This window comes from Triturus cristatus, chromosome 11, assembly GCF_964204655.1.
Source record: "Triturus cristatus chromosome 11, aTriCri1.1, whole genome shotgun sequence".
Lineage (NCBI taxonomy): Eukaryota > Metazoa > Chordata > Amphibia > Caudata > Salamandridae > Triturus > Triturus cristatus.
The window spans coordinates 183,453,585-183,597,763 of record NC_140594.1 but is presented as its reverse complement, the minus strand read 5'-3'; positions in this window follow the sequence as shown (position 1 = coordinate 183,597,763).

Here is a 144,179-nt window from a genome sequence, read left to right as displayed (position 1 = left end):
CCGCATCATTGCATGAAGCATCAATTATTACCCTGTTAAAACCGGACAAGCCGGAGGATGAGATGGACTCTTATAGACCACTCTCTCTAATCAATGTGGATGTAAAAATCTTGGCCAAGCTCTTAGCTAATAGAATACAACCGATGCTGCCTCTGATAGCTTTGCCGGACCAATCGGGGTTCATCCCAGGGCGGTCCACGTCACATAACCTCCGTACGATTTTTTCCATATTGCACTACTTGCATTCAGATGTGCATGCTGCGGTGGTATTCTTGGATGCCACCAAAGCTTTCGACACTCTGGAATGGCCATATTTGTTCACTATCTTGACTCGCATAGGGTTTAGCCAGCTCTTAATAAACAAAATCCGTCTGCTTTACACTATGCCCTGCGCTAGAGTCCGGGTCAATGGTATGATTTCAGACCCGTTTCCGATCTCACGTGGTACGCGCCAGGGCTGCCCGCTATCCCCGCTCCTTTTCGCTATCGCGATGGAGCCGCTTGTGGCTCGTATTCGACAACATCACACGGCGCGTGGTATTGGCCTCAGCGCGCGGAGTTTGTTGATATCGCTCTATGCGGACGACGTGACGCTCTATCTCACTAAGCCTGAGGACAATCTGGACGTGGTGTTGCGTGAGTTCATTCGTTTTGAGGGGCTTGCCGGTATAGCGATTAATTGGTCCAAATCGGTGGTCTTCCCATTAACGGAGAGCACCCCGAGGATGCAGTCGGAGTACCCCTTGCGCTGGGAAATGGATGCAGTTAAATATCTTGGCATCTGGGTGAGTAGAGTGCCTCAGGACATTTGGACTCTTAACTTTGGGAGGGCGGTCGCGTGGCTGGAGGAAAGGATAAAGATATGGGTGAGGCTGCCCCTGTCGCTAACAGGCAGGATAGCACTAGTTAAAATGGTGGTGTTGCCCAAATTCCTGTATTTATTTGCGAATATACCAATCCCTTTGACGTCGCAGTTCTATGTCACACTAAAGTTACTCTTGATCGAGCTAGCGTGGGCTGGTGGCCAGGCGCGTGCATCCTGGGACATGTTGACTTTGCCGCTGGTGCAGGGAGGGCTGGGAGCGCCGGATATGCGCTTATACGCCCTATGCGCGCAGGCCCAGTTCTTGCACTTTTGGGTGCATCCGACGCCCTTTCAGCCGCATGTGGCTGTGGAGCAGGACTCTGTTGCGCCCATCCCGCTAAAAGTGGCAATATGTGCGAAAGCGCGCCGGCCCCGAGGGGATGTGAACACTGCGGAGATGCTGCGCTGGGTCTGGGTGGAGCTTCGCCGCAGGGCGGGTGTGCCGCTCATGTATGCTCCGTCTTTGTCCTTGGAGCGCAACCCGCTCTTGCCCTGTATTGGAGACGGAATTAGCCCGCCTCTGCTGCGTAGGTTACATCTGCGTACATTTGCAGATCTCTTCCCTTATAAGACTTTCATGGAGCCGCCGGTGGCAGAGGAGGGGCGGACGGTGCATTTTTCAGCATTGTTTCTCTATCACAAACTGCGGGAGACATGCCGGGCGTTGAGCGCGGATTTCCCGGCGGCCCCACCGGTGTTCCAGGCCTTGGAGGGGGTGGTGGGTTCCCCGTCCCCTCGGAAGTTAGTCACCAGACTCTATAAATCCATGCAGAAAGTGGCGCCGGTGGTGCAGCCTCAATCCTTACAGCGCTGGAATGAGGAGCTTGAATCTCCCCTGTCGGAGGAGCAGTGGACATTCTGCTGCAGACAGCTTGCCGAACTCTCCCCTAACTATAAATTGAGGCTAATACATTTCAAGTATTTGCACAGATTCTACAGAACACCGATTGCTTTACATAGAATGGGCTTGAGGGAGGGTGCTGGATGTTGGAGATGTGGGGGTGAGCCTGCCTCGTTCTTGCATATGGCGTGGTCCTGCCCCAGACTTCAGGACTTTTGGTCCCGTGTGTTCGAGATAATTAATCAGATGTTGGGTCGCGCTTCCGTCCCTTCCCCCGAGGTGGGGATACTTGGATATGTCAAGCACACACCACCTGCAGAACGTAAACTACATGCCATGCTTTTACTATTTGCTAAACGGCGGGTGGCGATCCATTGGGGTCGATGTCGGGTGCCCACGGTGAAGGGATGGCTGGCAGACGTGACCTATGGTCATGAGCAGCTGAGCGTGTTCTGGGACCTGATGCCATCCACCTCCAGGCCGCGAGACATTTGGGAACCGTTTGTGCGGTGGGCTGGGGAGCAACGAGAGCCAGAGACTGTACTGGAGGATTGAGTGTGGGGGTCTGGGGTGTACCCCGTGGGGGTGGCGGGGGGGGGAGCGGTGCGCCCGGGAGGGAGGGGGGCATTTGAGGCGCTTAATTACAGGGGCAGTTGCCTGGTTGGGGATGGAGGGGCCTGGGGCTGATTGGGCGTGCTATTGGATGGGGAAATTGACAGGTCTGCTCTGACCCTGCACTACAGGGCTCTTGCTTAGACGGCTGACCACGTGGACAGGAGCACCCACAGCTATGGACGTCTCTAAATGACTGCATTGACGTGTACCATGGATGTAATAAGGATATGGAATATTGCTGGCTTATGTTGTTGGTTACTGTTTGTACCGTTGTGTCAACTTCAATAAAGCTTTACAAAAAAAGGAAATACAAGTGTGAATGATGATGATGAATGGATGATTGCTGACATCAATGACATATGTAGTGCTATATCTGAAGAAGAATGGATGTCTACTGCCAAAGATGATATCACTCTTAAGAATCTCATGGAAGCTCTCACAGAAATTCAAGGGTGGAAATTGCATCCTGAATCTTTAGAGCCTTTCAAACGTATATGGTCAGAATTTGCAGTAGTTAACAAATTGGTGAGAAGAGGGTGTCATCTTGTAGTGCCACAAAGTCTAAGAGGAAGACTATTAAATCTCATGCATGAGGGTCATTGCGGCATGTCAGCTTTGAAAAGACGTATCAGGGAAGATTTCTGGTGGCCAGCCATGGATACTCAAATTGAAAGATTTGTACGTGATTGCGTTGCTTGTGCCCTGAGTGACAAATCACACACCACCCAAGAGACCATGATCGATCCCATACCTTTACCTGAATCACCTTGGGAAAAACTAGCCATTGATATATGTGGTCCATTTGAGACTCTTGGCACCAGTGACAGATTTGCCATTGTCATGATTGATTATTTTTCAAAGTGGCCTGAGGTAACATTTGTAAAAGAGGTGAAATCTAGTGTTGTAATTACATTTTACGAAGATATTTTCAGAAGAGAGTGCTGTCCGGCTGAAATTGCCTCAGACAATGGTTCACAATTCATTTCAGCTGAATTTGAAAGATTTCTAAATACATGGGGAATTAAACATACCAGGACTCCATTATACCATCCTAGGGGAAATGGTTTAGTGGAGAAGTTCAATAGAGTGTTGGTAGAAAGCATACAACTTGCGAGCAAAAGTGGTTTAAATCATAAACAACAGGTGAGAAACATGTTATGGAGCTATAGGACCACTCCACATTCAATCACCAAAGAAACTCCTTTCAGCATTCTCAAGGGTAGAATACCTTGCACAGTAGCCGTGCCGGCTTGGATGAATAGAGCACGCAAGAGTGAGATAAATCATAATGAAATCAGAGTCCGTGTTAAGAAACATCAGAATTCTTATAGTCATAGACACAATTCACAGATTCACAAGGTTCCCCGATCTTTTAGGACAGGAATGTTGGTTAGAGTTTATATAGGTGATAGGTCTAAAAAAGGTACATCTAAATGGTCATGCCCCAAAGAGATTGTACATGTAAAAGGCAAATGTGTAAAGTTGGCTGAGGGCAATTGGTGGAACACCAGAAAAGTGTCCATATGTAATTCCACTGAACAAAACGAGTGGTTAAGATGTCAATCTTCTAAATCTATTTACAGTAAAGATTGTAATTCCACTTCCGATACGAAATCATCACGAAAATGTATGCTCAATCCTACTATTACTCGTCAATCTTCCCGTACTAGTGTCAAACCTAAATTTTTTGTTGATTACATTTGTGATTAATTTTTTTTTTTTTATTGTAAGTATTAATTACATTTCAAGTCAATGTTCTCTATCTTTGCAGGGGGAATATGCATTGTAATTATTTTTATTGTTAGAAGCGAGATATGTTATAACCATACTTCCTTACTTCATCAATTGTTATCTTCCAAACATCACTGACTTCCTAGCAACTGCATACTGTTATGTGGGGAATTCTAGAAGGGAGTAGAGGGCAGTTGTGGATTTAGGCCCAGATCTCTGTACTGGGGTGAATGTATGACATTGTTCTGCATTCTGTCCATCAATTGTTGTTTTTGCATTTGTCACCCTGAGTGGGACGGGTATGCTCAGACGTGAGTCCCGTGCTCTCCATGCCACTGGAAGCAAGCTATCCTGGCTGAAGAGGGGTGAAACCCCGAAACCGGTCCTAGGATGCTTGTTTCCAGTCCAGGGAGGACCTGGCTTGGCAGTTCGGGCTGGACTGTTCCCATGAGGCACAGGGTCAAGACTGATTTGCATATGGCCGGGTTCAAACTGGAATGGCATGGTGAGCAAAAAAAATAATGGATTTAGGCCCAGATCTCTGTACTGGGGTGAATGTATGACATTGTTCTGCATTCTGTCCATCAATTGTTGTTTTTGCAGTTGTACCGGGAGCAGCACAAGGTTCATCAAGGGCCTTTATCTTTGAATAAACTTACCGACAATTCTTCGTGGTGAGATTCCTCATTTTCACAATTGTATTTAGGTGTCTGTCAGACAGTGATTGTCTTAGTATGCACTTTTCAGAGGTTGTGTGCTTTTCAGCACGCGTATGTATGCAATAAGCAGTACATTCGAAACGGGTAGTAAATCTCGTCTTTAAAGACTTAAAAATCAACAGTTAAAACATACTTCCAAAAACAGTGTTGCTGCTTTTTACAATAAATCGACTTTTAACAGAAGTTAAAACTAGCAAATAATGTTGTTACAGTCACAATATGTCTTGCCAAGTGACGGCAATAATGGATTCTAATTTCGCTTTTAGCAAATAGACTCAATGACTCGTAAATCAGCACCATAACTGCTTGCAGTGTTTTAGAGAACACTTTATACCAGGGTGACAGTTTAGTGCAACTACAAAGGTGACCCTTGCCCTTTCAAATTTGCAGTGGCGGTGCGTGCATTGGGGGCGTTGGGGCGTAGCCCCCCCGCCCGTAGCTCCATCGGCGTTTCCAAACTTATTTAAACTCAAGACGCCGAGGGAGAACCAACTGACAATCATGTCAGTCAGCATGACGTCGGACCGCCCACCCCCTTCAGAGTCTGAAGGGGGTGGGCGGTCCGGCGTCATGTTGACTAACATGATTGTCAGAGTAGACCAGGGGCAACAGGCAGCAGCACAAGTGCGCATGAGTGGGGACGGAGGGCGAATTTTCACCCGTGCCCAGTCATGCGCACTTGTGTTTGCACTGGCTTGCGCATGCCCATTAGGAGCCCCTCGGACTCCTAATGGGCAGGCGGCGGGCGTAGCGTAAGCTGTGCCGTCAGCCAATCCTGGTGCTGCTGGCAGCGCCAGGATTGGCTGAGAGGGGTTGGCAGGCCCCTCCAGTGCCGTTCGTGAAGGCGCCCAGGGGAGCAGTCGAGCAGAGGTCTGAGAGGTGGCGTGGACCGGCTGTGACTCAGGTAAGTTTTTTGCTTACTATATTTCATTCAGAATGCACCGATGAACTACCTGGGACATACCGTGCTGGTGACTGTGCCGAGGACAGGTCAATGCCAGTACAGTCTCGCTGGTATCGTCCCAAACCTGGCTCATAGAGGGATGACCCCGATCTCATATAGTCATAGAGTCGAGATTGACCAGACTCAAATGTGTGCAGCTGCGGGTGGGAGGGGTGCTGAATTTCAAACGTTAGCCTATGACATAAGGAAAGCATGAAGGACTCCACTTGGTGTAATCCCAGCCAGCCGTCTCTCCGCAGGGTGTGGTGTGCGCAGTGTGTCTGTCTCTTTCGTCTGCGCAGCCATCAGTAGGAACTGCTCCAGGCCAGGAGGCGGCGATTCAGGCCAGTTCTGTCTTCCTTGGGCTTTGATAGCAATCCACTGAGTGCTGGGATGACCTGGGAGGTGAGAGCGCACTTGAAAACGTGCTACAATTGAAGTCACGACTCTCCACGACACAGAAGTAGGCAATCGTGACACAGAGAGTCACCCCCACTTCTTCTGCTTCCTGCCGAACTCTTGCTTGGACTAAGCTATTTCCCTGCAGCTGGGACTGACCAAGTACCTATGACACAAACTCCCGATTCGTCCAAATGGCTGCTCTTGGGATTTCATAGGTGAGATCACGGCTCACTCTCAGATGCCGCGCGTGACCTGCACTAGCTCAATAGGGATTGGCAGGCCGTGGCCCTACAAACATTCTTACAAGTATTCGCCCCAATGTATTTATCAGACAAGCTGCCATTCACATAGAGACTTCTACCTGCCGATTCCTCAATGTTTTAATACTTACCCAGACATCAAGACTAAAACATCTTCAGCAGTACCGCTGCACACCAGTAGGTGGTGCACGTGGCCCTGTATCGACATGGTTCTGCACCAGGTGTGATGTGCACAGTCCAATATAGGTACCATCCGTGTGGTGTGTTGACATCAGTTCCTTTCTTTCGGTGCCTACACACACTGATACAGAGCCCCCTCGTGTCTTTGAGACACTTAAATTACTCTAAACTCTTCAGTGCGCTAAGAAAATACGCAGGCTCTGGTGTTTTCTGTGTTTATTTTATGTGCATTCGCTGGGTTTTTTCAGTGTTTCTGAACCTATTGAAATCATTGCTTAGCAGTATTTATTCAGCTGCCTAACCCCCAAAATACACAAAAACAGTGTTTCCACTGTTTACAAACCGTGAGGGTTTTTTGCAGTGATTGTGATAAAGCACATATGTAATTTAAAGCAGGGGGAATGTAGTGTCTTCCCATTAGCAGTCTGTTCAATGTAGACTGCACTTAACACACATGAAATGACACATGGGAGGCCTGCTTTGGCAGTGAATTGGATCTGGAATTTCTGAGTTTGAGTTGCATGGTCAATATTTGTGTGTCACTTTCATAGTTATTTAGACTGTGTTTCTGTTTTATACTGTTTCTGCCTACATATTGAGCCACAGTTTTGGTTGATTTTGATTGCAGTGGCTCAGTTTATTTGGTGATTCACAATTCCAATCATGGGTAAAACATGGCTTGTTGAACATAGATGAGATGTACTTGAAAATAATTGTTGGATTGCGTATTGCAGTTCAGGTTTTCAATTTGACAAATCTTTTTACTTCTTACCACCGAAATATGAGTGTCTTCCTGGTCGAGGACCACACTGCTTTTTCTCTTATCTGTCTTGTATCAAGACCCTGCTGGACTATGGGGTGAAAGAAAGCTTGAATAAGCAGCTACCTATGTTATTTGACATCTCTTTATTAATGTAATAACTGCACTTTCACAATTGCTTTATTAACCTTCCTGCTTTCTCAATTTGCTTGAAAATGCACCATTTGTCCACTCGTTTTTCAAAATTTTCTCAGGGGGGGGTAATCCCCCCGAACCCCCCTTAGGTTGTTCGGGCTCGCTCGCTACGCTCGCTCGCTGCGGTGCAGTATGCCAATACTTTTACGCCCACCACTTTCAAATGTCACCAGCCGCCACTGCAAATTTGTTTTAAACGCAGTTAAAGTGCGTTAATCTGAAAGCGGCTCAAAACGGCGGGCGATCTTGGTAGTAATGTATGGGTAAAAGCTGGAAATGAGAAAGCAGCAAGGGTAGTCCTAGTTTAAGAGGAAATAATATTTTTTGCCCTGTAATATCCTGAAATCAGGCAGCGTGTTATGTTACAACAGAAACATTGCGTTTGCGTTAGGATAAAAGAAGGCAGGAGGGAGAGAGTGCTAATGTTCAGGAAAAAGTATTAATTTTGAGATGGTTGACATGCAAGAAGGCCGCACATTCAGAGCCATTATACTTAAGATATATTTAAGAAATAACAATTGTTTTGCGGCTGCCTGAAAAGTGTTTAGGCAGCAGGAGCAAAGTTGCTATGTTGAAGGGAAAACATTTATTCTGGGGCTAGCAGTGGTGGCTCCTCCTCTATGTCAGAGGATCGTCGCCCAACTGCCTTTCAGCACTGCAAAAAAGGTAAAATAAAATTATAATAACGCGCTGTTATTATCATTGTATTTTTCTGTGCTGAGGCAGTTTTGTGGGGCGGGGCTGGGCAATGCAGGAGGGAGGGTTAGGAGTGATGGGCACTGTCCTAAGCGCCATGAATGTTTGTCCGTCCGTCTCGGGCCGGCCAAACAATCATGCGCACTTTGCATGTTCTCCACCCAGGTTACATTACAGCCTGGGTGGAGAACATGTCTAGGACCCCATTCCCCATCTGAGTGCCGAACCACGGCGCTCGGACTAATCGCAACGCTGCATTGCAGCGTTGTGATTGACTTAGAGGAACCTGGGTGCTTCCTGCTCACACAGAAGCCAGGAAGAGGACAGACAGGACGGAAGTGAGACGGTGGCCGGCCAGCCTGCCGGTAGGCAGGTAAGTGATCTTTAAAAAAATGTAACCCCCCCACCTCCCGAACGAAGTTGATAGTCATCTAAATCATTGCCAAATGGTTCTCCTGTATCAATATCAAGTGAAAGTGATGAAAATAATTGTGCCATGTCGGTGTTTACCTCAGAAAAGCGTGCACATGTTGGGTTGGCTGCTTGTGGAGATAAATGTCAGTCAAGGAAAGATCGACATGCCAAAATACCAAAGTTATTCAAACACTGTCCGAAGATTACACTGACATTAAATGGTTATTCGATACCTTTTATCACTCACAATGGTGCCTCAAAAAATATTATGCCTTAGGAGAAATACATTTGCTGCAGCTTACGCCATTGAAAACCAAAGTACTTACTTGGGCTGCATGGACACCCGTAAAAAGTCAAGGTTCATTTGTAGTGAGAACGAAACACAAGAAAATGAAGGTCCAAGCACCCATCCATGTGCTTAAAGGCACCGCGTCAGGTGTCTGTCTACTCAGTTTCAGCACTGGGATATGGGACTGATGTGTGTGAATTACAACATGAATGCTCACCTGAAATAGTAATTCAGTTCCCTTCCTTGTTTCATGGTTTGGGAAAAATTAAGACTATGAAAGTAACTTTCGTGCATTTTTTTACTTTTTTATTCAACGATCTAACTCGAATCGGGAATTAAAAAGAAGAAAATTGACACATTTTGTGGGTGCGGTGCACACACCTATAAAATGACGCCACCAGATGTGTCAAATGCTTTCTTTTTTATCTTTTAACAGCCATGATGCACAGGATTGGGGATGCTGGGCAGCTTGGCTGGAAACCATTGACCTAAAAAGATGGTTCTTGATGTACATTCTCTGTTCTAGATCAACTTAAATGGTATGATTATATGGTTATCAGGTTTAGCGGGACTGGCAGCTCGACAAAGACTGAAAAACATTGTAAACTATTTTTGGGAATGTTCTGTTTATTGCCCAATTACCGTATTACAAAACCCCGTTCTGTCTCCCACAGTCCTCAGGAATGTTTCATCACTGGTGGAAAATATTATTTAAAAAAAAAAAAATGTTGGTTTATGACACACAAGCTAACAAATACAATATGGTGACTGGCAAAGACCGTATACATTTTAGGATCCAATAAAATATATTTATATTAGCAAGTATTCAGGTTTACGTCTAGGATGATAGTCGGTAACATCATTACATCTTACAACTTCATTGCATCCCCTAAATGCTTTTCAAGCTGAGAATGACCCTAACTTTTATAACCCTGCTAATGTGAGAAAGATTTCTTTTCAGTCATTCAGTGCATACATAATTTCTCTCCAGTCTTGCAATTCTGTGGTTACTCCATCATCCATCCTAACCTGGTTCAGACTTTCTCTTATGCCAACAGCTATTAATGCAAATTCCACTTCCACAAGCCAAAGGAAGGGCCAGTGCTTTGCACCAAGAGTAAAGTATACATCTGTTTGCAAGGAGGGACAGTGTCACCCATTTGTACCATACCCTGCCCTTCCTTGGTCTCGGATGCAGATCAGGGGTACACTGTTGTCAACTAAAGCTTTTGAAACCACCATCTGTGCAAGAAAGAATATAAAATTCAAAGAAGGGTTTCGCTCTCCCTATCAAATCACAGTTAGCACTATCTCAAGAAATGCATAACAAGGATTTAAAGACAGGTAAAGTTCAATTTCCTAGTTGTCCTAAATAATGCCTTAATTTCTCCCTGGCTAACAACTACCAACATTCGTGGGAACTGTGTGCAATGCCCACTGCCTCCTTCTTCCAGTGAAGTGCTATGACCATATTGGAGACGCACAACATACAAAACATTCTATCGAGGGAGTGGGCTGATGAGACGGCCGAGTAGACAAGTTGCTGCTGAACTCCTCATGCAACATTTTAAATCCTAGATAAAGAGCACGTGGCCTGCTTCACAAACTGAAGGCACAGATTAAGGCTACGGGGCTGGAAAAGTGCTGGAGGATAACCTCAAGACAGAGGGCTTACTCCAAGAGCATCGCCCTAGCCAGGGAGGCCCAGTAGTGTGGGCGACAATTGGCCCAGTGCAGTGCTTAATTTGAGCCAATGGTTTCCGGTGCTATGCACTGGCACAAATTGTCAACACTGGCTCTTGTGTTAGAGTGCCACGAGGTGGCGCTGTCTGTCTAGTTTAGAGATGATCATAACAACAATTATGAATTCAATATACATAAAAAATGACTACTACCTGCAGCCCAAGCCATTCTTATAGCTTTGGGGGCCTGGAATAGTGCGAACTGATACACTTGTAGAAGTGTGATGGTTAGTAGTTGTGTTGTTACCATCATTGGTATCATGGCAGGGGCCATGTGTGGCGCAAGCTGCAGTGGCCACCTGATGGGAGCCCTGGCACTTATTTTTTTTACAAATTAAGCACTGGCCCAGTGGCAAGAGCAGGGGAATAACGTAGGTTGTGTGGTGCAGGAGGAGCCCCATTTAGGAGGCCCCCAGCCCTTTAGGGGTGCTCAATCAGTCCAAGGGAAACAAATATTTGTGCTATTTGGGAAGGTTAGGGACCCCTCATCCCATTCTGAAGGGGAAATCTTGTTATTTTGCATCACACCAATGCAAATAATCAGTGTGGAGGAGGAGTGGAATGGAAGCTGAAGCCTGTTTCGGCCACATCCCGCGCAGAATGGGACGGTAGGAAAGAGCACCCGACAAGTGCGGTGACCAGGCCAGAGCAATCGATTGACAGAGGCGTAAGCACTAACCTAATCGATTGTATAGTGCCAGCAGGAGGCAACACTTGAGGAAATATGAATTTTATGATCAATTATGTCCCCTATCTTAGACCCCAACGGCTCCATGTACATGCTACAAGTACATGTATGTGCCCTCCAGTTCCAGCTATGAAGACGCAAATACATGGGCGTCCAACGTTAACATGTCCTCTTTCATATCTGCCATGAATGGGCCGGATATTCCATTCCTAAGTATGATTGGCCACCGGCTTTATATGGTACACTTTTCACGTTTTACAGTTCAGGCGAGTAGGCCCTGAATGCTGCCATCGAGCTTTTTCTTGCTTCTGCCTCTGAATGCTCCAGCCTGGACCTGCATCTATATACATTAACTTTGTCCTACTCCCTGCGCGGCTAACGGTGCCTGACGCAGCCTGTTGCCTGCCAAAAACTGTATTTCACCTTCAAGTTATCTGCTCCGCTCCTCATCCAATGCATTCCTGTCTAGTAATTTAGGTAAACATCCTTCCAGCTACCGAGCAAAGGGCCCGGCCTCACTGTCTTTATGCAAGTAATTCCTGACTCTTGTTACCATGGTAGGCCCATGCCCCCCTCGCATCCCATGTAGACACTTAGACGCTTGTACACGCACTAACAGTCAGTATAGAGTAGGATTTGTCCGCGAAGACCTTTCCTTCTAGATAATATAGTTCCTTAAACACAAGATATTAGATATGGTTTAGGACTAGGTTGTCCTGACACCCCAGACTTCTGTCTCCTCATGTAGGGCTAAATGTCAAGTTCCCTTCACCCCCTAGTTACACGTCAATCACACATCATGCGGCTGCGCGCGCATCTCTACCATGTATTTTTGCTGACTTTGCAGGATTCTTTTATGGATCCACCCATTTGTGTCACCATCATAATGACGTTTTTAGTATACGCCTCTATGCACGCCTATTATTACGCCTTTTTTATTACGTATGTATATTCTTATCTATATTATCAAGCTGTTACGCCTCCTGCATCTGTCTTAATGTAATGCATTTCTTATATATACTATTACTTGTCAATAATCTATTGCTGATCCCTTCCTGAACCTTCGTGGTGACGGAACTCGATTGCCTGGTTCGAACCATCATTCCTTTGTAAGGAATAAATACCCTATTATACCCTCGAATACCACGGATTCTGCCTCTTATTTTTACTGAGTTATTCGTATTGTATTTTACCGCATAAAAATAGTACAGGTAAATTAAATATTTACCACATAAATTGGCGCCCGAATAGGGACACCTCTCACACCCCACGCGCCGGAGGTGCGTTGCAGACCCGGTGTCCTGCCACAGCCGGACGGACAATTACGCGTACCCGCAGGATTTCCTGTATCTCCCTCAGGCCAACGGGGGCGACTGAGGCTGCGATCAACACCCAGACGAGGCGGTGAGGAGTGCGGAGAATCCCGACCAGAGCCTAGCTGAGAGAGCAAGATCCGAGGTATACAGAGGCCCACCAGATTCCGCAGTTCCGAAGTATCTAAGTCACGAGTCGAGTCCAGTCCAGTTTGGACTAGTCCAGTCCAGACTTCCGAGGCCTTTCGTTCCGTGCTTCCCGGTGAGTACCGTTGCTGAGGACGCATCTAGACGTGCACATTAGTTTGTGCCGGTCAAGACGGGTCTGGGTACACAGACCTGGTCTGCACTGTTTTAGCAGTGTATCTGTACTGTTTAGCAGTACATACAGTATATTTAGTATTATGCAGTTAACTAGTTTTCTTCTAATAATTATTGTTCGCTCTAAAATGTTTTAATATGTTTTAAATGTCGTGGTATGAGTGATTGTTCGATCTTCATTATTGTGTTTATTGTAATTATTGTGTTCAAGAACCTAGTAAGAATTAAGTAGCAAGGTTCAAGATGCCGTTATTTTCAAAATTAAGACAGATAAAAACTAGAAAGGGGATACTCGAGGAAGCTGTTCCTATCCCACCTAGGGACACTCCAGGGTACTTTATGTACCATAAACATGGCCTAGATGCCGTATTATATCTTGATTTATGGGTGGACTACACCAAGGATTTAGCAGAGAGTCAGAGATGGCCCGCTGCCGGAACATGGGATACAGATTGCATCATGAGAATAGAAGAAGCGTTATGGAAAAAGAAAGCCAGACAGTCACAGAAGGATGCCATTGAATTATGGCGTAAAGAATCGCATAGGCGCACAGAGAAAGCGCTCAGAAAGGAAGAGAAAAGTAGGGAAGATTCAGAAAAGGCCCGAGAAAACATATTAATTAACGAAGGTACCCGAGTAAAATCAGAACAAGTAGACAGACAACGAAACACTCTTATGAATGGTATGTATCCTCTTCTGGCCGAGGGTTTGCCTAAGGCCACTTTGGAGGTACCAAAAGATCTGCCATCTCCGTTACTCCCGATTAAAGTACATCCCAAGACCGCAAAAGACATTTTCCTCTCTTCCTATTTAGACAATGTAGCTCCCGAATATGTTAATGTCCCACCACACACACCACCTGTCGATGGTGCTCAACCCCAAGACCATCCGCCCTCAACTCCGCAACAACAAACTCCTCCTCACATTCCAACAGTTTCATCTGTTTCTACCACTTTTCCTACATCTACCGTCTCTACCTTACATTCAACGAATCCTTTCGCGCCTAGCACCTCAGAAGGTGCAACAGGAGGTGCGACAGCGATTTTTTCCACGTCACCGCAAGGAAATAAATTGTCCTTTAGAGATTTAGCATATCAACATACACCTCAAACAGTAAGATCCGGTATGTTTAAGGAACATCTTGTGGATTGTAGATATGATCCAGTGCCCGGTAAAAATGACAGAATGCTGCTGTCATCACTACGTATACGACGAGCGTCCACATATTTAATGACACTACCAGGAATGGTTGCTCATCTGGACAATATATATCACTTTGTCCAATCAGGGCAAGGCCCTGAAAGTATTGACAAGGCCATGGAATACCAGAAAGTAGATATACAGAAACTACTGTTAAGCTTCCTCATAAACTGCTTGATCAGAAACAGAGATAGGCCTGAGGTAGATCAGGATGAAATGCAAGTGCTTACCAGATGGGGTCAGAATATATCAGAAGGGAAACATGATAAACAGAAGTGTATAGTAGCTATGTGCCGAAAGATCAGAAAAGAAATAGAACGAATACATGAAAACAGATTAGAGGCAGACAAAACTGAATCAGAGGGAGAGGAGGAGGAAGAATCAGAAATGCCCACGGGACAATTAGAAACGATAGCTTATGTAGGTACCCAGGCAGTGAGATTGGGAACTTTTACAGCGCCCAAAATCAAAAATGAATGTGGAGTCCCCCAAGGCTCGTCCCTGTCCCCACTTTTGTTTAATTTGTACTTACGACCCTTGTTATTTTCATTAAAAAAGTTTAGCGCCTTAATTTTTAACTATGCAGATGATCTGCAACTGATCTTCTGTCTGGACTCCCCTGGCGCTGCCACCGAATTTCGGGAGGTCATGGTTCACATTCAGAGATGGATGGGCCTAAATCATCTGAAACTCAACCCAGGCAAAACTGAACTGATTTTGCCTGGGAAGAGTGAACTGCATTGGGGACCACACTTCTGGCCTCCAGAAATGGGAGATCCTCCAGCTAAATCCCAAACAGTTAAGAGCTTAGGTATCACTTTTAATGAAGATCTTTCGCTCAAAAGCCAGGTAGGGACTGTGGTATCTGCAAGTTTCTTCCAACTTTGCAAGATTAAGAAGATCGCCCACCTTTTAACCCACCCTGCTCTGATTCAGGTCATCATTGCTCTTGTGCTGTCCCGTTTGGATTATTCCAATAGTTTATATCTGGGCCTACCGGCGGGGCAGCTCAAGAGACTCCAACTGGTTCAGAACCAAGCGGCCAGGTTGATCTGTAAAATTCCTAAGTGGCAGTCTATTAGACCTGGACTGGCCAGTCTCCACTGGCTGCCTGTAGCGCAGAGAGCAGCATTTAAAGCGGGATGCATTATCTTCAGGGCTCTACAAGGTAAGGGCCCTGGATTCATTAGCTGCCTGCTGGTCAGTTACACTCCCTCCCGTGCTCTCCGTTCTGGCCAAAAGAATTTGTTAGTCGTGCCCCGGATCAGGAAACAACGTCAGGGAGGAGGATCTTTCCACTTCCTAGCTTCCTCCCTGTGGAACTCCTTGCCACTGCCACTAAGACTCCACGAAGATCTGTTAGCCTTTAGACAGGCTTTTAAGACTTGGCTCTTTAAGCAAGCTTATCCTTAGTTAAATTTTCTTTTTTTTCTGTCACATGTTATGTTTTGCTAGTCTTCCACAGCGCCATGAAGCCTACGGGCGTACGTGCGCTTAATAAATTTAATTTAACATAGGTAGGGGAAGATCTTGTAACAATACCAGACACTTCAATGATCCAATACGTCCGATACGTCCAGAATGTAGCAGACATTTTCAAGCCCCTATGTTAAATGCAAGGTCCCCTGAACACCTATTCAAGGCTGCTGATAAATTACTCCGAGACCGAAGGGGGTATCATATGCTCGATTCTATGGATGAACAAGAATTAGCCAGGTCAGCAGTACAATGGGCTGACAGTTCTGAAAAATATAGTGATGATGCGCTAGCACACACGTTTCTGAACCTTACCCCAGACGAACAGCGTTTAGCTAGTATATACATGATACAACACCTCCTTATATTGTATAGAAGCCAACACTCTGATCCTGGTCCCCTACCTGATATACTGATAGAATTACTCACAAATAAATGGAGAGGTTCAGGTACTGATTTAATTAAAGAAATTCTAGAATATCGGCACCAGTACATTGTCTTCGTATGCCCAGAACATGTTTCAGTTCCCACCGTGGAAAGAAAAACGTATCACATAGACAGACAGAACCCATTACGCGAAGTACACCCAGTCAGAAATGATGACAATACGTTTAGACGCGTGTTTGTGTACACGCCCATAACCAAAATAGAACTATTGGAAATGAAAAAATTAGTGCCTAGCCATGACAAAGATCCAGCAGGTTTTCACCGTGAATTAAAAGACATGTTACTCATGGGTGATTATACCTATCCTGACATTATGAAAATATTGAAAGTATTACTGCCTGCCGGTATTTATGAGAAACTCAAGGAAAAAGAATGGGAGGTGGGAGACCAAAAGATTGACTGGACCGCATTGGAAACTGAAGAAAATAGCAGAACTGCAGGCGTAGGGCTTGGGGACAAAACAAAAGCATTGCCAGGTCTATTAGTACAAGTATTGCCACGTTTGTTAACTACGAAAAAGGAAGATTGGGGAGCAATCTCAGCCTGTAAACAGAAACCCGATGAAGACACTAGTGATTTTTATTCCCGATTTGAAAAATGCTTTGGTATTAATAGCGGCCTGAAAGCAAATAGTGAGTCATATCCACACCTTTTTGTAACTAAACTAGTCGAGAATTCCCTGCCGCAGGTTAAAAACAGAGTATTGAAAGTTGAGAGCACTTGGCAAGCTAACACTCCTTCGCAAATGTTACAAATGTTACAGTATCACCAGAATAGAATTAGAGAAGAACAAGAACACGAAACAAGACGTATGAAAGACACGAAAATGAAAATGCTTGTCGCTCAGTCAGTTCCAGCTGACGGTCATAAAAAGGGTACGGCCAGTAATTCAGCAGTTCCCGTTAAAGGGACATGCAACTATTGTAAACAGCCAGGTCATCATGTAAACGATTGTGCAGTTCTAAAACATAATATCTCCACGGGTAGAACCAAGGAGAGACCACGTCCGCCTAGACAGGATCAGATCCAACAACAAGTACCTCAGAATATACAGCCTATGCAAGCTGCACAACAGACTGTACCACAACCACAACAACAGCCACAGCCTATTGCTGCGACACAAAACACGACACAACAGATGTACCAGTATGCACAAAATGACTATCCAGAGTATCAGCGCTACACATGAAATAGCCTAGAGAGGGAAGTTGGCTTACCCCTTATTGAGGTTCCGGTAGATCAAGAGGGTCCTTATGTACAGAGTCAAGTATTAGGAAAAAACAGAAAGTTTTTACTCGACACAGGGGCAAGCAGAACAACTATAAGTCACGACGAAGTCCCAGGGGCACCCCTCTCAGGCTCACAGAATATTTCCCTTGGTTTTTCAGGAAAGCCTACTATTAACGAAGTATCACAACCACTTGCATTCACAGTCGGTCCATTAACACGGACTACAGATCTATTGCTTACGAAATCATGCCCCGAAAACTTGTTAGGTATAAAAACATTGAAAGCTCTAGGAGCTATAATATGTTGTTCTCCGGACGGAGTACGACTATTTTTGCGTGACTTTAAAGGTCACTACGTGTCTAGAGACATGGATCACCGGTTACAGAATCTACCTGCACATTTATGGGCGCAAGGCCCCACTGATGTAGGTTATATGCACATTACACCATATCGAGTCACACTCAAAACAGGAGTGGTACTACCACGAATGCGACAATACAAGTTACCGCCAGATGCTGTAGTGGCTTTACTGCAAATCATTGACGAGCTCATTGCACAAGGAGTGGTTGTAGAAACCGACTCCAATGTATGTAATTCTCCGGTTATTCCGATTCTTAAACGAACTGATCCAAAAGCACCCCCAGTATATCGATTAGTTATTGATCTGCGAGAATTAAACAAATGCATTGTACCACAATACCCCGTGGTCCCAGATATCTCTTCATTACTGACAGCTATTGATTCAGAGGCAACGTTCTTTACTGTAACTGACCTCAAGAACGCCTTCTTCAGCGTCCCGATAGATCCGGAAAGTCAATATTTGTTCGGATTCAGTTTAAACGGACGAAGTTTTAAATTCGCACGCGCACCTCAAGGATTTACAGAAAGTCCTAGCATCTACAGCCAAGCACTGAAAAGACAACTTGACAGTATCCACATGCTTGCTAACACTGCACTGCTTCAGTATGTCGATGATCTGCTGATCACCGCCCGAAGCGAACCCGAATGTGAAAAAGCATCACTGACGGTTTTACATTTCTTAGCCGACAAGGGGCACAAGGTGTCCCCTTCAAAGCTGCAATTTTGTGCCCAGCAAGTTGTGTACCTAGGGCACTTGCTGTCCAAATGGGGGAGACAGCTCACACCTGACCGCATCCAGTTAATTGTAAACATGCCACCACCCAAGACACAAAAGGAGGTACGGGCCTTCATAGGCCTCACTTCGTACTGCAGGCAGTGGATTCCCCAATATGCATTTCTAGCGAAACCACTCATTCAGTTGACAACACAGGAGGCAGCGACATCGACTGTCCTCCCTTGGACTCCAGAACATACACAAGCTTTTGAAGACTTAAAGAAAGCTTTATGCCAAGCACCTGTCTTAGCGACACCATGTTACAGTAAGCCTTTTACACTCTTTGTTACAGAACGTGAAGGTACTGCTTTGTCAGTACTCACGCAGGAACAAGCAGGATCACACAAGCCATGCGCTTACTTTTCTAGCACATTAGATCCCGTAGCTCAGGCTCTTCCTGCGTGTCTGAAATCAGTTGCAGCGACAGCTCTAGCGATTAGACAAAGTGATTCCATAGTATTAGGACATCAATTGACAGTACAAGTACCACACGCAGTAGAGGTTCTCTTGAACCGGACACAGACACAACACTTGACTATAGCACGACTGACTGGTTACGAACTTACATTGTTTCAGCCCCACATAGAAATCAGACGTTGTAGTACATTAAATCCTGCCACACTTTTGCCTTTAAGTGGAACAGACCCACTGGCACATGATTGTATTGAAGTCATTACTATTACGACGAAACCCAGACAAGACTTGACAGATGTCCCATTACCAGATCCAGACCTGACACTTTATGTAGATGGTTCATGTATGAGAACAAGTACAGGAAAGTTAGTGGCCGCCTATGCAGTCACGACAGACACCGAAGTCATTGAAACAAATTGTATCGACACATTATCAGCTCAAGCAGCAGAGCTTATCGCTCTGACACAAGCCTGTATTCAAGCCAAAAATAAGAAAGTCAACATATACACAGATTCACGTTATGCATTCGGAGTCGTCCACGACTTCGGAGTCCTTTGGCGAGAGAGAGGTTATTTAACTTCTCACGGTGCCAACATTCAACACGGTCCCCTCATTCAAGCTCTATTAGATGCAATACATCTACCTACTTCAATATCTATCATGAAGTGCAAAGCCCATACGAAAGTGACTGACATTATTTCTCAGGGTAACGACCTAGCTGACAGAACAGCTAAACAGACTGCTCAGAATCAGACTCATATAACTGACACGACAAAGACAATAGTTCCGACGCCGACACACTGCATGACAGTTAAGGATCCCGCCCTTGATGTAATTGACATACAGACACATGCCACACCAGAGGAAATAAAGAAATGGACCGAATTAGGAGGGATCCAGACAGATCAGGGATGGATGACGAAGGGAAAATCTATATGGTTTCTCCCCGACTCAATGGTTCAAGTTATCATTAACACAATACATAGTCCAGCACATCTAGGAGAAAAAGCCATGTTAGACAGTATTCAACACATTTGGTTCAACAAACACTTACGAGCTGCAGCCAAACAGAAAGTCCGAACCTGTATGATTTGTTGTCAGTTCAATCCAGGTAAAGGAGTACCTGTAGAGCAGGGTGGATTCCAACCTCTCGATCACCCTTTTGAAGTCCTCCAGATGGATTATATCCAGATGGAACGATGTCGAGGATTCAAATATGTCCTCGTAGTTGTATGCGCTCTTTCCCGTTGGACAGAGGCGTATCCCGTCTCAGATTACACTGCCCCGACTACTGCCCAACAGTTAGTTCGAGAATTCTTCCCACGGTATGGTTTGCCCCGAGTCGTGTACTCAGATAACGGCCAGCCGTTCTCATCCGAGCTAATGAAACACGTTTCACTTCTGTTAGGCTATCAATGGAAATTCCACTGTGTCCGACATCCCGAGGCAGCAGGTCTCGTGGAACGCCATAATCAAACTCTGAAAATTAGACTGTCCAAAATCTGTAGAGAAAAAGGTGTCGACTGGATAGTAGCCTTACCAGTTGCGCTCTTTTACATGAGAATGGTAGCACATTCTCGAACAGGGCTATCCCCGTATGAGGTGATCTTCGGTAGGCCACCAAATATGTGGGGGACGCCTATACCTCGTAAAATCACTGATGTTGATTGTAATATGCTGACAGATTACCTGGCTTCCTTGATGTCTGCACTACAATCTTGTCGTTCACAGGTAGCTGCAGCTTTTCCCGATAACACTGAGGTGAAGCCTCATGAAGTGGTTCCAGGTGACCTGGTACTTGTGAGGAACTTCGACAGGAGGAGTCCGTTGGAGCCTCGCTGGCAACAACCGAAACTCGTTTTACTGACCACGAGGACAGCCGTGAAGATAGAGGGCCGCAAAGGGTGGCTGCACTCTAGCCATATCAAGAAATTTCATGGACTACCATCGGATTTAAACGTTCAGCCCTGCATTCCCTCACAGACTGACTCAAAACTCCCCCTGGTTGAAAAAACAGAAAAAGAGAACTATAAACTGAAACTAAGGTCTAGCAAGTCAGACAATTTGATTGTTTAAGTCCTCTCCAAGGTGAATCGGTTGAATTTGTCTCTGACATGTATCCTCTAGACCGAAATAGAGAGAGAAATAGACAGAAACAGCTCAAGAAACATGCGTACTGTAAATCACTTCGTAGTCACTGTATAGTGACATTATTAATTATGTTTTTTCTAAGTCTTCTGATCATTGTTGCAAGCATACTGTTACATATGTACTATCCTATTTACAAGCGTGCTTTTAATGCTACAGCCGAACATTCTTTTAGTGAACTACCTCCACATGAGTTGTCCTATAGATTTTCGCTGCGCAACAACACATTCATTAGTATGTTACATCATTCCCATCAGACCAGCAACGCTACAAATTGTTGGATATGTGGCCGACTCCCTCCCTATCAGAAATACAAGGGAGTTCTGCCTCTCTTTCCATATCCGTTCACACACAATGGTTCCTGTGGAGCATGGTTTAGTTTGATTAATTCCTTAGATTCAAACACTGTAGTTTACCAGAGCAACTGGGTATGGGGAAACCTGAACTTAGTTTCGCTTAAAGCCTGTTATCCTAACAAGGAGGGACTTCCCAAAAGAACAGGAACTGACCTAGAAAATGAAGTATATGGATTAGGTAATTTTACACTTAACCTCATGATTCTAAATGTTGAATCTGAAGCTACACTAGTCTTACCTGCTATGTCCGTATTACCAGTCAAAGGTGAATTATGTGTAAGAAAGAATGGTTCAGTACACCTGGGTCATAGTAAATGTACTACTGTGATCGAATTCAGTGATAAAGGCAAGTCTACATTTAGAGCTTCCCGTCACTCCTACTTCATCTGTGGTCACACCGCATATATACGCCTACCCCTAGATTGGGATGGTACCTGTTACATTGCATTCCTTCTGCCACCTGTTTTCCTAGCCCCTCCTGATTATCATAGAAATACCAATCTAGTACACCATAGACCCCAGAGAGATACCCCGATTGTTGACTACACCGAAACAGCATGGGAACAATATACCGACTTCAATAAAGGTCTCTTTCCTTACATAGGTGTTGTCTCCAACAGTAAATTGATACGTAGATTAACTAGAACCCTTGAAGCAGTAGTGAATGAAACTACCTCTGCCCTAGGCAACTTAACAGAGGAGCAGTCTGCGATGCGGATTGTTGTTCTTCAAAATCGTCTTGTCCTTGACGTCATCCTAGCAGATAGGGGCGGAGCTTGTAGGGTCATCGGATCAAGTTGCTGTGTTTTCATCCCAGAAAACGCACCATCCGTATATAAAGCCATAACTCGTCTTCACAAGATTGCAAACCAGATACATCAGAATGCAGGCACCTGGACATGGTCCGGTTGGTTCTGGAGCGTGTTGTCAGCCTGGGGATGGAAAGTCCTATCCTTCCTAGGTATTGGCCTTCTCATAGTATTCAGTTGCTGCCTATGTCTACAATGTGGACCAGCGATTTGCGGCCTGTGTGCCACATCGTGTATTCCACATTCAAGTTTTCATTCAAGATCCCGGAAGAAGAAAGAAGAACAAATGATGTTACATGAACAGATTGATGGATTCCTGAAGATCGATATTTCATGAGGGTCCGTAGGGGACAAGGAGGGAATGAGGAAATATGAATTTTATGATCAATTATGTCCCCTATCTTAGACCCCAACGGCTCCATGTACATGCTACAAGTACATGTATGTTCCCTCCAGTTCCAGCTATGAAGACGCAAATACATGGGCGTCCAACGTTAACATGTCCTCTTTCATATCTGCCATGAATGGGCCGGATATTCCATTCCTAAGTATGATTGGCCACCGGCTTTATATGGTACACTTTTCACGTTTTACAGTTCAGGCGAGTAGGCCCTGAATGCTGCCATCGAGCTTTTTCTTGCTTCTGCCTCTGAATGCTCCAGCCTGGACCTGCATCTGTATCCATGAACTTTGTCCTACTCCCTGCGCGGCTAACGGTGCCTGACGCGGCCTGTTGCCTGCCAAAAACTGTATTTCACCTTCAAGTTATCTGCTCCGCTCCTCATCCAATGCATTCCTGTCTAGTAATTTAGGTAAACATCCTTCCAGCTACCGAGCAAAGGGCCCGGCCTCACTGTCTTTATGCAAGTAATTCCTGACTCTTGTTACCATGGTAGGCCCATGCCCCCCTCGCATCCCATGTAGACACTTAGACGCTTGTACACGCACTAACAGTCAGTATAGAGTAGGATTTGTCCGCGAAGACCTTTCCTTCTAGATAATATAGTTCCTTAAACACAAGATATTAGATATGGTTTAGGACTAGGTTGTCCTGACACCCCAGACTTCTGTCTCCTCATGTAGGGCTAAATGTCAAGTTCCCTTCACCCCCTAGTTACACGTCAATCACACGTCATGCGGCTGCGCGCGCATCTCTACCATGTATTTTTGCTGACTTTGCAGGATTCTTTTATGGATCCACCCATTTGTGTCACCATCATAATGACGTTTTTAGTATACGCCTCTATGCACGCCTATTATTACGCCTTTTTTTTTACGTATGTATATTCTTATCTGTATTATCAAGCTGTTACGCCTCCTGCATCTGTCTTAATGTAATGCATTTGTTATATATACTATTACTTGTCAATAATCTATTGCTGATCCCTTCCTGAACCTTCGTGGTGACGGAACTCGATTGCCTGGTTCGAACCATCATTCCTTTGTAAGGAATAAATACCCTATTATACCCTCGAATACCACGGATTCTGCCTCTTATTTTTACTGAGTTATTCGTATTGTATTTTACCGCATAAAAATAGTACAGGTAAATTAAATATTTACCACACACTCCCCACCCCCACAATAGCATGCATGTTCTACGCATAAATAAAACACACAACACAAGTTTTTGTTTGGGTAAGAAACTGCTGCAGGTTTATTACATACACCATTATGTAATATAGTGGGTTATCTTACGGACGATCCAAAGGCAGGCAACCAACTGGGCCCCCTGCCCGCCTGATGAGCCAAGTAGCACTGGGGCGAACCCCGTCTGTGCTGCCCCTTCGGTGATCCTCTTCCCGGATCACGGTCCCTTATTACTCATGCCCCTTTCAGGGTGGAGCGTAGCAAGGCAAGCCCCCGGTTGTTCAGGCCCACAACCGCCCGAAGGACTAATGGGGCGCCGACACGGTGTTCCAGGAACCTCCCATGAGGCTCCTGGGCTCTGGCACCCCCTATGGTGCCGCGCAGAGGTACCCTTCGGTACCCATTTGCTTCCAGATCGCCACAGCTCTGGAGGTGGCCACCGTCGCCGCCAGAGCCCCCCACCAAAATAGCTATAGTCTTGCCCGCTAGATCTACTGTCTAGCACCTCCTGCAAATCTAGATGAAAGAACATCCCTACTGGTTATCGATGCCCCATCTATATCCCAATAGCCCTAAACGTTAGCTTGGATCAGCTAGTGTCTGATGAAACAAAAGCCCTATGCCTGTGAAGTTATGCCAAGCACTACTCACCTCACGCCGCAAAGTTCCACTGCGTCACATGACTCAGCCCCGTCCCACACAGGGCCGGACAGTTTCAGACACCCTGGCTCACGATACCCCACCTATTTGCTGATCACACTGGATGTCGCCCTTCTGGCACCGTGTGTGACTGGACACATGTGTCTCCGATCTCTGGGACAGCACTCACTTGTTAGGAGACCGTTCCTACCCCGCCTAGCCAACTAGGCTATTAGGGCGGGAAGAATTATACTTGACCTCGGCACCGTCCCTTTACTTGCTAAATCAATGCGCACATGGATGTCCCTAACGGCGTATGAACATTGAGCACGGCTGCACCCCTTCGCTTGCCCTGCATCCCCTATGCTTTATAGGAATTTCGACCGCTCAGCTCCCTCTGGGAAGTCCCCTAGGCATACCCGCTTAGAGAATCTGCTGATTCGATACAGGGCGCACTGTCTGTAATCTAGTGCCTAACCTTAGATGTGGGAGATGCCACACACCGCCTAGGTCATGAGGATCTAAAGGAGCACACCATTATCCCACGGGCGTACCTCTAAGTGGGACTGGCTCCACCCAGCTATAACGCCAGAGACACACCTCTTAAACATCTTTACTCGTTATGCCACTTGGCACCCTTCTGGTTGCAGCTTGTGTATTTGTAAAGCGTGCATGCTCCCGGGGCACGATGACGCTGCTAGCCAGTGTATGTTACCCCCTCGCTGATACTTATCTATCCTAACTGCCTTTACTTGGATTGAGAGGTTGCTGGATGCTACCCCAGGACTGAAGACTTAATGCTCCAACCCACTTTGCCCCCAGAACTTGGGCATAACCCCAGTGGTGACCCTGCCTTCCATGGTACATCTACCCCAGCGCTCGACTATCAATGTGTTAGGCGACCCCAATCCCAAAAGATGCCCCTTCTATTGGCTGGGTCTAGCCCGCAGAAGGATAACCCGGGGGGGGGGGGGGGGCAGACAAGTCTGCGGAACCAGGGGGAAAAGTTGTGTGCCAATACCTGTCCTTTCCTGAATTTTGGGACGGCAAAAGGTCGAAAATACCCTGTCGCCGATTGGCACTACGCAGAGTTTACCAAACATTTCCACGCCACAGCACACTTGTTAGCTGACAACTACCACCACCCGCCTGCTGCCCTGGTTAACGCGTGGGTGAATATTTCTTACTGAAGCTACCTGATACCGGCCCTCAACTGCAGGGGACTGCCCACCCAGTGTACATGGTACCTGATTCTATATGGTGCCCGCAGGTGTTCCCCATGAAGGCCCTCGTCGCCAATTGCGCAATGCAGTCCCAGTATTTCGCAGCGCCTCTCTTTGCATTGAAATTAATTGAGTACGTGTAAAATTAAACTTTCCCACCAATGGGCTGTTAACCGGTGGCAAAGGCAGACTGGTATTTTGCGGCTCCTGACATTGCCTCCGGATATATACCACAAACCACAGTACCTTACTACACGCCAGTACCCTTGTCTTTAACAATGCTTGTTAGTTGTGTGAGATAGCTGAAGCCAAAATTCTGGCTTCCCTATGTAGCATATTGAGAATGCTTCTATTCTGAACTGGTGGGACTGTCACCTTAGCGTGTTGAACATAGCATGAATTGTCTCCCTACGATGAGCAGTGAGCTCAACCGCAAATGGGACCATTACACTAATCAACTTCCGCAACAGCCAGACAGGTCACCTGCCCGTAATCTAGGTGCTGAAAGCGGGAGCCCTTTGGAAACGGAATAGTGGCGCATAATCCCCGCGTTGGAGACAAAATTGACCTCGTTGTACTGCGAGAGAGGCACATGCGGAGACAACATAACTATTCTTTGCCAAAACAGAGCCTGTCCGTAACTTTTGTCTATATTGGTACAAAGGATGAACCGTGATAATATCACTGATCAAGTCTGTGATGTCATATACGCTACCTCTGGCATATTTCTCATAATTACCATATACAGCTGATACCGCACTCTCCCCCTGTGCTTTGTGTGATCTTGGCCCACTTTGGTGTGAGCAGAGCCCCGTGAAGTATACTTGGGTTCTAGGCTGATAATGCACAAGTGTTAGGGGAGAAAGATGAAACCTAACTTGCCGAGCCCCGGTCAAAACCGACAACCATTTTACCGTAGCACATACATCAATAAGACATTGGTAAGGGTCACATGCATAACTCCTGGTGGCCAAAGGACCTTGTTGGCCAAGCAGCAAAATCTTCGATCAATGCAATAATATGAAACAGTCTTCTCATGACGCACGCCACCCAGGCGCCAAACAGGACCCCGAGGTTTACACCGAACATCCCGATTCCAAAGGAAAGGCACCACAAACCCAACCCCCTGCGCAAGTCACTCACCAAGGCACCGCTGAAGAATCCACCCCTGAACAGCGCCTTCGATGAATAGCAAGCTCAAGTGGGACCATTACACTAAGCAACACGACCCATCAACGGAAATTAACCATACCCCCCTGCAAAAACAGGTAAAGTGTGTGTGAAACCCAGCCACAGCCAGACAAAACCATGGAAGCAGTTTATCTGGGGCCTTGTAGGGACGTAACCGATACTAGACAACCTGTCCCTTCTATCTGAAGCACGATAATCATTAACAGAATGCCAGGTGACTTAAAAAAGGCATAACACTGTAACAGCTCCCCGCACTGCAAAGGCTCTTGCTATAAGAGGAAACCTCAAATGAGGTGCTTTCTTTACCTGCCTACGCATAATCTGCGGTCATGTGACCTTGGCTGGTGGAGAGCTATCCCTGAACCTAACGGAAAATGAAAACTCTGGAACTGCAGCCATGAAAGGTAATTAACTGAAGACCAGTGAGCGAGGTAACTCCTCAGGAGTTTATACTCTCAAAGCTGAAGTCATGAGACAAACGACACGTTTAGGATACCAGAGCATGTCCAAAGTGATCCCTTAATATCCTTCTTGAATGCTTTAAACCTATGATGCATAAGGCTGCTTAGACCACCTTTGGAATTGCCCACATTTGTAAATGGTCCCTAGAGTGTATGTTAGCCACCCACCGGTTAGCCAACGCCATGTGCTTGCAAAGAACACAGTCCCCTATCAAATTGGAGCCAACCAAGAACTAGTTTCTTTTTAACCCTCTCAACCTGTGGGAGCAAAACTAACATCAATGGTCGCACTACCGACCCACAGCGCTCCAATTACCGACCCCGGTATGCCTACCTGCAAAGCTTCACCATGAGCTGCATGGGCCATGTGTTCCACAGTTACATCATCACTACAAGGTTTCTCTGATAAAACAGAACCTCCTATATGCTAAGTGGTAGAGTCACGTATTATTTCAGTAATAATAGTGAGCTGCTGCTGTGTAACCATGTTTGAAACATGCCACCATCCCTGAATATTGTATGCAAACTCATTTAGAAATTGGAAGCGTGTACCCGTGCACTGTCAGTAACTTTCCCAACGTGGGCATAAAAGAGCTGGACTTTATCAAATCCAACGCTGTTCCAAACAGGAGCCCTCAACTAAGTGTCTACCAAAGGCAGCTGCTAATACTACCGCATGTGCTGTTGTGCACAAGTAGGCATTCGTGACCTCAAACCTTCAAAATGCCGTGTTAAACGCACCAGAGCCAAAGACAAGTTTTTTTTATATATTGCCCAAGTAACTGCCTTTAGTCTTTCTTTGCACTTTGGCGAATGGCCAGTGCAAAGCTGCAGCATACATTAGGTCCCTGACTGGAACAATAAAAGACCCCTGCATTTTATCGGTAGCATGTATCCACTGTGTGATGGCTCTGCCTTTCATGTGGGCAGCTGGGTCACTGGATCTTTGCATGCCGTCAGGGCTGGACTAAGAATATTTATTTATTTAATTTCTTTATAGAGTTTTTATCTGGTGTGAACTACGACCTGGGAGGTCGGGTATCCGAGCGCTTTACATGAGCACCAGTTCCGTAACCTGGGGACCCCGCAGATTGTAAGGCGCGGGGAGGTTAGGTGATTTGCCCAGAATTCCAGGATGTTGAGCATCGTTGCCAAGACTACAAATTGTGTGCTAGGTTTTGGCCCCAAACAATGCAAGTATTCTGTCCTGTCATCCTAGGAGCATCACCTTGGCCTTTGATGACAGAGACCCTCCTGGGAACTTCCCAAGCCCCTTGTCGGCCCGCTGCAGCCAGATGTGCAACTATATGCCTGCACACACCTCATGCGGCCACCTCCGTTTGCCCCAAACCTAGCTCCTGCCGTGCCAGGCCCATGACGCTGTGAGCGTGGCTTGTGCAGCAGGCAATCAGAATTCAATGCATAATAAGTTGATCGATGCCTGTTGGTGTTGACATCTCTAAAATGGATAGCGCCCTTGTGGCAGGCAGTCTGGGTGCCAGTGATGGGAAACCGAGGCGGTGCCGCGCACCCGTACCCCTCGTCAAGTTGTAACCAGGTAAACTTGCTGCTGGGTATAACATTAGTGGGCCGTGCAATGAATCCTTGCTTTGGCCACACACGCCTATGATCTCCAGTGATGGCAGTCACTGACAATGCACAGTCAGGTGCAGGACCCTGAACCAACACCTAAACGCTTGGCATTAACTGCACGCTTATCTAACACAATGATTGCAGGGACTGAACCTGCACACTTATCCTCCCAACGCATTACATAGTACCTAGGCATGGGAGAAAAGTTATTTGCCCAGAAGCCCGACGGTCTTGGAGCGCTAACGTGCGAGACCACGTTACAATGCACAATCAGGCACCGGAGTCAGTATGCCCAACAACACAGTACGGCCTAGGAGCGCTAGCAGTGCCCCGCTTCCATTGCACAGGAGGCCCGGGAGATAAGTGAATTGCCCGGAAGCGCAGAACGGCATGGGAGCACTTGCATGCGCCCAGCTTTACACTGCCCGCACAGGCACGGGAGATAGGTGCCTCGCCCCGGAGCACAGCACGTTATTGGAGCGCTAGCCTGCGCAGCTCTTGCATAGTACATTCAGGCATGGAGATAAGCAATTGCCCAGTGCACCGGATGTGGGCGCGACGCGCCTCTTTCCCTGCCAAGAAAATGCTCGTAGAGCCTCGCCTACTGCTCCTCGTAACCCATGAGCAGTCGCATCGCCCGCATCCATCCCGCAGCGAGGAACGAATTGAATCGCTACCCACACTGGATGGGGCGTGCACCCGCAGCTCGCCGCACTCAAGCTATTCTGAGTTAGGCGGCAGGCAAAAACCAGCACATGGGCAATATACGCTGCATTTATGATAGTATTAACAATTTTTTTTTTTTACATGTTAACACTTTAAGGACAAAAGTTTTACCCTCATTGGTACCAGTCCGACACAAATACAGCAATAAGCACAGAAATATGACCGGTCAACTTTAAGGAGAGTTTTTCACTGTGCAGCAACACGAGTTGCTGTGTTTTAATAACGTTTGATCCGTTTCAGCTAAAACAACATGTTTGTTTAAATCTACCGATTATGCAGAAGATGATGAACGCAGAGTCAGGCCCGGAATCTGCCCGGGGGAGTTATCACCCCTTCTGGGGGACTGCACGCAACCGCTTATAGAAAGTTCGGTGTTCAGTTATTAGTTTACTCCCAGATCCCATGAGTCTGCCTCTAGACACGCAGGACATGCCCTTTTCAGAATTATTTCCCAACCTTACTGAAGAAAATACCATTGCCTACACTTTAGACTGAGCAACTGTGTCATTGAAAGACCAGGGAATGGACGCCTAATCCTCAGAGTAAGAGTCTAAGACCTTAACCATTAGGCCAGAGTGAATCTTTGTACCAGAGGAGTACTATAATCCACATTGTCTGGTTGGGAACAGCCTAGGGAAGGGGCCCAGTACCCAGTGACTAGTTGGCATATTGGTCTGGGAGACTCAGCAAGCTGTGGCTGAGCTGCAAGATTGAGCGCTGTTCACGAGCACCGTATTAGCATAACATATTCCGGCCCGAGGTGGAGGTGATTAGCCCAGACTCACAGGTTTGGACGCGACCCGTGCCACGGACCCGGTATCAGCGCCATTGGAAAAGGTGACAGTGAGGCGGCAGCGGACTGCCGTTGACCCAAGAGGCACAGGAGGGGTGGGAGCACCGCACGAGACCCAGCCCAAGCGCGTGCTCAGCGCGAGGGGGCACCCAGCAGCGAGCCAGGGAGTTCGAGGCCGGGCAAGACCCTGCCTCCCGCCTGGCACGGCAGACCCGGCATAACCCGCTTCCCCCTCCCCGTGCTGCTCCGGGGGGGGGGGTGCAGGCACGAGGGGAGACGACCTGTGCCATCCGAGCCCGTAACCACATGGTAGGGCCTCTGTATAATGGGCCGCAGACCAATACAGCACACAGGGCGCGAGGCGGAACCCGCGGCGTGTTGCGCGAGCCCCGCCCCACAACCGCCAGCCCAGGAGGCATCACCCCCACAGCTACCGCGACCCACGCGGACTCCAGGGTCACTGCCGGCCACCGGACACCGTGGGGCCCGAGGAAAGCAGGAGACCAGGAGCGCCAGGGCCAAGCCGCAGCTCGCAAGCAGGGCCCCTCCACGCTCCCGGAAGCACCCAACGCCGCCCCGCAACGGCAGGCTGGAGAGGCTCACCAGTAAGTCTCCGACAAACCTGGGCCACAGCACACGGGGGGCAGCCGGACACCTTAGTTGTGGGATACCAAGCAGCGCCGAGCAACCTAAATGCTGCCAGGCGCGGCCCCGGACTCCCCGCCTCAGTGTCAGCCGACTCGACCACCAGGCCACAGCAGCTCTGGCAAGCGGCAGCTGCGCAGCCGGGAGGGCCCGGGGGGTGGGGGGCGGTACACGTGCTGCGTGGCCGAGCCCGTCGTGGTCTCGCGCGCGCCCACTACCCACAGGCCCAGCCGTGACCCCCGGGTGAGACAAAGGGCAGACAGGGGCGCTGCGCGAAGGGACGAGGGGCCCCACGCTCCAGGATTGGGCGAGGCTGCGGAGGACACCGCATCCCTGCCGCAGGCTGGCCTGAAGCGAGACCGGCTGCGTGCCCTGGCCGGAGCTGCACCCTGCTCCCCCCGTCCCCGGCAGCCTCCAGCCGAGGCTGGACCGCCTGCCCTAAATCACCCGCAAGGGGAGATACGGCTTGGGGGGGCTGGGGGGGCCAAGGCCTGCACTCACCGATGGCGTGTCCAGGGCGTGAAAAGAGGAAGGTCAGAGGGTGGGGGAGGCCTATATATCCCCCCCGTTCCTTGCGCCCCGGAAGTGACGCGCCCTGTGTGCCGCAGCCACTGGCTGACAAAGTGGGGGGACTTCTCCCCGAGGGGTCCCCTAGAAGACGGGGGGCGGGCTGGTGCCTTGCTGGCACTAGAGGCACGCCCTTCTAGGGCACCCAGGCTGCAGGCACCATGGCAGCCGCACAGTCACTGACTGCGGAAGTCTGCAAGGTTCGAAGGGAGGAAAACTTCTCAGACTCAATCTGAGGTGTGACTGGTAAAACAACTACTGAGATAAACTCAACCTCTTTCAAATAGGTCCGTTCTAGATGGATAACTGTAAAGTGTATATATTCTCAGATTTTACAGCAATGGATCAGCAGCATTGTAGTAAGTTCACTGAGAACAAAAATTAGCTCACATCGCTGGGCCTGGACCTCGTATATCCTGTTCTTTCCTGTTAGAATCTCACTCTGTTTCACCTAAACGGTGGCGGGAAGAGAACGGGCAGCAGTGGCCAGCAGAGCACAAGATACAACCGACGGAGCCATGCAAAGCGGCAAGCTAATGAAACACAATAATAGGTGCCCCAGGACAGGCACAGACCCACCTGAGAGCGGTCAGTGAAGAACAAACCAAGATGGTAGACGAACCGCTCCAGTGGAAACTGCAGAACAAGAGACCCAAGAAGGTTCTACGGATTCAGAATCTGTGGGATCAGACAAGGAGACGGATTCAGAACAGATGAACTTTGATACCAAACAAGCACTGAAAATAACGCCAATGACAGCAGAAGACCTGTTATAGACAGAGACAATGTACAAACTCACACAGGCGATCAGAGTGCTGTGTCATTTCCCCTTCTGGGGTGATGACTCTTGAAATTAGAACTTTGTCGGGGACTCTGGCCAGCAGAATTAATGACCTGTAAAATGGCGGATATTTTTCATTATCTACCTCAGACCACTGGCCCTCGTGAGCAGATACCGTGGTATAAAATTTGTTAACTACGCAGATGAAACGCAAATGATCCTCACTCTTGATCATAGCTCTCAATTGCCAATGGCCTTGTTTTATAATTGCATGCGTAATTTCTTTGCGATCCACCACACTCAATAAGACTGAGGATTGTTAGTGGCACTCGGGGGCCTGCCGCAACAAAGACACATGCCCGCATGCATTCATGGTCCCAAAAGTGGTCCAAGGATATGTATTTGTTGTGTTAAGTGTTATTCAGGAAGTGATAGTTTTGAACCCCACCTTGGTCGGGGAGTTAATTGTTTAGGCTAGCATAGCTATTTGATGCAAGTAATGACGTACACAGCTAAGGTACAGGAAAAACAGAGATGAGACAACAGATGGACAGACAGACTAGCTACATGATTCTCAATACTGAAAATGTTCTTGGAATCCTGACACACGCATTATAACCGGGTTCAATAGATATCACAAGATACATTAAGTAAATATTTGGCAACCACAATTACAAAAACATTTATGACCTAGAATGTGAGGGGCCTGGATAGCCCGCTAAAATATATCTATAAGGTCTATTCTTCCTAACGAACAATGACAGTCAACATAGCAGGTCTCCAGAAACACACTTGATCAAAGCTGAAGGGTTAAAACTGCAGAAGTATTGGACAGGGCAGCTATTCTACGCCGCATATTCGCCCACACTAGGGGTACATTGGTCTGCATAAGGAATAATACCTCTTACATGGCTGAGGAGGTGACACCAGACCCTGAAGGTTGTTACATGTTTGTGAGTGGTTTAGTGAATGGGTAGCACACTAGCCATAATTCCTGGATATGGACTGCCTGGGACACATTGCAGAATCAAGCCATTGCGTTCATACAGACTCCTACTTTATGCGAGGTGAGACTGCAACAGCACAGCAGATGTTAACATGGATACATTGATTCCTACTTTGCCAAATGCAAAGCCTAGTAAGGCTTCTCAAATATTTAGTAAGTGGATTAATGATTAGCAGTTAACTGAGATATGGCACTCAATATCTTTTACCATGATTGAATTTTCACACTTCTCCAATGCACATATTACACTCCAGAATAGACACAGTTATATAAATGAACAAACTGAAAGGTATGGTGACACATGCTGAGTATTTGCAAAATACCATAAGGAAGTACACTGTTGAATATTTTAGTATTAACAAAGGTTCACACTCCTGGAATGGGATACCTTTGAGGTATTCATATGAGGAATGTGCACACATAAAGTACATGGGGTTAAATTGACACTCAACAGAGACATACCACGGGTGGAGACTAAGAAGAGACATTTGGAAATCAAAGTGATTCAGGCAGTACAGGCGAAGATAGTACTGCTGCAAACAAAGATTGAATACGGTTTACTGATTTAGAGACTCGGATCAGTAACTAATCACAAAAAAAGCAACAGCATCATTTTGTAGGCACAGGAATGTATGGTGTGTGTCCCTGCATAATGACGCAATCAGCCTTGTAAAAGTATTTTTTTTTGCTTTACTATTGCCTCGATGCACAGCATTTGGCATACAGTGCAGTGTGGCTAACAACTATTGGGAAAGTCAATAGGTCACAATTGTGAGACGTATTGACTTTGCCAATGCTTGTTAAATAATGTGGCATGCATGATTTTGGATGTCTTTGCACTTTTACAAAAAATAACATGAATACAAAAATAAAAGCGAGGTATGACTATAAATAAAGTGATCATTGTGTTATTATTCAAAGTGTGCTCATTTTGAGTTAAAGGTAGCACATGTTTGACAGGAAGTTTCCCTTATTTTCTTCCAGCCTTGACAATGCAAATAAAATCATGAAACATGCCGGAAAGAACAGCTGCATGAACAAACATGTACGTTCGGTGAACTAAGGATAACAAAATGTTCAACGACTAATGAAGAAATCTAAACCTAGAAGCACTGTTTTTTTTGCAGACAAGAAGGACCTGTGTTTCTTACTTATTAGATAAACTAATTTAATAAAAACAGATTTATTATCTGTGTGGAGAAAACTGGCAAGTAAATCTTGAACCAAAAATGTATACTTCAGGTTATCTTCAGAGAATAAAGTCAATCCCGGTTTCACTGACTCTACAAGGAGAAAATGCAGACAAAGGTACAATCCCTTGTAGAACCCTCGTTAGCTGAGAAAAAGTAAACACTAAACATCCCCCCCTATCTATAGCAACCAAAGCGCAAACATGTGTGATGTGTTCCAAACAGCCACCATTGTATCCTTCCGATAGGTCAGCTGGAGTTCATCCAAAGTGATCATTCCATTCTTCTGACAGATAAGTTGGGGTTTGCGACAAGCTACCACTGCATCCTTCTAATCAACCAGTTGAAGTTTACCAAAAGCAACCATTGCATCCTTCAGATAAAACATGTGGGTTTGGCCACAAGCAGACCTTGCATCCTCCTGATCAACCAGTTGGGTTTGGCCACAAGCAAAACTTGCATCCTCCTGATGAACCAGTTGGGTTTCGCCACATGCAACCATTGAAGACTTATTATTGACCAGCAGGGGTTTTCGCCAAAAGCAGACCTTGCATCCTTCTGACCAAACAGTTGGGTTTGGCCACAAGCAAACCTTGCATCCTCCTGATCAACCAGTTGGGTTTGACCACAAGCATACCTTGCATGCATCCCACTGATCAACCAGTTGGGTTTGACCACAAGCATACCTTGCATGCATCCTGATCAACCAGTTGGGTTTCGCCACATGCAACCATTGCAGACTTATTATGGACCTGCAGGGTTTTTTTGCCACAAGCAAACCTTGCATCCTTCTGATTGACCAGCAGGGGGGGAGTAGAGGGGGGGGTTACCAAAAGCAACCCTTGCAACCTTCTGATCAACCAGTTGGGGTTCGCCACAAGCAGACCTTGTATCCTTCTGACAACCAGTTGGGGTCCACCAAAAGAAAACCTTGCGTCCTCCTGATCAACCAGTTGGGGTTCGCCACAAGCAACCATTGCATCCTTCTGATTGACAGCGGGGGGTTCGCCAAAAGCAACCCTTGCATCCTCCTGATCAACCAGTTGGGGTTCACCAAAAGCAAACCTTGCATCCTCCTGATCAACATGTTGGGGTTCACCAAAAGCAACCCTTGCATCCTCCTGATCAACCAGTTGGGGTTCACCAAAAGCAAACCTTGCATCCTCCTGATCAACATGTTGGGGTTTGCTAAAATCAACCCTTGCATCCTCCTGATCAACCAGTTGGGGTTCACCAAAAGCAAACCTTGCATCCTCCTGATCAACATGTTGGGGTTTGCTAAAAGCAAACCTTGCATCATTCTGATCAACCAATTTGCGGTCACTGAAAGCAACCATTGCGTACTTCAGAATAACATGTTGGGGAAGAGTGTATGAAAACAACTGGTTAAGCTTTATTCTGCTTTTAGAGCTCAACGATAATATAATTCCTGGCTACAGTTCCCCTGGAAGTAGAGTTCACGCACAGCAGACAGATGTATGGTTATATCTCTTCTCCCTATGCACATAACGTGAGGTAGCTCCTCTATAATGTGTACCTAATATCCTACCCACATGGAGCATTTATTGCAGCAACACTTGTATTGTCTCCCTCTAAACATGGGTCACCCTCAAACGAAGCAAGTAGAATGGGGTTTTCCAATATACCCACAAAACAGCAATGCCCAGAGAGGTAATTCAAGATCATTTTCTTATTTCTTCCCATGGTTTTGGCAACTTGCTTGAATATGTCACAAAAATAATCTGTGAGCCAAGTGAGGGGCAAACAACATAGAGCAAATCAAAGTGAAAAAACTAAACCTGCAGTTAAAAAAATAGAGATCTTTAACAGTACAAAACAATCGTTGTACACCCAATTTAGGGCTGTATACTTATGGACACTTTGGAAGAAAATCCCTCCAAGAGTGCTGCACAGTTCAAATTCAGGTACAAGTTTGCGCCTGTTCTGGGGACGGATATGTATTTCTATTATGTCGAACGGTGTGAGTCTGTCCTGGGCACACCCAATGAAGTTGATCCCGGTGCAGACCAGGACCGGGGGTCTTTTAAAGAAATATGGTTCTAGGAGTCCTTGGTGACTTCCAAAAGTCAGAAATGTACTCCAAATGTAGGCGTGAGCCTACTGGAGCAAAATCCAACTTTCTAAAAGGTTAATTTGCTCCAAAGATTGTTCAAACAAATACATACCGCGGTACATACCGCAGAGAGGAATTCAAGCAGCCAGTTATGCAGAGAAATATTTGACTATTGTGATGACATCTCTTTTGACAAGTAATCCCCTTCAAAACACATTTGTTGGCAGTTCCAAGACACAGACCTTAGGATGAACCTGCACTAAAGGGCACGATCACGAGACATACCTGCTCAACAGGTTTGCACAGGATCCGAATGAAGAACGGACCAAGACATTTTTATAAATAGATGCACACAAGCAGCAGACAACTTTCATGGCACGCAACCCCATTCTTGCCCCAGGGCATCATGCCCAAGGGCACTGAGAATAGTAAATAGAAAATAGAGGCAAAAAAAAGGTTTCTGTCAAAGAAATCACCTTGGCCACTGTGCAGTAATACACAAGTCAGAGTTTTCATAAGAAGAGCATTTTTTGTTTTCTGATAACTTTGGCACATTTTGGTTAATCTTCACAAAACTTTCCCAAAACGTTTCTCCACCTCAGCTCCCTCTTGCTCAGTCACAGGGTGATGTGTTAAGTGGGGTAAGAAAATGGAGGGAGGGGTTACAAAATGCAATTTTCCCATGCAATTTCGAAGGAGCCAAAATTAATCACACACACAAACACACACACACATCTTTTTGTGTCACTCGGGTTCCCGCTGGAGACCTGTGTGACCAAACAAAACAAAAGTGAAGAATGGAAGACGAGGGACCGTGCATGGCAGTGGGTTGGCTGCCCATGCAGTGTCGAGCACAGAGCTTGGCCTCTGGCCATGCACGGTAGGAGTTGACTGCAGACGTATGGTAATGAGATATTACTTTACGTTAAAAACAGAAATTCACTGAAAAAACACAATGGTTAAAGTGGAGTTATATGTTAGCAAGACAGTAAGATTTTAACTTATGTTAAAAAAACTTTAAAATTCACTGAAAAGCCAAAGGATATGGTGGAGTTATATGTAGATTTCCTAATAATCAAAAATACAGTTTAAAAAACAACAACAGAAATTTACCAGTTATATGAAACTGACCTAAGTTAAACCTATCCCGCTATGAAGGACCGCTTATGACCTCACATATTTTATCAACGAGGACATTTGAAATCTATGGCGGTGCAAGTTATACTTATTATCTATGGGGTCATTTGAGATGTCATCAGTAATTTTAACAATGATGTCTTTTAATATATCTTGAGTGATGTGATATGTGACTTCATAAGCAGTGCATGGCGGTAGTGCAAGTTATAGCTAGCTCAGTAAGCTGTAACTGGTGCATTTCAGTAGCTTTTATTGTTTTCAAACATCAGTGTTTGTAATATTCCAATATTTGTTGCTGTAGTTTTTTATTGTTGTATTTATTAGGTCATACAGTACAATAAAAGACATGTTTTGCTTCCAGAGGATAGCTCATAAGAAAAAGCCATTACAAAATGCACAGTCTTGAAGCATTAACATAAATGCATACTGTAAAGAGGAAGTACTGCAAACCATTTTCTATCCTAAAGGAGCCACAGAGAAGTCATTCAGCGAACATAACTACCACATTTCAATATCACCCATAGTACACCTGCAATGGCAGGAAGATTATGCTGGTTGATTACATACGTCAGTGCCCCATTTATCAATTAGCATTAGCGTTTACCCCGGAATGTCCTCCGTATCAGGTAGTAAGTCTGTAGTCGAGTGGGCCTTTCCAGCAAGATATGTTTAGTATAATCCCTAAAAATTCTTGGGGCGGCTTCGTGGGGGAGCAGCTTGCTGTACAATTCCGTCTGTGTGTTGCAATACAGCCTATCCCGCGACCACTCCTGTATTGTTGGAGGCGGGCCTCACGACCATCTCATCGATAATCTGCGCTTTGCAATTAAGACACCCATTTCAATCAAACGTCTTAATCCATTTTTAATTTTCTTAGTATAGCCCAGCAGGGCGACTAATGGATCTGGGAGTATTGGGACCTCTGTGATGTCACTCAGTGTCTGAAATACCTTTTTCCAGTACTTGACAATTGATGGGCATTGCCAAGCTATGTGTATAAAGTCCGCCGGACACTTCCTACATCTCTCACACTCCGCAGTCTCCCGCAACCTATACCGAAACAACCGTTCAGGGGTATAGTAGACTCTTTGTAAATATTTAAAATTGACTAGTTGGTGCCGGCCATTTAAGGACACCCGACGAGTCGCCTCACAACTAAATCTCCAAGAATCATCGTCTATATTCATACCTAGGTCCCTTTGCCACTCCAGCATAGATTTTGTGTAGAAGTTCTTACGATATGCCTGAGTAACTATAAAAACGGGACACTAGTTTAATAGGTGTTTCTGCCTTCAGTATAAGTGTGAGTGGGGTCACCTCCGGGGGCTCCGCCATGTCCTCACCCAGAATCTCACGCAGCGCATGTCTCATCCTATGGTATTGGAACTGCACTATTGGGATGACCGCTGTGCCTTCAGTTACTACCTCATCCCACATACGGGCTTTCGTTTCCAGAAAGAGGTCTCCCGCCTCCCCAACACTCAAAGCCTGCAGTGCCTTAAGAGCTGTGCGATCTCTACTCATAGGAAGCCAGGCGCACCATTCTAGTGGAACCAGTGGGGAATATAGTATATTACAGTTTTGTCTTTTAACCAAGTCATGCCATGCGTGCATCGTAGTGTTAATGGAATCCAAAATCCCTGTACGTCGATCTGGAGACCGAAATAGACTAGTGGGGAGGTCCAATGGGGGGACAGCCACCTTTTCGATGTGCAGGTGTGGCGGGTCTAGTGTCTGGTGTATCCAATGAAAAGCATGTGAGCTCTGTGCGACTCTGTAGTACAAATCCATGTCAGGAGCCCCCAGCCCCCCCAAATAGTAAGGAAGCGTGAGAACCTTCCACTGAACCCTCAGTTGCTTTCCCGCCCACGCCAGTTTAGTCAGTGTGGAGGTAATGGTTTTTGAAATATGAGCTGGAAGGACCATGGGAATATTTAAAAATAAGAATAAGAACCTCGGTAATATCAGCATTTTCAATCAGCGATATTCGCCCCAAAAGCGAGAGAGTCAAACGTATCCAATGCTCAACGTCTTCCTCTAGCTTGGTGACTGCCATCCTGTAGTTTTCCTTAAAAACTGTCTCCGGATTAGTATGAATTTGTATGCCCAAATAGCGGACCGTCTCGGTAGTCCAAGTTAATGAGAAGTCTAGTTCGAAAGGTGTGGTGGAAGGCGTTAGTGGGAAGATTATGGACTTAGTCCAGTTGATTCTTAAGCCAGATGGTTCACCGAAATGGACAACCTCCCTCAGCACCGGGGACAGATTGACCTCCAGGTTTCTAATGTAGAGCAACGTGTTGTCAGCATATGATGACACTATTAAATTATAATTAGGGAACCGGATCCCGCAGGATCCATGCTATTCTCTAAGGGCGCATGCAAGGGGTTCTGCTACTATGGCATACAGCAGAGGTGACAGTGGGCACCCCTGCCTAGTGCCCCTAGAGATTCTTACCGGGGCAGTGACCATATCCCCGATTCATATTCTAGCAGTGGGCGAGTTATATAATACTGCAACTAGGTTCAAGAATACTCCGCCTATCCCGATCCTTTCCAGTACTGCTCGTAAAACCGGCCATTCTACCGAATCAAATGCTTTTTCAGCGTCGAGGAATACCGCAGCGGCCTTTACCCCTGTGTTAACATGCTGAAGAGTACCAAAGAAAGTACACAGATTGTATGTGAGATTGCGACCCGGGACAAACCCCGCCTGTTCTGTACTGGACAAACTTGGGACCAAGGGAGCAAAGCGATTTGCCAATATTTTGGCATATATTTTGGTGTTAACATTCAGTAACGACAACGGGCGGTAAGAGGAGCACTCCTCTGGGGGCTTACCAGGCTTAAGTATAGTGACTGTCATAGCTTCTCTCATTGATGGAGGCAATTCCTATGATTTGTAAAGCTCCTTAAAGAGCGTAACTAAGTGTGGAGTGAGAAGATCTTCAAATTCTTTATAAAAACCCACCGGTAAGCCATCCTGTCCCGGGGCACTGCCAGATCGCATATGCTGTAATGCCTCTTGTATTTCCCAGGCCTCGAGCGGCCGCATCAGTTACTCGCAGTGGTCATTAGTGAACCAGGGTAATCTTATGTGCTCCAAGTAGTCCCAGATCATGCTGTCCTCTGCCAGGGGACGAGAGCGATAAAGGGATTCATAGTACTGCTTAAATTGGTTAGCAATGCCTCAGGAACTACCAGCATCTAACCCTCTTCTGACGAATAGCCGTGATAGCCGATGCCTCTCGTCTATTCCTCAGCAGCACCGCAAGTGTGGCTCCCGGCCGCTCTCCCTCCCCATAACAACTAGCGACTGCATACTTTCCCATATGTTGAACTTATCAGCAGCTACCTGAAATTCCGCAAGCGTTATTTGCAATTTATCGTCTCCCTCTACTGCCCCATCACGACGCAGTGCAGGTTCCAACTCAGTCAGACATTTCTCTAACTGTTCTAGCCTGCTCCTAATAGCTCGAAGCACCCCGGAGTGTTCAGATATAGCTACCCCTCTAATATACTCCTTTAATGTTTCCCCATACCGTGGAAAACTGTGACACTGATCCTATGTTGTTCGCAAAGAAGTCCTCAATCGCCTCAGCCATCTCAGCCCTGAATGCCGTGTCCAGCAGTGAATATAGGGGAAATCTCCAGGTAAACGGGGCAGGGTGCCTCTGTGGGCTGCGCATAACCAAGAGTATAGGAGGGTGGTCTAATATTCCAATATTTACCTAGAACATTATTTTAGTGAATTTCTAGGTTTTTTGTAATTATAAACTAGGATATTTTTACCTTACCTAACTATAAAGTCAAGTGTTTTTCAGTGAATTTCTAGGGGTTTCTTAACTTAAAGCATGACCTTACTGCTATACCTAACTGTAAAACTATAGTCCACAAACGATAAAGTGTGGAAATTGGGTCTCAGCAGAAATTTATCATTTACACATCACCAAGTAAAGTGTCTTGATTTGTTTTGATCCTATTGAAATCTTTGTTGCCATCACACTTCATAATTTCAATAAAGGGCTTCATTTGTGCTTTCCTAACTACTGATATATTTTGAAATATTTGTGCGGTTAATGTACAGGTATTTAAATGTTATAATGTTTTATAAAAAAAGGTAACATCCTATAGCCTTTGCCTGCGCACACCCTGTACCCTAACAACATTGTAAGATAGTCCACTTTGCAAAATCTTCTAACTTTCACTTCACTTCGTTCACTCTTCAAAATACAGCCGGCGGGCATCCTATTTCCATAAAGCTTCCTCCTTCCTCCTAGTTTCATGCTACTGGAGGTGGAGTGCAGGTTTCTTTGGAATATTTATCGATTAAGGTTCGCTCACGAGCCACGACCCAACAGGCTGGGCACCCTGAGCATCACATGTCGGAGGAAGCTTTATGGAAAGAGGATGCCCGCTGGCTGCATTTTGAAGAGTGAACGGAGTGTTTGAGGCTGAACCACTGTATCGGAGGCCCGCCCGTCATGTACTTTGGAGACTTTCTGAAGCAGCTTGGGTTTCCGTGAACCTTTTCCCCTCCATACTGTGATGACAGAAATTTGACAAAGGCAGAAGGTGAAAAAATGTCTTTTAACATGGTTTCCCAAAAGAGTGGCATTACCTTGGATATAGTGTAGGATGCCTTAACTGCCCTGCCCTAAATGGAATTTGATCCTTCTTAAGCAAAATGAGGATATGTTATTATATGCTAGAATTGAAGGTGATTTAACATCTTAATAAGTGATATTGAAGGACATGGATAATTGAACCCAACAGCAGCACAGAATTATCGATGTTGTGGTCCTTGAACTTTAAATTGGCATTGGAATTGTGTTCAGTGATAACTTGTGGATGCAAAGTATTGATTTTGAACTGACTAATCAGTGCATTGGATTTCGTAAGTGGTCACTGACTCCCATTGTTGAGTTTAATTCAGATTTTCCACAGCTGGGTGGGTAGGAAATCATGATTTTATTAAAGACACAGAGGCTGATATGATGCATGCCTCTGTAATTGCAAACTCACAGCAGCAACATCAAAAATTAAAAAGAACTTAGAGGCGTGGTCTCGCCGGGAATGGAGTAAGACGTGGGTCGTTGCCGCTCCGGGCCGCCGCTGCAATCAACCGCCTCAAACAGCGGTGTGACGGCGGAAACTGGACCTGGACAGCAGCCCTTGGAGGGCGGAACACTGGGGGCAGCGGACTAGGGGGTCAGCGATAGCCGCAGAGGCCATTCCGCACCATACGGACAGAGAGTCGGGTGCCGGCCGCGCTGTCCGCCATTTCCTCTTCCTCCGACCTGCGCGCCCGGCGCTTGGCGGGTCCCGGGCAGAGGAGACATCGCGCTGTTGGCTGCCGGGGAGACTTTGCCTGGAGGGTCCCGGGATCCCGAGAACCGAGCGGCGGCTGCAGTCTTCAGCGTCTAGACCTGGTAGGCCGGGAACTCCCGGGTGCGCTGGGAGCTTGCTGCGGGCTGGAGCGGCAGCGTGGCCCGGTGGAGGCCGTTGACGGCGCTGGGTGGAGGAGGCAGCCCGAAGTGGAGGGAAGTGAGCGGTGGCCTCCTGAAGGTGTCGCCTGGCTGGTGCGCTCGAGCGCAAGGAGTACGAGGAGCGCCTGCCGCCATTTTGTGTGCTGAAGCGTGTGCGGCCTGGTGGAGAGGAGGGACCACGAGGCGGCTTGGTGAGAGCAGCGGCTGGGGGAGAGCATCGCTCCTGGTGTGCCCGGACCCCGGTGAACTGTTGCCTGCTGACTGCATGCCCCCCACCCTATGTGGGCGATGTGAACTGTCCTGCGCCCCCCCTACCTGCACCCCCGGGCCACGGGGCGGTAAGCTGGCTCTGGGTTGGTGGGGGGCTCCTGCTGCACCTCGCCCTGGGGACCTGCGCCCACCAGTGCATGATCGGGAGCGGGAGCGGACAACCGAGCTGCCGGAGCGGGACAGAGCGGATCCCGGCACCTCGCGTTGCAGCGGGCACCCAGTGGGCCATACCGCAGGGGGCAGCAGCCATTCCCAGTGCAGAGAGCCACCTCTGGGAGTTGCTTTGGGGCCCCCGACCCGGCAGCAGCATCGCCGTGTTGTTGGCCTGACTTGAGGCCTAGTGGGAGCCCACAGGAGGGCGCCTAGACCTGGGGCACTGAGGCCTCGCTCTGCTTGGGACAAGAGGGAGAAGTGCAGGCCTTTAAGAGCGGGGAGAGAGACTTGGCACCACGCAGCACGAGATTCCTGTCAGCCGGGGGGCGCGGGTTTGGCATTGGCAGCGGGTCCCGCGAGGGAGTACACCTTGACAGCCTCAACCGGCGGACCCTTGCCTAGGCCCTGCCTGATCTATAGTGGCGGAGCTACCCGGAATCGTGCCTGGGCCTGCAGGAGGGGAGAGACTTTGGGTACTCTGCCGCGCACAATCTAAGCTGTCGATTGCCCCTGGCTTCCCTGGGGTGTTGAGCCCTCTTTGGGGGTGAGGTTCCCCTGCCCTGCGGGGTTGGGGGTGAACCCCGGTTCCGGGCCCTGCTGGCCACCTGGCCGTGGCCCCACCTGGTGGATCGGGACTTGAGCAGTGACTTGATGAGTGCTGGGGCACCCCCACTGCATCCCCCCCCGTTGGACTGAGTTGGTGGGGCCGGGGTGGTGGGGCTGGTGGGGCCGGGGCCACTCCTGGAGGGCATGTTGAGTGTTTGACAGCCCTGCGCAGCGCTGTGGATCGGGATCTTGCCGCTTCCCCTCTCCCGGTGCAGAGCTTGCCTACCTTCGCCTCGTCTCTACAGCGCTGTTTCTGGAGGGCCTTCTGGAGCGCGGCGCCCTGGGTCACTGATTCGTCGACTGGGTCCCCACTACCACTCCTGGGCTACGTGGCTGGGAGGTCTGAGCACTACACTGAGTGGGCGATTGAGGAGACCAGGGTTATCGCTCCTTTCCATTGAGAAACTGACCTCCGGCGCTCTTGCAGCATGATCCGCACAAAGCCAGGGAAAGAGCCGCCAGCGGCCCCCAAGGACACTTCAGTCAAGGACTTGTGGAGCAAACCGAGCGCAGCACCGACGGGCGCTGTGTCGTCGGAAGTTGGTGCCTCTACAGAACCAGTGACGCAATCCTTCATGGCGTCGTTCATGCAGGAGCTTAAGACAGAAATCGGGTCACTCCGCACGGAAGTCCAAGCGTGTGTTAAGGAGCTGCGGAGAGATGTGGGGACGCTGGGAGGCCCAGTCGACGACTTGGAGAAGACCTTGGATGCACGTACAGAAGACCAAGAACACTTATGGCAGCGGCTTGCAACTTTGGAAGAACAACATGTTGAGCTTCAGATTAAACAGGAGGATTTGGAAAATAGGGGGCGCTGCAACAACATACGCATACGGGGGGTTCCAATTGGAGCAGAAGGAGCGGATATAATGTCATTCGTGGCGGACCTGCTTCATGACATCCGAGGAGATGATGATACTTCGCCGCCCACCCTGGACCGTCCACATAGGGTCTCGGGACCGACTGGGAGGCCGGGACTTATCCCTGACATTTTGACACGGGTCCATTTCTTTGTCGAGAAAGAAGCCATCCTTAAAGCGGCTAGAGATAAACCTGAAATCCTCTGTGGGGGTAAGCCCATTCAGCTGTTTCAAGACCTGGGCCCTACAACACTCCGGCGCCGGAGGGACTTCCGACCCATTACGGACAAGCTGAGGGAACTCAACATCCGGTATCAATGGGCCCATCCCTTCGCCCTCATGTTTCAGTGGGAATCCAAGCGTCGTGTGCTGAGATCCTACCGAGAGGCGGCTCAGCTGCTTCAGATCCCGGATACCCCGCCGGCCAGCCCCTCGCGGCGCTCTGCCAACCTCAGAGTCCCGCTGAAACCGCAGTGGTCCACGGTGCGCCGCCCTAGACACCCCTCCTCACCAGATGGAAGCAGATCCTCCCGAGACAAGCAAGATATCATAGAACACATAAAATCCCTGGAGGGTGGCCCATCGCTGTCTGGATCACAAGCGTCCGCTCCCAAATAAACATTCTCACTACGGAGCATCCTACCTGATGACAGCTTTGGAGCTGGGATGGCTGTTGACATGGTCAGCCTGCGGCCGCCTTGATTTTTCCCCCTTCGGCGCCCTTGACGCCTCCCTCAGGGGCGCACCTTTGCCTACTCCTCGGCGCGACACCTGTACTGCTGAGGCGGTGGCCAGGAGCGGACCCTCGACATCATGGATTCACAGATAAGCGATGACAAACCCCCACTCCTATTTCTGGGAGAGTGACATCTCCGGGACAGCCTGTGCCGTGGTGCCTGGCTACTCCCTAGACTGGAATAGGTTCTGCTGGCCATGTTGGCCGATCAAATGTTCTAGTTGTTTTCCCTACTTCTATCCCTCTCCCTCTCTTTCCCTCCCCTTAGTATCCTCTTGGCGGGAGGGACTTGTGAGCAGGTGGAACAACAGCATGGGAGGCGCCCCGCTAGTGGTTCTGCGAAAATGACTACTACACCTTCCTGGAAGATTATCTCCCTTAATGTGAAAGGGCTCAATTCACCCAACAAGAGACGCCAAATATGGCGTTATCTGCTACTACAGAGCCCTGATATAATTCTCCTCCAAGAGACTCACCTTCTCAAGTGTGATGTGGCTCGGATGGCACACCCACGCTTCCCCCATCAGTTCTGGTCCTCGGCAGCCACCAAGACAGCGGGGGTAGCTATCCTTTGCAGGACGGGGATACCCCAGGGGGACACTAAGGTCCTTCGAGATGCCGAGGGTCGGTTCTTGCGGGTAGAGGTCCGGAGAGGGTACCGCCCACTCACTTTGTGTAATATATATGCCCCCAACCAGGGTCAGGATGCCTTCTTGCGCAGGATAATCAGGGAACACCTTGAGCCGGTGAACTCAGACCTCATAGTCGGAGGAGACTTCAATTTGGTGTGGGATGCGGAGCTAGATCGTTGTGGGGGCGCTTTTCACGGGGTGGGGGCCATGTTTGCGGCGGTGAAGAACTCCCTAACCTCCTTAAACTTAGTCGACATCTGGCGGTATCATTCTCCGGGGCTGCGAGACTACACCTTCTACTCCCATGTGCACCGCTCCTACTCTCGCATTGACCTTCTCCTTGTGTCGCACTCTTTGCTCAAAGACACCATTTCGGTGTCCCACTCTAACATTTCGATTTCTGATCACGCCCATGTGGAGCTGCTTTTGCGGGAGTGTTCCACCCACCCGATGCGGTCGAGCCGATGGAGATTTCCGGACCACATTCTTCGAGACCCGGTAGATAGGGAAGAAATTCAGGCGGCCATCCTGGCATATTTTGAAGATTATGACTTACCGGGGACTCCCCTCCCCCTCCTCTGGGACGCCTTCAAAGCTACGATATGGGGTACTCTCACAGCTATAGCTGTCGCGAGGGCGCGCGAGGCCCAGCTCTACGAGACCAAACTTGCGCGCGAAATTAAGACGCTTGAGAAGATGGACCAGGAGCGCCCGCTGGCGACGCACAAGCGATGCCTAGCCATCCTTCGAGGACAGCTCCGTGCGCACAGGACCAACAAGGCTGAACGCGCCCTGCTTGCGCTCACGCAGCGCTACTACGAGGGTGGTGACAAGGTGGGTGCTGTCCTGGCGCAGCGCTTGCGAACGCGAGCAGCCAAAGCCCATATCGCAAAACTGCAGACGGCAGACGGGTCATGGGCCATTGCGGGACCGGCAAAGCTTCAAACGTTCCGCGACTACTATGCGGCTCTACATGCTAGCGATCCGCCCGCGGCGGAACTGATCTCGGATGCCATAGACGCATGTAACTGGGAGCCGCTGAGCGAGCGCCACTCTGAGCTTCTGGAGGACTCTATCTCCCGGGCAGAAATAGCTGGTGCCCTGCACGATCTCCTGCTCGGCAAAACGCCTGGCCCAGACGGGCTCCCGGTGTCGTTCTATCTCGCCTTTCTGCCGCAATTACAGCCGTACCTCTTGCGTCTCTTCAACTCGTTCGCAGAGTCGGTCGGGCCCTCATCGGACATGGCAATGGTCGAAATAGCCCTTATCCCGAAGCCCGGGAAGGATCACACCCTTTGCTCCTCTTATCGGCCCATCGCCTTGTTAAATACGGACTTAAAACTGTACACTAAAATTCTTGCTAAACGGCTTAGTGCCCACCTACCTAACCTCATTGAGCCTGATCAGGTGGGGTTTATACATCAACATCAGGGCGCGGACAACGTGCGCCGCATAGTTGTTGGGAAGGCTAAGCACTGGGGGATACCGGCCTGCCTACTATCGCTTGATGCGGAAAAAGCGTTCGATCGGGTGGACTGGAATTTCCTCCGGGCGGTCCTGCGGAAAGTGGGTTTGGGCCCTAAGATGGTGGCGCGTATGTTGGCTCCCTATATTTTGCCGGTGGCCAGGGTACGAGTCAACGGCAAGCTCACGCAACCTCTCCCCATCCGTAGAGGCACTCGGCAGGGCTGCCCCCTGTCGCCCTTGTTGTTCGCCCTTGTGGTGGAACCCCTTGCCATTATGATACGTCGGTCCCCTGACATCTGCGGCATATCTCTCCGCGGCGTAGAGCATAAGATCGCTCTCTTCGCGGATGACCTTCTTCTCACTCTCTCCGATCACTTACGCTCGCTGCTGGCGGTGCACTCGTTGCTTCAAACCTATGAACGCGCCTCCGGGCTTAAAATTAACCACGCGAAGTCCTGGGCCCTCAATATAACGATCCCGGACGGAGAGCATACGGCGATCCAAGCGTCTGTTCCGTATCAATGGGCGAGCAAGTCGGTGCGGTACCTGGGTCTTAACCTGACTCCAGATCTAACCACCTGGACGCAGGCTAACTGGCAGGAATGCAAACTCTCAGTCCTGGCAGACTTACGTGCGTGGAAGGCCCTGCCACTCTCCTGGCTTGGCCGACTCAACACGGTGAAAATGTCTATACTGCCGAAGATCCTCTATCTCTTTCAAACCTTGCCGACACCTATTCCGGAACATCAAATCCAGGGACTCCAACGCGAACCTATTGCATTTGTATGGGGGGGGGAGAAACCACGCTTTTCTAATAAAATCCTGAAACTCCCCCGGGATAGGGGCGGACTTGCCTGCCCTAACCTCCTCGATTACTACTGGGCGTCACACCTCCGCTTTGTACTGGAATGGGGGGCGTGGGAGAGTGAAAAAGTGTGGTTTCACATGGATACGGCAGTCACTTGTCGCCCGCTATGGGACCATGCTTGGCTGCAACGGGAGGCACGCCATCGCAGCGCTTACATGGCGGTCCCTACCAAAACGGTCCTTGAGATCTGGGACAAGGTGGCAGTTCGTAGGGGCCTGACCACTTTTCCGTCCCCTCACACCCCAATCGCTCGAAATCCGCTGTTCCCGCCGGCGTGTCGCCCACCCCACTTCGCGAACTGGACGGAAACCGGCTGCAGGACGATACGTGACTTATTCATAGGGGACCATCTTAAAACCTTTGCTCAATGCAAGCAAGAGTTCGGGCTCACGGAGAGAGACAAATTTCAGTATATACAACAACGCCACTGGAAACAGGGTTTTTCTCTGACGCAGGCAGCCACGCGGCCCTACACCCCAGTCGAGCAGCTGGCACGCACTTTCGGCACTTACAAGGGGCTGATCTCCTGCATATATAAGGTGCTCCAACACACGCAGCGACCGGATCCCCACCCATGCCAGTTGAGATGGCAAAACATTTCTGGCTCAGTGTTTGATTGGTTCTGATGCTCCGTCCATCACCACCCACTTTTGTACCGCTTTGTTCGCCATAAGTTGGCAGGGTATGCTCAGACGTGAGTCCCTTGCTCACTTTGCCACTGGATTCAAGCAAGCCTGGCTGAAGACGGCTAAAATGCCAGAAACCGGTCCTAGGAAGCTTGTTTCCGGTCCAGGGAAGGTATGGCTTGGCAGTTCGGGCTGGACTGTTCCCATGAGGCACAGGGTCAGACTGATTTGCATATGGCCATGTCTGAACTGGGGTGGCAGAGTGGGCTAAAGAACGGTGATGGATTAAACCCAGATCTGTTGACTGGGTGTGAGTGTTTGATTGGTTCTGATGCTCCGTCAATCACCACCCCCTTTTGTACCGCTTTGTTCGCCATAAGTTGGCAGGGTATGCTCAGACGTGAGTCCCTTGCTCACTTTGCCACTGGATTCAAGCAAGCCTGGCTGAAGACGGCTGAAATGCCAGAAACCGGTCCTAGGAAGCTTGTTTCCGGTCCAGGGAAGGCATGGCTTGGCAGTTTGGGCTGGACTGTTCCCATGAGGCACAGGGTCAGACTGATTTGCATATGGCCATGTCTGAACTGGGGTGGCAGAGTGGGCTAAAGAACGGTGATGGATTAAACCCAGATCTGTTGACTGGGTGTGAGTGTTTGATTGGTTCTGATGCTCCGTCCATCACCACCCCCTTTTGTACCGCTTTGTTCGCCATAAGTTGGCAGGGTATGCTCAGACGTGAGTCCCTTGCTCACTTTGCCACTGGATTCAAGCAAGCCTGGCTGAAGACGGCTGAAATGCCAGAAACCGGTCCTAGGAAGCTTGTTTCCGGTCCAGGGAAGGCATGGCTTGGCAGTTCGGGCTGGACTGTTCCCATGAGGCACAGGGTCAGACTGATTTGCATATGGCCATGTCTGAACTGGGGTGGCAGAGTGGGCTAAAGAACGGTGATGGATTAAACCCAGATCTGTTGACTGGGCGTGAGTGGTTGATTGGTTCTGATGCTCCGTCCATCACCACCCCCTTTTGTACCGCTTTGTTCGCCATAAGTTGGCAGGGTATGCTCAGACGTGAGTCCCTTGCTCACTTTGCCACTGGATTCAAGCAAGCCTGGCTGAAGACGGCTGAAATGCCAGAAACCGGTCCTAGGAAGCTTGTTTCCGGTCCAGGGAAGGCATGGCTTGGCAGTTCGGGCTGGACTGTTCCCATGAGGCACAGGGTCAGACTGATTTGCATATGGCCATGTCTGAACTGGGGTGGCAGAGTGGGCTAAAGAACGGTGATGGATTAAACCCAGATCTGTTGACTGGGTGTGAGTGTTTGATTGGTTCTGATGCTCCGTCCATCACCACCCCCTTTTGTACCGCTTTGTTCGCCATAAGTTGGCAGGGTATGCTCAGACATGAGTCCCTTGCTCACTTTGCCACTGGATTCAAGCAAGCCTGGCTGAAGACGGCTGAAATGCCAGAAACCGGTCCTAGGAAGCTTGTTTCCGGTCCAGGGAAGGCATGGCTTGGCAGTTCAGGCTGGACTGTTCCCATGAGGCACAGGGTCAGACTGATTTGCATATGGCCATGTCTGAACTGGGGTGGCAGAGTGGGCTAAAGAACGGTGATGGGTTAAACCCAGATCTGTTGACTGGGTGTGAGTGTTTGATTGGTTCTGATGCTCCGTCCATCACCACCCCCTTTTGTACCGCTTTGTTCGCCATAAGTTGGCAGGGTATGCTCAGACGTGAGTCTCTTGCTAACTTTGCCACTGGATTCAAGCAAGCCTGGCTGAAGACGGCTGAAATGCCAGAAACCGGTCCTAGGAAGTTTGTTTCCGGTCCAGGGAAGGCATGGCTTGGCAGTTCGGGCTGGACTGTTCCCATGAGGCAAAGGGTCAGACTGATTTGCATATGGCCATGTCTGAACTGGGGTGGCAGAGTGGGCTAAAGAACGGTGATGGATTAAACTCAGATCTGTTGACTGGGTGTGAGTGTTTGATTGGTTCTGATGCTCCGTCCATCACCACCCCCTTTTGTACCGCTCAGGTGTTACCCCTTCCCAATGGTCAAGGCTCTGGGGCGACATCCCCAAAATCTTTTGCAGCATTCCCCAACAGGAGTCGGCTTACAAAGTGATGACCCAATGGTACTACACCCCCGCTAGACTTCAAAAAATGTTCCCTAAGGCATCCCCCCTATGCTGGCGTTGCACTCAAGCGCTGGGAGATTTCATACACATCTGGTGGACATGCCCTCTCCTGACTTCCTTTTGGAAAGAGGTCCTTAGCCATATAAAAAAGGTGTTAGGGTATCCCCTGCCGTAGGATCCGCTTGTGGTTCTTTTGGGCCTTAGACCAGTAACCCTACGAGCTATGACGGGCCGTGATCGACACCTTAGCCTCCAGATGCTGGGTGCTGCGAAACAAACGGTGGCTCTCTATTGGAAGAAACCAGAATCGCCTTCCATCAATGTGTGGTTTGCCCGCCTGTGGCATGTGGTGGCGATGGAGTTTCTCACGGCACGTCTACAACTCCGAGATACCAAGTATAGGAAGCTCTGGAAGCCTTTGGTGGATCATCTGGGGCGACTGGAACATGTTAGATTACAACCGCCACGACTCCAGGCCTTGAAGTTCTTTGATGATGTAGTGGGTCCTACGGATCCAGGGGGTTTCTGGAGACCTGCAGACGGTTTGCAGTATACGCCCCTCACAGCCACCCTCCCGGAAGTGAGGACCTCGCCTCTGGAAGATTTCAACTCACAGTCACCACCAGATAGCAATAATGGGGCCCACACTCCTTCCTCCCCGCCAAGCCTGCTTCCTTAGACCCTGTACTCCCTCCTTTCCTTTCCCTTGTTCTGACCCCCCCCAGTTGGTTGGTCGCATCCTTGTCAATCTTTGATGCAGGAACGGTAGCGGATAGCTCTAGCGCTGCCACAGCGCAGTGAGGACAGAGCGCTCAATATTCTGTTGTTATTGTGTCATGACCTGCCTGCTGGTTGCCGAACTACGCAATGCCCTGTACGTCACTGTTGAATGCTATTGTGCCTACACCGAACAAAATCTAGCCAATATCAGCCTTTTCATGCTGTGCCTGCTGCAGAACACGATTGGGGTACAGTAGAGGGTACACTTATGCGCTGCTCGTTTGGCTTGACATTGAATGTTGGGACACACTGCTTGATACGGCTGAATTGAACACTATCAGACTAAATGAATGCAGGTACAGCTCAGCTCTAATGGGAAATGTATAGAAACTAGGATACCTGAGATCTTTAGGATAAGGGGTCATTGGCCCTCGAGGGCGCGATTGGTGAAGTTCAATGAGTTCAAGCTAACTTGGCAATGTTGCAACTGTCTAAACATGTCTGCCAGGCAGGTGGCTTACGCAAGGCATAGTGTCTCTAAGGCGGGAAACTCTGTTCGTTGATAACTGTACATGGGCCTGCTTTTTGGGTTTCAGAAAGGTCCTCTTGTTTTCCTGTATACGCATCTGTCTTTGGAAATCTGTAGTTTTCTGCTGCCGGCCTATATGGTTGTAGGCGAGTAAGCTGTGTATTGACTCTTGCAAGACCTTTAAAATCAATAAAACTTGGTTTATAAAAAAAAAGAACTTAGAATAAGAATCTATTTACATTCCATTCTGTATATAACTCGTCAGGCAAACCCTCTTCCTTCTTTTGCTGCAAACAAACTTTAATGTCCAATTTCCATTAATATTCCTATAACATTCAAGTCACAGCCAACTGGAATCACTTCCTTCTTTTTCCCAGCTCCTTCTTTACTTCTTGTAATGTCTTCCTAAAATAAACCAAACATAATTATAGGGTGGGAATAAATAGGGCGGGATAATATCAGCATCCATGTCTTTAATAAAATCATAATTTTCTATCCACCCAGCTGTGGAATATCAGAATTTTATGGCAAGGCACAGAGGCCAATATTATGCACATTTAAAGCCTTGTAATAATAATCCTACTCACTAAATCCACAGGTTTGAAATTGTATTTAAAAAAAAAAAAATTCTGATGACCAATCTGCTGCCGCTAAAATACTAGTTAATCCACTTCCCAATAAATATGCTTTAGATGCCATAGCACCTCTAGTTGAATGTGAGCCAAATTTAGCATGATCTATCCCAGCTTTTTTCATAACCTCCCTCGCCCATCTAGCCAAAGTAACAGCTTTGTACAGTTTCCTGAATTATATTAACAGTTGTACATCCATGATGTCCCGCAAACTCTCTGTTTTTTCATATTCACGCAAACATCTCACATCAACACACAATTTCCTATACTCATCCAAATTTGAATAAAAATAGTTCCGGACATTCTCTTTGTTCTCCTAGTTATATTGAAACAAACTTCCTCTGGTAAAAATCTTCGTCCTGATACCTCCAAGACCTTAACATCTGAGACCCTCCCAAATGAAATGAGACAAAGAAGCATAACCAATTTCAAAGGAAGTCTTTTCAAATCTAGAAACTTGTTCTCTGACCAGCTCGCTAATTCCTGAAGAACCACATCCACGTCCCACAAAGACGAATACCTTGGCCATGGAGGGGCCTGTAACTGCACACTTCTTTACAGTTGTTTTACTACATCATGTTGTCTTATAGGAACACTATCCTCCAATTCATTTCCGGCTGAAATTGCCGACCTACTAATGTTCACTGAACTATGTGACCTTCCTTCCAGGAAGACTGCCGTTAAATAATTCACCACATCTACCAAAGGTGCTGATATGGGCTCCAAACCCCTTGGAACACACCAGCAAGTCCATCTTCCCCATGCCAATCTGTATGTTTTCGAAGTTCCTGGAGCCCATGACTTCTTGATGAGTTTTGAAGCATCCAACGATAATCCTGACACCTGCCAGACTCTAATGAAATCAACCAAGCTATCAACCTCAATTGTCCTCCAGAATCAATTCATGCCTGTCTCCCACTGCATTCCCCAAGAAGTCCGGAAAATTCGGCAGAAGTACTGGGTCACTATCAACATCTTCATCACATCTGGGTACCAAACTTGGGACGCCCAGAACGGTGCCACTAACATCTGCGCCCCCTCTTTCCTTACTTGTAGTAGTACCCTCTGGATCAGAGGAAATGGAGGAGAAGCATACCCCCGAAGTTTGCTGCAATCCTGAAGGAACGCATCTACTGCTTCTGCCTCTGCCTCTGGACTCCAACTGTAAAACATCCTTATCTGAGCATTGTGAGAAAGTGCCCTCTTTCTGCATGGTTGCTCCCACTTTTTGCTGAATTGCTGTTGTGCTTTGACTGAGTGTGCCTTGGGCTCCTGCTAATCAGGTACCCAGGATCTATGTTCTTTCCCTAAAACTGCATTGACGCCTAAACCGAATTGGCATCTCTGGCCACAGGTCAGCCCTAGTAAATGGTACCACAGGTATTCAGGGCACTGTGACCAGAGAATGCCTCTAAGGGCTGCAGCACTTATTGTGCCACCCTTAGAGGTCCTGTACCATTACACTCACACACTGCCTTTGCAGGCTGTGTATTTTGGTGCAGAACAAAGTGAAGTGTCGACATGGCACACATCCCTGCGCGCCATGCCTACAACCCACTGCCCTGGCATAGATCAGTAACCCCTCTAGCTGGGTGCACTATACAAGTGGTGAGGGTACAAGTGCGTGAGCCCTGTACCCCTATAGTGTCTAAGTCCATTCTTAAACATTGTAAGTGCAGTGCTGCCATTAAGAGTATATGGTGCTGGGAGTTTGTCAAAGCTGAACGCGGACAAGACGGAGGTCCTCATCCTCGGTTCCAACCCTACAGCGTGGGACGCCTCCTGGTGGCCAACGACACTGGGGGCAGCCCCGACACCCACCGACCACGCACGCAACCTGGGAGTCATCCTCGACTCAATGCTCTCCATGACCAAGCAAGTCAACGCAGTCTCCTCCTCCTGCTTCAACACCCTCCGCAGGATCTACAGGTGGATCCCGACAGATACAAGAAGAACAGTCACCCAGGCCCTCGTCAGCAGCAGACTCGACTATGGAAACGCCCTCTATGCGGGAGCCCCGGCCAAACTCATCAAACGACTGCAACGCATTCAAAACGCCTCTGCACGCCTCATCCTCGATGTGCCACGCCACAGCCACATCACCCCCCACCTGAGAAACCTGCACTGGCTCCCCGTCAACAGGAGAATCTCCTTCAAACTCCTCATCCACGCACACAAGGCACTCCACAAGACCGGCCCAGCCTACTTCAACAGACGACTCTTCTACGTCCCTAACCGCCAGCTCCGCTCCGCCGACCTCTCCCTCGTCACCGTCCCGCGCATCTGAAGAACAACCACCGGCGGAAGATCCTTCTCCCACCTCACCGCCAAGACCTGCAACACCCTTCCACTCAGCCTACGACAGACCCAAGACCTGCTGACCTTCAGGAGGCTACTCAAGACCTGGCTGTTCGACCAGTAGCGCCCCCCCCCCCTTTTTCCCCAGCGCCTTGAGACCCTTGCAGGTAAGTAGTGCGCTCTACAAATTCTGTGATTGATTGATTGATTGATTACGAACTTCACAGCACCATAATGGCTTCCCTAAAAACTGAGAAGTTTGGTATCAAACTTTTCAGCACATTAAACCCACACTGATGTCAGTGTGGGATTTAGTGAAAAATGCACACAGAGGGCATCTTAAAGATGCCCCTTGATAACCAACCTACCACTAGTGTCCAGGCTGAGTGGTTGCTTTCACCACCAGACATGTTTCTGGACTCCTGAGTCGAGAGCCTGCTGCTCTCTGGGGCCTGAAACAATGCACATCCTGGGACGAGGTGCCAAACCTCCTCCCCCAGGATGGGCAGCGTTCACAAAGGGGAAGCTTCAAAGGCTTGCTGCCTTTGTGAGCTTCCCCAGGCCACTTGTAGCTTTCAGCAACTGGTCCCCACTGGTTCTGCCCCCACTTTGGGTGGGAGAACTGGCGGGAAAAACAAGTGAGGAAGAGAGGTGTACCCACCTCTGCCAACTCCACTCCTCTGGTGGGGGAGGCGAGGTGAAGCATAACTCTCAGTCCCCGCCATCTTGCAGATGGGGGAGCACACCCAACCAGGAACAGGCTTTTGCCCCCTCCCATTGGAGGGTGGCATAATAGGGGGTGTGCTCACCCCAGGGAAGGGACCCATTGGGCCCAACTTTTTTACCTACCTGTAATGCCCCTAAATCCAGTATTTAGGGGCACCCTTGATCCTTGCTTCCTGAGACAAGAAGAAGCTACAAGAGAAGAAGAAAAAGGACTGAACAGTCATGCAACAAGAGGAAGAAGTCCACTGATTTGGCCCCAGCCCTACAGGTCTGTCTCCACCTCGAACCTGCTCCTACTAAATCCCGATGTGTCCTACAGCCAGCAACCTCGAAAACCCCAGAGGACCTGCCTGCTTTCAACCTCAAAGACTGTGTCTCCTGTGAACACCGGATTTGTTCATCTACAACCTCTGGTTCCGGCCGAACACCACAGATCCGCCCCACTCTGCACCTGCCGTGCACGGCCCGAACTTGCGTGAGCAAACACCACGAGTAGGTCCGCCTGGCGATCCTCACCCGAGATCTTGCGACCACTGACCTGCCTCAAGCCTCCAGCCTAAATCGGCAAGGTTCCCCCAACTGCGACCAGGAGCTAGTAAGAAGATCCGACCCCAAAAGGCACCCCTGCACCTGACGCCGCACGGCCTTGGGTGGCTAAGCCGACGGTGCCTAACCAACCCCCAACTTACCTCTCAAAGTGTTGGTTGCAGCCAGAAAACCTTCATCCCCAAGCCTGCAGTGCTTTTGCAAACCAGAGGTTCCACATTGCAAACAACAGGGGACCCAACGTATAAACAGCACCCTGCACCCAGCCGCCCTAGTGCTGCTGAGGGTGCACCATTGGTGGGTGCTACTTTGTTTCCCCATTTGCCCTGAGCTAACGTCCAGGAGCTTTGCTCCCACAAACAAGTAGCCTCTCGTCAGCAGCCACCAATCAGAGGTCCCCTATCCCCCACTGGATAACATTAGGACTCAGCACTCTGCACCCGACCGCCTCAGTGCCGCCTAGGATGCAATTATAGTGCATCCTTGACCCTGGGGGAGCCCTGAGTCTACCCCAAGGACCTCAACTCCCACTACCACATACTTACCTCAAAACCGACAACACTATTTTCCTCCACAGGATAACATTGGCTGTTTTTCCAGTGTGGGGTTGGAAAACCTAAAGAAATTCTTTAAAATTTTACTTTTTAACCAAAACGATTTTACTTACCTGTTTACAGGAAATGTCACAGAGTAGTATCCAGGTATACTACCCTGAGTAAGAAAAGTAATCCAAAAAGTAACTTACTTGGTATTTTACTGAAAAGCCTATTTAACTCTATGTATTGGATTCACAAAGTATTGCATTTCTCTGCAACCATACTGTAAGTCAAAACAAAGTGCATATACAATTACAATTCAAACTGTTTACAAACTGCATTACTACTGTAAAGTATTGATCGCTTACCTGTGCCAGGCTTGCTTGGTTCTAGAAAATAAAATATCTAAAAGAATATTTTTCATTAAAAAAACAATTGGTCTGAAGTTCAATCTTTGAGTGTGTGAATTCATTTGCTGACTGAGTGTGTACAACAAATGCTTAACTCTGTCCTCTGATACTGCCTTACTGCTCGACCACACTACCACAAATAGAGAGTGAGGTGCTATCTAACTTTACCTCTGCCTACCTTTGGGGTTCCACTGGACTCTGTGCACACTATACCTCACTCTGGTATAATATATACAGAGCCACCTTCCTACAAGCATTCACTCTGTTCGCAAACAGATCCACCATTAAAGAACCCCATCTGCTGTCGATCAACCTGAATACCTCCCTGTCCAGTCTCCAATTGCTGAAAGCCTTTAACTCTCTTGGATTCCAAACTGCTATTGTATTGCTCATCCCTGGAATATATTGAGCCTGAATCATAATGTTTCTGCTCAGGCCAAAATTCCCAAAATACCTCACCAAACTGGCTAGAGCTGTGAAATAAGGTCCCCCCAATTTGTTGACATAACATACTGCAGAGATGTTGTCCATCTTTAAAAGTACACAACATCTTACATGATCCTTGATGAAACTTTTTACAGCAAATGAATCTGCCAACAACTACAGACAATTGATGTGCATTTTCTTTTCCTAACCTGTCCATTTCCCTTCTGTTGTCAATGACCCAGATCGTGTTCCCCAGCCCTGAAGACTGGCATCTGACAAGTAACACATCTGGAACCTGGCCTAAAATTGCCATACCATTCCATGCTTTCAAATTTTCCAACCACCAATGAAATTGCTCTCTTGTTTCTCCATCTATCTGTACCTCCGGCGAATACTTCACTTCTCTGTGTAAGAACTTCGTCTTCAATCTCTAGATGGCTCGATATTGCAATGGTGCTGGGAATACTGCCTGAATGGAAGCTGAGAATAGTCCCAACAACCTAGCTATCTGTCGCAAGGTTATCCATTTACATATTAGCATTCTTCGAATCTCTTTGTGAATCTTCTTTACCCTTTCTATGGGCAACATCAACATACAATCCAAAGTCCAAATCTGAAAACCTAAAAACACTGCCTCAGACACAACTTTTTCCTGTTTACTACAAAACCTAGATCCTTTAAAATGCGGACCACCAGCGTTGTATGCTTCTCTGCCAACTCCCTGCTTTGTGACATAATTAGGATATCGTCCAAGTACACTATCAGCCTTACTCCTCTCTTTCGCAAGCAAGTGAATATTGGCCTCATCACCTTTGTGAAGTACCAAGGAGCCGACGTCAAACCGAAAGGGAGAGCTTTGAGCCTCCACATAATCCCTTTCCATTGAAATTTCAGATAATTCCTTTGTTCGTAACATAATGATACTGTTATATATGCATCCTTCAGGTCTAACCCTGTTAACCAATCCCCTTTCCTCAAGAGATCCCTCAACATATGAATCCCTTCCATTTTGAAGTGATTGTACTGCAACCAAGCGTTCAATTCTTTCAAATTTATCACTGCTCTCATTCCCTTGTCCTTTGTCTCCACAAGGAAAAGATTGCTCACAAAACCTGCTGAACAATCGTCTGCTTTTCCTATGGCACCCTTTTTTTCTAATTCCTGTACTTCCTGATCTACCATCTTCTCTTCCTTTTTTGAAAAACACAACGCTCTTGGTCGCCTTATCTTGATTGGATATTTTTACTAACTCTCTATGATACCCACTCACAGTCTGCAAAACCCAAGGATCTGAAGTGATTTCCTTCCATCTGTCTAAAACACTGGGTGAGTCTGCCACCCAATCTTTCCACAATACACATAGGGTCTTTTCCCAAACATACCTTATTGTCTCGTTCTTCTCTGTCCTCTAATTCTTCATTTTCCCCTTTGCCTCTGGAGGTAGAAGCCGGGTATACTGGATACAAAGATCTGACACCCACTGGGTCTGATTTCACGTGAAAAGGAGTTTCTCCTGATTCCAAAACCATGGCCGGGGAATCGACCCCGCATTCTCCCAGCCCCTCCAAAAACCTTACTAATATCCTTTTGAACCTTCTGAATAGAGTTAAAAGCCCCAGCATAATGAGCAATCTCTTTAACAAACACTTCTCCAAAAAAAAGGCTATTTGCCTCTTGACCGGACTCCTTGCCTGCTAGCTCATCTATCTTGGGGTCTCTTTCATTAATCAAATTTTTCTTCGTTCTGCACATAATGCCACGTTTGTGTTCCCCAACAAATACACCGCTCTTTGGACCCATTGCCTCAGTTCCAGCACATCCACTGCAGACTCCTGCAGGTATTGCTCCTCACATAAATCAAATATCTTTGTTAAAGGTCCAAAATTATCAAGCAGGTGATCCTGACAGCCTTCAGACCTTTATCAAGACCACGTCTGGGGTCCCTTCCAGACTTAAACAAAAATTAAATCATCTTTGCATCTAATTCTGGCATATATGCCACTTTGTTGGCCAGAGACGGAGTTGGGCACTCCAAACAGAGTCTAGTTCTAGACTCTTTAGGCTTTTCCCACCTAATCCAGTACTCAACGTACTCAGCTACATGTTTTGCTGGTACCCACTGAGGAGAGAGAGGGTGCTGAATTGTATGAGGGTCAAACATGTGATCCCCAAGCGGATCTTTAACCTGATCCAACTCACTTTTTTCACCTTTCTTTTTTTTATTCCTTTCCCTTCCTCTCTCTTCCTCTTCTGAATCAGTAAAATCAGAAGAGCCCCTTTTTTCTTATTTAACTTTTCACTACGCATGTGCTTGCACTTTTGTATCACTTTCTCACCACTTCCACTAGCCATACCATTGCCTGCGACCTCCTCCACAAACCAAAATCCCTCATTTTCAACTGATCGCCCTTTGAGTTCTGAGTGAGGCTGTAACCCAGCGTGTTAGGTGTCTGCCCTGTCCCATGACATGTAAGTACTGCATGGTGAGATGCGTCTACGAGCATTGTATATGGTGTAAGCGATCCCTCGTGGTATAGGTCTCCGAGTGTGTGGATGCCCTTCTCTTGCCATCTCCTGATTGCAGGCACCATGAGTATCATCGGCGCATAGGGGATCATGTTGCACATTATGTATAGACTCCTGCGAAGGCACTTATGGGCCACCGCAGGTAGCAGGGGTTCTGGTGATCTCAGGCGTGCCCCCGGGTGGAACAGCTCGGTTATTTGCTCCAGCTGGTAGGGCGGTTGCGTTGATGCAGTATCTGCACAGTGCCGAACTGATAGCCACCGCACAATCTTCTGCAGCTGAGAGGCTAAGTAGTAATGCTCGAAACAAGGAGTCGCCAGCCCACCTTGATTCATCGGCAGGTACAGTTTTTCAAATGCCATCCTATGTCTGGTGTTGCTCCAGACGAAATCCCTGATCTGCCTCTCTAAGGTGGTAAAAAACGAAGCTGGCACGTACACTCGCAAATTTGTAAAGTAGTATAGGAGCCGCGGGAGGAGCACCATTTTAGTGAGCGGTATCCTGCCCGTTACAGCCAGTGGCAGTGTGCTCCAAAATTGCATCTGCGACTTGATGGACGTCACTGCTCGTCCCAGGTTCCCATCAAAAAGATCAGTCGACTGGCGGTATATCTGGATTCCTAGGTAGCGGAACGTTTCTGGTTGCCACAGCACCTGCTCGCCACTCATGGTGAGACCCGGGGCCCGAAGTCCCTCGTTGAACAGGTAGAGGCAGGATTTATCCACATTCACTTTTAATCCGGAGAGCATAGCAAAATTTTTGAGTAAGTGGGCCAGCTGGACAGGGACACGGTGAATATCTCTGACGTAAATGAGGAGATCATCTGCATAGAGCGGCACTTGGTGCGTGACATCTCCCAGGGGCACTCCGTCCCCCAACTGGGTGTATAGTGCTTCCGCCAGTGGCTCCATTGCCAGCGCGAACAGGAGTGGGGACAAGGGGCACCCCTGCCGCGTGCCTCTCTGGATAGGGAGGGAATCCGAGATGTAGGGGCCCACTTTGACTCTGACAGTGGGGCCAGTGTAGAGAAGGCATGTGAGCTGAATAAGGTTGGGCCTAGGTAACATTTCTCAAGAACTGCAAACAGGTAGGGCCACTCCAGGGAGTCGATGGCCTTTTCGAGGTCTAGCACAAGGCACCCTGCCCTTGGCCACTCCTCTACCGCATATGTGGCCACCCTGAAGAAACGCCGTAGGTTGAGTGAAGTGCTGCGAGCCGGCACAAAGCTGTTCTCATCGGCATGGACTAACCCTGGAACTGCCTGCGCCAGTCTATCCGCTAACACCTTCGCGAGTATTTTATAATCGGTGTTGAGCAGAACCAGGGGTCTTTAGGAGCCCGTCTTCACTGGATTCCTCCCCGGCTTCAACAATGAAACCAGGTGCACGTCATGCATAGAAGGAGGGAGTTGATGAGCCCCCAATGCAGGGGAGAGCACGGTACCGAGGCGCTGTACTAGTGAGACCCAGTACGCCTTATAGTACTCTGCGGGCAGCCCATCCGGCCCTGGGGACTTCCCAGACACTAGGGATTGTATGGCTTCTTTGATCTCGTCCAGCGAGATCTGCTCATTGAGCATCTCCCTGTGGTCCCCAGACACTGCGGGTAGCTGCAGACTGTCTAGAAACCTCCCCAGGTCTCGCACATCGCAAGTGCTGCTGGACTGGTATAGGCGTGTGTAGTGTTGCATCAGGGCCGCATGTATGTAACACTGTGTGACTAACATCTGTCCCGATCAGGGCATGAGAATGCTCCTGTCAGATCAGTCAGGCTAGCAATCTGCCTGCTCTGTCTGCCGCAGTGTGCGAAATAATAGCACACTCCATAACCCCAATGGTGTGTTGGCACATGAATCTATGCCGGTCCACACCCAACACCCTACACCACATAACTCCCGCCTCACACTTGGTGCGTCTGCATGTTTTAGGTCAGACAAAATGTATTGCAGGTACACTGATTAAATGAGTATAAAGTGGAAAGGCACGGATCTTTTTGACAAATATGTTTTCATTCCCAGGATGCCCCACCTAGGCCTGTTTTGAAGGCTGGGGGCAGCTGCTTACACCTTTTTCACCTTCTGCAGCTGCGTCAGCTAGTTCAGCAGGTACAACTGGTGCTGAGCAGGAGAGAGGGAGGGAGAGGAAAGAGAGCGGAGACAGGAGGAATGGGAGCAGAGAAAGGAGGAAAGAGAGCAGCGAGAGGAGGAAAGAGAGCAGCGAGAGGAGGAAAGAGAGCAGAGAGAGGAGGAAAGAGAGCAGAGAGAGGAGGAAAGAGAGCAGAGAGAGGAGGAAAGAGAGCAGAGAGAGGAGGAAAGGGAGCAGAGAGAGGAGGAAAGAGAGCAGAGAGAGGAGGAAAGGGAGCAGAGAGAGGAGGAAAGAGAGCAGAGAGAGGAGGAAAGGGAGCAGAGAGAGGAGGAAAGAGAGCAGCGAGAGGAGGAAAGAGAGAGATGGGAGAGGAGGACGAGAGAGTGGCTAGTTTGAACCGCTTCGCCAGAGCTGCTTTTGGTTCCCAGCCCGGCACTGCGAGTAGGGATCGCCTCTATTTCAGACTGTCAGTCTAGTCATACATTGATCGAAAAAATTCTTATATGTTTAAACTTTAGACACATGGCACTCATAAAGCAGGCGCTAGACCCAGCATGATCCAGCCGCAGGGCTACCATGTGGAGGCAGTCAGTCAGTAATTACTTTATTCGACTTGGACTAAGCAAATCGTAAAAGTACATAAGATCTGCAGCAGAAAAGGGCTGTCAAAATAATAATACAAATAGTCCATCAAACATCTCATGTATAAGAATGGGACACCCCAGCTACAGCCAGGAGGATACATGATAACAGACACTAGGCGTGGGTAAACATTGGAGATGCAGTAGGGCTGGTCTAACTTGCGTCAAATTCAATGACAATAAAAGAGGGCGAATAAACTTCAAAAGCTGCCTAGAAGATTTAGGACAAATAAAAAACAATGTGCAAGGTATCCACTATAGCAGCAGGAACACAAGCACAAAAGGAAGCCTCTGAGGACTCATGCCAGCCAGCCAGCAGCTGGGGAAGGGTTCAGAAGAAAAGAAGTCAAAAGACATCTAGGGTGGGCAGGCATGAATCAATGTTGTTTGGAGATTTAACCAAAAAAAGAAGTGTTTGGACAACGCATCGAAGACACAACAATACAAGGAGACTTTAACATCCCTCGATCCTTCAAGACGGATTATTGCCGGGCTCGCTTCCATCATTGTCACAGATGGATTGCTTTGCCCAGCCTGCGCGCGCCCATGGTTTTAATGTAAATAAAACTGCAGCCATTTGAACTCCAACAGGTACAATGTTCCCTTGATTATTTATTTTTTAAAATAAAATAGGAAGGTTTGGGACTCCTGTCCGAGTAGCCCGGGTTCGTAGGTTCTCAAGCCTGAAGCGGGGTCCTTCCACCAGTCATCCACTCCCACAGAAAACAGATGCTCACGATAGTTTGAAAATATTATCTCAAATGCAAAAGAATCTTCAGAACGCAGACTCCTCAGTAAATTCATGTCTGCCTCGGCTCACGCTTTCCTGTAACACACGCTTGATTGAAACTTGTCATGACAATACACAGATGGCATTTAGTGGAAAACAGAGTTCAAGGTTCACTGCTTTCATATCTATTTACTCAAAGACTAGAGAAACCACACCCCTGGGGCCACAGCAGCTCTCAAGGTGCATTCCTGCTTTTGTTCAAACTAAATTCTAAATTAAAGGAGGAACAAGGGCACCCAAAGGAATTAGACAGGGACCTTGGGTAGATACGTATTGCAGGAAACAGTGGTCCCTGAAACCAAACGATAGAGCAAAAAATGAATATAGTCAAAATTGGAACTATATTATAGCCAATGTCCGGCCGGGCATGGCAACTTTAATAAGTAGAAATTCTTGACAGTAAACAAGGAAATGTAAGTAGAAATTCGGTGGGACACAAGCCTGTATCCTCTGACTTACATACCAAGTAGACAGAAAATGACAAAACACATTCAGGCAATTACAGTGATGTTTCTTTGAGAAATAATGAATAGCGAAACATCTGATATTCAGATTGCCACCTTCACACTATATTACATACAGCAATATTTAAGGTGTAGGGTGGGCAACAGAGTCGACGGCGTTTCGATCCTTATGAGAAAGATACAGGATCATCATCAGGACTAATTTAGTTAAATTGCCCTTATTTTGAATGCCTCATGTTGCCATGGAGGCAACGGAATAGATGCCGATTCACGAAAAGGTAACGTTGAGTTAAGGTTTACGGTAGGACAGTGCCTACGCACAATTCTTCCGGGAGGAAGGACACGGATAGGTCTCAATCAACTTGCAGAAATGGGTTCCGTGGCCATGCAGTGTGTACGGACGATGCCGGATCAAAGAGATCCGGCATCGTCCGTACACACTGCATGGCCACGGAACCCATTTCTGCAAGTTGATTGAGACCTATCCGTGTCCTTCCTCCCGGAAGAATTGTGCGTAGGCACTGTCCTACCGTAAACCTTAACTCAACGTTACCTTTTCGTGAATCGGCATCTATTCCGTTGCCTCCATGGCAACATGAGGCATTCAAAATAAGGGCAATTTAACTAAATTAGTCCTGATGATGATCCTGTATCTTTCTCATAAGGATCGAAACGCCGTCGACTCTGTTGCCCACCCTACACCTTAAATATTGCTGTATGTAATATAGTGTGAAGGTGGCAATCTGAATATCAGATGTTTCGCTATTCATTATTTCTCAAAGAAACATCACTGTAATTGCCTGAATGTGTTTTGTCATTTTCTGTCTACTTGGTATGTAAGTCAGAGGATACAGGCTTGTGTCCCACCGAATTTCTACTTACATTTCCTTGTTTACTGTCAAGAATTTCTACTTATTAAAGTTGCCATGCCCGGCCGGACATTGGCTATAATATAGTTCCAATTTTGACTATATTCATTTTTTGCTCTATCGTTTGGTTTCAGGGACCACTGTTTCCTGCAATACAAACTAAATTCTAAAGCATACTTGAGAGACACACACACGTACCCACGCACGCGCGCACACACACACACACACACGTTTTAGAGAGAGTAAAAGCTCCCCAACACCTATTGCTTTGCCAACGGTGAGTCCTTAGCGATGACTAACTGGACCCGCGGTGCAAGAGAGGTGTGCATAGGCAGACGTGTGGCAACGTAATGGCTTGCACACCCCACTATCACACAGGATGACATCATCAGAAGCCACAAGGTGTGAGAGTTTGTTGCGGATCGCTCTCCATGAGAATTATTATCAGGACCAGCGAAATCGGTGCCTGGTTACTCACTGCCTTGAGGTCAGAGCAGGGAAAAAATACAAGTTTCGATTTCACTGCTCGAATACCTATTTCTGAGCACTTCAAGAAATGAGGGGCATATCATCAAAGACCGGCGATAATTATCGCTAAGCGCACTTAGCGCTAGGATAATTATCGCCGGCTAACGTAGATTTTTATCGCTGAGATAGCGTGCTATTAGCAACGCTTATCTCAAAAGTGATAAAAATCCTAGCGCTAACTGCTAAACGTGAGATTATCGCTGGAAACGCAGCGATAATCTCACACAGTTTGGCGATAGCTTGCTGATAGGGCAAGGCATACTTAGCCATGATATCCACCATCCATAAGATATCATGGCTAAGTCAGCCCTGAAGCAGGCGTAAGGAAAGTAGCGATAACAGGGGTTATCGCTACTTTTCCTGACGCTATGCTTCATAGCGTGGGGCTTGATGATAGGAGAAATGTCCCTTAGCGACATTCCTCCAGTCATGTCAGGGTAGGAACGCCCACTTTGCATCTCAATAGGGATGCAAAGCTGGGCGTTCAGAATTCTGGCGCTAATGCAAGGTTTCACGCCATAGCGTCACCTTGCTGGTTAGGCGATACAATTATCGCCGCTTTTCGCCCACTAACGGACGCAAAAGAGGCGATTATTTTTTATCGCCTCGTTGCTGATATGCCCCTGAGTTGTAAATCGATTTTGGAGGGGGGCAGGGGGGATAGCTGCCTCTTCAAGGTCCCCAGGGAAACCGGAAATGATGGAATTGTGGATGATAGACCCTCCCCCACCTTCTCTCCTATCTCCACCTCTCTTCCTTCTAGAGAGATCCAGGGGAGACAGCAAAGGAGATTAATAATGCGTCGCCTTCCAACCACCAACCATCCTGTCTGAGGATTTGTACAGACCTGTACAATCTGTACCTATCTGTACAGACAGATAGTTCTACTAAAGGGACTCACCTAACCTCTGGTCTAACTTGTTGTTGGAGCCGGCCTCGTGGCGTGGTCCTGTTCCCCCTCGCCAAGCCGCACGAGGTCCCCTGCACCTCGGGGCTCCTCCATTTTGGCTTGTACGTGACTCTGCGCACCAGCCTACGTGACCCCACTCAACCCGGCCTCGGCCCCAGCAAGCCCTGACATCAAGGCACCAACAACTGGCCAGGGGGTACCACGTGAACACTTCCCCACTCCCGGCAGAGGGCAGTATCGATGGGACCCCCAACCGTCCTCCCACACCTCGGTGCGATCGCCCCACAGCTCTCCTGGGCCTGGCGCCTCTCCTGCTGAGCGTCTGGCCGCTCCCGACCCGGCCTCTCCGCCCCCCCGGGCGCAAGGGTCCGGACATCAAAGGGCTCCAGACCTATATCTGGGGCGACCCTGCAACAGGACAGCAGTTGTATCCCGGAGTCAAGAGCCCTGCTGATCGGATCGCGGCTGACCCTACGGAGAAAGACTCATCCTGGAACCACGCTCTGAGCCCTGCTGACTACGTTGCGGCTCACCGTGCTTAAAGACCTTCACGAACCTTTGGGGCCCTGCTGACGCTGTCGCTGCCCGACCTTGTTGAACTTGCCATCAGAGCCCAGCTGACCTCGTCGCGGCTCGACCGAAGCGGACCTACCACCGGAGCCCTGCTGACTGTGTCGCGGCTCGACCCAAGCGGAACTACCACCCGAGCCCTGCAGACACCGTCGCGGCCCTCCACGTCCGAGCTGCTTTGAGACCAGCACCTGCCGCTCCGGTCCCCGGAGCCACCTTCGGCCTAACGCAAGGTCTGGCGCAGAGCTTCCCCGTACCAGGCTGGTACTAAGACTGTCCCGCTACCCTGTCCCTACAAAGACATTGAGACTCTTTCTGGATCTCTCGATCCCCCTGTAAATATTTTGAATGTGCTACTATTGATAAAGTACCTAGATAAGCAACTGATACAAAGTCCTGTGTGGTGGTGTTACTGGGCCTAGTACGATCATAGGAGAAAGACCTCTCCTAGGAGGCTTCTCAGCGGCGCTCGGCTATAACTTTGCGGTAGGAAGGTGCCCTGGAGTGGTCCCCCCTGACTCCCCGGTGGTCCTCCCTCCAACATTTGGTGGCCAGCGACGGGATCCGAGCCAGACGCAATCGTACAGGCAAGTAACGCACCCGCTGCCTAACCAGACGGAAAAAGAAAGAGAACCATGAGCAGCCAAGAAACAACCGTGGCCGCAACCTTCCAGCAAGAAAGGTTGGAAGAATACACCCACAAAGAATTGAAACAATTCTGCAAGGACAAAGGGATCCCAACCACAGGATTGGGCACCAAGGAAGAAATGCAGAAAGCCCTGAAAGCCTGGGCAGAATCCGAGGCCACTCCACCCCAAGGCGAAGGGACCTCGGCCCGGGACGAAAACCTGCCGCCGACCATGACCCCGGCAGATGGGGGACGAAGCATCCCGGAAGCCGGCCTATCCCACGAAGAAATGCGAGAACGGGAGAGGGTCCGGACACACGAATTGGAACTCGCACAACTCCGGCTGGACGGTGAACTCCTGCTGGCGGAGAAAAAGTTGGCCTTGGAGCAACTACGGCTGCAGGAGGAAATCGAAGAAAAGAAACGGCATCGAGAACTAGAAGAGAAACGGCTAACCCTCGAGCACGAGAGGGGCCTCAAGGAACTCGAACTGAAATCCAAAACGGGGGAGACCAGCACCCCCGGATCCCGGGACGCTCTGCCACTGACCGAGCCAAAGGTTCATATCCCCAAGGATGTCGTCAAGGAGTACTATAAAAACGACGACATCCAGCAATGGTTCCGAGCATACGAGGTAGCCATGACCTCCCATCGGGTACCCAGGAAGGATTGGGGTGCCGGCCTATGGGGGAGGTTCCTCAGCGAGGGCGGGGATACCCTGCTGCAACTCCCCGACGCGGTGATGACCTCGTACGACCACATGAAAGAGGCCCTACTCACCCGCTACGGACTATCAGCCGAGATGTACCGGCAGCGCTTCCGGGACTGCAAGAAGCTCCCCGGTACAACATGGGTCGAATACGTGGACTTCTTCAGCAGAGCCTTTGAAGGGTGGATAAGAGGGAGCAAGGTCACCTCGTACAACGAACTGTTCGACCTCATTGTCTGGGAGCACCTCGCCAACAACTGCTTTGTCGAACTAAGGCAACACCTCCTTGACAGCAAACTGACAGAGCCCTGGAAGCTCGCCGCCGAAGCCGACCGATGGGTCAACACCCGGGTCCCCCGGAACCCCGTGGGGGACTACCAACGGAGTACCACGGGACCTCCTCGCCAGCGGGGCGGAGGAGAAGGGTCCCACCGCAGTCGAGAATTCCCGGCCGGGCCGCCCCGAAGCCCACCACGAGGCCAAGCCGCCAACTACACGTCCCCGACCCTGGTCCGTAGGGGGACCCCCATCGCCAGGCCTGGACCCCGACCAACAGTGACCTGCTTCAGCTGCCAACAGACAGGCCACTATGCGAGCGACCCGGCCTGCCCCGTGAACAGATGAAACGGGACCGCTGGGCCCCCTCCCCGACAAATAGCCGCCGTAGCCCTGGGGGAAGGAGAAGAAGAGGAGGAAAACCGCGACGTCGGGTCCCCCGAGTGGGAACCGGCTGCCATGTCACTCGTATGCCTGGGCACCCGAGAAATGGTGCCCCGAGCCCCCATCCCGAGCAACACCCAGAAGTACCAGCAGTGGGTCACCATCAATGGGCAACGGGCCGAAGCCCTCCGTGACACTGGGGCCAGTGTGACCGCTGTCCGCTGCCACCTGGTGACCCCCGAACAGATCCTGCCGCATGTCCTATGCCCTGTCCGGACCGCAGACAACACCAAAAGCATGTGCTGGATGGCCCGGATCCCCTTCGAGTGGGGAGGAGTGTCAGGCACCCTGAAATTAACTGTCCGCGACGACGCTCCAGTGGACTGCCTCCTGGGGAACGACCTGGAGAGCTCCCCCTGGGCCCAGGTGGAGCGCCGAGAGCATCTGGGGATGCTAGGGCTGCCCGAATGGGCCTGCGCCACCACCCGGTCCATGACCGCCCAACCAGCCGCTGAAGCGGCCCCCGTCGAGCCTGCGGGTCCAGAACTGCCACCCTCCTCCGGCACGGAGGAGCCTGACGAGGAGGCCGGGCCATCCGAACTTTCCCCCGACGAGGCCGCCTCCCTCAGCGAGATCCCCGAGCTGGCCCAGTGGCGCCACGACGGGGACCACACCCGCGAACAGTTCCAACAAGAACAAAAGGCCTGCCCGTCCCTCGAGGGGGCCCGACAGCAAGCGGCTGCCCAGGCCACGGGGGACCCCACGGGAACCCACTGGATCTATTGGGACAATGACTTGCTATATAGCGAACACAAAGTCGCCGAACTAGGAGCCGGCCGTGTGTTAGTGGTTCCCCTCCGATTCCGAGAGTTCCTCCTGAACCTGGCGCATGACGTGCCCCTCGCCGGACACCTCGGGCGAGACAAGACCTACAGCCGCTTGGTGACCCATTTTTATTGGCCCCGAATGCGGAGAGACGTGGACCACCACTGCCGGTCCTGCCAGACCTGCCAAGCCAGCGGGAAAACTGGGGGTCGAGTCAAGGCCCCCCTCCAACCATTTCCAGCCGTCCACACCCCGTTCGAACGGGTAGGGATCGACATCGTGGGGCCCCTCGACCCCCGAACCGCCCTGGGCCACCGCTTCATCCTGGTACTGGTCGACCACGCCACCCGATACCCAGAGGCCATCCCCCTCCAAACTGTGACAGCTCCAGTGGTGGGCCGGGCCCTGATGGGCATCTTCTCCAGGGTGGGGTTCCCCCGAGAAGTGGTGAGCGACAGGGGTACGAACTTCATCTCGAAATACATGAGATCCCTCTGGCAACAATGTGGGGTCACCTACAAGTTCACCACACCTTACCACCCCCAGGGGAACGGACTGGTCGAGCTGTTCAACAGAACCTTGAAAGGAATGATCAAGGGCCTGGAAGAGCCCCTGAGGAGGAGATGGGACGTCCTACTGCCATGCCTCCTGTTCGCCTATCGAGAGGTTCCACAGAAATCCCTGGGCTTCAGCCCCTTCGAACTGTTGTATGGGCACCCCGTCCGAGGGCCCCTCAGCCTGGTCAAAGAGGGCTGGGAGGCGAGCGTCCAAGATGCCCCCCGACGTCTACAGGTACCTCTTGACCCTGCGGAACCAGACTCGGAAGTTCCGGGCCCTGGCAGAAGCCAACCTCGAAGCCAGCCAAGAAGACATGAAACGCTGGTATGACGAAAATGCCTCGACCATCGAGTTCGAGCCGGGCCAGCAAGTCTGGGTCATGTCGCCCGTGGACCCCTGCGCCTGTACTGCTCGATTTTCCCGGCCTTCCGGTGTTGCAGAGCAATCCATATGACTTCAGTCTCTTTCCATCCGAGTCTAAGGACTGGAGTAGTGAGTAGGGCCTATCTATTAGACACTTGTGACACCATCCCGTGCTCCTACCCTTAGCTCAGGGCCTATATACATAGCCTAAGGAATAGATTCGTTAGCCTTGAGGATAATTTGCCCTATAGTGAGGTTGTTTCATGGAGCTGTGTTGAATTCAGGCCTGGTAGGCCTCAAACGGGAGAGACTCCATCTTTCTTTCTGCTCCGGCAGCCCGGGACCTTTCCAGAGGGAGGGGGATGTTTTAGTTATGAGGTGTTATTCGCTCGGAGAGAACCGGTTCAGGCCGGCCCTTATCGAAGGATTGTATTTTTCTTCATGCCGAAGACACTACATCAGGCCGGCCGGCTGGGAAAGTGTCCTTGGTACGGGGAGGTACAGGAATTTGGTGGGCGGCAGGTTTCGAGCTGGAAATTTCCATGAGGGAATGCACTTCTATATTAGTGAAAGTCTGAGTGAGATAAGGGCACTTGCTTCTAGACCATAGGCGGCATCTGGCCGTTAGCAGAAGAGCTATTACTTATTCCAGGGAAGACTGATGATGAACTTGAATCCAAAGAGGAGAGAGTAGCCGATAAGGACGAGGTTCCAGTGACTCGGAGAGGGAGAAGGGAGCAGACCCACAACTGCAGAGGGGTGACTTCCAGGCTAAGCCGAGGCATAGACGAGAAGGGAACCTAGATGACCATTGAGCACGGGCTACGTACCATAAAGGTGAAGTCGACCCCTTTTTCTTTAGAGTATACAACTTAACCTTTCACTTTCCTTGCAGGTTGTCTATATATATATAATGTATTCTGCGAATGTGCATGTGGCATTTAAATAAAGTATTTAGCTTGTTGTACGTTAGCATGTGTTGTGTACTTTTGTATAGGAGGATAGCCTATTCTTTAGTCAGAGTTGCCTTAAAATGAACAGAGGTTAATCCTGGTCAGGTAAGTGGTAACTGGATGAGGGGGAAAACAAGCCCCTCGAACTAGAGAACAGGTTGTGCTCAACTAATAGTCTTTGTGTGATCTGATATATGGTAACCCCGATTCCCCTGTTGTGTACCGCAATAATAATAGGATGAGCTCGTGCTAAGGCTGCCGTGTAGGTAGGAGATTCTGGGTCTGACTGAGGCCGCGAGATCGTGTGTGTGTCGCTGCCGAATGGGTAGGAGATTCTGGACCTGACGGAGGTCGCGAGACTTTGTGTGTTGCTACCGGATGGGTAGGAGATTCTGGGTCTGACTGAGGCCGCGAGATCGTGTGTGTCGCTGCCGAATGGGTAGGAGATTCTGGACCTGACTGAGGTCGCGAGACTTTGTGTGTTGCTACCGGATGGGTAGGAGATTCTGGGTCTGACTGAGGCCGCGAGATCGTGTGTGTGTCGCTGCCGAATGGGTAGGAGATTCTGGACCTGACTGAGGTCGCGAGACTTTGTGTGTTGCTGCCGAATGGGTAGGAGATTCTGGACCTGACTGAGGTCGCGAGACTTTGTGTGTCGCTGCCGAATGGGTAGGAGATTCTGGACCTGACTGAGGTCGCGAGATCGTGTGTGTGTCGCTGCCGAATGGGTAGGAGATTCTGGGTCTGCCTAAGGCCGCGAGACTGTGGTTGCTGAGATTGCGAGGCTGTGAGGTCTTGATATATATATAGATATATATATAATAGGAATTCCCTGTCCTTAGGTGGTACGTATATATGTGGTTATTTGGGTGTAAAAAGACCCTAGGGAGGGGGTAACGTTCTGTTTTGGGTCAGAAGGGCTCTGTAGAGCGGGTTCCACCCGATCCGAAAACCCAAGCAGAACATTTGGCGTCACGAACTGTTTACGTAACCTGTGTGCGTTGTGGTTGTCTTGTGTTTGCTTTCGGCGTGTGCGTGATTTTTTTTTTTTTTTTGTATATTTGCGTGTATACTTTTTCTTTCTCTTTCTTTCTCTCTTCCTTTCTTTTCTCTGCGTTTCTTTTCCTTTCTTTTTCGCGATGTTTTCTAGGAAATCGAAATCTACTCTTAAATTGTCCGTTGATATTCCCGGATGGGATTCAACGCCTTATGGTGCCTTGGCCCGAGAGTGGGCTGATTCTACTGGTCTGAGTGAAAATTGGAATTCTTCTTTGGAGTCGGCGGAACCGGCTGATGTGATTGCTTGTTTGCAGACGGCACCTGTCTTGAAGGGTGAGGAGGTTCCCGCTTTGGGGCGCAGAGGTTGGGTTATTCTGTCTGCGTATCAGATTCTGCATGAGAGGTTGCTGAAATTGCAGATCTCTTTTAAGGATGCGGAATCACACCTTGTTGAGATTCAGAATTCTAACACTTTATTGCGGTGTCAAAATAAGTTGCTTTCCGACAAACTTGACACTTACCAAACGGTTGCCGAAAGGGCGGCTGTGCGGATTGCTCGTTATAAGTACAAGAACAGGCGTGGTCGTGTTTCGTCGCATAAAGTGCGTCTGGTCGTGGCGAAAGCTGGACTGGATTGGAATCCTGATGAATGGGATGGTAATATCTGGGACTCGACTACGTCTTGTTCCTCGGGTGAGGAATGTGCTATGCATGAGCTTTCTCGTTCCCGTCCTGACAGTAAGTCTACTTCTCGCACCTCTGATGGTGCACCCCGTGATTGCGCTCGTTCTTCGGGCGGGATTGATACTTTTCACACTGACTGTCCCTCTACTCGTACTGCTCGGGCTCCTTGTGATGCTCGTCCCGTTGTTTCTGCGCACCCGGTTTTTCGTCGGAAGTTGCAGCAGTCTCCCAATGCTCCGCAGGGTGTTTCTTTGGACTGTTTGGAAGATTTTACCCAGCAAGAAATTAGTGATATTTTGCAACGCTTTCGGCAGCGGACTGGTGAGGCTTTGCTCACGTGGATGGTGCGCCTTTATGAACTAGGCGCTGCTGGTATTATGTTGGATACTGGCGATTGTTTGAAGTTTTGTTCTTTGAGTTTGGATTCTACTGTGCAAGATCATTTTCGTAACTATAATGGTGGTGGTCAAATTTCTTTGCTCCAATTGGCGACTGAAGGTTGCAATTTGAAGTATCCTACTGAATCTGACTGGCCTGTCAATGACAAGCCGTGGTATACCTTGCGTGATGCTGCGCAACGTCTTAAGGAAGAAGTGATGAAAACGGCTATTTTTCTGGGCACTGCTGACAGGATGCTTGATGGGATGTTGACTTCTTCTGTGCGAAATCGTATCATTCGCTCTTCTCCTGTTGCCTACAAGCAGGTCATGATGACTTTGTTGATTAACCAGACTGGTAATGTACTATCTACGGTGTTGGAGTCGGTACGCCAACTCGGTGAGTTGGGTGAGTGGTTTAAACCTGAACGTCAGTCCCGGTCTGACACTCGTACTCCTGGTGAATATAAATTTACTAGACGTGATATCTTTACTGGTCTTTTGGCTGATGGTGTGCGTCGGGAGGATATTGATGGTGAGACTACTGCTCGTTTGTGGGAAATGTTTCGCAAACGGGGCTTGGACCGGAAGGAGGGTGCCCGGCGTGTTCGGACGACTGAGTGTGATCGTGGTTGTTCTGATGGTAGCGGTGATGATGATCGCCGTGGGCGCTTTGATCGTCGTGATGATCGGCGTCCTGTACGTGATCTGTCCCTTCGTCGAGAGCGGGACAGGGAGAGAGAGGGGGAAAAGGAAAGGGGGAGAAATGATCATGCTTACAGCAGACGTAGAGATGATAGGGATCAATCCCCTGAGCTGAGAAGGAGGGAGGATAGATATAGTTTGGCCGATCGAAACTCGCAGTGCAATGCAGAGGACAGGAACCCATTTCGTAATAGAGATGGATATGAACAGGAGGTACCGATACCTAAGAAACGTGAGAGTCTTTATCCTGATTTGTCCTGGTACACAGAATGCAGTAAGAATGACTAGGAAATAGGTCAAGCTCCGGTACACAGATGGGCTCACAGAGATAATAGACCCTATGTAGATATTGATATTTATTGGAGACATCGTAATATCCAAAGGGCCCGAGCATTAGTTGATACAGGAGCGGAGGCCACTCTTATTCATGGAAAATCAAAGAAATTTACAGGGCAGCCTTTTACTATTACCGGATTAGGAGGAAAAGAAACCCCCGCAGTTCAAACTTTGCTTGAAATGAGAATAGGTAGAATCCCTAGAAAGGAATATTCTGTATTAGTGGTGCCACTTCTAGAATTCATAATTGGAATTGATATTTTGAAGGGAATGACATTGCATCTTGATGATGGGTGTTACCAATTTGGAATGACGCATTATATCTCGTCCAGACCTATACGGGTTGGTCGTTTAAGGATGCCCCCCATACAAGTTCCCCAGGCGACCAAAGTGGTTTGTCAGAAGCAGTATCGTATTCCGGGTGGTCATGAAGAGATTAGTACCACCATTCAGGAGTTGGTTGATGCAGGCGTTATAACTCCAGTTACTTCTGCTTGGAATAATCCTGTTTGGCCGGTGCGTAAAAGTGATAATTCTTGGCGCATGACTGTTGATTATCGAGAATTGAACAAACACACGCCCTCTTTGACTGCTGCAGTACCGGATGTTATCACCCTGATTGAAAGAATCCAAACACATCCAGGTACATGGTATGCGTCCATCGATATTGCTAATGCTTTCTTTTCTATTCCAATTGCCCCTGAGTGTCAGGAACAGTTCAGTTTTACGTGGAATGGGCGTCAGATGACGTTCAGAAGTCTTCCTCAGGGCTATGTGCATAGTCCTACGATTTGTCACCGGCTGGTGGCAGAACACTTGATTGAGGTACCAGTTCATCCCAAAATCCAGATATGTCATTATATTGATGATGGTTTGATCCAAGGCGAAACACAAGAGGATGTTCAGACACAATTAGATAGAGTCATTGAGTGTCTGCGTGGGAAAGGTTGGGAGATCAACCCGGACAAATTACAAGGTCCGTCTCAAGCTGTAAAATTTTTAGGTATTAATTGGCATGAGGGACACCGCGAGGTGGTCCCTCAAGTTAAACAGAAAATTCTTGATTTTTCGGTTCCGAGGAATAGGAAGGAAGCCCAAAGATTCATTGGTTTGTTCGGTTTTTGGCGCCAGCATATTCCTCATTTGAGTCAAATATTGGCCCCTTTGTACCGAGTTACACGTAAAAAGAATGCATTTGAATGGGGTAAGCAACAGCAAGATGCATTTAGTCTGGCGAAAGAGGCAATTCAACATGCTATGGATCTCTGGCCTGTACGTGATGGTGATGTGGATTTGAATGTGTCTGTGCAAGGCCCTTATGCAAACTGGAGTCTGTGGCAGAAACAAGGCAGGTGCAAAGTACCATTAGGGTTTTGGACCAAAAAGCTACCTGATGCTGGTGAGCGTTATACACCCTTTGAGAAACAGCTACTTGCTTGTTATTGGGCTTTGGTGGATACCGAGCAATTAACATTGGGACATGACATATTCTTGCGTCCTGAAATTCCTATTATGCAGTGGGTTTTGAGTTCACCAAAAACTCATCGAATTGGGCATGCTCAGGAGGCGAGTGTGATTAAATGGAAATGGTACATACAAGACAGGGCACGTGTGGGTCCGAAAGGAGTTGCGTCTTTACATGAGCAAGTGGCGCAAGCACCATCGACTGAGACTGAGAGTGAGTGTTCTGTACCTTTAGAACAGGAGTCTCCTGTCAAGTGGGGTAAACCTTTTGATGATTTGTCCGTCGAGGACAGGAACCATGTGTGGTTCACAGATGGGTCAGCAAAATTTATTGGAACTACACGGCACTGGAAGGCGGTGTCTTATAATCCGATCACACAGAAACTGTTGAGCACAACTGGTGAAGGGAAGAGTAGTCAGTTCGCAGAGCTCTATGCCGTTTATCAAGTTTTGAAACAGGAGTTACCTGGTATATGCCATATTTTCACCGACTCCTGGTCCACTGCCAATGGACTGGCCGTTTGGTTACCGACCTGGCATTCCCATAATTGGAGGTTACACTCCAAAGAGTTATGGGGAAAAGAGTTATGGCAAGAGATTTGGGAAATGCTCCCACAGAGTACTGTTACCATCTTCCACGTGGATGCTCACACCCCAATAGATTCTCTTGACAAATTTTTTCATAACATTGCAGATGAGCAATCTAAAATTGCCGAGGCAGTGGTGGACAGACAAGATCCTGATATTGCGGGATTGGCGAAATGGGCACACCAGAAGGCAGGACACTTTGGAGAGAAGGCCACTAGCAGGTGGGCTGCTGATAGAGGAATTTATATTCCCCTGGACCTAATCAAAAATGTTATTTTACATTGTCCCGTCTGTCAGCATATCAGACAGCGTAAAGTACCCCAAATTGTTAGAGGTCATTTACATCGCGGGAAATTGCCCGCTCAAATCTGGCAGATTGATTACATCGGACCCCTTCCCATGAGCAGAAACTGCCAATATGTTTGCACAATTGTCGATACATATAGTGGTTTGCTAGTAGCTTTTCCATGTAAGCAAGCCACCCAATTGAATACCATTAAAACATTAGAATTGATTATGATGTATTATGGTGTGCCATTCCAAATTCAATCTGATAATGCATCCCATTTTCGTGGAAGATTGGTACAGGAATTCTGTGTGGAAAATAATATCGAATGGATCTTTCATATACCTTACTACCCGCAGGCCTCGGGCCTGGTGGAGAGATTGAATGGCCTGTTAAAGGATCAGCTACGCAAATTAACAGATGACAAGTATAAAAATTGGCGAGACTTTTTACCCCAAGCACTATTAATCCTGAATAATCGTCCTTTTTTAAATGCTGAATCTCCACTTATGCGTTTGTTCCCCCCAAAGGTTGAGACTATGCCTAATGTAATTAATGAAACTGTGATGTATTGGGAAATTACTTCCGGAGCTCTGGCTCCATGCAGAGCGACCCCAGGGTCGGCAGGCTTAGATTTGCATGCCATGGATGACACCGTTCTAAAAAGCAAAAATCGGGTCATCATTGCTACCGGTGTTGGTATTCATATACCACCGGGGAATTTTGGATTGATCGCCCCTAGATCGGGGCTGGCTGTAAAAGGCATCCAGGTACTTGGAGGGGTAATTGACAGCGACTATCAGGGAGAGATTAAGGTACTTCTGCTAAATAGCAGTGAGAATGACTTGCTGATACACCGCACCGACCGAGTGGCTCAATTACTCATTATGCCTGTTTTCAGTGGTGAAATAATGAAAGGCACTGCCCCAACTTTGCTAACTGTACGAGGCCAGAAAGGCTTTGGCTCTACGGATAACCCTGGAGCCAAGATTTGGGTGCAATCGCCTAAGAATCCCCCTGAACAAGCAGAGGTTATTGCCACCGGTCAGGATAATACCATTTTGGTTATGAGGCCAGGGAAAGATAGCTGGGAAGCTGTCCCAGCTAATAAATGTTATTTACGAGAATGATTAATGCCTGTGTTTGGTTCTTTTTCAGATCATTCTTTGGATTGTTGCTGCAGGATGTGTCGGTACTGGACACCGTTCGGTCTACTTCGGAGAGAGAGAAGGGATCCCATTAACCCGGGATGAATTGGGAACCAGAGTGTTGCGTTCCTTCAATGCGTGGGACTCGTCATCGAACTTTTGGACACTGCTGGCGAAAAGAGTAACTGATGCCCCTCACTTCTGTTTGACACCGATGAGATCTGTGCACGATATCTTAGCGACGTGCCTAGTTGCTGTCCCCGCCTCGCTGGAGACGTTAATAAGCATCTTTAATGTTTCAAAGGCTCGTCCGAATATTATTCTGGGTGATTTTGCTACCCATGCATATTGTCCTTTATGTACTGAACTGCCGAATGAGCAACTTCCCATCCAATCCCAAATAACTACGTATAACATTACACAAGGTGATCTATGCTTTTTCCTCACATGTAATCCTAATGCAATTTCTGAATGTCTACGTCTCAAGTTAAGAGGCGCCACTGTTCTCACATCTCATGAACGAACTCTGTGTTTCCAGAGGACACCGACCACATGTGTTTCAGTCCAGAACAATATGACTTGCAATAGTTTGGTAGTTACTCCCAGTCACTATCGTGCAATATTGCTACCTGCCGGATGGCTTTTCTCATGTGGTAATACTTCCTGGCCCTATGTCCCTGCGAACATTTCCGGAGGCCCGTGTGCCATTACTAGACTCAGTTTACTTATGTTCTCATCACATCCAAATGCCAACTCTCGTGTGCTCCGAGATACAACTACGTTACAGGAGGATTGTGACTCATCTTTGCATTTATATTCCAAGTCTGAATACCTTAGTCTAGCTGTTTCAATTATTGGTGTCCCTGCTTTGGCGGTTTATAATGCTAAATCCATTGGGAAAATGGCTTGCTGGATGGTCAAATCTATTAATCATACTTCCACAGTCTTATCTGACTTACTATTAGACGCCCAGGGTGAACGTAGAGCCATCTTGCAAAATAGAGCAGCCATTGATTATCTTCTGCTTAAACATGGACATGGCTGCTCGGACTTTGAAGGCCTCTGCTGTTTTAACTTATCTGATCATACACAATCCATTCGTGCACACATAGATAAATTGCATGACCTAACTAATGAAGTTAGGAAACACATTGATCAGAGCTGGTTTGACTGGCTCTTTAACTGGTTGCCAGACATGAATATGCTACGCCACACATTAGGTGGCATTTTGATTGCTCTTGTTGTTTTAATTTCTATCTGTTGTTTTATTCAGTGTATCCCTTCACTGCTTCAATTCTGCACATTTGGTACTAGACATAGATCAGTTAGTTTTGTTTCATATTATTCTTCCACAGATGTTAGTTCCATTTAGTATATATATAATAGACTGAAGTCAAGGGTGGAATGTACTGCTCGATTTTCCCGGCCTTCCGGTGTTGCAGAGCAATCCATATGACTTCAGTCTCTTTCCATCCGAGTCTAAGGACTGGAGTAGTGAGTAGGGCCTATCTATTAGACACTTGTGACACCATCCCGTGCTCCTACCCTTAGCTCAGGGCCTATATACATAGCCTAAGGAATAGATTCGTTAGCCTTGAGGATAATTTGCCCTATAGTGAGGTTGTTTCGTGGAGCTGTGTTGAATTCAGGCCTGGTAGGCCTCAAACGGGAGAGACTCCATCTTTCTTTCTGCTCCGGCAGCCCGGGACCTTTCCAGAGGGAGGGGGATGTTTTAGTTATGAGGTGTTATTCGCTCGGAGAGAACCGGTTCAGGCCGGCCCTTATCGAAGGATTGTATTTTTCTTCATGCCGAAGACACTACATCAGGCCGGCCGGCTGGGAAAGTGTCCTTGGTACGGGGAGGTACAGGAATTTGGTGGGCGGCAGGTTTCGAGCTGGAAATTTCCATGAGGGAATGCACTTCTATATTAGTGAAAGTCTGAGTGAGATAAGGGCACTTGCTTCTAGACCATAGGCGGCATCTGGCCGTTAGCAGAAGAGCTATTACTTATTCCAGGGAAGACTGATGATGAACTTGAATCCAAAGAGGAGAGAGTAGCCGATAAGGACGAGGTTCCAGTGACTCGGAGAGGGAGAAGGGAGCAGACCCACAACTGCAGAGGGGTGACTTCCAGGCTAAGCCGAGGCATAGACGAGAAGGGAACCTAGATGACCATTGAGCACGGGCTACGTACCATAAAGGTGAAGTCGACCCCTTTTTCTTTAGAGTATACAACTTAACCTTTCACTTTCCTTGCAGGTTGTCTATATATATATAATGTATTCTGCGAATGTGCATGTGGCATTTAAATAAAGTATTTAGCTTGTTGTACGTTAGCATGTGTTGTGTACTTTTGTATAGGAGGATAGCCTATTCTTTAGTCAGAGTTGCCTTAAAATGAACAGAGGTTAATCCTGGTCAGGTAAGTGGTAACTGGATGAGGGGGAAAACAAGCCCCTCGAACTAGAGAACAGGTTGTGCTCAACTAATAGTCTTTGTGTGATCTGATATATGGTAACCCCGATTCCCCTGTTGTGTACCGCAATAATAATAGGATGAGCTCGTGCTAAGGCTGCCGTGTAGGTAGGAGATTCTGGGTCTGACTGAGGCCGCGAGATCGTGTGTGTGTCGCTGCCGAATGGGTAGGAGATTCTGGACCTGACGGAGGTCGCGAGACTTTGTGTGTTGCTACCGGATGGGTAGGAGATTCTGGGTCTGACTGAGGCCGCGAGATCGTGTGTGTCGCTGCCGAATGGGTAGGAGATTCTGGACCTGACTGAGGTCGCGAGACTTTGTGTGTTGCTACCGGATGGGTAGGAGATTCTGGGTCTGACTGAGGCCGCGAGATCGTGTGTGTGTCGCTGCCGAATGGGTAGGAGATTCTGGACCTGACTGAGGTCGCGAGACTTTGTGTGTTGCTGCCGAATGGGTAGGAGATTCTGGACCTGACTGAGGTCGCGAGACTTTGTGTGTCGCTGCCGAATGGGTAGGAGATTCTGGACCTGACTGAGGTCGCGAGATCGTGTGTGTGTCGCTGCCGAATGGGTAGGAGATTCTGGGTCTGCCTAAGGCCGCGAGACTGTGGTTGCTGAGATTGCGAGGCTGTGAGGTCTTGATATATATATAGATATATATATAATAGGAATTCCCTGTCCTTAGGTGGTACGTATATATGTGGTTATTTGGGTGTAAAAAGACCCTAGGGAGGGGGTAACGTTCTGTTTTGGGTCAGAAGGGCTCTGTAGAGCGGGTTCCACCCGATCCGAAAACCCAAGCAGAACAGCGCCCTTCAGGACAAATGGACCGGGCCCTTCAAGGTGGTTGAGAAGAAGAGCCCCGTCACCTACTTGGTCGACATGGAGTCCCCAAGGAACCCCCTCCGGGTCCTGCACGCCAACCGGCTCAAGCCCCACTTTGCCCGAACCGAACTAAGCCTGCTGCTGGCTACCGACGATGGGGGCGAAAGCGACTCCGAGCCCCTACCCGACCACCTGGGGTCCTCGGACCAAGACGGCTCCATGGAGGGCATCAAACTCTCCACCACCCTGACCCCAGAACAGCGCCATGACTGCCAGCAGCTGCTGCAACCCTTCGCTGCCCTCTTCTCTCTCACGCCCGGGGTGACCCCCTGGTGCGTCCACGACGTGGATACCGGGGACAGCCCCCCTGTGCGACACCGCGCCTACAGAGTGCCCGACCGGGTCCGAGCCTGCATACAAACGGAGGTCTCCAAGATGCTCGCCCTCGGACTCATCGAGCCATCCGACAGCCCGTGGGCCAGCCCTGTGGTCTTGGTGCCGAAGGCCGCCGCCCCTGGCACCCCCCCGGAACTCAGATTTTGTGTGGACTACAGGGGCCTAAACGCAGTCACCAAGATCGATGCCCACCCCCTGCCACGGACAGACGAGCTGATCGACCGCTTAGGGGCCGCCCGCTACCTAAGCACTTTTGATCTCACCGCTGGGTACTGGCAGATCAGGCTCACCCCGGCGCCCAGGAACGATCCGCCTTCTCCACCCCCGATGGGCACTACCACTTTCGGGTGATGCCCTTCGGTATGAAGAACGCCCCAGCGACCTTCCAGAGACTGGTGAACAAGGTCCTGGCCGGACTAGAAGCCTTCAGCGCGGCCTACTTAGACGACATTGCAGTCTTCAGCAACCACTGGGCCGCGCACCTAGGACACCTCAGAGAAGTCCTGGCCGCTCTCCAAAGGGCCGGGCTCACGATTAAGGCCAGCAAGTGCCAGATCGGTCAAGGATCAGTGACCTATCTGGGCCATCAGGTGGGGAGTGGCCAGGTGGCGCCCCTCCAGTTGAAGGTCGATGCCATCCAGGCGTGGGAGCCCCCCGCCACCCAAACAGCTGTCCGGGCCTTCTTAGGCCTCACAGGCTACTACCGGCGATTTATCAAAGACTATGGCAGTATTGTGGGCCCCCTCACGGAGCTCACTTCCAAAAAGCAGCCCAAGACGGTGCACTGGACACCCCGCTGTCAGACCGCTTTTGAAACCCTCAAGGCGGCAATGTGCGAGCCCCTGTACTACGGCAAGGAATTCGTGGTTCAGACAGATGCCTCGGAGTACGGGGTTGGGGCGGTCCTCTCCCAGATGGACACCGAGGGCCTCGACATACCTGTGGCCTTCATCAGCCGCCGACTGCTGCCCCAAGAACAGAGGTGGAGCACCATCGAGCGGGAGGCCTTCACCGTGGTATGGGCTCTCAAAAAGCTCCGGCCCTACCTTTTCGGCACCCACTTCCGAGTCCAGACTGACCACCGGCCCCTGCGGTGGCTAATGCAGATGCGGGGCGAGAACCCCAAATTGTTGCAATGGTCCATCTCGCTGCAAGGGATGGACTTCACCGTAGAGCACCGGCCCGGCAACGACCACGCCAATGCCGACGGCCTATCCAGATTCTTCCGCCTCGGCGAGGAGAACCCCCAAGGAGATGGGTGACTCTCCCTGCCTTCAGCTGGGGGGGACGCTTGTTGGAGCCGGCCTCGTGGCGTGGTCCTGTTCCCCCTCGCCAAGCCGCACAAGGTCCCCTGCACCTCGGGGCTCCTCCATTTTGGATTGTACGTGACTCTGCGCACCAGCCTACGTGACCCCGCTCAACCCGGCCTCGGCCCCAGCAAGCCCCGACATCAAGGCACCAACAACTGGCCAGGGGGTACCACGTGAACACTTCCCCACTCCTGGCGGAGGGCAGTATCGATGGGACCCCCAACCGTCCTCCCACACCTCGGTGCGATCGCCCCACACCTCTCCTGGGCCTGGCGCCTCTCCTGCTGAGCGTCTGGCCGCTCCCGACCCGGCCTCTCCGCGCAAGGGTACGGACATCAAAGGGCTCCAGACCTATATCTGGGGCGACCCTGCAACAGGACAGCAGTTGTATCCCGGAGTCAAGAGCCCTGCTGATCGGATCGCGGCTGACTCTACGGAGAAAGACTCATCCTGGAACCACGCTCTGAGCCCTGCTGACTACGTCGCGGCTCCACCGTGCTTAAAGACGTTCACGAACCTTTGGGGCCCTGCTGACGCTGTCACGGCCCGACCTTGTTGAACTTGCCATCAGAGCCCAGCTGACCTCGTCGCGGCTCGACCGAAGCGGCCCTACCACCGGAGCCCTGCTGACTGTGTCGCGGCTCGACCCAAGCGGAACTACCACCCAAGCCCTGCAGACACCGTCGCGGCTCTCCACGTCCGAGCTGCTTTGAGACCAGCACCTGCCGCTCCGGTCCCCGGAGCCACCTTCGGCCTAACGCAAGGTCTGGCGCAGAGCTTCCCCGTACCAGGCTGGTACTAAGACTGTCCCGCTACCCTGTCCCTACAAAGACATTGAGACTCTTTCTGGATCTCTCGATCCCCCTGTAAATATTTCGAATGTGCTACTATTGATAAAGTACCTAGATAAGCAACTGATACAAAGTCCTGTGTGGTGGTGTTACTGGGCCTAGTACGATCATAGGAGAAAGACCTCTCCTAGGAGGCTTCTCAGCGGCGCTCGGCTATAACTTTGCGGTAGGAAGGTGCCCCGGAGTGGTCCCCCCTGACTCCCCGGTGGTCCTCCCTCCAACACTTGTCGTTCTGCAGTAACCTCACAGACCACTTCTGGACAGATAAGACTTTGCGGCCGTTGTGTGGGATTGTGTCAGGTGCATTCTGAGGATTACTAACAAGACACCTCCTCCAGACCTTCTCCAATGAGTGCCCCTCGTATGATGTTTCTGATAACGTCCCCTATCAATTGGGAAGCCTTAATATTAGTAGGAGGTTCCAAGTCCCAGTCTCTTCAGAACACCCTTTTCAGCCAAGAATCAAGGACAAAGACCTCTTGGACCAGGATCAAAGGGTCTATGGACTGGAAGCAATGCACAAACCTATCAATAATAACTACCTACACTAGGAATGCGCTGATGCCTCTAAAGTGATGCTCACAGAAGGAGACAGGTCTCTGGGTACCTCCGGTGAACAGTGAAGCTGTGTCTAGAAAGAGACATGGCAGACTGATCTTATAAGTAAATATGTATTAGACAGATTATTCAATTGCTCAATCTTCCAATGGAGGGGGGGGGGGGGCAGAACGTGTTCTACAGAGCGACAGTTCTCCTGTTCCGCTCCTGTGTGGCTATAACTCTAGTACGTGGCGCCTGGTCCCTTCTCCCCCCCCCATCCTCCACCTCGCCAGGATGACATCACACCTTTCCTGCTGTGTACGCCTTTAGTCGCTAATTTAATGAGACGTTCATCTTGGAGCATAGGGAAAACTCAGATAACCTACTAAGTGCTCACTCCACTGCATGTAAGAGCCCCAGAGTCATTTTTTAGTGAATCTTTATTTCTGAGGCGCTGCCAGGCCCTCGCTAATTACAAGCAAAAAATGGCTGCAAGATATTTTGGCCCTTACAAAGCACACTTTGCCATAGTAGTCACTGGCGTTGAAAGGAACTACTTTGTATGCAGATGTGCGAAATAGCAGAATGTCATCAATCACTGTGAAGTGAGCCAATGGCTGAAATAGGCTGACTCGTAGCCCTTAGGTGTGTGCTGTAGTGGGTGGAAGAACAAGTGAATGACACAACAACAGACCAATGGATGAAGAGGACTGTCTGAAAATTCATATTAGTATATTATAGATACATTTGAGTAAAATCGAAAGGTCTTGGCTAACGCCAGACCTAACTAGAGGGGAGCTGCTGTGTGTGCTCAGCCATTCCTAATAGTCGTGTGCCTTTAGATGTCATCGTGTGCAAGACAATGTGCCAAAAGTGGATAGAGACTCAGGGAGTACTGTATCACTTTCAGTATGAAAATATATGTTCTTTGATCTTGAGCACAAGTGGTGGGAAGCCGGATAATACTGAATGCTGCATGCGTTAAGATAAGCCATCAGCATGTAGGACTTTGAACGACTCCCAAAGATATACGGCAATACATTAGATTAACAAATTAGCACAATCAGTGAGTACTGCCTGCGATGCGCAGAATTTAGGGATACCGGAGAAACCAGGTTGCAGAAGGAGAACCTTTAGGATGATAGATTTTTTTTTTTAATATAACTTTTTATTGAAAACCAATTTCACAGCAGTGCATCAGACTTGACATTTAGATTGACATCTCTACTGGCAAAATAATCATACAGGTATTGGAGACAACAATACGATATTATGACAATTAGCAAAAGCCCCCCTCTCTTAATAAAGCAGCCTAAAAAAAGGGGGCAGCTCCCCACCCTGGGCCTCGGAACGAACCCCAGGTAGAGTATAGCCAACGGTCTTCCATCTTCGAGTCAATGTGCGTTTCCCTATGTCTCTATTAAAGCCCGCCTCTCCCTCCTAAGCTCAACTGTCGGAGAAATACAAATGTCCCCCCGGTATTTGTTCCATCGTCCCCACTTATGGACCCACTGTCGCGGGCAGCCTCGGTGTTTGTAAACCGTTTTCTCAGCCACCATGGCCAGATCCATATCCGAGGCCCAGGCGCGCAGCATCGGCACTGTATCTATCCCCCATTTCTGTGCAATATTTCTTTTGGCAATGGCCCACCCCAGGGCCGCCCACTCCTGCTCCATCTGGTTGAGGTCTGTCGCTTCCCACACATTAAGGAGGCAGAGCTGGGGAGAAGGAGCGACGGGTTTGTCTATGGTCCTCGCCATTTGTCGGGTAACCTCTATCCAGTACTGCTGGATGTGGGGGCATGCCCAGAGGATGTGTAGAAATGTCCCTATTTGGTGACAGTGTCGTAAACAAAGTGCGTCAGGACGTCTTCCCAATTTATGCAACAACTTTGCATCAAAATACACCCGATGCAAAATTTTGAGCTGACCCAGGCGAAGCCGCATCGACATTGCCACCTCACGAGGGGAGGCAAGCACCTCGGTCCAGTCCTTGTCAGGCATTTCCCCCAAGTCCTCCTCCCATCTAGCTCTTAATTTCCGCATTGGGTCTCCCGGATTGTTAATTAATTTTTTGTACGTCAAAGAGATAGCCTTGCGGTCCATCGGGTCCAGCAGCAGTCTGTCTTCGAGCGGAGAGGAGTCTGGAAGGAGTCTGGAAGGGGGGTATCCGCGGGGAGAGAGCTATCGATAGCGTGACTAATCTGAAGATATCGAAAATATTCTGACGGTGCCAGCTGATATTTAAGTTGAAGCTCCGCAAATGATGCCTTTTTGCCTTTTATCCAGACATCTCCGACCCTAGATATACCGATCAAGTCCCACTTATCAAAGCCTGCGCAGTCGCTCAGTCGCCCCAAACAATCCGGCTCCCAGAGTGGGGTGGCCTTAGTCAGCCGCCCATGCCAACCCATACGTCGCTGGAGCCCGTGCCAAATCTCTACTGTCCGGGCCGTAGGACCAGTCAACTCTAGTTTTTTATGGTTTGAGTATTATGCTCTATTATACCCTCCCTTTCCCAACAACCAGCGGTCAGTCCGGAAACTGAGATCATCGTGAGCTCCGAACACCCATTGATTGATGGCGATCAGGTGCGCCGCCTGGTAATAGAGGCGAATGTCCGGCAGGCCTATGCCACCATCATACCAGCCCATAGTGAGCTTCTGCATGGCAATTCGCGGTGGACCAGCGTCCCACAACAGACCTCTTATTGCTGCTTCAATCTGCAAGAAATAGGACTCGGGAATCGGATTGTGGGTGTTCTGCAGGGCATAGAGAAAGCGGGGGAGGGCAAGCATCTTAAAAAGAGCTGCCCGACCCAGGAGCGTGAGAGGCAGAGCTTTCCAGTGTACCACATCCGCTCTGAACCGTTGCAGTGGGCCCGCTAGGTTGCGCTCGTGGGAAAGGGATGGGTCCAACGATATGAACATGCCGAGGTACTGGAAACCCTGTGAGGCCACCGGAATGTCATAGCCCCTGGGACTGCATGGCGGGTTCCCCCAGAGGGGGTACATCTGGAGGATGATAGATTTTGTATTTCTAGCTTATGAAAATGGCAAGAGTAAATAAAGGTATGCCCAAAATTTAAATTACACCTGTGTAATTTGCGCAATTTCGGAAATTTCATGTTACTCTTGCTACACGACATTCCTGGAATTTCTCCATCACAGCACATCGTGTAATTACACGTTGTTTACAGAAAAATATTACCAGAAGCGCAGAAATAACGCACTCTTTTTTTACTGTGAAATGTGTCCATGCATCAGAAAAAGTGCAATAAATGAACCTTTTGCATTTTGTGTAGTTTTCCCTAAATTTCACGTAATCATGCAAATTTCACACATCCCTAGTAAATAGGCATGCATTTGTATTTTAATGTTACCTGTGTGAATGCGATGACAGGATACTGACTTGCGGGTTACAATGGCAGGAGCACATGAGCTCAGTCCCTGCTCCAGGGTGGCTAAGGACGAATCAAAAAAGCACCTTTTGGAAAATTGCACAAGGCCACAGTGTCATAAAAATCTAAGACAACTGTTCAAATCTAGATCAGAGAAGGCCAATTCACCTCTGCCGTGCAAGTGACAGGCAGAGACAAGCAATCCATGAGTGGGATGGTAAATACACACTTTGGCGGCAATGGCGGCTGGAGAAAATTGAAAGTAGTGGGGCATAAGACCAGTTAACGAACTTTGGCGTGTGACTGTAACTAATGAGCTTGATATTTCCCCGGGCGTGTCAGGGGTTCTCCATCTGAGAAATAAAAAATACAAATATGAGTGCATTTTCCAGCATAACTTCTGTAATAAATTGACCAAAACCACATGGAGGCATGCCTTGATGTAATGCCCGCTATTGTACTTCCTCATTAATAGCACATTCTTATACAGATGGTTGAGGGAAGCTCAGCTTCTATTTCAGTGGTTGTGGTGAAAATGTAGACTACAATAACAGAGAGGCTCTGTCAGTCAGATGGTTGCCTACAGAGAAGCATTCAGACCAATGTGCATAGTGTATGCTACATGGAACATGTTGCCTGTCCTGTGAATAGAGGACGAAGTGCATAAAAAAGTATGGGAACTGTGATACGAAGTGCCATGGTGGTGATGGTCCATGAGTGTGGGGGAGGGGGGGTAAAAGACATGGCTTAAAAGACAAAATGTTGTGTAACTGTTTTGTTGGTTTTTCATCTTCAGGTATCAGCCCATAAAATAATGCATATACGTTAAGTGCAAAATGGAAGTTAAACTAAGCAGTGGGAAATTCACTATTTTATGTTATGAAACCTTAATTGGATAATGTGATCACTGCAGATGTTTGTTTTTATGATCAGAGACTCACAGAGTTGAATCCTAGTTGGCGACTGGGGACTAGTGACTTGTGTATTTATAGTGCTAGGATTTAACGGAAAGCACTGTAACTATGTAGTCATTATTTTAAAATTGCATTATACACAGTTCGGCAAGAAATGTGGAAATATTAGTGGTTAAGATAAAACAAGTGCTTTCAAGATCTCTAGCCACAGCAATAAGACTGCACCTAGTACAACGTTTTTTTTTTTAATAAATCTTTTTATTTAACCATCATCGACATACAATCACTTTCAAAATCTGTTCCATATCAATCAAGGCATAACAGGTTGAGACCATAATCATTTGCATTACATATATATATAAGGACAATTCAGGGAGGGAGTAAAACATCCAATTCAATACTCTGTGGGGGGTGCAAATATCTCCTCGATATGAGTTCCACTGTGTCCAAATATGGGACCACTTTTTGGGACAGCTTCGGGAAGTATATACCGTCTCTTCCCTGAGCATACACCAGTCCATACTCTTTTTCCATTCCCCCAGGTGGGGGGGGGGGGGGGGGGGGGGGGGGAGTGCCGCTCCCCAGGCTTGAGCGAGGTTTCTTTTTGCTAGCATGAACCCCAGAGTGGCCCACTGTGTTTGATGGGTGTTGAAGTCAGTTGGTTCCCATATATTCAATAGGCATCTACGTGCTTCAGGATGTATAGGAGAAGCGAGGACTTCCCTCATGACGTCATGTATCTTCCTCCAGTATATTTGAATGTGTGAGCACTCCCAAATGATATGCATGAAGGTGCCCACACCGTCTGCGACAATCTCCTGTTTCAGCCCTTCCCATCAGTGCCAAGCGGGGGCCAGTCATATATATCCTGTGCAGCATTTTAAGCTGTACCAGTCTTAATCGTGCAGGGATGGCCACCACTCGAGGAGAGGACACTGCCTCCCTCCAATCCTCATCATTCAGTTCTATCCCGTCTGCCACCCATTGCTGCCTCAGTGTAGCGAGGGGGTCTGCCATATTATATATCAACTTGTTATAGAATAAGGAGATAGTTTTATCTGGGAGGTGTCCATCTAGAATCCTGTCCTCTAACGGGGACGATTCAGGAAGGGAGGAGCCCTTTGGGAGGAGCGAGCGTAGAGCATGGCTAACCTGTGTGTATCGAAAAATCTCAGTGTCGGCTAGTTCGTATTGACTTTAAAGGGAGGCAAATGTTTTCACCCCACCCTTCTCCCATAGATCTTTAATTTGTGAAATGCCAATCATGTCCCATTTATCGAACCCCTTCGATGTCCATAAGTCACCTAGTTGTGCAGAATCCCACAAAGGAGTGGCCAACATCAGTCTACGCTCCCATCCGAGGGATCTGTTCACGGCATGCCAGACATCTACCGAGTGGCCAGTGGGGCCCATTAATCGTAGTCGGTTGGGTTTCAAATAGAGTGATCTGTTATAATTTCCCCCCCCCGGGAGGAGCCACCTATCCATACGGTAACCTAAATCATCAGGGTCACCGTTAGTACCGTGGTTAATAGCCGCCAGGTGTGTAGCCCAATAATATTTCCTCATATCCGGAAGGCTAATGCCTCCATCACACCATTTTAAAGTGAGTTTGCCCAAGGCTATTCGCGGCGTTCCGGTCCATAATAATTCCCTTTGAAGATGTTCAATTTCCTTGAAATATTTCAGCGGAACAGGGTCAAGCGAATTTTGAAGGACATAAAGGAAACAGGGGAGGGACATCATCTTAAAAAGAGCAGCTTTGCCAAGGAGGGAGAGGGGAAGAGATTTCCAGCTGGCTATATATCGCTTTAATCACAGGATTGGAGGGAGGAGATTTTGTCCAGTTGATCCTAAACCCAGAATATCTGCCTAATACTGCCAATATATCCAAAACCTTGGTTAGGGATTGTTTGGGAGATGTTAAATAGAGTAGTACGACATCCGCATAAAGCGAGATGCGGTCTTCCCATTCAGGCGAGCAACACATACCACGAATAACTGGATCCCGTCTGATCCATTCCGCCAGGGGCTCCAGTGCTAAAGCGAATAGGAGGGGGGAAAGCGTGCATCCCTGTTGGGTACCCCTGCTCAAAGCAAATATGTCCGATTTTATTATTATTAACCATGACTTGTGCCAGTGGCATGGAATATAGGAGGCGGAACCCCCGAATGAATTCCTGGCCGAATCCCAACTTTCGGAGGACAGCTATAAGATAAGGCCACTCAATAGTATCAAATGCCATGGTGGGATCCAAGGAGACAAGGATAGCTGGTTCTAAAATCGTGTCCGCCATACCAAGAACCCCATGCACTCGGCGCAGATTTAACGCCGTATTACAGTGAGGTATAAAGCCGGATTGGTCCAGGTGCACCAGATCAGCGATGATTTTAATTAGTCGGTTAGCTAGTACTTTGGCAAGGATCTTGGGCTCAGCATTGAGGAGGGAGATCGGCCTATATGAGGCACAGTCCATCCTGGGTTTCCCCTCCTTATGTATCGTCACTATGGTTTCTATTCGTTGGTCTGTAGGTAGCTCCCCCTGTTCTCTACTCTCCTCAAACATTGCTTCAAGATAAATGGCCAGTTTATCAGGGTTGAGTTTGTATAACTCGATAGGGATACCGTTAGGGCCAAGAGCTTTTCCTGAGTTTAGTGATCTGATCGCCTGCGCTATTTCGTCTGCTCTCAAGGGGCTGTCCATTCGTCGCCGGTCCATCAAGGAGAGGGTGGGGAGTGTTATGTCCCGTAACAACTCAGCAGAGTCTTCCTCGGTAAAAGGCGCAACTGCAGCATACACCGCATCAAAGTGACTAGCAAAGCGGTTTGCAATTTCTTGGGGATCAGTGATACAAATATCGTCAGCATCCCGCAGAATTGAAACCAATCTGCTCGCCCATTCCCGTTTATCAAGTCATGCTATTAATTTTCCCGCTTTATCACCTAGGTCATAAATCCTGCCGAGTTTCTCCCGTCCCAGTGTCTTGGCTTTCTCTGTAACTAACGCCCTGTATTCATCTTGTTTAAGACGCAGCAAGTGGAGCGAAGCTGGTGAGGTCATTAGTACAACGTTTTTGTGTGTCCATTTGAAGAACACACTCTAGAAGTAATCAAGTAACACCCTCATATCACCACTGAAAAAGAATACATCTTTGTCACCATGAAGCTTCAAGTGGCTCCATGAACTAAAGCCCACACTGTCTGCAAAACAGCCTTTGCATATGCCAATAAACCAACTGCACACATTAAGATTTTTTTCAGTTAACAGCAGGCCCTTACCTTTAACAAGAGACAGGGCCTGTGTCGGTCAAACGAGGGCACTGAAGGCAACCATCTGCTTGTCTCCATCTCCTTCCAAACAAGGTCACAGGGTGCAAACTTCAGAACTGTGTGATGGCATGGATGCTTATTCTCTTAAACATTTAGTAATGTTTTAAGAACAGTCTACCTGTACATCTGCTCCCCAATCCTCCTCTTTCTCGCTACCAGCTCCTCTGTACAAATGCCACAGACTCCTATAGGCTGCGGCTCTGCTCCTTCTAAATGAGGAGGTGAAATTGCAGCAACAGGTGCTCCCCAAAAAATTGTATTTGCAATTTCATTCAGAAATTTATAAATAAAGTTAGTAGTAAAATGTAATGAATAGTAAAACGATTACAAAACAAAAACATTTGAAGAAAATTAACCTTTTGGTATAGATTAAGAGAGGAGACATTATATATTTTGTGTTCATCACCTACAAAATTCCACCAAGGGAGCACAGAGACTTTGTTGAAGTCGTTCCAACATGAGAGTATTTCTATAATAGAAGGTGCAATAAAAGATCTAATAACATAGTTCTATTAGTCAAACAATCAACATCAGCTGGCAAGGAGCCTACGAAAATATTAAGTAATGTAAGAGGTATATTACACTTGGGAATTCTCAAATATTTGGATCAAATTAAAGTTCCAAAAACTTTAACATGGCGACAATTGTATAACATATGAATGAATGAGCAAGTATCGTTCAAAACAAGATTAGCAAAGAGGAGAGGCAGAAGTAACAAATCTAGTAGCATGTACTGAAGTGATAACAGCTCTGGTATAAATAAAAAAAAGTGTTACTGTGTAATGTGTGTTGCTTTAGAGGTTCTCAATAGTTTAAAACATATTTTATCTCAAAAGTGAGGAAAAGAGGCAGGTAAGACTTCTTCCCATAAACGTTTCATAGCACTTTTAGGTCTAGATGAATTTGGAGACATTAAGGCCTTGTAAATAAAAGTAGCTTTTGGGACAGATCCATTCAATGGTAACAAAGAATTAGAATTTATATGGGACTTGGAGAAAAAAGTTGGAGAGAGGGCTAAATTAAATTATGATCATCTAAAAATGAATTAAGCAGTTGAAAGATTATTTTTCATGCCTAAATTGGAAAATGTAATAACTTTTTCTTTCCAATGCTTAAAATGAAATCTATTATGAATCTTAATGTACGTATTACACCAAATAGATGAATTAAAAAAACACAGATGAGGAGATAATTTATCAAAGAGTACTGTGTTTAACAAAGAGCATGAACATTTTAAAAAGGCCTATTTCAAAATAAAAGTGCAGTTCAACATAAAAGTAGTACATTTAAAGAGAAAATACCTTTGAAAAGTAATCTATGTGGGTTTGGAGGTATCATGAAAATAATTTATCAGGACATAAAACTGTCGCAGTATAAAAGAAGTGGCATAATTTAAAATCAGGGAATCAAATACAACCTTCAATTTTAGGTCTTTTGAGCTTTGTGACAGCAATACAGGAGGCATATTATTCCATAAAAAAATCATACTAATAGAATCAAGTTGTTTAAAATAGTAATTAGGATTTTTTTAAACCAGCATGGAAATAGTGTATAAAATTTGTTGGCACAATCATAAATGTAATAGCATCCAGTCTGCTCCACCAGGAAAATATAAGGGAGACTAAGCAGACAATAATAGTTGTATCTTGAATTTCAGCAATAGAAAAATATGACTAATCACTTCTCTAATATTGGAAGAGAAATAGGTACCAAGTTATTTAGTTTTTGAGGCACATCGTGCAAAGTTAGAGTTAGCAAACACATGCTGACAACATAAAGAATTCAACATAAAGAATTCAAGGGCTGGTTTTAGTGAAATTTAATTCATATACCGAGATACTAGAGTACATAGAAATTTCCAATAGGAAAGGGTCCAAAGAATTAAGCGGATTACACCTTTGAAAATGTATATGTATATGAAAATCTCATTCGCGTATGCAGAGAACTTAACTTCCTGCAAAAAATGCTTAAAGCCTGATATGTTTGTGTTACAAGTTCTTTCCAGGAAGGGTTACAAACATAAAACAAACAGTAAAGGGGACAGTGAACAGCTTTGTCTGGTGCCAAAAGAAGGAACAACAGACTGTAAACAGAACGCTAAGATCTTAGCAGATATCTTATAATTATAGTTGATTAGTGAAATAGGCTGATTAGCCAGAAACCGGTCCCAGGATGCTTGTTTCCGGTCCAGGGAAGACATGGCTTGGCAGTTCGGGCTGGACTGTTCCCATGAGGCACAGGGTCAGATTGATTTGCATATGGCCATGTCTGAACTGGGGTGGCGGAGTGAGCTAAAGAATGATGATGAATTAAACCTAGATCAGTTGACTGGGGGTGAGTGCTTGCAATGTTCAACACTCTGTCCATCATCCCCTTTGGTTTTGGTCTGAGATATAGGGCCCTGTTTTAACACGGACCATTGGATAGTGCTACGAAGGGGCTTTTTCCGAACTCAGGTATGGTCGCGAAGAGATAGTCCCATTCGAGAGAATCAAAGGCTTTCTTGAGGTCTAGCATAAGGCAGCCCGAGCAGGGCCAGTTCAGTGGGTCATATTCTGCCACTCTGAAGTAATGGCGAAGGTTGAGAGCGGTGTTTTGGGCCGGGACGAACCCGTTCTGGTCCGAGTGCACAGCCGGTTAGCGAGGATCTTCGCCAATATTTTGCAGTCTGTTTAAGATCGCTAGGGGTCTGTAAGTCCCTGGGGCTGTGGGATCCTTGCCTGGTTGCAATAAGGAGACTACATTAGCCATGCATAATGATGGTGGTAGGGCAGATCTGTCTACTGCAGTGGTGAAGAGTGCATGCAGGCGAGGCACAAGGACTTCCGCATAAGTCTTAAAAAATTCTGTAGGGAGCCCGTCTGGCCCTTGTGTTTTCCCAGATGCCAGTGATGACAGCGCTTCCTGAACTTCATCTACTGTTAAGGGGGAGTCCAATGCTAGGTGCTGGTCAAGAGGTAGAGTAGGCAATTCAGCAGTGTCCAAAAAAGCTCCTATTTGTTGGGAGTCCCCGTGTGAGCCGGATGCCTAAAGAATAGAGAAATGTCTTGTCATGGCTGTGTGAATGTCCATTTGTGTGTATCTCATTTGCCCTAGCTCGTCTCTTATCAAATGTTTAGGATGGTGTAGATGCTTCTGTCTAATTAAATATACAAGTAGTTTACCTGCCTCATCAGAAGATGCATGGGTACATGCTGAGTGAGCTAAGTAGTTGTGACAGCGCAGCTTATCTAGGATTCCTAACCGGTCCGCTTGTATAGTTTCTAATTGTGTTTTGGCTTCGGGGTGGGTGACAATCAATGATTCCCAGTGAAAGAGCTTTTGCTCAATAGCGATCAGGGAGGCATCCAGTTGCTTACGAATGCTCCATATAAGGCCCAGGCAGTGTCCCTCCCCTAGTCGCGACCTTAAAGGCCTCCCACTCTGTCAAGGGGGAGTCAGTGGAGCAAGCGTTGTGCTCTAAATAATTGAGCACTGCCATTTCCAGGGAGCTGTGGAATGCCTGATCTTCCAATGCTGCTGTTTGCAGCCGCCAGGTTGGGATCGGTGGTGTTCTCGCTTCCCAACTAAGTAGCATGGTCTAGGGGTTATGGTCTGAGTGTGTACGGCACAGATACCCAGTATGTTGAATTAGGGGGAGCAACACTGCTGAAGTCAATATGCAGTCCAGCTGCACATGCACATGCAAGTTATGGACTGGTGAGTAGAAGGAATATATCCGTGAGTCAGGATTACGCGCTTGCCAAACATCTGTTAAGGACCAGTGCCCCAGCCAGTTGCTTAATGCTTGTGTGTTCGAAGAAACTGTGGTGTGGGTGAGGGGTGGGAAAGAACGGTCAATCGCGACATCCAGGACCAAATTGAAATCTCCACCCAGAAGCCACCGGATATCCCTCCAGGGGGATAGCCATGTGGAAAGGCTACAAAGGAAGTCTTTCTGTTCTGTGTTAGGGGCATAAATGGAGCCCAAAAGAAGGGACTGCCCGTTAAGCTTACCCTTAAGGAAAACATAGCATCCTGCAGGATCGGTCAGTACCTCCTCCTCTTCGGAAGGGGCCCCCACCCAGACCAATACACCTCTAGCTAGGGATGAGAAGTTAGTGCTGTACACGTGTCCTCACCAGCGGTGTCTCAACCAGACAGCCTCTAGGCTCGTCAAGTGTGTCTCCTGGAGTAAAGCAATACCGGCAGACCTACGTTGCAAATACACGTATATAGAGCACCTGCTCACGGGAGTATGTATACCCCTTACGTTCCAGGTAATGATGTTAATGCTTGTCATGGGGGCTGTGTGGATCTGTAAAACTCAGCCTGTGAAGCTACAGTTAAATTGTGTAACTTCACAAGAGCAGACCCCGAAAATAAGTTGACCCAAAGAGATGTGCCCAACTATGGCAACTAAGAAGTAGTCAGATGGTGACTCTGAGAGGGGGCGTGTAAGATTGGATAGGGACTGAGTAACCTATCCCCCGAACAGGTAACATTAGGTAGTGGCATCAGAGTGTGGCACATTGCATGTGCGGCGTGGCATGGGTATGAGACGTGGGGTGCCAGGGGGCGGGCTTGGGGGCCAATTGCGGATTGCTGCAATAGTGCATGTTATATTAATGCTGGAGGACTAATATAAACAGTATTAACAAATAATTGCGTCCGAGGTCTGAGGTGTGATGTCTGGAGGATGAGGCGAGCCAGAATCGGCAGACCATGCCGGTGAGGATTCAGCATCCCCCTAGACCTGGATGGTGATGCTGTAGAGACTGATGATGTTCTTGCAGACTGGAGGGTGGACGCCACTTGCAATGCCTTTTGGCGTTCCGACCACATCTGTTCTGGGTCTAGGGCATTAATTGTCGATGTTCACCACCGTGAGCCTCCGCCTCTACCCCTCTGATGACTTTTTTGCATTGGGGGTCCTCTTGGGGCCTAGATGCAGTTGCCAATCTGTTTTCCTCCAACCAGTCCCAGGCATCAGAGGGGGAGTCAAAAAATTGAGTGTTGCCATTTTGGATTACCCGAAGGCGGGCTGGAAAGAGCAGTGAGTAGCGTAGATCAAAGTTCCACAGTTGACGCCTCACTGCCCTGAAAGTGGTGCGCCTCTTCTGCACCTGGGCAGTGTAGTCTGGGATGAAGGAAATAGTGACATTCTGTATCTTAGGTCCTGGTTGCCTACGCACCTCTCTCAGTTTCACATCCATGTTGAGTAAATTTAACAGGCGAAACAGGAATGGACATGGGTTAGCCCCCAGAGGCAGCTTACGGGCGGGAACCCTGTGGGCGAGTTCAACCACAAACAGAGGGGAAAGTGATCCTGGGGGAAGCAACTGCCTCAACCAGGTCAACCAGGTCTCTGCGTAACCTATCGGGTCCTGTCCCTCTGTCCCCTCGGGCAAGCCAATTACCTGCACATTATTGCGGCGTGAATGACCCTCCGCATCATCTAACTACTTTTTGAGGGTGCAGACACAGTCTAGCAGATCCTGTAGGGTTGCGGTGTGGTTGCGGGATTTGGGTTGGAGGTAAGTGTAAGTTCAGTGCCATGCATACGCTCGGTCAATCTCTGATGGTCCGCCTGTAAAAGCGTAAAGCGTTACAACAAACAAATGATGGACGGAATGCTGACAATGCAGACATTCTGTCACAGTGGAGTGTAGGCTCTCACCTTAAGCCGGCTGCAGCGGGAGCGATGCTGGACGTTGGGTACCCCTGCCCTTATCTATGTGCTCCCCCCAGAGAGGAACAAGAGCCACCTCGTCGGGGAAGACCACAAAGACTGGGGAAAGGGACAAAAGGGGTAAAGGAAACAAGGAGGTAGAGGCCGCAGGACTCTTGGGATAACTTCAAGGAGTTGTATCGTTCACTCTCTCTCGTCATCCGTTCCTGCAGTAAAGACACACAACATAACCATGAATGGAGCCCTATTTCTCCCCTCTCCGCCACTCCTTACATTAGTGCATGGCATTCACGTACCTTGATGCCCCAGGCATTCAGGAAGAAAGCACCCAGTCTACTTAGGAAGGCGGCACAGTTCTCTTCCGACCTCATAGGGGTGCGTCTTGCACTAGAATCCTGGTCTGGCAGCTAATCCTCTTAATGTAAATAATAAAGGGATGCAGCGCTCTGCGGCGCACGTGTGTTGCCAACCGCCACGTAACGGTATTTGCCTATGACGTATGTCTCAGAATCAATTATAATGCGCTCCTGCGCATGTTCCGATGAGCCTTGCCACAGCTCTCCAAAGTAAATGGCACAAAGTAAATAGCAAGCGCTTCTGCGCTTCAAGGTACAGCACAAAGTGAGTAGTAAGCGCGTCTGCGCTTCAAGATAAGGTACTAAGTAAGTAGTAAGCGCTTCTGCGCTTCAAGGTATGGCAGCGTAGGTATCCTTCGAGTGCGGGTTTTCGCGATCCTATGCGCGGGTGCTCAGGAAGGTAAGGGGCACTGTGGAAGTCACCCCCGGTGTGCAGGGACTCGCGCTCCTATGCGCGGGTGCTCCGGTGACGGACGGGAAAGGTAGGCGTGGTTTGTCTGCCTACGGGGCTCCGCACCTATGCTGGTGCTTGAGGTCCGAAGGGCAGTCCGCCGTTCAAGAGCCAAGACAACAAGCGCTCACTCCAGGACTAGCGCTGGGATCCGCGTTGGCTTCGCTCCAAATCCGACAGGGAATTCGCGATGGGGCAAGGTTCAGGCTTACCCGGCAAAGGTCTGTGGTCTTACGAGGTTCCTCCGAATACACCGGATACTAAGGGCTTGACGGGACTCGGCGTCTAACATTGCAATCAGGTGACGAGCCCCGTGTTCAGGGAGGGAGGAGGTTACATAGAGAAGAAGGTGAAAAGAGAAGTAGGACACCCGCTTCACTCATTGGCAGGCATTCTGGGAGTCGTAGTCCCGCATTCTCTCCTCTCTCTCCATTCTCACCTACGTGCTGTGACAGAACCCCCTCTTAATGTCCGCCGTCTCGGCGGACCACCTGGCTTGTTGGGACACCGTGTGTGAAATCTTCTAATGAGGTGTGGGCAATGTAAGTGTGCTACTGGTTCCCAGGACCTTTCCTCCGGCCCATAACCCTTCCAGTCAATGAGATATTGTAACCTCCCTCTGACCCTTCGAGAATCTAGGACTTCGTGTACTTCATACTCCACCTCCCCATCTATTTCTACAGGAGAGGGTTTTACTGGTTGTCTCGTGCCACTGCGATAAGGGCGTAAGAGGGAAACGTGAAAGACTGGATGTATGTGCCACGTGTCTGGGAGTTGTAGTCTCATAGCTACTGGATTGACCAAGCCCACTATTTCATACGGCCCCACAAACTTGGGTTGTAACCTAGTGTTTCCCTTGAGACGTAAATTTTTTGTGCTCAGCCATACTTTGTCTCCTACTTGATAGGAAGGGGATGGAACTCTCCTTTTATCTGCATTATTTTTGTCTCGAGCTTGAGCTAGTTCTAGGTGGAGTTTGGCTTTGGCTAGTATGAGTTTCAAACGGGCATGGTGTTCTTGTATGGTAGGTAGTGTGGATGTTCCTGGCTGTTCGAAAGGTAACATGTTAGGGTGGAACCCATGTAAACAGAAGAACGGGGATGTCCCTAACGAAGAGTGGTGGGTGTTATTATACGTGAATTCTGCAGTCCATAACAGGGTTCTCCATTCTTCGTGATATTGCAAGGTGAAGCACCTAAGGTATTGTTCAAGGGTTTGATTCAACCTCTCGGTTTTGCCGTCTGTTTGGGGATGATAGCTTGTAGATAATTTGGCCTCGATTTTTAGAATGGTACATAAGGCCTTCCAAAATCTAGAGATGAATTGGGTTCCTCTGTCGGTGATTAGAACTGCTGGAATTCCGTGTAACCGGACAATGTCCTGCAGAAAGATGGTAGCTAATGCTCCAGCCGTGGGTAGCTTGGTGAGGGCTATAAAGTGCCCCATCTTAGTTAAGTGGTCGATAACCACTAAAATGGTGTTGTGGCCAAGACTGGGTGGCATATCGACAATAAAATCCATCGACACCGTGTGCCAAGGTGCCGGAGGTATGGGTATTGGTCGCAGCAGCCCTTGGGGTCGTTGATGTACTGCCTTGGCTTGTGTACACACGGCGCATTCAGCGACGTATTGCTGGGAGTCTGTAGACATCGTTTCCCACCAGAAGTATCTGGACATTTGTTGAATCGTTTTATCTTTGCCTGGGTGTCCTCCTAGGGGGGTGTCATGTATCCACTGTAAGGCCTGTAGTTGAAGAGATTTCTCTGGTACGTATAGACGATTATCATCATACAGCAGTTGGTCAATGAGAACACGATGCTCGGGGTTTTTGGCTATCCAGGCTTTCGTGTTCACTCTCTTGATTCCGTTACGCACTTCGCGTAGAAATGCCCCTGTCGCAGAGGTGGCCAATACTTCGGTCTGAAAGGTGGCCTTATGCAAGATACATGGGGGTTCTTCAAGAGGCTGTTTTTCCGTCTCAGAGGATATTCGTGACAATGCATCTGCTTTTCCGTTCTGTGGCCCGGGTCGGAACTTGATTATGAAGTCAAAATCGGCGAAGAATAAGGACCACCGGAGTTGGCGCGGGGTCAACGCACGAGCGCTTTTCAGGAAAAGTAGATTACGGTGGTCGGTGTAGATTTCCACCATGTGTCGAGCCCCCATCAAATGGTGTCTCCACTCTTCGCAGGCCCTTTTGATGGCCAACAGCTCTTTGTCCGTTATGCTGTAGTTCACTTCGCTAGGCGTCAATTTCTTCGAATAGAAGGCCACCGGATGAAGTTGTCCCGTTTCGGGATGGCGCTGGGAAAGGATGCCTCCTACTGCGTAATATGATGCGTCTGTTTCCATCACGAATGGTTGACTAACATCCGGATGACGTAGAACAGGGGCTGTCGTAAAACATGATTTCAAGGTCTGAAATGCTTGTTCGGCCTCCTCAGTCCAACGAAAGGTAGCTCCCTTTCGTAACAGGAGAGTTAATGGTTGAATAATCCTGGAGAACTCTCTTATAAATCGCCTATAAAAATTGGCGAAGCCTAGGAAGCTTTGTAGGGATTTAACGCTGGATGGAGAGGTCCACTGCAAAATAGCTTGAATCTTTTTCTGATCCATGCATAACCCCTCGGGACCGATGATATATCCCAAAAATTCGACGGTAGAGGCGTGGAACAAACATTTTTCTAGTTTGGCGTATAACGCATGCCGCTGGAGTCGTTCTAGTACTTCTGCCACATGGTTCTTATGTTCTTCTAAGGACTGTGAATACACCAGTATATCGTCTATGTATACTATACATGACACATCCAGGAGGCCTCTCAATACCTCATCCATGAAGTATTGGAAGGCGGCAGGGGCGTTACAAAGGCCGAAGGGCATCACCATGTATTCGTAGAGTCCGAATTTCGTCCGAAAGGCCGTTTTCCATTCGTCTCCCTGCCTTACGCGCACCAGGTGGTAGGCGCCTCGGAGATCTAACTTGGTGAACACAGTAGCTCCCTTCAATTGGTCCAGTAGTACAGGGATTAATGGCAGGGGGTAGCGATTCTTCTTTGTCACTCTGTTCAATGCTCTGTAATCGATGCAGGCCCTCAATCCTCCTTCACGTTTTGGTATAAAAAACAGGGGAGAAGAGGCGGGAGAAGTAGACTGACGTATGAACCCCAGGACCAGCAGTTTTTCTAGGTATTGTTGTAGATAAGTAGTCTCAGCCTCTGTGAGTGCATATATGCGACTGCACGGTATGCTGGCTCCTGGTTCCAAGTCGATGACACAATCATATGTTCTGTGTGGGGGTAGCTTACTGGCCTCTTTTTCACTGAACACATCTTGGTATCTGTGATATTCTGCGGGCAATTCCGGAATCGGATCCGCTTCCGGCGTGCTACATCCAAGCGCCAGTAGCACTGCAGGATTCTCAGGGATGGTAGTCGTGTGAACTCGGGTATAGGTGCAATGTTCCTTGCAATAGGAGGAGTTTAGGGTCACCGTTCTGGCTGCCCATCTCACATAAGGATCGTGTAATGTGAGCCAAGGCAGACCCAATATCAATTTAAAATGAGGGGCATCTATTAGATCAAATTTTATACCCTCAAAATGTTCGGCTCCGATTTGCATCACTAGTTGTTGTGTATGCAAACTCACCGGACCGGAGGTTAGATCGGTTCCATCCACCGCTTTCACTGGTTCTGGAATCTCCTTTTTTATGCATGGAACTCCGATATCTTTGGCATAGCGTTGATCTACGAAATTGCCCGTGGCTCCGGAATCTACCAAGGCGTAACCCATCACAGGGTCCGATCCCGGCCACTGCATCGTTACCCCGATGAGCAGGTGGGGAGCCATGGGTTGTATCACATGGCTTTGAGCGGCAAAGACCTCTTCTGCTGCTTGACTCAAACAAGGGGTCTTCAACTTGCTTGAGCATAGTCGTTTCCCAAAGGCTCGGACATTCGCTCCACTACTGGCACCTTCTTGACCTCTTTCTGTTCCCTGATGGTAGTAGAGAGTTTGGTTCGACAGTCTTTAATAAAGTGCCCTGATTTCCCGCAATACATGCAGAGTTTCAGGAGTCTTCTACGGTTTCTCTCTTCCGCGCTCAGGGGTCCTCTTACTCCGCTAATTTGCATAGGTTCAACTCCATCGCTGGGCACCGCAGTACTTTCAGAAGGGGGTTTTAGCCGGATCGGCATGTATCTGGCTTCTGGCCGTTGCCGATCAGTCTTCCGCTCTTGCAATCGGTGATCTAGCTGGACTGTAAGGTCAATTAACTCGGCTGGCATATGCACCACTTGGGCCAACACGTCCTTTAGTTCTCCTCTGAGCCCTTGATAGTACAAGGAGGAACGTTTTTCAGCTGGCCATTCGGTTTCCACTACCAATCTGTTGAAATTTGTGATATAAGATAAGAGATCTTGTGACCCCTGTCTCAGGGTAATGAGTTCTCTGTCTAAAGAAAGCTGATGAGCCTTTCTATCAAATAGTTTGCGCATTTCTTCGCAAAAAGCTGTAAAGTCCTGTAAGACTGGATCATTTTTCATATAAGAGGAAAGGACCAACTAGCCGCGTTCCCCCCTAGATACGACATTATGAACGCGGTTTTGGTCTGGTCAGTTGGAAAGACAGCAGGTTTACACATAAAGTGTAGCTTACATTGCCCTAAGAATACACTAAACTTTTTTGGGTCCCCAAAAAACCTCTCAGGAGGGGCTAAAGGCAAGTGTAAGGGTTGGATAACTTGGATAGTGGATGGTCCTCCACTCCCCCCTTGCTCGGGTGAAGGGTTGGAGGAAGAGGGAGGCGGAATAGTCCAATTACGGATGTAGGATGGCCCTCGAGCGCCTGCGGGGGGTACCCGAGACAGACCTGCCACTTCTCTTCTCATGGTTCCCATCTCGTGTCTCAATTCCTGGTTTTCGCCTCTAAAGGCGTCCACTTCCATTCGTAAAGCGGTCAGAGTTTCTAGCACCGAGGTAAGCACGGTGTTGGTATCCATCGCTCAGGCTGCAAGTAACCGTGGGCTCGTCACTCTGTCACAGTGGAGTGTAGGCTCTCACCTTAAGCCGGCTGCAGCGGGAGCGATGCTGGACGTTGGGTACCCCTGCCCTTATCTATGTGCTCCCCCCAGAGAGGAACAAGAGCCACCTCGTCGGGGAAGACCACAAAGACTGGGGAAAGGGACAAAAGGGGTAAAGGAAACAAGGAGGTAGAGGCCGCAGGACTCTTGGGATAACTTCAAGGAGTTGTATCGTTCACTCTCTCTCGTCATCCGTTCCTGCAGTAAAGACACACAACATAACCATGAATGGAGCCCTATTTCTCCCCTCTCCGCCACTCCTTACATTAGTGCATGGCATTCACGTACCTTGATGCCCCAGGCATTCAGGAAGAAAGCACCCAGTCTACTTAGGAAGGCGGCACAGTTCTCTTCCGACCTCATAGGGGTGCGTCTTGCACTAGAATCCTGGTCTGGCAGCTAATCCTCTTAATGTAAATAATAAAGGGATGCAGCGCTCTGCGGCGCACGTGTGTTGCCAACCGCCACGTAACGGTATTTGCCTATGACGTATGTCTCAGAATCAATTATAATGCGCTCCTGCGCATGTTCCGATGAGCCTTGCCACAGCTCTCCAAAGTAAATGGCACAAAGTAAATAGCAAGCGCTTCTGCGCTTCAAGGTACAGCACAAAGTGAGTAGTAAGCGCGTCTGCGCTTCAAGATAAGGTACTAAGTAAGTAGTAAGCGCTTCTGCGCTTCAAGGTATGGCAGCGTAGGTATCCTTCGAGTGCGGGTTTTCGCGCTCCTATGCGCGGGTGCTCAGGAAGGTAAGGGGCACTGTGGAAGTCACCCCCGGTGTGCAGGGACTCGCGCTCCTATGCGCGGGTGCTCCGGTGACGGACGGGAAAGGTAGGCGTGGTTTGTCTGCCTACAGGGCTCCGCACCTATGCTGGTGCTTGAGGTCCGAAGGGCAGTCCGCCGTTCAAGAGCCAAGACAACAAGCGCTCACTCCAGGACTAGCGCTGGGATCCGCGTTGGCTTCGCTCCAAATCCGACAGGGAATTCGCGATGGGGCAAGGTTCAGGCTTACCCGGCAAAGGTCTGTGGTCTTACGAGGTTCCTCCGAATACACCGGATACTAAGGGCTTGACGGGACTCGCCGTCTAACATTGCAATCAGGTGACGAGCCCCGTGTTCAGGGAGGGAGGAGGTTACATAGAGAAGAAGGTGAAAAGAGAAGTAGGACACCCGCTTCACTCATTGGCAGGCATTCTGGGAGTCGTAGTCCCGCATTCTCTCCTCTCTCTCCATTCTCACCTACGTGCTGTGACACATTCTCCCCCAGTCAAGAGATCTGGGTTAAATCCATCGTTCTTTTGCCCACTACGCCACCCCAGTTTAGACATGGCCATATGCAAATCAGTCTTGACCCTGTGCCTCATGGGAACAGTCCAGCCCGAACTGCCAAGCCATGTCTTCCCTGGACCGGAATCAAGCATCCTAGGACCGGTTTCTGGCTATCAGCCGTCATCAGCCAGGATAGCTTGACTCTAGTGGCGTAGTGAGCACGGGTCCCACGTCTGGGAATACCCATCCCACTTAGGGCAAAAAGCGTTACAACAAACAAATGATGGACGGAATGCTGACAATGCAGACATTCTCCCCCAGTCAAGAGATCTGGGTTAAATCCATCGTTCTTTTGCCCACTACGCCACCCCAGTTTAGACATGGCCATATGCAAATCAGTCTTGACCCTGTGCCTCATGGGAACAGTCCAGCCCGAACTGCCAAGCCATGTCTTCCCTGGACCGGAATCAAGCATCCTAGGACCGGTTTCTGGCTATCAGCCGTCATCAGCCAGGATAGCTTGACTCTAGTGGCGTAGTGAGCACGGGTCCCACGTCTGGGAATACCCATCCCACTTAGGGCGAAAAGCGTTACAACAAACAAATGATGGACGGAATGCTGACAATGCAGACATTCTCCCCCAGTCAAGAGATCTGGGTTAAATCCATCGTTCTTTTGCCCACTACGCCACCCCAGTTTAGACATGGCCATATGCAAATCAGTCTTGACCCTGTGCCTCATGGGAACAGTCCAGCCCGAACTGCCAAGCCATGTCTTCCCTGGACCGGAATCAAGCATCCTAGGACCGGTTTCTGGCTATCAGCCGTCATCAGCCAGGATAGCTTGACTCTAGTGGCGTAGTGAGCACGGGTCCCACGTCTGGGAATACCCATCCCACTTAGGGCGAAAAGCGTTACAACAAACAAATGATGGCCGGAATGCTGACAATGCAGACATTCTCCCCCAGTCAAGAGATCTGGGTTAAATCCATCGTTCTTTTGCCCACTACGCCACCCCAGTTTAGACATGGCCATATGCAAATCAGTCTTGACCCTGTGCCTCATGGGAACAGTCCAGCCCGAACTGCCAAGCCATGTCTTCCCTGGACCGGAATCAAGCATCCTAGGACCGGTTTCTGGCTATCAGCCGTCATCAGCCAGGATAGCTTGACTCTAGTGGCGTAGTGAGCACGGGTCCCACGTCTGGGAATACCCATCCCACTTAGGGCGAAAAGCGTTACAACAAACAAATGATGGACGGAATGCTGACAATGCAGACATTCTCCCCCAGTCAAGAGATCTGGGTTAAATCCATCGTTCTTTTGCCCACTACGCCACCCCAGTTTAGACATGGCCATATGCAAATCAGTCTTGACCCTGTGCCTCATGGGAACAGTCCAGCCCGAACTGCCAAGCCATGTCTTCCCTGGACCGGAATCAAGCATCCTAGGACCGGTTTCTGGCTATCAGCCGTCATCAGCCAGGATAGCTTGACTCTAGTGGCGTAGTGAGCACGGGTCCCACGTCTGGGAATACCCATCCCACTTAGGGCGAAAAGCGTTACAACAAACAAATGATGGACGGAATGCTGACAATGCAGACATTCTCCCCCAGTCAAGAGATCTGGGTTAAATCCATCGTTCTTTTGCCCACTACGCCACCCCAGTTTAGACATGGCCATATGCAAATCAGTCTTGACCCTGTGCCTCATGGGAACAGTCCAGCCCGAACTGCCAAGCCATGTCTTCCCTGGACCGGAATCAAGCATCCTAGGACCGGTTTCTGGCTATCAGCCGTCATCAGCCAGGATAGCTTGACTCTAGTGGCGTAGTGAGCACGGGTCCCACGTCTGGGAATACCCATCCCACTTAGGGCGAAAAGCGTTACAACAAACAAATGATGGACGGAATGCTGACAATGCAGACATTCTCCCCCAGTCAAGAGATCTGGGTTAAATCCATCGTTCTTTTGCCCACTACGCCACCCCAGTTTAGACATGGCCATATGCAAATCAGTCTTGACCCTGTGCCTCATGGGAACAGTCCAGCCCGAACTGCCAAGCCATGTCTTCCCTGGACCGGAATCAAGCATCCTAGGACCGGTTTCTGGCTATCAGCCGTCATCAGCCAGGATAGCTTGACTCTAGTGGCGTAGTGAGCACGGGTCCCACGTCTGGGAATACCCATCCCACTTAGGGCGAAAAGCATTACAACAAACAAATGATGGACGGAATGCTGACAATGCAGACATTCTCCCCCAGTCAAGAGATCTGGGTTAAATCCATCGTTCTTTTGCCCACTACGCCACCCCAGTTTAGACATGGCCATATGCAAATCAGTCTTGACCCTGTGCCTCATGGGAACAGTCCAGCCCGAACTGCCAAGCCATGTCTTCCCTGGACCGGAATCAAGCATCCTAGGACCGGTTTCTGGCTATCAGCCGTCATCAGCCAGGATAGCTTGACTCTAGTGGCGTAGTGAGCACGGGTCCCACGTCTGGGAATACCCATCCCACTTAGGGCGAAAAGCGTTACAACAAACAAATGATGGACGGAATGCTGACAATGCAGACATTCTCCCCCAGTCAAGAGATCTGGGTTAAATCCATCGTTCTTTTGCCCACTACGCCACCCCAGTTTAGACATGGCCATATGCAAATCAGTCTTGACCCTGTGCCTCATGGGAACAGTCCAGCCCGAACTGCCAAGCCATGTCTTCCCTGGACCGGAATCAAGCATCCTAGGACCGGTTTCTGGCTATCAGCCGTCATCAGCCAGGATAGCTTGACTCTAGTGGCGTAGTGAGCACGGGTCCCACGTCTGGGAATACCCATCCCACTTAGGGCGAAAAGCGTTACAACAAACAAACAAGTTGGCTGTGTCCTGTGGACAGCGGATCTGCAGGCAGGTCCAAGCAGGCCAGAGACCACCTTGTCCCCCTAGACCGCTGCTGTGCTCCACGACGGGGGCGAGGGAGGGGTTCTCCAATCCACCTGTGACACGCATTCGATGTGGCCCCCTTGTAGGTGTCCCGTGCTTTGTAGTGCAGCCTTGTCCGGATGTGTATGAGAGTCTCACTGGGGTCCAGGAGGGGGAAGGGTGCTACAGGTGGGCCCCACTTTAGTTCAAGGCATGGCCCCATGCCCCAAGACGTAGGCCTGTGACACAGGCGCTATTGGTGGAGTCAGCGCCTGAGACTGGACTAGATCCTCCACACAGAGTGTCTCCAAAATGAAACTAAACTTGGGGAACAGGGTTTGGTCCCTGCCACAGTAATGCCTCAAGGCTGTGAGTGATGGAAGGGGGGCTCAGCCTGGGCCCGTTGTGACCCTCGTGCTGAGTTGTGGTTCCACGTTGCTTACGCTGTCGCCAGCGTCGAGCCCACCAAGGGAGTCTAGACTCGATCGCCTCCCAGGCCTCCCACACCCCCGGCTGTCGGAGTCCGCATTGCCACAGGGGTTCTGCAAGTCGCGGGCGACAGGAGGAGGGACAGCCTGGACCCGATACGACCCCCTCGCTGTCCCCAGCAGTGGGTCATTAGGTTCTCCAGGCAGACGGGGGCTCACCAGCTCGACACAGCTGCGAGGCACCTGCTCAGGGTGCCTGAGCCTGATCGACCCCCGGGCCCCTCCTCCCCCCAGCTGGCCACCAATCTTTCGCCCGCCTGTCTCACTTGTAATTATTTTGTTGTGCCTGGGTGCAGCAGGCCCAACGGGGCTGTTTCTCGTCTGAGCGTCGGGGGACCATGAAACAGCTGATCGGGCCAGAGGCCTGCAGCTTGAACGCAGTCCTCCCGCTCGCGCCACAGCCCCACTGCAGGCCTTAGACCGCTAGCCAGGCCTCTCCAGTCTTCAATCAGTGCGCGAGAGCCCACCCAGATTCCGGCAGGTGTCTTATTCCAAACGTCGAGGAGCAGGAGACTCAGTGTCATGCCTGCAGCGCTTGCTAGCGTGCAGGAGAGGCGCAGGTCTGGTCCCAGGTTGGTTTCCGCGTGTGAAAGGCCATACCTCTAGGAGCTCCGCCGCTGATGTGCCCACCACCTCAGGGAGTCCACAGCTGGACGCAGCGGATGCCCCTTTACGCTCGTTGCCCCTGAAGTTTGCCAATTGTTGGCTTGATGTGGTGATGGTCAGGATAATCGGGGATGTGACACGGAGCTCGATCAAAACACGTCCGCCTTCTTGAGTACTTGGCCACCTACTTTTTTTAACCTTTAAATAGTTGGCAAGCATCTTACCTGCTTTATTCTGACCCCCATGAAATATGGATTTAAGCTTAAGCAAGATATTACAGCATCAATAGTCTCATGTTTATTTTTATCAGATTTGACTCTAAGTTGTGTAGCATGGAAGAAGATTTTGAGATGAAAAAACAGTGCTAAAGTGTTTTCATTTTCTTTTACAGGAGGACATATTGATTATATAAATTCTTTTCTATCTTAGCTGAGAAGGCAATTGTAAAAGCTCTGAAAGAGACTTTAAATGCATCCCAATCATGGGCAATAGAAGTATCAGAGGGATTCCTGAATTGGAAATATTTGTTTATAGAAGCAGAAGTTTCCGAGATAAAATGAGTATCCATCAAAAGATAACTATTAAACCTCCATCTGCCAACTTTGAAATCGATAGTGGAGATATCTAAAGAAGCCAATATCGGGGCGTGATCAGATATAAAGTTTGAGCCAATATCAGCAGATTGTAAAATGGGCAATAATGTTTTAGAACCTAAAATATAACTAATCCTGGACATTGTGTTGTGGGCACTAGAAACAATTTGTCAGGATTGCATGTTCTCCAAACATCAAATAACGGTCTAGAAGAGATTATAAATTTCAGTGCCTTATGGGATTTGTCAGATTTAAATAACAATTTTGACTTTCTATCTGTTAAGGGATCTGACAACTGATTAAATCACCAGTCATTTGAAATTGGAAATATTTGAACGTTTAACCGTGATAGTATGCCAAAGTTCAGGGTCAGATATAACAGGAATTTAGACATCAAACAAATCAAGATGTTTGTTATCTAAAGTAACATTAACCAACATCCATCTGACAAAAGGTTCACACTCTGTAGGCAAAATAGGCAGTTTTAAAGATTTGTGACAAAAATGGCAACCCCACCCTTGTGATCAGTTCCTGGAAGAAAAAAATACTTGCCCAACCCAATGTCTCTTTAACAGATTAAGACACTGCAGTGTGTTTCTTGCAAAAAGGCAATTTTAGATTCAAGTTTAGATAAAGGAGGAAGTTCCTTTTTTTCTTGTGACACAGTTTCCAAGTCCGCGAACGTTCCAAAAGATTCAAAAAGTGAAACATAATTGACACAAGGTGTTATATATACAGGAACAAGGTTGATAATCTGCAAAAAATAGGAAGAATGTACAACACCAGCAATTATGTAATACAATGGGGGTACAACGGGAAAACAATCAAATATCAAAAAGCACTCAAAGAGAAGAAAAAAGAAAAGGAAGTGAGAAGAAAAACATAAGGATAAAGAGGAGAAAACAAATCATGGACAAATATCCAGATCCGAAAAAACGAGCAATAGAAAAATGAATGAGAAGTATTGATACCATGACAAGACAAGCAATAGAGCAAAAGAGAAATTATAGGCACAGTCATAAAACAACTCAGAGGAAGCAGAAAGAAGAATACCTTAAGAGATGGAGACTAATTCACTGAAATCATGTGTGGCAATTTTCTGGAAAAATGTTTTTAAGCTTAACATGATCATCAAAGGGTTTAGTATTGCCTTTGTGAGTTAATTTACAGAAGCAAGGATGAAGAATCCCATTTGATATGTTCCACAGTCTCATCTGGGCCTCAAAATGAGACATTCCTTGAATCTGGTATTGGTTGCATTAGAAATATATTGAGATTTGTACAAGTTATGTCCTGATCAGACAATTCTCCTTTTGTCTTTGGTTGCTTTCAAAACACGCAGAATGTTGGTAAATTCCCGAAATAGCATAATAATGCCTCAAGGTGTTGATGAAGGAGGATTGAGTCTGCTCAGACAATGTGCATGCTGTAAATGAAGAGGTGGAGAACTAGACAGGTTAGTCAGGTCTGAAAGGAAATTCTTTAAAAATTCAAGATTAGGACCTTTAACAGCTACCGGCAAACCATACAAAAATGGAGATAAAAACGACTCCTGTTTTCAAAATTCTCTACATGGAGTTTTAGTTTCCAAATATCTTGTTCAAGTAGAGAAATCCTCACTGACATATCTTGAACAGAGCTGATGCGCTCTTCCATTTCAATCATTCTGCCCTCTATAATAATCCATTCTATCAGTTGCAATTTTTCACTGGTGTCCCTCAAAGGACTGAGAGGATTTCACCTCATGAAGAATAGTATCCAAAATTGGTACCAATGGAGCAAGAGCAGCAGACCATAGCAAAGAAACTGCACATGACCTGTGGTTCCAAAAAGTGTAGTAAACACAAATATAGACCAATGTGTGCACACACTACAAGCACCTGCTGCCAAGGTACAAAAGACCAAAACAAGGTTACAAACAACAATACAAAGCATTTACATTTCTCTGCCTTATATAGTGAGGGCGATGACCTTTTGACTCCAAATGTGGATAAATCGCCTCCACCTCTGTTGGATCCTCCTCTAGTCGTGACCCATGTGGTGGATTACCCAGCTGCCCTTTTTAAACATAATGAAGTTCTTCTCGCCATTGAAGGGTTAGCCCCGGGAAAGGCTGCGGGTCCGGACGCTATTCCCGGCGATCTCCTCTGACATGAACCCAAATTATGGGCTAACTTCATTTTATCTATATTGAATCTTGTTGCCAGAGGCCACCCCATCCCGGACTCCTGGAAGGGCGCTGAGGTGGTAACCATATACAAAAAGGGGAATAGGGAGGACCCTGCCAACTACAGGCCGATTAGTTTAATCGACGTAATCCAGAAGGTGGTTGGCAGGGTCCTCCTTATGAGGGTGAGGTCATGGATGGATGAGGACAATGTGCTTTCGCATTTCCAGGCGGGCTTTAGACAGAGGGTGGGCACGATGGATCAGGTCTTCCGGTTTTATATGACCTACTGGAAAACAGTGGTCATTGGAAAAGGCAGTCTCTATCTGGCCTTTATCGACCTTAAGACCGCGTTTGACCTGGTCCCTTGTGCCAAACTATGGCAGACACTCTCCGATTTGGGGCTCCCCCATATCTTACTCGACATCATCAAGCGTCTTCATGAAGGGAATTACGCAAGAATTAGGTGGGGAAATCAGGGCCAGTTGACACAAAGGGTCGCAGTGATCAGGGATGTACGCCAGGGCTGTGTGTTGGCTCCTACCCTGTTCTCTCTTTTTATTAATGGGGTAGTTGATCATCTTAAAGAGGTTCCATCTGATGCCCCTTCCCTGGCAGGTGAAAAATCCCCCACCCTCCTCTTTGCTGATGATACCCTTTTGATGTCCAAAACCCCAAGTGGTCTGCAAAAGTTACTAGACAGATTTAGCCAATTCTGCGATGCACGGGGTTTAGTGATTAATACAACTAAAACTAAACTCATGGCACTATCCCCATCGAAACGCTTCAGGAATGACATTACACTGAATGGCATCTTATTGGATACTGTTGATTCATTTGACTATTTGGGTATTAGGCTCAACAACAAAATGAAATGGAATAGTCACTTAGACAAAATGCTCCTCAATCATAAGAGGGTGGCGGGGGCTATCCTATGTGAACAACGTCTTTCCTTGAGTAGACTAGTCTCTCCGGCCCTTATTGTCTACGATGGGAAAGCTTTACCCTCAGCTTTATATGGGGCAGAATTATGGGGGTTTGAGAACACTTGTGCTCTGGAGAAATCCGAGAACAATTTTCTAAGAAATCTTGTCTCTCTCCCACTCTCTACCCCTTTGACACCACTTTGGAAAGATATGGGTAAGCGATCCATCAAGGATATAGCCAGACTGCGCCCGCTGCTTTTCTGGGCCCGTTTGAGACAAACCCGCGATCTAGCCAGCTATGCCAACGCCTTGAATGAGATCATTCTTTTAAATACAGGCAATAAGATCAAATGGCTTTACAAATTAAAACAGCTGGTTATAGAAATTGGTCTCGGGGAGGCATGGATTAGTCAGATTCCACCTACCAAGCAAATCATAAGAAAAGCAGATTGGGATTGGGCTTGGGGAGTGGAAGCTCGAAAAACAAACCACGGGTCTCTCACTGATCATTTCTTAGAGCATAAGCCTGTGGCCAAAATTGAACTATATCTCGACTTTATTCAATCGCCACGAGACAGAATGCTCTATATAAGGCTCAGGTTTGGCACACTCCCGCTTAACATCTTTGTAGCAAATTGAAAAAATTCGAGAGTGTCATCTACTAACTGCCCTGGTTGCTCTGCCCCCCTTGAATCCATTCCCCACTTTCTCTTCGCGTGCCCGGCTTACAAAACGGCGAGGACAAAATGGCTTAGACCAATCTGTAGGAATTTGGGATTCAAGGACTACAGGGTGGTGCTACGATTTATTTTATCTGATACTTCCTTACCTGCTACAGTCTGTGGGGTAGCCAAATACTTGGGGTGTGCTTGGCTGACATGCACTAAATTGTTAACGCCCGTAAGAGCTAGGTCCATCGAAGTCTAGGTAATTTGGGTATGCATAGAGGTCATTATGTTTCTGGTTTTATATGTACATACTCTGCTTTTTAACATATTTTTTTATCGTTACACGTTGTACAATATGTGCATTTTATACTGATCATATTTGGTGTACTTTTATAATATTTTATATGAATAAAGTAATTTGACTGACAATACAAAGCATAGAGATGCTCCAAAACAATAACCAAAAAAGAAGAACAAGGATGTGATTCTTGTCTATATTTTCTTTTTTTTAAATATATCAAGACAGCCAACTCAAATAATCCATAAATGGACTTCTTCAGGGCTGCAATACAATAAGTATATATAACATGTAAAACACCTAACATAAAAAACAGTAAATAGAACATCCAAACCCGACGCATGATGCAGTGCTTAAGTTGAATCACAGAGGACATTGTAAAACATGTATCCAAAATTGGGTTATTAGATGATGCAATAGGTGATGGTGGATCATTCTTGGCCCTCTTAGGTTTTGCTCCATAAGAAGTAGTTTTAGCCCCAATGAGTGGTTTGTTAGCCATTTTTATATTGAGAGTTTTACTGTGAGATAACCGCAGAAGAGATTTTGTTCTTCTCATAAAATAGAAATATGAACAAAGGATTCTGTCACAGAAGAATATCAGAATATCTCCCATGAGTAACTTTAGAACCATTTGAGCTACAAGCTTTATTTCCATTAAAATCTGCAGATTATGCAGCAGACGATGGATTATGTGTCAAATGCATAATTATTCAAAAAACGTTGCGGCTGCACAATCGCATAATTCCAGTGGCCCTGGTTATGGTAGACCGCAAGCATGTGCACTTGCTACAAGGAACATTTGTTGTAATATCAGGGAAATCCACAGTAAAAACAGGTCAACAGAACAATAAACTGGCCCTCAAACAGCTCAAAAAATAGCCAAACACTGACCTGTTGCACCAGCCCTTCAGATTGCCCTGTCGGCCAGTCCACCCTGCCAACACACCACAGCAGAAAGCCCTCAAATCAGAGTGATCTCTTAACTATGAAGCTGCAGGCCAGAAACACTTTTCAGTTGACTTGTTTGGTCTGAAAGCGTTTTCCCCCCAAAAAGGAGTACATGGTCAAACATTTTATCTGTTTTATACATTTGAAATGCATTTTTGGGGCCTCTTGCTGCACTAAGGTATTTGAAAGGCTCAACTGCAGTAGCCTTAAGGCACAGCAAACACGTTGCTCAGGGCATCTGTTGGCAATGTACTTCCATTGAGTGGCAACTCTGCAACAAACAGCAAAGGAAGAGGTTTGCTTTCCAGTGTATTTCTGTATTTGAGGTGGGGGGCATAAGAAAGATGCATCACCTGGGGAAAGAAGAGCTCCTTCTATAGCCCCCAGCACTTGCCTTTGCCAGGGGGGTGTGAACGCTCCTGTTCAGAGGCAGAGGCCTCACTGCTGGGCCCTTAGCTCAGGATTGGAGGAGACGAACACATACTGTGCCTCCTCGGCTGATCGTTGTCGTTCTATATAGAATTACAATGGCCGCCCAACAGTTTGTGCTAAGTGGGGAACCTCTTCCCACCCTAGAAAACAACATCCTACATCTGGCCTCAGGAATTTGGCCTCCGGCACCGCGAAGAACCCACCTTCTAAATCCAGCCCTGACTGGAGGCAGGTTAGCAGGTCAAAAGCAGGGCCGTCATAGGTTGCGTTTTCACACTCCAATGGCCCAGAACAGTAAAAGTGTGCAGTATTTTTTTTTGTCCCCCGATATAGTGTCCTGCTGGACACGTTCTAGTGTTTAGCATTGTGCTGCACCCACACTGTACACCCACCAATCACAGACGTCCCCGGTCAGATGACCCTGCTAATAAAAGGGGCCGGGCGCACCAGCCCTGGGACAGTTCCACTACTACACCCACTGTGTCTGCATCCATTATTCCTGAGCATGTGGGCCTAGGGCCCAATACCCTACAACCGTGTCCTCTCCACTCGAAAATCTTGGGGGGGGGGGTCATCCCCCACACCCTCCACACATCCTACACCCATGCCATACCCGCTGACCCCCACCCACCCCGCTGAAAGTGCGCCTTCCAGGGCCTGATTGTTAAGTACTTTCGAGATTGGATCATGACGTCAACAAAACAAACAGGAAGGGACTATCCTTCAGATTCAACCTGTTTATACTCCAGGAACTGAAAGCTTAAGCAGAAACAATCGAGTCACCTTGACTTTGAACTCTCTCTGACCTATGCTGTTTGTCTCAGTTGCTACGGCTCTTTAAAAGGTTAGTCTTGACTCTGTACCCGGTTAGAACTGGAGATGGCCCAGCTGTTGAGGCACAACAGGCATGCCTGAAAACCCACAAGGAAGCAGGAGTGTGCTTCCTCGTTTAATGTTTGATTGGTATCAGTATCTGGAGTGATTGTGACCTTGTTCAAGGAACCAAAATATATCACCCAAAAGCAATTAGTAGAAAGAGACCCATGCCGAATATCAGATTGCATTTCCTGCTGGGAAACCGCCAAATTACACATTCAAAATGTAGTCGTCATATTTGTTCTTTATGAATGGGCACGAAGTGAATCAAAAGCAACCCTGGAAAAAAGAGACAACCAACAGCATCTCCATGTGAGCGGTAAAGCGGGCGAACCCGGCCACCTAATACGGGTCTTTGAGGATCCTCCCTGAATATTTGGGGACTTGCATTGTCAAACAGTGTTTCTTGCAGTACATTATTTTCCAGATATATTGGTTAAGGAGCTACATATTCTGTAGGCAGTTTTCCACTGAAAGGGATTCTAATCATTTCCAATATTTCAGACACCCAGTAACAGTTGTCCTGTATCTAAAACACTGATGTCACAGAAGGTTCACAGTGCCCTTTATGTAAAGCACCATTGCTATGGTGCTTTACACCCTCAACTGGATCTACTCCTTCCTCACGGGAAGAACACAGAAAGTCAGCATGACACCCTACATGCCGGAAGCCAGAAATCTCATCTGTGAAGTACCCCAAGGCTCATCGCTTAGCCCAACAGTGTTCAACATTTACATGAGACCCTGGGCCAGCATCATCAGATCTCACTACATTAACATCCTATCCTACGGGGTCGATACTCAACTCATACTCTACCTTTCAGACAAGACTGTAGAGGCCAAAACCAACGTCAACACTTGCATGACCGCAGCGGCCATGTGGATGAGGTCCAACTGCCTCAAGCTCAACACAAGCAAAACCGGAGTGGTGAACTTCGAAAGCAAAACTACCCTGTGGGGATCCACATGGGGCAGGCAAACCTCAGATCCAGCTCCAACCCCTACCACCCAGGCCAGAAACCTGCAAATCATCCTGGATGAAAAATCAAACATGACAGCAGTAGTCATCTACGCGGCTTATGTGGATGAATTGGCCCCTAGGCTGGTGACCCTCTATAATAACTCATGGGAGACGGGTAGACTGCCCGCCACGACGCGGGAGGCACTGATAGTCCCGCTGCTGAAGCCGGGGAAGCCCCCCTCGGACGTGACTGCTTACCGGCCGCTGGCTATGCTTACCACGACTATAAGATATTGAGTCGGATATTGGCTTCTCGGCTATTGCCGTATATGTCCCGATTGGTTCATCGGGACAAGGCGGATTTTATACCCCGGCGTAATGCTGCGGGTAATGTTAGACGCCTGCTCCGTATTCTGGAAGCTGAGTTGGACAACCCAGATACTGCTGCGGTTTTCTCAGTAGACTTAGAAAAGGCCTTCGACAGCCTGGAGTGGCCGTATCTATTCCAGGTTCTACGTGTTTTTGGGCTAGGGGATCGCTTTGTGGCTTGGACGGCCTTATTGTATAAAGACTCCACAGCTCGCACTAAAACGGGTGGCCTGATCTCCTCTTCTTGTGTGGTGGGTAGGGGGACGCGACAGGGGTGTCCTCTGTCGCCGCTCCTATTCGCGCTGGCCGTGGAGCCGCTTGCAGCCCAGGCCCGATCCGGGAGGTGGTTCCGGGGACTCCGGATACATAACGAACGTCACTATATAGCTCTATATGCGGATGACCTCCTCTTGTTTTTGAACAACACCCAGGGGGAATTGGTGGAAGCTAAGAGGCTGCTTGGTTGTATGGAGGACTTGGCAGGCCTAAGGGTGAATTGGTCCAAATCGTGTCTTTTCCCCACCTCCAGAATAGAGGAGGGTCCACAGTCTACGGAAGGGGTACAGTGGGAATATACCTGTATAACATATTTGGGGACTCGAATATATCACGATCGCGGGGATCTGCTGGAGGGCAATATTGGTAGGGCAGTGCGAGGTCTCCGGGGCAGTATGGACTTCTGGCAATCATTGCCGCTTTCTTTGATGGGGAGAGTGGCGCTTCTGAAGATGGAGGCCCTCCCCAGGTTGTTATACTACTTTCGGACGCTCCCGATCTGGATCCCCGCTCAAGAGTCTCCAACAGATGATGTTGGGCTTTCTCTGGAATGCTGGCCGCCGTCAGGTGGCTTTGAATACATTGTTGAGACCGCGGGGAGAGGGAGGGCTGGCGGTGCCGGATCTGGAGTCCTATTACTTAGCTGATCAGATACAGTGGTTGACTCAGGCGGTGGCTCGAGAGTTTCGGGGCGTAGGAGACGGCGTGGGTGGGCAAATTACTGCCTGTCTTCTGGCCAGAATTGTTTTGCAACAACCGCTCCGCACAGGGGATCTTTCAGCCGAAGTGCAGACCTTTCGGTTATGTTGGAATAGAAGTCAACAAAGGGCCCGGATCCCCTGTCCATATGCGCCGGAGATTCCAATCTTGATGTGTCAACAACTACCGCATGGGGGCAACTGGTCGGCGCTGGCGGGCTGGTGTGATGCGGGACTGATGGTGGTGGGTGATCTATACGAAGACGGTGTTCCACTCCCTTTTGAAGCCATTTCTGAACGTTACGGCCTACCTCGTGGGGATTATCTGCTTCATGCGGCCTTGGTGTCGGCTGTTCAGCGGCGGTGGAAGGGAGGGCTATCTGAGCCGCGGACATCCATGGTCTGCCAATATGTTGTGCTGGCGGCGGGCGCCATTAAAGCGGTAACATGCTTGTATCGCCGAATGACCTATGAGAGGCTGACCCCCCTGGGTAGGCTGAAGCGGTGCTGGGAGGAGGATGTGGAGAGGGACATCCCGGAGAAAATATGGGGGGAATTGCTTGAACGTCCCTGGAAATGCTCCAGGAATGCCCGTTTCCAACAGATCCAATTTTTTATTTTGCACAGAGCCTACCTTACTCCAGTCAAAATCCAGCGTTACTTTCACACGCCTGCGGCGTCCTGCCCACGCTGTCGAACCGAGGATGCTGATTTTCTCCACATGCTGTGGAGCTGTCCTCGGGTTAGGGACTACTGGTGGGAGGTGTGGGCCTTGCTTTGCACTATCACAGACAGGGAGATTGAATTTGGAATGAGTCCGTGCCTGTTACACTGGTTCCCTCACACTTCCAAGACGAAAATAACCAGTAAATTCATAGATTTGGGGCTGGTACTGGCCAAGCGGGAAATTACTGCTAATTGGAAAGCGCAGCGTGGGCCGCGGTTGCAGAAGTGGAGAGCGGAGTTTACCCGGTGAGCAGACTGTGAAATGACTATTAGATTACAGATGGCCACCCGGGCCCATAGCGACAGAGCCTTGGGGGCAGCCCATGCCTGGGGGACATTGACAGTGCTATTGAAAACTGCTGACTCTGGTGGGGGGGAGGCTTTGGAGAATGAGGGGGCACAGAGTCAACCCTCTACTATGTCGGGTTAGTGGAATATCGAGGGGATTAGACACTGTTTCACTTGGGTTCTCAGTGGTCCTGCGCTAGAGTGTTTCACACGGAACTGAATGTCTGCTCATATACTCAGTCAACGGGTCATGCCGGAGGAGGTGGGGGGAGGGGGTGGGGGGGGAGGGGTTGTACTTAGGGTTCGTTGATCAGTTTAGGATTAGTCATACTGATTATGCGCTGAACCTGTTGAACGGAAGCTCCATTGTTTATATGACTGTAAATGTGGCCTTGCAAACTGTTCCGATGGTGGATTTGCTTGAGACTTTATTGTAAAGTTGGAAGGGGGAGCGTTTATTTAGAGAGCCTGTCAACGGGGTACAGTGAGCATGGTTATACTAGGGCAATTGTCCAGTTGGATGTTTTCAGCAAGGGTCGATTACTGATTGTCATGTATTCGTATGATCTTGATTGTTAATAAACATATTTACAACAAAAAAAAAAATGACAGCAGTAGTCAATGCAGTTACCTTCACCTGCTTTAACCTGCTGAACATGCTGCAAAATATCGTCAAGTGGCTACCGGGAAACACCAGGAAAATGCTCACATAAACCCTAATAACATGCAGACTGGACTACAGCAAAGCACTCTACTTTGGAAACAACAAACAGTTCCTGAACTGACTCCAAACCATCCAGAATGCCGCAGCAAGACTCATCTGCAACCTCACTCGACTCACCCACACCACTCCACACATCAAGGAACTCCACTGGCACCCCCACACAAAAACACTCACTTCAAACTCTTCATACACATCTACAATGCTCTACACAACATAGGCCCCACTCATCTCAACACACGCATCAACTTCCACCAATCCTCCAGGCACCTCCTCTCACTCACGCACATCCAGCACATACATAAGAACATTGAGGCCACTTCTTTCTGAACTCATGCTGGTGAGGATCGATGCTGTGAGGACGGCGACTTGAGAGACTTTACTGAGAGACTTGTCCTGACCCATTTATGACATTTAGCTAGAATAGGTAAATATGAGAATAACGATTTTGCTATTGATTGACTTTCACTTGAACTAATTTTAGATAAAATTACCTTATGTTTGAATTACAGTGTCGGGTGGTTATTTCTTTGTCAGTTATTGAATTCCTTATTGTGACTACTATTGTTTAAATCATGACTCAGAGCAATATCAATTTGGTCGCATTGGCCTTAGTGTAGATGCAGAGTGTTCAAGGAGTTTCCTCTCAGGTTCAGTGCGGATAGAGTGATAGAGTGTATGTCGGTGTGATGGGCCCTAGTGAATGATGAGTGTATGTGCGTGTATCTGTGAAATTACTCTATCTGTGGAAGTAGGGAGAATTTATATGCTCTGATCTGCAGCAATTTCCTGGTAGCAGAGTAATGGTTTTGATTATTGTTCTGATTTGATAGGTTGCTTGTATATAGGCTTTCGGTTTCATTGATTATTGATGTTGATATATGTACTAATACTAAATGTAGAAGTCGTCATGTTGAGTTGTATGTAGTGCTTCTGGAACTTGGGAGCTGGTGACGGTTCCGTAGTAGGGCAGAGGGAAGTGTGTGCTGCTCTCAGGAAAGACGGGATTGTTGGAATTACCTGTACGTATGCAGGAAAAACGTGTGACAATTGAAGTTGCGCGTCACATTGTCTGGGTTCGGAATTAGTGACATCGTCGTGTGTTACTACTAGAGATATTTCTGTGTATAAGAGGAGTGTGTATGGTAGCAAAGGTTATCTGTGAAACTCTGGTCTTAAGTCCCAGGGATCCGTAAGGTTTGCCGTTAAAGCTTACCACTGGAGAAGTAATAGGTATACTCTGAGCTTGCTTGAAGGACTGGGTAGAGGTAAATGCTGCTTGGTTAACGTGTGTTATAATTCTGTAGCGGGACAGATTGTTCGCTGTTCTGGGGAAAAGCAGGATTCTGTGTAAGTGTATTATATTTTCTTGTGTGAAAGTGCGTGAATGTATGAGCATTTAGTTAATTGTGAAAGCTCCTAGGAACAGTCCGGGAGGAGGCAGTTACTGGATGTGTGTTAGAAGGGCAGAGTAGAGGGATGTGCTACTGTGTCAACGAGAGTATTAATTCCGTGGTGGAGCAGAGGTAAGCGCTGTTCTAGAGAGAAGAGGGATTCTTGTGAGAAAGATTTTCTTTACTATTCTGTGGTTAGCGAAGCAGACAATGGAGATGTTTATATGTTGTAACTAATAAATTTTGTAGAATTGTGAGACAAGGCCAACGGAGACGGCTTTGTAAAGGAGGGGTAGTCGAGAGACAAGAGACAGGAGTCAAAGCGGCTGCAGCGACTACTGACGTCAGAAAGATTGGATAGTGAATCAGAACAGTGCTCGCGTTAGGATTGGTGCGTTAGTGTGAGCCGCGCAGGGATTGGAAGAAGTACAGAGTGACGTAGACGCTCCAGGATTGGTGCGTTGGTGTGAGTCGCGCTGTTATTGGACAAAAGATCCGCAACTGTACGGAAGGGACTAGAGAGTTTTGGAAAACGCTGAAATGTATTACCAAGAGGGAAAAAAGAAGAAATCTTTGTTCAGTAAAATAAAGAAATGGTTTGACAAGGATAAGGACATTAAAACAAGAGAAGGTGAATTGCTACCTCCGATGAAAACACCTGCATCCTTCATGGTTGCGAAATATGGGTATCATACTTGTATATGGTTGGACAATTGGGTTAGGTATACTAAAGAAGATGGTGTTTTAGCTTTCCCGGAACATGGTTCATTTAATTTGGCTGTGTTGAGAAATTTACGGGAAAAGATGTTGTGTCTTGAGCCGAGACCAAGGCCGACACAGTTCGAGGCATTGGTGGAATGGGAAGATGAGGTGCATGAGCGAGAGAAACAGAGAAGTGGGAGCCAGTATAGGTATATGTTTGGGAGGAAATATGATCGTGAAACTCATCATGATCGAATGAGGAGATGGCGAGGTGCGAGTATAACAGAGGGATTATACCCTATGAGGGCAGTTGATGAAAAAGAGGACAGGAAGGGAGCAGGGAGGGTACCTGATACAGAAGTGAAAAGGTTTGGAGCTAATGATTATGAGGATGAGGTCCTGAATGATATGATTTACAAGAGACCACCTCCATATAGACCAGAATCAGAAGAGAACACGCCAGTGGCTACTCCAATAAGAAATACTTTGCGCATCATTGAGACAGAAGTTGTGTCTCCTGAAATTAAAGGTGGTAGCTCTTTCATGGAAAGGGAAAGAGAGAAAGAGCGAGAGAAAGAGGATCGAATTAGTGATGAGAAAACAAGAGAATTAGCCAGAACAACATCTGAGCTGACTGAAAAGATCAGAGAGCTGACAAAGAATCTGGAAGCTGTTACGGTACCTGTAACCATAGGTCCGGTTACGCCTGTTTTTGATAAGCAGAGGACGGGTGAAAGTGGTTTAACGGTTCCATATATAGGGAATGGATTGGCTGGTTCTTCGGGAGAGTCAGGAATGAGGACGAGAGAAAATCAGTTGAGGCATACCATAGGTGATGATGAGTTAAATGTACAGTCTAATTCAGGATTGAATACCAGTTGTGTAGGAATGCCAATATTGGAACCACAGAGGATGGCAGAACCAGTGAGCACAGTGAAAAAGTCTACGGAAATAACAGCTGAGGATTTGAATGATTGGTTGAGAGTTCTTCAAAAGAAGGAGAAAAAATCTCAAGCAATTGATGTAGCCAGGTTGCGCATAGAATTGGAGGAGCTGATTGCAGGAACAGTTTCTATGGAAATACTGAGAGATCATCATGATGGTGAATTGTTATATATGTGCAAGACTATCACCTGGAGGGCTAAAAGTACACATGATAGATTAAGAGGAATAGCGAGTGAATTGGGAGTTGACATGGATAAAGGGAAGGCTTTGCAGAAACCTTATCGAGTGGATTTTTCTGAAAAGGACATAGAGAATTTGAATAATGTTGGCAGAACAGGGCAAATTAAGAAAATGATTTCCTTGTTGCGGAAATGGGGTGATGTAGAAAGATGGAAGGACAGGTGGTATAAGGAAAGGCAAGAATCAGGGGACAGGACTTATCCAGCATTTCCAGTGAGGGAAAAGGAGAAAACAGTGGATGCTTATCCTATGAGAGAAATACCTGGAGGAGGATATGTACATGTTCCATGGACTAGACAGGATATTTTGTCATTTACAAATGATTTCCCTCGACTGAGAGAAAAGCCCGTCGAGTGGTATAGGCAGGTAGACAGGTTTGTGAAATTGTCAAAAGTGCTGTGGATTGACCTGAATAGTCTGTTTGATATAATTGTTCCGGCAGACTTGTGGGCTGAATGTAAAATAGTCATAGGTTGGCCTGATAAGGAATACCCAAGAGATCAAAAGACAGGAGCTCCAGATCCAGAAGTTATGAGGAAATACGATCAGGTTATTGTGTTTCTGAAAAGCAAGGTACCTCCAAAAGAGACAGACTGGGTTAAAATAGATCGAACACATCAGGAAGCAAAAGAATCAGTTCATGCTTTCTATGAAAGACTGATACTAGCTTTTAAACAGTTCAGTGGAGATGAACACCTGGGTGACAAAGATTTGAGTCATTTTGTATACAGATTTGTATATGGCCTGAGACATGCAAAGTATTTCAGTGATGAAATTGAAGCAAAACAAAGGAAGCTGAAAGAGAAGGCAATGTGGGCACAGGTGAAAGTTGCAGAGAGACAAGAAGCACAGTTGGTGGAACAGGCAAATAATCCAGGAAATAGGCCCAGATATGCAGGAAAAGGAAAGGGAAGCTTGGAGGAGGCCAAGAAAAAGTTCCCTTGCCACAATTGTGGTCAACTGGGACATTGGAGATCCGAATGTATGAATCCACCATTAGTAAGTAATGAGAATAAATCTTTAAATCAACAGGTGCAGAACGAGGGGTGTAATCATCAGCAGCAACAGCAGAAGGGTGTTAAGCAGCAGAGTCAAGAGCCAAAACCGCCCTTGCCGCAGAATAGAGGGTCCCAAAAGTACAGCCAGGATTCGGGATTCTACAATGATGAGCAGTTAAACAAACAGAGACGTTCGAACCCGGTACAGCAGTACTGGTTAAAGAATGAAGGGAGTGAGTCTGAGGGTGATTATTGACGGTGCCGAGGAGAGGAGGAAGAGTGCATACTTGGTGCAACTCTAGAAATAGACCAGGCAGGACCATTTGTGGATGGGAAAATAAATGAAGAAAGTGTTACTTTTTTAGTAGATACAGGTGCAACGAGATCAACTGTCAGGTCAGCAGATGTGAGAAATCTTCCTCTCTCGGACGAAGCAATCCAAGTAGTGGGTGTAGCCAACCTCGCAGATTAAGACTCGTCTTACTGAACCAGTAAGGGTAAAAATAGGGAAATTTTCAGACATGCACAGATTTGTGGTCTGTGACACCAGTCCAGTGAACTTGTTAGGTAGGGATTTATTGTGCAAGATGAATTGTACAATTTTCTGTACTCCGGATGGAATAGCTTTTGAGACACCGGATGAGGATGTCTTGTACAGAATGACTCTAGATAATAGAGAGAGTGAGATTGTGGGTACATATGCCGTCTTTAATCCAGATGACTTACCTAGAGAATTAAGAGACACAGTGAAAACAGCAGTTTGGGATTTTACTGGAGAAGATGTGGGATTGATGAATAATGTAGATCCAGTGAAAATTTCAGTGAAAGAGGGAATTACTTATCCTAATATTCCTAGGTACAAAATGACACCAGAAATAATTGAGGGAATAACGCCTATAATTGAGAAAATGATTCAGCAAGGAGTTTTGAGAGAATTACTGAGTAGTACGTGTAATTCACCAATAATGGGGCTAAAAAAGCCTAATGGGAAGTTCAGGATTGTACAGGATTTGAGAAAGGTTAACAAAATTGTGGTGGCATGTTGTCCCATTGTGCCAAATCCGTCAGTAATTTTGTATCAGAATCCACATGATGCTGAATGGTACACAGTGATTGATTTGTGTCATGCTTTCTTTTCAATTCCATTGCATCATGACAGTCAGCCTATTTTTGCATTTAGGTTTGGACAGCGTATTTTAGCATGGTGTCGTATCCCACAGGGGTATACAGAGAGTTCTTCGATATTTACGAAACCAAGACCAGATATTAGAGATCTTCCTCTACATGTCAGTGATCATGTAATGTTTGTGGACGGATCTTATATGAGAACCGATGACGGTGTACTGAGTGCACCATATGCAGTATAAAGTTTCAGAAGTGATGGAAGCATCTTCTTTGAAAGGAGTAAGATCTGCTCAAGTTGCTGAATTGGTGGCATTGACGAGAGCTTGCAAGATTGGAAAGAATCTGAGAGTGACTGTGATGACTGATAGTCAGTATGGGTTTGGAGTCGTGCATGATTTTGGCCAATTGTGGCTACAGAGAGGTTTCTTGACGTCGAGTGGAACTCCAATAAAGAATGCTGAAGTGATTGGGAAGTTGCTTGAGGCAATACAGCTGCCTAAAGAACTAGCAGTTGTAAAATGTGCTGCTCATGGACAAGGAGATGATTTTGTTACCCTTGGTAAAAGATTTGCCAATGACATAGCACAATATTGTGCAAAGAATAACCAATCGATTAATCGGGAACGAGAAAAGGAAATGTCTTTTTGCTCTGTGATGTTTACTAATGTCCTAGAAACGTGGGATGAAGTGAAACTGTTGCAGGATGAGGCAGGAAAGGAAGAGAAGAAAGATTGGATTAAGGCAGGTTGTGCTCCAAGAGAATCAGATCATGTTTGGGTCTGTAAAGATGGAAGACCAGTCATGCCAAATAGCATGCTGTCGACAATGGCAAGAATGTATCATGGCCAGGGACACCTGGGGAGGGATGCCATGATTAGCTCTTTTAAACAGACCTGGTATAATGCAAAGTTCAGGTTGATTGCAGAAAGTATCCGTCAAAGATGTTTGATTTGTCAGCAATTCAACACTGGGAAGAAGACAGTGGTGAGTCTAGGAACAATAGGCAGAGAAGGAGGTCCTTTTACCAGAATGCAAATAGATTTCATTGAAATGCCCCAAGTGAACAGATTGAGGTATGTTCTAGTGGTAGTCTGTTTGTTCTCGAGATGGGTGGAGGCTTATCCAACTAGGAGAAATGATGAAATAACAGTGGCAAAGTTACTGTTAAGAGAACTGATTCCTAGGTATGGGTTTCCAGTAACGATTGAGTCTGATAGAGGTGGACACTTCTATAATGAGCTCATGAGTTTAATTTGTGAAGCACTAAGCATACAGCAGAAGTTACATTGTGCATACAGACCAGAGGCTTCTGGAGTTGTTGAACAGATAAATGGCACAATCAAGAACAGAATTGGTAAGATGTGTTTAGCTACTGGAATGAAATGGCCTGATGTCTTGCCTCTAGTGTTGATGACTATTAGGTCTACTCCAGATAGAACTACTGGTTTGAGTCCGCATGAAATCCTAATGGGACGTGTGATGAGACATGCATTTGTGCCTGTCAACAAGTTGATGACAATAACTGATGACATGATTTTGGATTACTGTAAAGGCCTGGCTGACGCAGTTCATTCTGTGTTTCACCAGGTTGGAGAAGACGCCACTACACTTGAAAGGAAGCAAGCCCATGATCTGAGTCCAGGGGATTGGGTGAGGATAAAGGTGCACAGGAGAAGAACTTGCTTGGTTCCAAGGTGGGGAAGACCAAGGCAAGTCATTCTGACTACGACAACTGCTGTAAAGTGTGCCGGTGTGAAGAACTGGGTGCATGCAAGTCATACTCTGAGAGTTCCAAATCCAAGAGAAGGGACTGGTAAAAAGTATTTTGAAGAGTCAGACTCGAGTGATGATGAAGAAACTGAGCCAGTGAGAAGGGAAAAGAATTCTGAAAGAGCTGAAGGAGAAAGAGAGTCAGGTGATTCTTTCCTTCCAAAAGAGGCATCAAGGCAAACATTTAGAGTTTCAGAGGAGAGATCAGATTCTGTAAGAGTGCCTGAAGTTCCAACGAGCAGTGGAGAAGAAAGGAGAGAAAAGAGCAATTCCACAGGGAATACTCCTGAATCAGATGAGGAGGTTGAAATTCCACTTGAGATTACACCTGAAGAAGCAGGGTCAGAAGAAGATAGAGAGGGACAGATTGCGGAAGACCCCCGAGGAGGTGTAGGGAACATTTCTAATGAGCTAGGTGAAGGGACAAGTAGACAGCAAGAAGATTGCGTGTTGGAGACCCGAGGAGGGACAGGAATAGGGAGATCTCGAGTGGTGAAAAAGAAGTCTGTGGAGCAAAAAAGAATTGTTGAGAGACAAAAGGCAGATGAAACAGAATCGGATGAAAGTGAGAATGAGAAACATGAGGGTCGAGTTCTGAGGAAAAGGACATGGATTGGAGAAAGAAACAATAAAGAAGTGAGACCGAAAAAGGTTGTACGAGGAGATATTTGGCCTAACAAGATAAAGAGGCTGAGGTACAGACTGACACGAGTGGATTCGTCAAAATCTGAACAGGTGAACGAAGTGTCGAGTCAAAACCAAACAAAAGGTGGAAAACAAGGAGAATCGAAGGAACAAGGAAGAATAAAGAGAATTAGACAACCCAACCAAAAGTACAGATCACCGGAATGGTCTTTTGTGGCACTGTCTGAAGGAGAAGAAGAAGAAGAAGAAGCAGAGAGTCAAGACAATCCGGAGGGGATCTTGAGAAAAGTGGTTGAGGGAGAGGAAAAGTCTGTTGGAATCTTAAAAGTTATCCTGACTGACATTGGAGAAGAGTCTGATGCACAGGATGTTGTTGAAGATTTGATACAATTCGATGTTGCTGAAGAAGAAGTGAAAAGTGATGAAAATCCAAATTGAGTGAACTGAAGGAGTCACTTGGAGAAAGTGAAAGGAAGAAAATTTGAAATTAGCTGTTTTGAGATAATTTAGAGTTCTAAACTCAGTAGTGGAGTAGAAGAGGCTAAGTCAAAAGACACTGCCAAAGTAGTAAAATGGCTAACACAGAGAATAATCGAAGTAGATGTGCCTTTTTCAAAAGATGGTGTAGAATGTGCTGCTGCTGTACTGGTTTATTAGTGCTATTATGGTGTGTACTTGCTTTATTAGTTACCTTTAGGGTTACAATAGACACTTTTGGAATACATACTGGGAATATGACTAATGTAGGGAAAAGTTCACAGAAAATAGTTCCAACTAGAATTAGTAACATTTACATACATAAAGATAGGTCAATTAATGATTTTTCTAGCAATGTTTTTTCAAAATTGTTGTATGAATATGTAAAGACAATGGAAGTTAGGGATTGCTACGTATGTATGCAATTACCTGCATCCGTTTCAGAAGGTGTTACTTATCACCATTTACCAGCTACGTATGGAATTTCATGTAGTGTGTTAAGTAGTGTTTTTTATTTGTTAAGGAAAATAGATTATGAGATGTCTAACAAAGATAACATTTTTGGGCAATTGCCTATGAACAAAAAGCTGAATCCAGCTAAAGAAGCTAACATTTTTGGTGAAATTTTTATTGAGAAAGAAGAATTAACATTAGATTACATTTTTAAGAATAATTTAACTTGCAGTTTGAAAGAAGAAGAGAAAGCTTTTCTGGACATGGTAGAGGAAAGGAGAATGAGCATGCATGAGAAGGCAGGGAAATATAAAGTGAGTGAGACAATTTGGGACATTGAAATGGGAAGAGAATTGAAAAATGGGGCCAGTCCAACTTTGGCTTTAGATGCACCACAGAAGGGTAAACTATGCATTACCAGGAGGAAATCCCAATATCATAATTATTTTGTTGGGACTAGTGAGTGTCATGATACATACTTTATTGCAACGGGATGGGGATTCAGAGGAGGAGAAGATCCAGTTTTCCCGGGAGTGTACTATATTTGTGGGAACAGGGCTTATTATAGGTTGCCTGACCATTGGTATGGCACATGTTATGTTGGTCTGGTCTTCCCAAAGATTTTTCATATAGATAAGATAGATGATGTAGAACATATTAACTTACTAACACGTTTTAAGAGAGAGACTTGGTCAGAAATAGTAGGTGATATTTTTGGAGCTTTAATTCCAGCAGCGGGAATTTCGCTAAATGCATATGGAATTCGGAAACTGTCAACAGTGGTAGATCGCTTATCGACAAGTACCGCTGGAGGGTTTCTTTTGGTAAATACGGAAATGGTTGCCGTACGTGCCATGTCTATGCAAAATCGACTTGCCCTTGATATTCTATTGGCCAAAGAGGGTGGAGTCTGTGGAATGCTGAAAGTTCAACATTGTTGCACTTACATTCCTGACAAAAGTAAAGACCTGAGGGTCTATATCAAAAATATTACTGATTTGCATGAGGAATTAGTACCACTGGAAGCTGAAAGTATCTGGACTAAATTAGCTAATAAGATGATAGCTGTTAAGAGTTTTATTGCTAAATTAGGTAGTACTATTATAGGTAAGGTGTTGTTTCCTTTGACATGTGTGATTGTTTCTTTATTGATACTAAGATTGGTGTGTTTGTGTTGTAAAAACAGGGGAGGGAAAAAGAAAAGAATTAGAGCTAATATTGAAAAGAAACAAAAGAGGTCAAAAAGAGACCCACAAGAAATAGAATTAGAAGAATTGAGAGAGAGTGTTTACTTGGAGACAAAAAGGGATGATGAAAGGGAGTCTGGTGTGTAAAGAAAGAGACATTTCAATTTCTCCTAAATTGGGCCAAAAATGTTTTGGGGGGGGTTTTGATTTGGTGATAATATCACCAAAGGGGGGATTGATGGAGCAGGGTTTTCTGTTGAAAATGTATTGGGTTTTAAGCTCCAGTTTTGTCTATGTGTCATAGCTAAAATTATTAATTTGTAATTACTAATTATCGTTTTGCGTGATAGATTCTGACTAATCAACATACTAACAAGAGAAACTACACGTGGGAATGCATATATGTTGCTCAATAATATGTGCGTTTAAATAAATAACGTGAGTGCTATTTGTTTTATATTCATGCTTTTTAATAAACGTGTACTAATGCTTAAATATGTCGCAGATGGCTAGATAATTAAATACACATAAGGGTATTAGTGGGAATTAACACTGTTTAATCATTGCGATGATGTAGTAACGTTGTTTGTGTTTATTTCAATTAAGATGGTCCGTTTTGGCCTAAATGAAAATGGCTGCCATTTACAGCCTACGTTCGAGTGAATGAGATGTGACGGAAGGCCTTGCTGAACATGGTTGAAAGTCACCTGATCACAGCCTCTGCACAATTCAAAAAAAACTTCTATGATGACAGCGATTCCAGGCGTGCTGCCAATCTGCTGAGTTGTCCTTGGTTGAGAATGAAGCCACAATGAACTATTCACAATTGTAATGGCTTTTGCTATGGTTCCGAGGAAGAGCTTCTATTAATGCAACATTTTTAAGATTGAGTTTCCTTCTTCCGTCTTTTTATTTTTGTGATTTTTCTTGAGCGGAGGTTTTCCAAATGTAGCGATGCTACATCCTTTCCTGCTCGCTCAGCTTAGCGGCTCAACGGATATTCAGAACTTATTTGTTGCTATCATTTTGCAAGTTTCATTATAAATATACTAGACTAGAGAGGGTCCGGGTCTTTGCATTCGGGATTTTTGAGGCCACTTCTTTCTGAACTCATGCTGGTGAGGATCGATGCTGTGAGGACGGCGACTTGAGAGACTTTACTGAGAGACCTGTCCTGACCCATTTATGACATTTAGCTAGAATAGGTAAATATGAGAATAACGATTTTGCTATTGATTGACTTTCACTTGAACTAATTTTAGATAAAATTACCTTATGTTTGAATTACAGTGTCGGGTGGTTATTTCTTTGTCAGTTATTGAATTCCTTATTGTGACTACTATTGTTTAAATCATGACTCAGAGCAATATCAATTTGGTCGCATTGGCCTTAGTGTAGATGCAGAGTGTTCAAGGAGTTTCCTCTCAGGTTCAGTGCGGATAGAGTGATAGAGTGTATGTCGGTGTGATGGGCCCTAGTGAATGATGAGTGTATGTGCGTGTATCTGTGAAATTACTCTATCTGTGGAAGTAGGGAGAATTTATATGCTCTGATCTGCAGCAATCACACAGTGGAAATTATTACTCTCGTAGATCGGATATACCTGAACTAAACACAGATTGTCGTGTTTTACTTCTCGGATACAGTGATTTAACCACAAGTACGCCTATACACTATCAGTTCTTCCCCTCACAGGGTGCCCGGCTGGGGGCCATGTGAGTACCTCTCTTTTTATTTTTATTTTCACTTCCCTCTGGTGCACACCTCACACTCACAGTGGATTCTAAACTCCTGGTGTCCCTTTATGTTAAGTCCTGAAGAGACCCCCAATTGATGGTGGGGTCGAAACGCCGTCAACACAATCCAAAAGCGAACCACTTCTCAGCTATTACCATTGTACTAGAAGGCTGTTATTAATCATTGAATATCCTTGTTATGGTCGTTTTTTTGTAAATATTTGAAACCTATTTACTCTATATTATATACATTGTCCACAGGAACCACTCTTCCTTGTTACATAATACATACCCTGGTTCCAAGTGAGTAGGGTGGCCCTTGTTTCCTTAATTGTGATAAAAATCCACATAGCACAGCATGGATGTCTCAACACTGGCCTGTGTCTAAAGCCCGATTGCCATGGATACTTCCACTTTGCCCTGTATGTATAACACAACTGACTTGGATTTTTCAACATTGCCCTGTACGTAAAGTATCATTGCCGTGGATGTTTTAGCAGTGCCCTGTAGGTAAACAAACATTGCCAGTGAGCTGTTCATATTGTATATAATGGAATATTGACAGGTGTGTTTAAGGCTTGCATGTAAAACTTTGGGGTTAATGTCCTGTTCCACATTGCCATGTGTGTAGAGCTCCATTGCCATCCCTGTAATAATTGTCTACTGTGATACACATTTGCACACAGCTATCTATATAAAGCACTAGGACAGTGTGAGTCATTTTGCCCTGTATGTGAAGCGTACATTACCAGGCTTGTTCCTATATTTCTCTCACGGTGTCCTCTCACCCACCAATAGGGCCATGCGATGCCGGTTCCTGTCACTGTGGCTGAGAAAGGCTGTGGTGCAGCAGTCCAGTCCATTTATGCAAGATCCTATGCTTGCTTCAGAACAGGTGAGTAGCCAGAACACAGTAGCTGCTGCTCTCACGGCAGAGTGGCGGGGCAGGGGAGGGGTATGAGGTGGGGGGGGGGGGGGGGGGTTTGAACAGACAATAAAACTAAAGGGGGAAAAAAGAACTTCCCTTCTCATCGCTGATCGCTGCTCTTTTCCTTTCTGCTGAGGCTTTAAACATCAAACATTTTGCCCGTGGCAGTCAGCCTTTGCCATGGGCCGTTTACATAATAATTGAGCGCGTGAGCGAGGCGGGTTTAAAAGGTACAGGCCTGAGGGAAGAGGTGCTTGAGCAACTTTTCAATTTGCACGCCTCAGCCAGAGCAGTGAGTGAACCTGGGCCCAAGTGCGCATGTCGGGTTGTACGCCTGCCTTTCTCCGGCCAACCTGACATGCGCACTAGAAGCCTGGTTAGTCACTCCACGTGCGCATCAGAGAGCCGGGGGTGACTCTAAGCCGCAGCCCCGGTCTCAGTATGAGCGTGGAGGTCGCCTGCCTCAGCCAATCCAGGCGCTGCTGCACCAGTAGGAGCAGCTCCTGGATTGGCTTAGAAGCGCAGTGTTTCCTTTACTAGGCGTGACTTCTGCTAGACTGTTGTTCACAAGTGACGTGGGAGGCGGCTGTCTCTCGCTCTCTCTCTCTCTCTCTCTTTCTGTTTTTTCGTGCCCACGAGAAACCCTTGAGGAAACCAGTGCCGGCAACTAAACCCAAAGCTCTACTGCCGGCCCGATGCAGAGAAAACCCAAGGAGCCCAAGATCAACACTTCAAATGAGGTGGTGGGAAGTGAGGCAAGCCGGGAGGTTGATAGGTATGGAAACGCTGTGGACTTTCGGTGAAAAATGCAGAGTATTCATATTTCTATTCTGGAAGATGCAGTCCGTCAAAGCATCTCTTGTGCGTCTCACAAACGAGTGCCATGTGCGCGCGAGATCTCTGTGAACTAAAATGCGCTGCTGTGCTCTTCTTTGGCAGGTTTTTGGGGTTGGCCTGTCATAAAAACAGTCCAATGGAGCGAGGCATAGATGCTCTGTAATTGCAGCTGAGAGTTTCCATAGGTTGTTTTGTATTACTGCCGAGTTGGGCCTGTCACTCTCGCCTTTTCTTCTAAAGATGGAGCCTGGTGTGGTCATTAGTACACACCTCAGGAACACGGAGCTGCCATGTTTGATGTGCTTACCTGGAAGGGAGCGGCTTGCATGTGCCCTGCAGACAGGTGAAAAGTCTCCTTTCCCGCCACATTGGGTAGCTCTGCTCCACAGTGAAACAATATTCAGAAGCCGTGTTTCTGCTGTGCACACCTGTAAAGGAAAGCGGGTTCAATGAATGTGTAACGCGTGCATATTTGCTTTAAAGAAGCAGCGCAAAATGGCGACTAAAAGAACGAACGAGCAGCCTTGGCGAAGGCCTTATTCTAGGATCCCCGCTGCATTCATGAGGAGAAACCCCGTTTGACATGTGTGAAACCTTACACCAACTACTCCCCCCACTCACAGGCGGAGATAGGAACCCAGTTGTTCTGGAACAGTTTCCCAGTGCTGCATCACTGACGTCATAGGAATTGTGAAAAAGCATCACACAAACACCAAGGGTAGCAGTTGTATTCAGTGGAGAGTGGTAAAGGTGTAGTTGGTATGTAGCTGATGCTGCATTTTGGAGCACCCTGTTTAAAATATATATTACTTAAACCTTCATCAAGTAGCTTAGCATCATTTACAGACGGCTCGCCTTCCGTTGAGGTGGCCATTGGATTTGCACAGGCACCGGTTAGATGATGGGACTGTGCAACACACAAATGACAATCTCTGGAAATGGGGGTTCAGTGAATATTTAACCTGTGCATCACAAAGTAAAGTGTCTTTATTTGTTTTGAACCAATTGGAGTCTCTGCTTTCTTCGCATTTCAGAATTATGGCGATGTGCTTACATTTGTGCTTTCCTAGCTGCTTGTGCATTCCGGGATGTTTGTACAGTTGATTTGCAGCAGGTATTTACATTTTGTTTTATGACAAAAACTTTCATTTTCTGTACCCAGCCAGATCGTCATAGTTCACTTTACAAAATTCTCTCACTGGAATCAGAGAAAGAAAACTAAACACCAATCTCCCTTTTAAAACAATAGGCAGAAATTTGTCAAATGATTGAGTCTCACATTTGACCTCTTTGAATGCACAGAAAATGTGACAGGATAAAAACAAAATTTGAAGGCATCTTTATTGCTCATTCATCTTCTAAATCCGGCGTTGTTATTTTGGGCGTGTTGCAGCACCCCTGCAACCTTAATAACAGCGAGCACCTCTGCCGAAGCGCCAAGATTCTATAGAGTAGGCAGAAAAATTAACTAAAGCTCCACTTTACACCCTATCCCGAATGACAGTAAAAAGAGTGAAAGAGGCCAGCCGGTGTTCAGTCACCTGCCACAGTGAGGGAATTCTAAAACCAATGGTGCTAAATAGTATTATTTTGCACCTACATTCTCAGTGAATTAGTTCTTCCACCCATCCTTCTTTATTCTTCCTACTCTCCATCCACCTTTCCTCACTTCATGCACCTATCCATCCTTCTCCACATTCATCCAATGATCGTTCTTAAATCCATTCATTTCTGATCCATCCACCAATCCCCCCAACAATCTCTCATCCTTCTTTCCATTCATCCATCCATATTCCTTCTGATCAGAATTCCTGGTCCATCCACCTTGCTTTCCTTCCATCCTTTGATCCATCCTTCTCTCCCTTTCTTCCTTTTGTGTTGTCATATTGCATTTGTTCCCATAAAACATAGTTTCATCATACTATTCTCTTGCAGCGCCATTTATGATGGTCTTCCATCAAAGTCACTGAAGTCATAAACAACATGTGAAAGGCTTTAATCTTACACACTTCCCAGAAGCACCCTGCCCACTTACGCTGCTAAAGTGTAGGAAGGAGGGTTATGCCACCCTACCAAGTTAATGAGCCTCTGCTAGGTCCTGTATGGAAACATGCCAACATATCACAATTTGTCATAAAACTGTTGTTAGTAAGGGCACCCAATACCTAATCACCCTTCCTTGATTACTAAATAGAGAACACCTTCATACCAGAGGTTCTCAGGTGTTGTAAAGGACAAACCTGTGAAACAAAATCTTAACCAGAGATGGAACTAACATAGGCCTCAAAGGGTCAGTTGTCTCCTCTGGCCTGGGCAACACAGCTGAAAACATGCTAAGTAATGAAGGCACAGGTATCTGCCCCCTACCCTCTGAGCTGGGTCCCTGGCCTTGTGATTGGCCATAAACTAATATTGTTTGAAATGCTGCTCCTGGTGGTTACTGACTTTTCAATTTAATTCAGCGTTTGTGTGATTTCTTTAAAGATCTGCCCTACTTTCAGCTCTGTTGGCAATTTGTCGCATACTGTACACCTAGCTCTAAAAACAAGGATGTAAGCAGAGCATCTGAGTAGTAACCTTGACTGTGTCCCCTGGCTGGACAGAAAGCCCAGTATAGGCTTTAAGTTTTCCAGAATATTTAAAGAACCAGTAAAATGGTTCAGCTGGATGAGGCAGTGGTTGTGGGATTACTGAAAGGAAGATGGGCCGAAGGTCCCAAGTCTCAATGTCGATAATACTGCAGAGTTGCTCTACCAGTCTTTGTCGATTTGTTCCTCTCAGCTAAAGCCTTCCCATTTGTCTACCTACATCATTGTCATATGAAATCTCTTTATTGATGTCATAACTACAACTTCACAATTTATTAGTTTTCTGGCTTTTTCAAAATTGCTTGGAAAGGCACCATTTGCCCACTCTTTTTTCTAAACTTTCTCGGGGGGAGAAACCCCTCCAACCACCTTTTGACAATCCTACTCGCTCCCTCGCCACCGGTGATGGGAATCATCACAAACGTTTACGCCTCACCACTTTCAAATGTCACCAGCCACCACTGAGTATACATCAGGCCAAGCACACTAAAGTATACAAAAAAGTGATAGATGGAGTGCTTCAATTATTCCCAGTCAGATGTAATTGGCCGGGCCGCGTCCCAGTCCATTGCTATATTGCACACCATGCCACCTCAGTCTGGAATGGGAAGTGAGGGACAGGAGATTGTCAGCAGTAGTTACATGTTGCTGGTACATCATTAGAATGTAGGGAAATTGTTGAAGCTGTAATGAATAAAGAGAATATTTGAAACAAAAGGATTTCAGCCACAGATATCAATCATGGATAGCCCCGCGTGAAACCTCAGAATCGGAATTGAGTGACTGAGACTATATGGCTTATCCATCGTTTGATGATTTATGGCTCTGTTACTACCTGATGCCACTAATGTGCCAGTGTTTTGTGGAGATGTTTTCTGAATCTTGCTGCACACTCAAACGGTTGTTATGCTGCTGTACACAATGCCAATGTACGTTGTTTTATGTTTGAATTTCTCAATAAAATATTTATTAAAAAAAAATCATGGATAGCCAGGTATAGCAAGTTCTACTCTTAATACTCCTTGCTAATCCTGGTCTCAGAGAAAGGAAGGTGGGAATGCAAAAGAGAAAGTAATCAGGACCCTCTGCAGTAAACAGGGAGGTACTTAGGAGCTTAGAACGGGACATGTGGTCAACCTCATGACCCCATTGAGGGGTCAAATGGTGCATGATTACCATATGACTTCATGTCAGAGGGGCATATTTTTCTAGTCTTAGGCTATCATTTTACAAATCATTGTTTTAGGTTGTTTTTTTTGCAGAGCAAACTCGACCCAAAGGTATAAGAGTGCTTCACATGATCACCAGTTGCATTACAGATGGATACATTCCTGTTTTTTTTTTAAGCACAGGAAGATTAAGTGATTTGCCCAGAATCACAGGATGCTTGAACCTCCCGCCAGACTTAAACCTGGTTCCCCAGCTTCAAAGTCGGGCGCTCTGTCCGTTAAGCCATTTTTTGTTGCAAATGATTCCACTGAACAGTGTTAAGACCACAACTCCGAGGATGCACTGATTTGTTAATGAAAAGGACAGAACTGCGTTATTTGCGGATGACGCTCTATTCTTCATGTCCGATCCCTGGGTTACCGGGCACTTCAGATTCTACGCATATTCGGGGAGATGTCCGGGATGTGCGCTAACCCATCTAAATCCATCTTATTTCCCATTTGTGGAGAGCAGAGGAGCCAGGCTTGGGCCTCGCAGCTGATCATCGCAGATGAGGGCTTCAAATACCTTGGGGTGTACATCACAAAATGTCCCGACGTAGTGTTGTCACACAACATAGCTCCCTTACTCCCAGCGGTGCGCGACGAAAGGACAGTGTGGTCCCACCTCCTCCTCTCGCTATATGGTCGATCTGCCATTTTTAAAATGGTGTCCCTCCCTCGCTTGCTGTACCGGCTACAGAACTATACATACCGTATCCCCCTGTCATGGTTTATTCAAATGAATGCGCTCCTGAACAGGTTCCTGGGGGGGCAGTCCGGGTTGCTCTTACGACGTGTATTTAGTCCACATACTGCGGCGGGATTGCAGCGGCTGACGATTGAGCCTATTACTGGGCTTCGCAGCTCTTGGTAATTAATTAATGGTGGTACAGCTCTCAGGCATACCCAGCCTATGCAGTGGAATGACTGTTCCTGGCAGATACTCCGTTGCTAACCTACTGTACAGTAATTTGCCCTTGGACGCGCTCCCTCTGGCCTGCCGGACGGTGATCCAGATATGGAGGCGAGTGTCCAGGTCTACGGGATGGTGGGGCATGCTGACTGGCACCACCTCCCTCTGGCAGGGATCTCACCTTAGGCCGGTTTCAGCCATGGAGGGATTCCACAGATGAGATATTATATGGATCTCTTCACTTGGGGATATAATGCGGGGGCCCACGCTTAAGTCCTTCCAGAGATGGCAGGAGGAGTTTGACCTACACAAATCCCAGTTCCATAGGTATCTACAGCTTCGCCATGTCCTGTCTCCCCTGATACGACATCTCACGTCCCTGCCTGAATTCCATCCACTGGAGGGTAGATTGTTAATGGGTGAGTTAGGAGCCCATAAAATTCGTCAAATTTATGAGACCCTCACCACACACTCTAAAACTACCATACATCGGACCCGGGCGGCATGGGAGGCGGATCTGCCGGCCCTGACAGATGACGACTGGGCCGAGGCGCTGGTTAGCCCCAGGTATTCTGCTGTCTCCACTAGATACCGGCTGATTCAATTATCTCCATAGAATATATTATACTCGCCTCCGTCTATGGAGGATGGGAGCCATTCCTTCCCCTACATGTCTCCGCTCTGACTCACACGACGGGTCGTTCCTTCAAACGGTTTGGGACTGCGGGCCCTACATTACTTCTGGTCGGGCGTTTTGGCATGCTTGAGTCGGGTGCTGGCGTGGGACAACCCGGCGAATCCTAGACTGACACTGCTACACAGCACTGAGGACATCGGGGGGAATAGATATAAGAGACACCTCTGATTCTTGGGCCTCACACTTGCCAAACGGGACCTTGCACAACATTGGAAAGCTACATCTCCCCCCAGTATCGCGACATGGAAAAAGGCACTGGATAAATGTATGTCAGCCGAAATAGCGGTGTTTCAGGCGAGGGGCTGTCCACAGGAACATGGGAAGATCTGGGCCAGGTGGGCTACATATCGTGGTATAGACGTATCCCTCCTTGCGCCACAGACAAACCAGGACCCTCTCTAGCGGCTGGTGGAGAACGGCTCACCCGTTTGATATGTTGGCTCATTACAGATGTGGGTGGACACTGATTCACTATAAATATATCCTGCTCTTCATGGGGTGCGTGGGTGGAGGGGAGGGACGGGAGAGGGAGTTTGGTCTGATGTTCCGCAGACCTTTGGGGGGGAAACGTTTCAGTACCTACAGTATCTACATTCTGCCCTGTACAGGTATAACTTCTGTTGGGCCCTGCCCACTTGGTACTGCAAAACATTAATAAAATTTGTTGTTTAAAAAAAAAAAGGACAGATCTGGAAACAGGGGGTTAATATGACTTGGAGTCAGCTTGTGTATGAGCTTTGAGTCACCAAAATGGCTAGGGCAATTGAAGTGATATCATGCACCCTTTCACCCACCCCATGACAATCTCAGGGTTGAGCACTTGTCCCAATCATAGCCTCTCAAAACCTGATCACTATTTGAGAATTTCAATAGCTTTTTCTTTGCTTAAAATAAGCCATCAATTTCTTTTTAATGGACTACATAATTGTTAGAAAATAAAAATGATGCTTACATTTTATCCTCTGCCCCCTTCTACTGCTGCTTTTGAACTCTGATAAAATCCTGAAAACAGGGCTGCGTTTGACTTGCAGCCAGTGCCGGAAATGAGGCCGATCCAGCTGGATCTTGGAGCCGGCAGCTATTGCTGAGCAGGATCCGCGCTGGCCCCACTGAAATATGCTGAATTTGTCCTGGTGTAATTGGCCAACGTGGGACACACTCAGCAGCCCCGGAGCGTTGTCGGCTTTGCATTCAGAGTAGCAACCTACAGGGCCATCAGGGTTTTGTTTTAGTTTCACCTCCAGTTCGACGCCATGCGAACTCCTCACTTAAAGGGATATCAACCATGTAACGGAGAGAAAAAAAAGCACTGAGATGGTTGCTTCACCAAGCAGATAGAAGAGATGTAACCTAGCTAAGTAACCTTTGACTAGAATACTATTACCGGTGACATGAGAATAAGATTTGTATTGTAAATGTCTAGATACAACTGAAAATAACAATAAAGTCTGGTTAAAAACAAAAATCAGTTCACAAGTGCTTAAGAGAAACTAAGAAATGGAGGCAGGTTTTAGACTTTGACCAACCCTGTTTGTAAGAGACATGCATGCACTCCAAGTATGTCAGAAGTATCTGTATGTATGTATGTATGTATGTATGTATGTATATATATATATATATATATATATATATATATATATATATATATATATATATATATATATATATATATATATATATATATATATCCATTTATTTTTTAGTGCTACCCATCTCATTGTAGTGTGCCAGAGCACTTTACATCCCACACAGATACAGACACAATGAATAATACAAGTATGTAAATCAATGTAGAGAAAATGTTACTTAAGACAATGATTATAAGGCATAAGAGTCACATATCACCCATATTGGCAGGCATTATATTGCAAGAGTGCTTGATAAGGAGAAACACAATGTGAGTGATCCAGCGCATACCCAATAATTTTTGGACAGGAACGAGCATTCAACAATTTCATGTACTGTGGCCCATACACATACACCCAAGTGTCCCTGTTGCGCTAGGGGTCAAGTTAGCGTTTTCTGCACAGACAATACATAGTCATTAATTTACACAACTTCTCATATAATCACCTCGGATCAATTCATCATCTACTTGATCGATGTATCAATTAGTTGATTAATTAAAGGTCAATAGTCATTACAAATCATTGACAAACTCAAATAACCACAACATTTTGTAAGTTATTAACTTTTATTTAACTCAATACATTAATTCGGAAAACACCTCATGAGAGAGAATACAATCTAATAATCATCTAACAAATACCCAATCTCAGCAAATACATTTGTCACATGGAGGGGATAGATGAAGAGACATCGGGCAATATTCATCAATTCAAAATTCTCATTTCAGAAAGATAGAAGAAGAGACAAAAGCACAAAATGAAATTCTCAAGTTATCAAGATACCAACCCAAGAGAATAGGAAAGGACAAGGGACCCCCGATCAGAGTGTCAGGGATCAAAGGCTTAAGATCAGAATAAAGATAGGACTGGATTGACTAGGCCTCTCTGCAACCCGACAATCAGCAACGCACCCTCACTCTCTCCGTCTCCCTCAAAGATCTTGCAGCAGCGACCCATTTTAACCCCACCCCTAAATAACCTGTTCTTTATACCCTTTTCATACATGTCCATCCCACTAAAGTTGCTAACGTCCCCCATTCTAGCTACGGGATTGGTTAAAAACGAGGGGTGGATGGTCATTCTAAATTAGATAATGCTTTCTTTAACTAGCCCATTGTTCATTTTCGTTTCCCACCTATTCAATATACATCCCTACTCTCTCATGAGGAAAATATAGCATGTTAAGGACAAAGTTTATACATTTTATAAATTCGCACACTTTCACACGGAAACACAGACGTTCGTCACTGAATAAATACAGACATTAAAGGAATTACATTTAAATGCTGAAACTGTGACAGTACCTGTAACTATAGGTCCTGTGATTCCCTTAATTGGAGAAAGCTTAAAATTACAGAAAATACCAACTTTAACCGTTCCAAGAAGTAGTAACATAGTGAGTAACGAGAGTCAAAGTGGATCAAATAATAATACCTTGATGGATCTACCAATTGGAGATTTAATGACTGAAACCCCCAAAATGAAATACCCAGTTTGAGCCAAGAAACTTAGGTCAAAACATGACTCCCGTAACAGGAAGTTTGACGGGTCTAACCCCAGAAGAGCTTAGTAATTGGGTAAAAGAACTAACAAAGATAGATACCCCGCCTAAAGATGTGAATGTGAGTCAATTGAATGTAGACTTGGAAGAAATGATTATTGGAGCGATAAGTCGAGAAAGATTAGGAACTTAAACAGAGGATGAGTTGTTGTTTCTGTGCAAGAGTATTACATGGAGAACATGGAATTTTCATGAGAAATTGTCAGAAGTAGCAGGTGAATTTGGGGTCGATATTGAGAAATCAAAGGTGTTACTAAACCGTACCGCATGGGCTTTACTGACAAAGATTTAGAAAGTTTGAATATGTCTGGAAAAACATTGCAGATAAAAGAATTGATGAATATCTTAAAGAAATGGGGAACGATAGAAAAATGGAGAAGTAAATGGGTGAAAAAGAAGGAGGAAGCCAATGGAAAAGGAACATCCATGTTTCCAGTAGAGGAAATGGAGCAGGCAGAAAGAGTTTGTCCCATGAGAGAGGTTCCAGGGTGTGGGTATGTCCACGTACTATGGACTAGACAAGATATATTGTCTTTTACAAATGATTTTCCAAGATTACGAGAAAAAACGGTTGAATGGTATAAACAAGTGGATCGATTTGTGTAGGTATCCAAAGTGTTGCTGAAAGATTTAGATGGGTTGTTTGAAATAGTGGTCCCTGCAGATTTGTGGACTGAATGTAAGATTACAGTTGATTGGCCAAAAGATGAATATCCTAGAGATGCAAACACAGATGCCCCCTCGGAAGAGGTGATGAAAAAGTATCATCAGGTTATTTCCTTTTTGTAAGAAAAAATCAGCCCAAAAGAAACAGATTGGGTACAAATTGATAGAACAACCCAGGAGCCTAAAGAATCTGTTCATGCCTATTATGAGAGGCTGTTACAGGTTTTTAAACATTATAGGGGATTTGAAAACATTGACGATAAGGATATGGGACATTTTGTGTATCGGTTTGTTTATGGATTGAGACCTGAAATTAGTGCGATGATACAGCAACATATGCTATGTTGGCAGAGCAAGTCTATTGACAAAATTTTGAGATATGCAAAGTACTGTAGCGATGATATTGACTCTCGATTGAAAAAGCTAAAAGAGAAAATGATGTAGGCTCAAGTAAAATTGGCTGAACAGCAACAGAAGACAAATACTGTTTCACAGAATCAGAGTCAGGAGGGATCGACAAACAGT